The sequence below is a fragment of the Nelumbo nucifera genome, chromosome 7, assembly GCF_055504915.1.
Source record: "Nelumbo nucifera cultivar China Antique chromosome 7, China Antique-T2T, whole genome shotgun sequence".
NCBI lineage: Eukaryota > Viridiplantae > Streptophyta > Magnoliopsida > Proteales > Nelumbonaceae > Nelumbo > Nelumbo nucifera.
In genome coordinates, this window is record NC_142655.1 from 7,617,505 (window position 1) to 7,741,049 (window position 123,545).

Here is a 123,545-nt window from a genome sequence, read left to right on the forward strand (position 1 = left end):
GTTATCTTGAATTTTGGTTCTCATCAAAGACTGTAAGCCCGTAACGCCTGAAGAATTTTAAATTCCATTACCACACAAATACAACATCATCAACCGAAGCCATGGTAAAAGTTCGTTAATGGAAATTCAGCAACCACAACAGTCAAATTTTGGAATTGAAGCCACATGAGTTCATGTAGAATTTCAGAGAAGGAGAGCCATTTCTCCTACATAGTGCAGGCATTTACTTGCAATCTTTTCTTTCTTTGTTGCTTACATGCTTTTTCATACCTTCACAATTTGTCATTATCTTTGGTTCTGATTTACTAGTTTTCGTAGTAAAGGTTTCAATACAGTCATTTTGAAAAGGAGATATGTGGGAATGGGGAGAATACTTCAACAAGGTGGGAGCTACCACAAAAGTTTCTTCTCTGTTTTTCTATTCCATTATCACAAATCTCTTTGGTCCCCTCTAGTTTCTCCTCTGCATTGCTTGTATTCTCTTGTCCTTATGAGTATATCTCTTCCAAGTGACAAACTTTCCTGAGTTCTCTTCTATTGTCTCCTTACCCTACGAAGCTTGAAGGATTTGGTTTGAGCTACAATGGGCTCTTGATTAGAAATCCTGACACTCATTGAAATAGATGATGGTGGTGGTGGTTTGGAGAATATGGAGGGAAATTTAAGGGTTCTAGAAAGAGTTAGAACTGGTTATCTGACTTTATTTTCTGTTTTTAACAGCAGAAAGTAAAATAGGAAAGATAAACGAGAAGCATTGGAGAAGAGAAGGTTGCTGGTTAATCACTTTTAACATGGTAGCATTTGAACTGGACTTGAAGAAAAATCACTTATACAAGTGCACTGGATTCGGAGTGATGTATAAGTGATCATGCAATACATGTTGTTGAATCTTAATAAGTATTTTGTTTGACATTGGTATGATAGGCATATACTAGGGATGCAACTTTGGTATCCAAACTGATGATTTTACACTGGTTTGGGCTTAGGTCCATTCAAAATGTAACTTAGCATATATTGCATGCTCACTTATACAAGTTTCAAACTTAGCATATAAAAATGTGAGAGTATGATGGACAAGATAGTGGTGCATATGGAGTCTTATATGATAAGAGAATACCACTTCGATTCAAAGAAAAATTTTGTAAAATGAGCAATCTTATATGGAGTAATGTTGGGAAGTCAAGACAACATGTTCAAAAATGAGTGTGGTGGGAATGTAAACATTGAGATGGATAAGAAGGAAAACTAGAAAATATAAGGTTAGGAATCAGCTTTTTTGAATTAATCTAGGAGTACTTCAACAGGTAATAAAATGAGGGAAAGTAGAATAAGAAGGTTTGTTATGTGCAAAGGAGACCATCTACAAAATCTGTAAGAAGTGATTTGTTACAAGTTCTAGAGGCTAGAAGAGCCATGGATAAAGACATGGGTTGTAGTAGAGAGAAATCATTTAAGGGTCCATAATTTATCTATATATGGCATTGAACAAAATGGAATGGCAACATAGGATTAATGTAGCCGACTCCAATAGGATTTGTTTTTTAATTCTAAGGTTTCTAGTTGCTTTCTATTTTGTAAGAAATGTGTATTCCTTGGTAGAATATTCACATAGGAAAAAAATAAAACAACTCTGAAAGTTTTTCAATTTAGCTAGCTAGCTTCATATTTTGTAATTCTTTATGTCTTTCTAGTTGTCAGTGTTTTTATCATTAGTTGATTGTTTGTTTATCCAATCGTTATGCATCTCTGAGTGCATTAGTCATTTAGGCTCCGTTTGGCATTAATTCTAGGGATTCTCATTCTCAGAATCCTTTCATTTGAAAAGAATGGATTCTGATAATCTTCATCCTGAGAATCGCCAAATGTGTTTGGCACAGTCATCTTTTTCTTGTTTCTCAAAACTAGAATCACATTCGACAACAACCAATTTCTTGGAATCAATTCTCTAGATGACTAAAGCTACATTGTACTCAATTGCGTTTAAATCATTGTCAAATACATATAAAAAATGAGAGAAGTCACATGTTCATGTCCAAGCATCCCCTTTCTGGTTGAGGCCTGTGCAACCATGTCCAAGGGTCCCTTTGATGCTCACTACGTATATAATGGCAATTAGTAATTGTCTTCTTACACAACTCAGTCCCATATGACAACTCTGGAAGCACCAACACAACTCAGTCGATTTTGGGTAATTATTGTTTGGACTCAACAAAGGCTCTAATATTAAATATGTTTGTATCAATTTTTTTTGGCCTTGTTGTTGGAGATCTTTATGGTGATGGAGAGTGAGTTCAACTATTTTCATTATAACTAACTACTTGTGGCTTCAGTTGTTTTTGTTTTGTCTGTAAGTTTGTCTTTTGAAAAAATAGACAAGAAAAGTATTTATTTTCCACTTCCAAATCATTTTCTCTAGAACACCCGAGGTTGCGCAACAGCCTTGGAGATTGGATAAGAGAGTTGCTATCTCCTTCAACTCCCAGTTTTCTAAGTTCAACCTTGGATAAGAGGGCTGCTATCTCCTCTTAGTCCGAGGTTGGGTAGCAACCTTAGAAACCTATGGACTATCCTCTAGAAGAAATCTCACCTGTGGCTTGTTGAATATGTTAAAACATGATGAAAGCTTTTCATTGGTCCAATTTTGTTGGTGCTTCAAGAGATGTCATATCAGACTGAGTTGTGTATGGAGACAACTACTAATTTCCATTATATACATAGTGAGCATTAAAGGGACCCTTGGACATGGTTGTAGAGGCGTCAACCATAAGGGGACGCCGAAGAAAAGTATATCTATAGAGCTAGAGAGAGAATGAATGGCCTAAATTGTACCCAATAACACATTGAAAGGTTGCTTGTGATTTTAATATTGCAATGATACAGAGTGTCATAGGGATGATTTTAAACTTGCCCTTTAGACAAAGGCAGAGAAGAAAAACCATAAATTCTAAGTTTTATGTTATATTACTCAAGTATGCAGGTGTTTAACTGTTCAATATTTTTTAAAATGCTTTTGGAGATTTATAAGAAGGACATGTTGTGTTCCCGGGATCCTTTTCCAATCCAGCATTTTCTTGCCCACCATATATTACATATCCGAACTGAAGAGATCTTTGTCGCAAGTATATGGAATTGGCTACATGAATCCTTTTTCATCATTCCTCTCTCTCTCTCTGTATTAATTTGCTTGTTTGCATGATTTGGTGCATGAGTGTGACTATATGTATCTAAGTTTAGTCTGTATTGGAAGTGTTGATAAGTGGTTCTTAATCTGTGACTAGTGTCATGCGTAATATGCTGAACTAAGGAAAAAATTTCAGTTGATGGAAGGAACATGAGTTCTGAAACAACCATCAAGAAAGGCAAAGGGGGCCTTGGCTACTGGAAAGCTCTTGGCGACATTACCAACATATCATGTCCTCAACAGGAGACATCGTCAAAGAAGACTCATCCAAAGGAGGAGTTCAATATAGCCGAGGAAGCATTTTTACATGACCACAGAAAATGTATACAGAAGTAAGCAGCAGCAATGGATCGTTATTTTTTGGACACATTTATTTTAGATCCTGATCATTAAACGACTCTGACACGTTAGTATTTATGGACGAGTGCTAGTAAATGAGTTTGTGCACATTTTAGTCTAAAATGATCAATTCTCTCTCTTTTTTAGTTTCAATCAGTGTCCATCTTATCACCATTAATGCTCACCTAGTATTATTATTTAACCCTGAAAGCTGACATATATCGTACAATACAGTAAGATACATATTTAATGCATTCAACCATGATTGGAGAGTTGACATGGCAATGTTGGACATGCATTTTCATGGGTTCCACCTTATCTATGGGGTGAAAATAACTAAGAGTTGCATAAACTTTCTTACTAGCATTTCTCTTATTAAAATAGCAAATATTTTGGTGTTTCCACATGAACAAGTCTTTCACCATGTAAGCTATTCACTTGCATATTTAATTTCTCCTGCTATATTCATGAAGCCTAAACAATCAGAGGTTTAGTATTTAAACGGATTCTGGAAGTTTTTATATTTTTTCTTTCATTATCCTGTACTTTTATATTTCTAAGCTCCATGCTAAGTAATAAACTTTTTTTTTTTTGCAGACTAAGTTGAATAATCCTCCTAGGTTACTGGAATTGGAACCGGAGTTAGAATTGCCAGGCCTGCATTACCTGTCTGGTTGGATTCTCCAATTCAATGGGGCAATTTGAGCATGTCGAATTTAGACTAAAGCCATATGATGATATCAGTGTTGGTTCTCCTAGGTTGCTCTAAGAATTTCTGTGTGGCATGCCATAGTGGTGTCTCAATCATGAAAGGTTATGAGCTCAGCTACCTCTTCAAATTTCAGCCATAGCAGATATTAACTGTACAATCTCTTTTGCCTTGTCATGAACCGTGCATGACACTTGTGTAAATTCTTCAGGTCGGCATAAATCTGGGAATGATGTGCTTTGAATCCTGCATTTTCTGGTGATCATGTTAGGGCATTGGGGATCTGCATGAATTGCTTGTTTGGGTAGGTTCTTAGATCAGAAAACAGTTAGGCAGATGATTTGGTCAGAGCAGGATTTTCAAAGACAAACTTATGTTGGGTTGAATTCAAAATCTTATATGAAAGGAAAGTCAATCCTTCACATTGGTGGCTTCCTTTCAATTGCATTTAATTTAGAGGGGGGGGCCACAATATTAACTTGGTATGTCCTATCCAATTATATTAATATGATCATCTCCACCAAATTTGGGTTAATCCAATCAACATTGATTGGTGGGCCTTGCTAAAGAAGCCACTTGGCAAGGGGTTGATCCCACACATATAAGGACTTTCACTAATCCGATTGGGCTAGTCCTCATTAGCCAACCATGTTTCCATTTCTATAGACCCATCACTTAATGTGTGATTGTCATTCAATTAGGCCCCACTTGAGTAAATCCCTCGAATTGATTTGAGTGAACCCTCAAATTTGGCATGATTTGAGAGAATCTTTCCCATTGCCAACTTTACAATATTTTGTCACTTTCTTCCTATCATGCCAAGGTGAGATAATTGGGTGTCACATAAAAGGTAATTTATTCAGCCATGATTTTTCTCAATTAATTTGGGTGTAATTATAACCATTTAAATGCCCCCCACCCCCACCCCTACACGTTCGATTAATATTGGGCTTCAATTTCTTGGGCCAATACGTTAGAAGCCCCTATATTGTATCTCACATCTTTTTTTATTATTCTTTTTCTTAGTGGTCCCAACAACTTTCTCAGTAGGCCCAACAAGTCATTTCCATTCAATTTCAGTAAGTTGAAATTTATATACCAACAACATTATATTCGAGTCGGCTCACGAGCCTCACGACTCACGAGTCAAGCTCCAGTAGGCTTGAGCTTGGCTCGTTTAATAATCGAGCCACTGAATTGAGCTCGAGCTCAGTTGAAACGAGCTGAGCTGAGCTCAAGCAACTGGTGAAAAGCTCGGCTCGTTGGCACCCCTAAGTACAAGCTAAAGCTATCCAGACTAAATTAACATCCATAGAAGAATGTTTGGAAATATACACACCTTGACAACCAAACATGATACGAGTAAACATTTAAAAACAACCGGTTCGAATTTTCATCCATCATAGAACCGGTTCATATTTTAGTGTAAAATTGAATTTACACCTAAAATAAAACCGATTCATATTTTCTATCAGTGTAAAATTGAATTTACACCTAAAACAAACACAACCTTAGAGTTTTTCATGTCTTTATGTGTTTACTCTATTTTATCCTGGGAATATTTAATTATTGTTTACCGTAGTATGTCTTCTCCAACAGGGATTGATGATAATGTATACATGAGAAGTCCAAATTCCACCCCATTTCTGCACTAATTCCAAATTTTGTAGGTCACCCCAACCATTCGGGATTTCCTACTCACTTTTCCTGTCCACTCACTACCTATAGTAAATTGGAGCCACACATCTTTATTATAAATTGAGAGATGTGTGATTGCAATTCACGATGGATAGGGAGTGAGTAGGAAATCTGAGCTCCACCCCGACTGCTCGCTTGTGTTTAAACTTCAAAGTTGAAAATTAAAAATTGAAAGAGAGTAAAGAGAGGGGACAGTATTTACGATGTAAATGAATCTATTAATTTAAAGTTTCATATTGAGACGAAATTGTATATAGTTTTACTTTTCAGACTGCAATCTTGAATTAATTATTTGAGAACACTATGTGACTATCATCCCTTTAACCGGCATTGCATGACTTTTATGTCTTTGTAGTTTGTAATTATTTGGGGAGCTTGTTTCATTGGACGACTTGACTTTGCAATCAAAATCAATCGTTACATGGTCTGTATTTCCAGTTAATAAGTTATTGACGAGAGAAAAATAAAAATATGATTTTAGGGTTTGGATTTTAGGAATACGTGCCTAGCATAGAAACAAAAATGGCTCATTTTAATTTCTATTATTTGTTTGGCAGGAATGGGATTTTGATTTCTATTCTTGGCGGAAAGGGATTCCCCCATAAGGAGCAATGACCATTCTAGGCCCCCCTAAGGATTTGGGATTCCCATTCCAAAGTCTCTCAAGAAGTAAAGAGCTCGTGCCAAGAAAACCCTCAAACCCTAATATTAATAAAATAATAAAATATTGTTAAATTAACAATAACAAACAAAGATATTAATTCTTAAATATAATAATAATAATAATAAGTATAAATAAAATATTAATACAACATAATTAAAATAATAATAAATTAATTTTAGATTAAAAAACAAAAATAATAGTGTTTTAACAAACTAATAGGAAAATATAATAAAATAATAATTCATTCATTAAAATAATAATAAAATATTATTAATGTAATAAGAAAAAAGTAATACATTAATAAAATTTTTAGCAATTAATGATAAATAATAAGATATTGATTATTAAATATTAATAAAATAATAATAACAAAGTATTAATAAAGTAGTAATTGTATATATTCATAAAATGATATGAACAAAAATAACAATAAAATAATAATACAAATTTGAAAATTTTCAATTGATTCCAATTACAACTCCAATTGAGCCAAACAACAACAATCAGAATCCAATTCCGATTCTAATTCCTAATTAAACCAAACAGGTGTCAAAAATAGGTGATTCTGATTCTGATTCCTAGGGATTCTGATTCCAATTCCTATCCTGTCTGCAAACCAAATAGATCCTTTCTGTTTGGTTGCTGAGAAAGGATGGGATGGGATGAGGAAGGATGTGATGGAAAGAGAAATTTTTTTTCTCAATTTTGTCACCTGTGTTTGGTTGCTAAGACCATTTATCTTGCTAAATCTGTTTTCCAGTGTTTGATTGATGAGAAAATTTTACAGGATTGTTAGATCCATCCCAATTTGACAAATCCATGCATTCTTACAATACTTGTTTTGGGGACGACGTGACACAATTTGAACAATGAAACATGCGAGGTTGAAGAAACCAAAATCTTGGTTTCTGGAGAAGAAAGTATACATATTTCCTGCTCTTCTCAGTTTCATTTCGAGTTCTTGGCACCTTAATCTAGCATTCTTATCAATATACTACAGCTAAAAACCAAAAAATTAATATCTCAAGATGCCTGTAACCATTAAAAACTATCTTACAGTTCCACAAAAAAAACTAGAAAAACCAGAAAAATAATATGGTAGAAGAAATTATACCTAAACAAAGAATATGGTAAAAATTGGGTCAAACAAATATAATAAGGAAAAGAATCAGTTAAATACGTATTAGTGTTCAATAGAAAAATAAGAAACAGAGCAATAATAAACATCATTAACAGAGTAAGAGAATAGAAAAAAGAAAAAAAAAAAACTATTGTAACCTTCAGTAGCTCAAAAAAAAAAACCCTAAGATGACTTGAAACAGAGCAATAATAAACATCAAACATCAAACCGGAAGATCTGAACAATGAGTTCTCAACAATAAATCAAAAATCAAAAACTAAATATAATCACAATTATTGCAGATTTGGAACAAACCAAAAATAAAGAATAACATTAATGAGTTCCCAGCAGCAATAAAACGGAAGATTTGCTTCCTAACATAACACCAGAGAGTTCCCAACTATAAAAAACGGAAGATCTATTATAAACACAACAAAAAACGCCAGATATGATGAGTTTCAACATTAAAATGAGAGATCTGATGCTAAGATCTAGAACAATGGTGAGATGGCGTCGGAGATGCCAGATCTAGTGTTGGGATCTGATGGGGGAACTCGCTAAACGAAAGAAGACGACGATGAGACGAAGGGGGAGCTCATAAAACGAACGAAGATAAACAATACCAAAAAGAACGAAAATCTCAAAGGGATGCCAGATTTAAGCTAAAAGAAACCGTCGGAGATGGCGCCAGAGAGATGACTATTGGATGACGTGTAGGAAGAACATGATTGTCTTCAAGGTGCTCTCGATAATATTTTCTCACAAATGGCCAAATTTTCTTTTCCCACCGGGGTCTCATCACTTTGGTGCGACCCCGTGTATCGATTTTTCGGAACCCGCATCCCACCTCTTTCTCTCTCAATCCCAGCTTTTCTTTCAAAACAAACATATGGAAAATAGAATATTCTTTAAAGATGCTTCCCATCCCATCTTTTTCTCAGAAACCAAACGGACCATAGTGATTAAAAGATCAAGAGAAATCTGACATTATTGGACAAACACAACCTAATTAAGATAACAAATTTCAAGGAGGCCGCTAGGAATGTAATCGGTTCGGACTTGGATTGGATGTAGCAAAATCCGCATATCATCTAATTACTGAGAACTTGCTTCCAAATCCACCCGAAATCTGAATGGATTTAAAATTTTGGATTCGAATTTGTATCCTATTGGATTCGGATTTAATTCAAATATGCTTTAACTTTTTTAAAATAATAGAAAAACTAAAATTTTATTTATTTTTCAAATTTTATTTATGATAATTTTTTAATTTTAAATATAATTATATAAAATTTATACATTAAAATTAATAAATGTTATAATATACCATAATTCAAATTTTATTAAGGTCGAATGAGTCAAATCCGAAACCAATCCAATTATTAATCAGATATAAATTATAACATCCTAATTCGATTCTATTACAAAAATACATGATCAAAATAATCGTATCGAATATCGGATTGGAACACGAATTTTTGGTTGTCATCATTGATAGGACTAGTGGTCACCCCTCCACCTAGAGAAGTTTGGGGCTAAAAAAACAACCTAAGATACGAGATTTTTTCCTTATGACAAGAAACCCCCAAACCCTAATATTAATTAAATAATAAAATATTATTAAATTAATAATAATAAATAAATAAAGTATTTATTAAATAATAATAAACTAATTTATAAAAAAATAAGAATAGTAACATATTAATTAACTAATAAGAAAATAATAATAAAATATAACAATAAATATATTATTCAAATAATAGTAATAATATAATGATATATTAATAAAATATTCATAAATTAATGATAAATAATAAGATACTAATTATTAAAATACTAATAAAATACTAATTATATATTCATAAAATATTAATAAAAATAACAATAAAGTAATAATACAAAATTGAAAAATCTCAATCAGTTCCAATTCCAACTCCAAATGAACCAAACAACAACAATAAGAATCCTATTCTATTCTGATTCCTAATTGAACCAAACAGGTGTCAAGAATAAGTGATTCCAAGTTTGATAACTAGGGTGGATTTCAATTCTAATTTCAATCATGCCTACAAGGCAAACGGACCCTTAGTGATTAAAAGATCAAGAGAAATCTGAAATTGTTGAATTTGGTTAATCGACAATTCTGGTTCAGTTTTGGTTAACCTTTTGAAAAAAAATGGCAGTTAACCGAACCGACCAGTATATGTATAGTAATATATATTATATTATATTATATTATATTATATTATATTATATTATATTATATTATGCTTAATTTATATATATATATATATATATATATATATATTAAATTGAATACCCTTTTTTAATCTTCCTCTCTTCAAATTGAATTATCCTAAACGCCTTTCCCTTTCTCTCTCACTCACAGTTCTATGTCTCTCATCTCTCTTCTTCTTCCCCAGACCAACCGATGGCCTCCGAGTCTCCAACTAGCGACCTCCATTCTCCAACCGACAGCCTTCGAGTTCTCAGTCTCTCATCTCTCTTCTTCTTCCCCAACGGGAAAAAATCCCAGACCGACCGACTGGCGGCCTCTCAGTTCTCACTTCTCACTTAGTCTCTCATCTCTCTTAGAATCTCAGTCTCTCATCCCTCTCAGTTCCCACTCTCTCAGTTTCTCATCTCTCTTCGTCTTCCCCAACAGGAAAAAGCAGGCCGTTTGTCGGTCTCTCTTCGTCTTCCCTTTTTTTTAATTTTTGAGTGCATAAAAAAACTAACAAACTAAACCATAATTAACCGGTCCACTGGTTAACTGGTTGCATAGGTTTGGTTTCAGTTCGGATACTTAAAAAACCGAAAAAGGTCGATTTGGTTCAAAAAAATAACCCCACGGTTCAAGTTCGAATTGTGAGCACCCCTAGAGGTGGCTATCCCTCCTGGAAAAGTTTGAGGCTAAAAAAAGAAAAAAAAAACTAGGATATATAACATATTCATTCCTTCCTCATCAGCTCTACCGTAATACAAAAAACTTAAACCTTGCGCACTCAAAATTGAAAATTAGAAAAAGGAATTTTATTAGTAGATAATTTTCTTGAAAATAATAATAGGGATTGTAGATGATAAGGGCAACTTTTGGGCCCTAATATCAATAAATATAATACTTTTAATAAAATTTCAACAATAGATTATGTTTTTAAAAATAATAACAATTAAAGGCAAAAACACTGTTCATCTTCTTCCTCTTGCAATAGTTACTTGTTTTTAGAGATGGGTTCATCACCTGGTAATAAACCTATTCAACAAGTTCATCATACAAGCCATAAAAAGGCATGAACTCATACAACAAAGAATAGTCATTGGTTCGGTTTAGAAAAGCAGCTTGGAAGATATCAATGCAGAAACCTGTAAAACTTGTTATGTTCTCCTTATCTTCCACCTTCACGAACTTCTGGAAAGAAGTTTTGCCTAGGACACCGATTCTCATCAGTTCACCATTAAAAGGAAATCCCCAACCAAGTGGAGCTCGCTGTAGTCCTCCCGGCCAATTTATGGGACCAAAATGACCAATCAAGCATTCCATGGTTCTAAGAATATGACCACCACCGCTTTACACCCCTACCTGATGCAAAATTTGTAATTTTTGTCTCACTAGATCCAAGCAAATATCACAACATTGAGATCTTGAAAATAAGCAAACAGCAGCAAATCGAAGCAAGCAAGATGTCTGCCTTGTCCTTCCCTTGCCTAAGAAAGCAATACAAGAAGTTTGAAGTAAAGTGGAACAATTGTGAGAAGCTATGCAATATTAGGCTGAAATCAACAATGGATCAAGAGGAAGGCAATTTATTAAAAAAAAACAATAAGGGCTATTTTAGAAATTAAAAATGGTACAAATTCTTTGGAAATATTGTGGAACAAAAAGAAAAAAAATATTTAATCAAATTGATGGTGTTCAAAAAGAAATTATAGAAATCCTAAAAATAGGGAATTTGGTAAAAAAGAGATGACTCTTGCTAGGCAATTAAATGCTGCTTTATTAAGAGAGGAGTAGAAGGGCTCAAAAACCCAATGAGAATAAATTGAATTAAACTCAATGATAAAAGCCCCATGTTAGGTTTGATTTTTCACCCTAAACTTGGCTAGCCCGGTTAATTTGCACCCTCATCCCCAATATATATCATCAGTCAATTCTTGAAACTAATTTATCATTCATTGATTCTTGTGACCCGTTCTCAAGTCTCAATAACATCCAACATATGGCAAGGGTTTTATATTCTTGTATGAGAAAAAAATTGGGGAACAAGAGTTCTTAAACACTATGCTCGGTTTGATAGAAAGTAATAGAGAAATAGAAAGTTGATGAAAAGTTGTTAACAAATTTTGTAAAATTCCTTAAACTTTCCATCAGCTTTTCTTTTTTCTCTCTTATCTATATTATATATAATAAAATTGGACGGTTCACATTAGCATGTCTCTCCTTTGAGAGAAGTTATTTATCTATTTTCTCCATTTTTTGATTTTTTTCTTTTTTTTGTTTTAAAAATATAAAACAGAAACCATTGATTATCTTGATTAGATTAATAAAGTTACACACTATTATAGAGAGAGACATTTGGGTTTTCAAGGCCTCTTATTTTAATGCATATTATTATTACCCATATTGAACATTTCCATGGTTGAACATTTCTTGCAAGAAGCTGCAATATTTCCATGTGAGGTCAATTTCCCATATTGAACATTTCCATGTCCAAGCATCCCCTTTCTGGTTGAGGCCTGTGCAACCATGTCCAAGGGTCCCTTTGATGCTCACTACGTATATAATGGCAATTAGTAATTGTCTCCTTACACAACTCAGTCCGATATGACATCTCTGGAAGCACCAACACATTTGGACCAATGAAAAACTTTCATCATGTTTTAACATATTCAACAAGTCATGAGTGAGATTTCTTCTAGAGGATAGTCCATAGGTTTCTAAGGCTACTGCCCAACCTCAGACTTGGAGTTGAACGAGATAACAACCCTCTTATCCAAAGTTGAACTTAGAAAACTAAGAGTTAAAGGTGATAGCAATTCTCTTATCCAATCTTCAACGCCGCTGCGCAACCTCGAGTGTTCTACAGAAAATGATTTGGAAGTGGAAAATTAATGCTTCTATTATCTACTTTTTCACAAAATAAACTTTCATTCAAAATGAAAACAATTGAAGCCACAAGTAGTTATAATAAAAACAGTTGAAATCATTCTCCATCACCATAAACAACAAAGATCTCCACCAACAAGGTCAAGAAAATAGAGACAAACATATTTTATACTAGAGCTTTTGTTGAGTCCAAACAACAATTATCAAAAATTGACTTCATGAGTTCCTTATTACAAGGGCCTAATTTTCTAAAATATTCAAGAATCTTTGCTTATTAAGAATTTGATAAGCATGATAGATCCATGCTTTTCAATTAGTGTGGAATATAATGATTGGAAGATTTTATAATAGTTCTCTTAACAATTTAATAGAAAGTTTAATAATATAATAAACTTAAGTGTCAATACATATCAATAAGAGCTTGTCAATGAACATATAATAAGCTTTTTGGATCGGACCAGTGACCCAACGTACACAACAAAACTTAAATACATAACAATAAGAGCATTCACAACTTGAACATCTTCAATATATCCAACGATTTCATATCAGAGCATATAATAAATTATCTGTCAAATTCCAAATCCATTCAAGTTGTTTACTTGGTTAACTGGTTAAGGTGTGATTAACCATTTTTTATTATTAAAATTTGAAATCATAAATACTTATAGGTATGCGTTGCAATACCCTAATGGTCCCCCAAATATAGAAAAAATTTCATTGCAAATCTTTGATTTATAGTTGTGCATGGTTTGTGGAAAGATTTTGGTGGGATGGGAAAGGGGAAATGGGTGGAATTTTTTTCATGTTCCATTGTTTGGTGCAAAAGGGAAAATAGTGGGAAAATCAACCCTAGTAACATTTATTAATTTATTATTGAAAAGTTTTATAATTATTTAATGTTGATAATTTTCTAATCAATTATTTATTAAGAATTAATATGTTCAAATTTATTTTATTAACATTTAATATGAATTAATTAATAATATTATTTTTACAATTAATTATTTAGAATTTTTATTATTTAATCATATTATTGAATCACAAATTAGATTTATAATAAAATCCTTATTTATTTATTCATTAATTACTTAGTTAATTAAATATTAGTTTTTTTGTTAATTAGTAACTAATAATACTTTTTATTATTTAGTAATTCATTCTTAATAAGATATTAATTATTTAAAATCCATAATTAGTTAGTTAATTATTTTAATTAATTAACATTTTACATTTTGTTAGTTTATAAGTTATTAGTAATATTATATTTTATTAATTTCCATGACTTAATTCATAAATTTAATATTTTAATATTATTAATTCATAATGTACAAAATTAATTTTCATTGATAAATTACTTAGTTTAATTACTTTTAATAAATTTATTAATTATTAAATACTTTGTTGTTATTTTTTAGTTAATTGATAATAAAATTTATTTTTTGAATTTTTACTATTCTACATTTTATAATTAATATTTTATTTTCTTAATACTTATGACTTAATTAATAATTTTAATATTTCATTTCAAAAAATAATTATTTATGAAATTTTTATTGATTAATTTTTCATTATTTTCTATTTCATCTTATTTATGAATTTTTTTCTTCAATTATTTTATTATAATGTTATTAAATATCTAATATTTTTTTGGTTTATGAATCTAATAATAATTAATAATTTAAGTAATTATTATTAATAATTAATTATAAAATTATTTCATGAAAATATTAATAAGTAAAACATTACTAATTAATTAATTAATAAAACTTGGGTTGATTTTCCCACTATTTACCCTTTTGCAACCAAAAAATGGAACATGAAATTTTCCACCGGTTTTCCCTTTTTCTATCTCATCCCACCCAAATCTTCTTGCAAACCAAACATGGCCTTAAATCAAAGACTTGCAATGAAATTCTATTCTATATTTGGGGGACCATTAGGATATTGCAATGCATACCTATAAGTATTTTATGATTTCAAATTTTAATAACAAAAAATGGTTAATCACACCTTGACCAGTTAACCAAATGAACAACTTGAATGGATTTGGAATTTGACAGCTAAGTTTATTATATGCTATGATATGAAATCGTTGGATATATTGAAGATGTTTTAGTTGTGATTGCTCTTATTGTTATGTATTGAATTTTTGTTGTGTATGCTGGGTCACTAGTCCGATCCAAAAAGCTTATCATTGACAAGCTCTTATTCATATGTATTGACAATTAAGTTTATTAAATGTTCATTGAACTTTCTATTAAATTGTTAAAAAAAGTATTATAAAATCTTCCAATCATTGTATTCCACACTAATTGAAAAGCATGGATCTATCATGCTTATCAAATTCTTAATAAGCAAAGATTTTTGAAGAATATCTTAGAAAATTAGGCCCTTGTAACTAATAACTCATCAAGTCGATTTTGGGTAATTATTGTTTGGACTCAACAAAGGCTCTAGTATTAAATATGTTTGTCTCAATTTTTTTGGCCTTGTTGTTGGAGATCTTTATGGTGATGGAGAATGAGTTCAACTATTTTCATTATATGACTAACTACTTGTGGCTTCAATTGTTTTTGTTTTGTCTATAAGTTTGTCTTTTGAAAAAATAGATAAGAGAAGCATTTATTTTTCACTTCCAAATCATTTTCTCTAGAACACCCGAGGTTGTGCAACGGCCTTGGAGATTGGATAAGAGAGTTGCTATCTCCTTCAACTCCCAGTTTTCTAAGTTTAACCTTGGATAAGAGGGCTGCTATCTCCTTCTACTCCCAGTCCGAGGTTGGGCAGCAACCTTAGAAACCTCTGGACTATCCTCTAGAAAAAATCTCACCCGTGGCTTGTTGAATATGTTAAAACATGATGAAAGCTTTTCATTGGTCCAATTTTGTTGGTGCTTCAAGAGATGTCATATCAGACTAAGTTGTGTATGGAGACAATTACTAATTGCCATTATATACATAGTGAGCATCAAAGGGACCCTTGGACACCGAAGAAAAGTATATCTATAGAGCTAGAGAGAGAATGAATGGCCTAAATTGTACCCAATAACACATTGAAATGTTGCTTGTGATTTTAATATTGCAATGATACAGAGTGTCATAGGGATGATTTTAAACTTGCCCTTTAGACAAAGGCAGAGAAGAAAAACCATAAATTCTAACGTTTTATGTTATATTACTCAAGTATGCTGGTGTCTAACTGTTCAATATTTTTCAAAATGCTTTTGGAGATTTATAAGGACATGTTGTGTTCCCGGAATCCTTTTCCAATCCAGCATTTTCTTGCTCACCATATATTACATATCTCAACTGAACTCAAGAGATCTTTGTCGCAAGTATATGGAATTGGCTACATGAATCATTTTTCATCATTCCTCTCTCTCTCTCTCTGTATTAATTTGCTTGTTTGCATGATTTGGTGTATGAGTGTGATTATATGTATCTAAGTTTAGTCTGTATTGGAAGTGTTGATAAGTGGTTCTTAATCTGTGACTAGTGTCATTTGTAATATGCTGAACTAAGGAAAAATATCAGTTGATGGAAGGAACATGAGTTCTAAAACAACCATCAAGAAAGGCAAAGGGGGTCTTGACTACTAGAAAGCTCTTGGCGACATTACCAACATATCATGTCCTCAACAGGAGACATCGTCAAAGAAGACTCATCCAAAGGAGGAGTTCAATATAGCCGAGGAAGAATTTTTACATGACCACAGAAAATATATACAGAAGTAAGCAGCAATGGACCATTATTTTTTGGACACATTTCTTTTAGATCCTGATCATTACATGACTTTGACACGTTAGTATTTATGGACGAGTGCTAGTAAGTGAGTTTGTGCACATTTTAGACACCCAGGTGTCTAGAATGATCAATTCTCTCTTTTTTTTTTAGTTTCAATCAGTGTCCATCTTATCACCATTAATGCTCACCTAGTATTATTATTTAACCCTGAAAGCTGGCATATATCAATACAGTAAGATACATATTTAATGCTTTCAACCATGATAGGAGAGTTGACATGGCAATGTTGGACATGCATTTTCATGGGTTCCACCTTATCTCTCTCTGGGGTGAAGATAACTAAGAGTTGCATAAACTTACTTACTAACATTTCTCTTATTAGAATAGCAAATATTTTGGTGTTTCCACATGAACAAGTCTTTGACCATGTAAGCTATTCACTTGCATATTTAATTTCTCCAGAAGCCTAAACAATTAGAGGTTTAGTATCCTTAAACGGATTTTGAAAGTTTTTACATTTTTTCTTTCATTATCCTGTACTTTTATATTTCTAAGCTCCATGCTAAGTAATAAACTGTATTTTTTTTTTTTGCAGACTATGTTGAATAATCCTCCTAGGTTACTGGAATTGGAGCCAGAGTTAGAATTGCCAGGCCTGCATTACCTGTCTGGTTAGATTCTCCAATTCAATGGGGCAATTTGAGCATGTCGAATTTAGACTAAAGCCATATGATGATATCAGTGTTGGTTCCCCTAGGTTGCTCTAAGAATTCCTGTGTGGCATGCCATAGTGGTGTCTCAATCATGGAAGGTTATGAGCTCAGCTACCTCTTCAAATTTCAGCCATAGCAGATATTAACTGAACAATCTTTTTTGCCTTATCATGAACCGTGCATGGCACTTGAGCATTCAGAGTAGAAGCCAATCCTTCAATGTTGTGTAAATTCTTCAGGTTGGCATAAATCCGGGAATGATGTGCTTTGGATCTTGCATTTTCTGGTGATCATGTTAGGGCATTGGGGATCTACATGAATTGCTTGTTTGGGTAGGTTCTTAGATCAGAAAACAGTTAGGCAGATGATTTGGTCAGAGCAGGATTTTCAAAGACAAACTTATGTTGGGTTGAACCTGGACCGGGGGAATCAATGTAAAGGAAATAGTGTAAAAAGAAGGGTGTGATCAACTTTTTGCTGCTTTGTTCACTGTATGGTCATCTTTTGTACATTTGGAGATTTTGCTTTTTGTAAATAAAAATGTGAATTATTTTGCTTATAAAAAATTAGATGGTATTTTAGTTGTGCTATTCAGTCAGAAACCCAGACATATGTTGGATTCTTGTGAGTGGTGTAAAAGATTCGTCTCTTTTTCCTCCTAAGGCCATTCAGGTCCCCATGATCCCTCTTCCCTAAGAGCAGTCCATCTCTTTTTTGCCCTGCGTCACATTGAAAGATAATAGTAATTTCCTACACTTGTATCTCCACAAACCATTTCCTACACTTGTGATTTTTGAACATTCATTAAGTCAATTTTTCTCATTTGTGATTTGTCAATTTTGAATTTCCTTTCATACCTAGATGGGACATGATGCAGATATATTTGACGATTCTGACCCATTAAAGATCTAAAACTTTGGCATTTATTTGCACTAAAAAGAAATATTAACAAGGCAGTAACAACACTGATGTTGCGGAGGCAACTAGGTATAGGCAACTTTATGTTAGTGTAATCCATTTTGCATGAATCGTTTTTCCCCTCTTTTATATTTCATACAACCTTTTGGCTGCATTTGGTTGTGATGCAAATCTGAACTAGATACAAGTTTTGCACCTGGTTCAATTTTGCATCTACTTGTTTGTAATTATAATTTACACTCCTACTTGACACAAAATTTGTAATTTTTGTCTTACTAGATCCAAACAAATATCACAACATTGAAATCTTGAAAAAAAGCAAGCAGCAACACATTAAATCGAAGCAAGGTGCCTTGCCCTTGCCTAAGAAAGCCTAAGAAAGCAATACAAGAAAACCGTTTAAGTTTGAAGTAATGTATGTGAAACAATTGTAAGAAACTATGCAATATTGGACTAAAACCAACAATGAATCAAGAGGAATGCAATTTATTAAAAATCAAGAAGGGTTATTTTAAAAATTAAAAATGGAATAAATTCTTTGGAAATATTGTGGAAAAATAGGAAAATTATTTAACCAAATTGATGGTGTTCAAAAAAAAAGTAAAGAAATCCTAAAAATAGGGAATTTGGTCAAAAAGAGATGACTCTTCGTAGACAATTAAATGTTTCTTTATTAAGAGAGGAGGCATTAAGGGCTCAAAAATCCAATGTGAAATAAACTGAGTTAAACACTGTGATAAAAAACAAAAGAAATTTTCATATTGGTACAATGATAAAAATAAACCGAAATAATATTTTTCACTTCACTGGGAAGGATAGAGGCAATTGGTTAGTGAATATGAATGATATAAAGAATCATTTTCTTACAAAATTTACATATAAATTCAAAGGAGTGAAAGTGAAAATATAGATGGAATCCTGAATTCCTTTAATCAATCGGTGGTTAAGGAGTAAAATGAGGACTTAGTAATGCACAAATGATGAAGCTTAGGAAGCTCTTAACTCTACGGGAGATCTTAAAGCCTCTAGCCCTAATGGACTAAATGTATTTTTCTATAAAAAGTACTAGCAAGCAACCTGTGTGGTGCATGTGATTAGTTAGGTTTTAAATGTTAATACATGTAATAAGTCACAGGTACATGATTTTTATTATTTGAGAATCAGTATAAAGAGATGCATCGGCATAAAGATAAATTAATAGTTATATTTAGGAAAATTTCTTTTATTTAACCCAACTGAAGCAAAGCAATTACTTGTCCAAAGGCATATGGTACAGCTGAAACATTCCAATTACTACCCGCTCTCTCTGAAAGTTGTCATTTCAATGGCCACAAATGGCTAAAAAGGTTGTTATTATGCATCCCAAGGAGAAAAAGTAGAAGCATAGATAGATCTCATTGCATTTGTCGATACAAATTTTGTGCTAAATTTGGAGCACAAAAATTAATGAAGACAAATCAAAGAAATTTATTTATTTTCAAAAATGTAAATGGGATACAAATTCTTTTTTTAATTTAGCAAATAAAACCCTCTAATTCTCTTGTCACGAACACGACCCAAACTTGTATTTATGTCTTGTCACGGACATGATCCGAAAAGCTTGACAACTTGTGGTTTTAGAAAGAACTTGCAATGATCAATTGTATGCAAACAAGATGGGAGAATTTTTTTCAGTAGTAGTAATTCGGTGAAGGTTTCGATTGCAGCAACTCAAAGACCCAAATTCTTCAGCTAATGTGGCACAGAGCTATAGCGGTTTTGAAGCTTCAATGGTTGGGGAGCCAAAATTCTGATTCTTCTTCCCTTGATCTTGGTACAGCCCATTTCTTCTTCTTCTTTGTCAAAAGCAACGAAAGCAAAAGAGAAGAATTGGATAGCCGAAGGGGAAAATAAAATGATTTCAGTTGAGCATGCCTCTTGACATGCACATAGCTAATATCATTTAACTTGAAACTTTAATAACAGTGTGGGATCTAGACTTCTTTCAAATTCTTCTGTCTTCTCTTTCCCTTCTCTTATTTTTTTTTATCCTCTTTTCTGTAAAAAAACCTTCTCTCCTCCTCCAAGGGGGTAGTTCTTCTCATCCCATCTCCCCTTTTATAATGAGTTGGGTTCATTTGAAGAATTGGTGGGTTCCTTTCAATTGCATTTAATTTAGAGGGGGACCCACTAGATTAACTTGGGATGCCCTATCCAATTCTATTAATATGGTCATCTCCACCAAATTTGGGTTAATCCAATCAACATTGATTGGTGGGCCTTGCTAAAGAAGCCACTTGGCAAGGGGTTGATCCCACACATATAAGGACTTTCACTAATCCGATTGGGCTAGTCCTCATTAGCCAACCATGTTTCCATTTCTATAGACCCATCACTTAATGTGTGATTGCCATTCAATTAGGTCCCACTTGAGTAAATCCCTCGAATTGATTTGAGTGAACCCTCAAATTTGGCATAATTTATTCAGCCATGATTTTTCTTAATTAATTTGGGTGTAATTATAGCCATTTAAATTGCCCCCCACCCCCACCCCCACCCCTACACGTTCGATTCATATTGGGCTTCAATTTCTTGGGCCAATACGTTAGAGGCCCCTATATTGTATCTCACCTCTTTTTTTATTATTCTTTTTCTTAGTGGTCCCAACAACTTTCTTACTAGACCCAACAAGTCCCTTCCATTCAATTTCAGTAAGTTGAAATTTATATACCAACAGCATTATATAGGACTTGAAACTTCTTACACAGATCCATGAATTAACCAAATCATATAGATGGGAGGCATGCTCTTGTTTTAAAAATTAGCTTCCACTTGGAACTTGAATATATTGATTAAAAAGTTTAAATTTAAGAATTCAGGAGCTGAGTAGTTATTTTCTTCTCCAATTTTATTGTGCTGCACTGTTAATTTTATAACAAATCAAAAAAAAAATTATAAAATCATGTCAGTAGAGAGTTTAGTTCCTTGACTATGGGGCATAGAGAGCTTCTGATACAGCTAATTTAGAAAGCTACAACTTTTTGGAGTATTTTCTTAAAAGCTTAGTTATACTTTCTTTTCACAAGGAGCAATGACCAGAATTCAGATTTCTTGCTCCTTGAGAAAGAAGGGTACAACTCCATGATGCATTCTACTGTCTCATAGATGATATTGCCATATGAGATCATCATGGAATCACAACATCTAGGAAAAATATTTCTTAATTCCTCCCTAGTCTTTGCCCATTGTGCCATTCCAAAATCAATCATTCTTTTCCTCTCAAATGGTTCAAGGGATGGTTGCCTGGGTTATTTCTACATAATCTCCCATTTTTGTCCTAAGAGATGGGAATGTTGTAGAGAAAAAAGCTAGGAGTATCTGTTGGTGGCTATTGGCTAACAATGCTATCCAGATAATGCAAGAAAACATATAAATACAAATGAGCTGGGTTCCTATAATGCAACGGCCGGCCACGAGTGTAGCTTATGTTAGCACCACTTCCGCATAGACTGATGCAATCTCTTCTTGGTACCACACTTTACCCGATTTTCTACAAAAACAGAGAAAAACACATTTCTTATACTATGATTTTACCTAAACATGGGAAAGAATATCTTATATAGAGATTGGCTGATTATATAAAATCAAAAAATAAAGCTATCGGAAAAGCAAAAAAAGTTAATACCCTGGGTAAATAAGAAAATAATATCTTATAGAGGGATTTTCTACAAGGATATATTGTTCTATTGGAAAGACATTGTTTTCCAAGTGGTCTCTCACTCATATGTTTATTCTTTAAACTTTATTTGGTCGGCTTCACTGTTTTAGTTGATAAAGATTGGACATATATCACCAATCAGAACGTTCTTACAACACCATGCATGCATACTCGATGAAATTCATCTAGTAGGGTATGTTTGATTTGCAGGAATAGGGGTCCAGAATCGGAATGGCAATCCCCCAATCAGAATCCCATTCCCACTATTTAATATAAGAAAAAACCAAAATGACAAAATACCCCTCAAATCTCTATCTACTCGAATCCAACTTTCTAACCCTCACTCATCCTTTCGTCACTCCCTCCTCCGGCAGAAGTTCGAAGTACTGATCTGAATCGAAACTCCGGCGATAGTGACGACGAGGTAAATTACCGTTAATTTTTTTTTTCTCTCCTCTTTCCTATTCTTCTTCTTCCTCCTCCTCTCCTTCTCTCTCTCACTTTATTTTTTCATTCCTCTCTAGTTTTTCCACTGCAGACCAGGCCAGGCCAAACCACAACAAGGTATGCTTTCCTTGATTTTTCTTTGTATGAAATGCATGTTAAATTTAGCATCTCCTTTCAAATATTTAAATGTGCTTTAATTTTTTTCCCAAATTCAGTTTGGAATGCATCCTTATGTGAGTATAGTTATTTGGTTGTTAGTTTTGTATGGTGTTTGAATTTTTCTACGTTTATTTTGTTGTTTGCCTGATTTAGCTCTATCTTTGTAGCTAATAAGTTTGAAAGATCTCTATCAAGTTGATTAGAGTATAATAACATTCTAATCTAATTTCAAATTAGATAGAAGTCTGATTAAACATGAATAGTGACAATAGAAAGCAAGAGTTTGAAATCAACAAATCAGAAACAATAGCAAGAGTTTTATAAACAAAATCCCATGTACTAGAGTCCAGTAATGAGCTTTCTTCAGAGAAAATATCAAAGAAAAAGAACAAAGAACAAAAAAATTAGGACCTTTTAGACTATGCTCATGCTGTGCATTGCCAATGGCAAGCAAGCACAGATCGGAGGGGATCATGTCAAATTGGGTGTTGGTTGAAAAAATTCTGCCAAATCCCTTCATTTAAGTGCTGATTTGGAGTTTGAAATCCAAGCAAAGTCAGTAGTCTTATGTTGCCAGCCCTAAAGAATTGTTAGAAGGTACTAGTGAGAATGACAAGAAAGATGACCAGCAATCATCTAAGAGAAATATAAAAAAGAACAAAAATAAAAGAAAAGAAAATAAAATCCATTACCACCCACTTGCATTTCCATTCTTTAGATCAGCACACACCAACAACCAATTATAGCAACCATTTGAAAGCAAAACCCAAACTCCACTTCAAATCCCAGCATTATAACATTCTTTCAAAATTTGTTAGTAGTTATTACATCCATCAACAAGGTTGAAATTGATACAACCAATAGAATAGTTGATTCTTACCACAAACCAACAGCTTGGGAGTTGGGTCAAATTACAGATAGTGAGTATCTGAGTGATATGTTTCTTTGCATGCATTAAAGCCCAAATAAGCTTTTAGTTCAGATCACAGAAGTTAATTGGGCCTTCAACCAACAAAGGTGATCTGTTTCTTTTGTGCCCCTCCAATATTTTCTAAGGACGGTAGGATCCTTAGAACTAGTGTTTATAGATTCAAGTGTTGAACATTGAATATGCGAAGAGCATTTGTGCCATCAAAGATCTAGACATGCCCATGATTTTCCATTATTGTGGTCATGCTGCTTTGATATGATGGATCACCTTATTTGCTATAAATTTTCATTCAAGGGCCTGTGTTTTCAATCTACAGTGTGGTGGGTTGACTACTTGGATGAAAGAGTTTCCATGTTTTCAGACATTTCTGCCAAGGCTTATGTTGCTTTCTTGGCATTGGGATTTCTCTCAACTTTATCTGAAGTGGCAAAAATAGAGGGGCAGGACAAAAGGTAGAAATTCAAATTTTGTATCAGGTAGGAAGGGATGCAAATTTTAAAGTTGTCATGACAATCATGATTAGGCATCACAAACTATAAATTTTTGGAACAATTACTCTTGAGCCTTGGTTTTTTTTTACCAATCCTCTAAACCAACCCAAGCCTAACTAACCAACTCCGGTTCCAAGGCTTCAACCTAAATCAAATCAGCTTGTAGTGGTTATAGTGATTTTACCTGAAACTTGAGTTTACTTGGCTTAGCAGGGCTTATCTAGATTGCTTCCTTCCCTCTTCCAAAATTCTCATATATGCACATGTCTAAAGACAATAAATCAACATTATTTAAGATTTTTTTCAGTAAATCAACATAGTTGATATAAGAGACACTCAAAAAACATTAGATCAATATGAGCGATTGTAGGTTTCAGGATATAGCATTTCTAATAGAAAACCAAGCTAGGCTCTTCCTCTCTTGAGAGGCTCCTCAGTGCTTGGTTCAAATTCCAATCTTTTACATTTTCTCCACTTCCACCTGTATGGTTTTACTTTCCACCAATGGGTCCTCTAATTGAAAGAACCTCACAAATTGACAGGTGTCAATGGAAACATACTTAAATTTTGATTCAATTTTTGTATAAATGTTTGTGCCATATTTCTTATCAGGTTTCTTCATATTATTGGTGCAACTGAATTAATAAAAAATGCTACTACAATTAAAGATGAGATGTTGTAGCTAGAGGAAGCCAGAAGGTTTCACATTTCCTTGTATTCACAGGTAAGAAGTTAAGAACTTGTACCTTCTTTGCCAATTGAAACCTAGCCTCTTTTTTATTCATTAGAAAGTAAGTGCATTTACCATTACAGGGTAATCAAGTATCAGCTAGAGTGCATTTACCATTTACCAATGTTTTCATGTAGTTCACATTATTGGCATTCAGTGAAAGTTAATACCTTTTGACTTTAAATGGACATGCTGCTAATATGTAGGTCTGTATCATTTATTGGACTCTGAGGTCTCTCTTTTTATTGTTCTCTTGTTCAGAATAGTTCTTTTGACTGATTACATATCACTTGGATCCTATAACTTTCCTACTAGTTCTGTCCTATATTGTAGCTTCCAGCGGAAAGGATTTTTCGGTTCTAGTCTCCAAGACCAAGGACACAACAGTAGCAGAAACAATGGACTACACTGACCTTCCACACTCTCAGATAGGAAAAGTAATCACCTTAGCTTATTTATTGCATATGTTAATAGGAATACAGAGACCTAACATGGTGAAATGGAAACTTTATCATCTCTTTTACCCTATTTTTGGCAGGTCATAGCTTCACGCTTGCTACTTTCAAGACAAACTATTCCTCATTACTAATTGACAGTGAACACATGTGTTGACAAACTTATGGAGTAAGTTGTTATCTTCCACTTCTTGAAATATAAAATAATTATGATCTGAATATTTCTGATAAGAAAAAGAAATTGGTCTGAACTGCTTGTGATGGTAATCTTCACGTACAACTTATGGAGGGATCACTTTACAATTTTTTGGACCTATACAAGCAGAGCTGGCCTCTATAATTCAAGGCATGAAACTAAGCTTTGCTTTGTGATTGGAAAATGTACAAGTTGTGAGGATGAACTTGTGTGCATAGGGCACACCATTAGAGAAGTAGGGTACCAGGTGTATGGAATAAACTGCTTGTTCATCTGGTTTTCAAGGTCTGCCAATGCCTTAACGCCCTTAACAGAAATATAGAAATCCAAGTTATTGAATAGGGAGCCATATATCTTTGGGGGAATGTGAGAAGGGAGAGGCTAGAGGAACTGGAATGTGCCTAGTCAGCAGGTATAGATTTCTTATAGGGTTATTTTTGTTATTTAAAATAAAATAGACTGGAATGTGAGAAGGGAGAGGCTAGAGGAACTCGTGTGAGCAATGTGGCAAGTGGCTTTTTGCCTCTCCTCTTTCCTTTTTCTATTATAGATGAATAGTCCAAAGAAGTTTTATGAGTTTTGCATAAGCAGACGCATATGGACCATCAGCTAGGAAAATTGTCCAAATTGTGAGCATTTCCTTGTATCTAATATTAGTGTAGAGGAGGTTTTATCATTGAGAGAAACCCTAGTAGTCACTGACATGACTAATCAAGTTCTTTCTTTCCCACCGGTGGGGAAAATATCCTTTATTGTTGTTCTTTCACATTCTTCTTTGCTCACCACCCCTTTTTTTTTATGTTTATGTTATTTCGTTGAGTCTAAAGCAGGAGAACCAGCTGTTTTCTTCCTTATGAGATATTTCTCCAGACCTACAAGGTGCTAAAACACACTTTGATCAGCAAGTGCATGCATGAACGCCCACCTCTCACTAAGATCAAGGATTTTGTACTATGCTCGTTCAACTTGAAAGCTGAGACCTAAGCAACTTCTTTAGACTCAAAACACATTTTGATTCATTTCTCTATAGAGGAAGATTTTCCGAAGATCTAGTTAAAAGAGGTGTTTAAGATCTAATCTTTCTTGTTTCATTTGATGAAATGGACATTTGATTTTGAGTCAGTTTGGAGACTTTTGTAATTCCACTTTGGATCAATTTTCCCTACCTACCGGTGATTTTTTTTTTTTTTTTTTGTGAACTTGTTTCTATCGATTGCAATGTTATTGGGCATGTTCTGAAATACGGTTTATCTCATTTAAATCTACTCGAAGACCACCCTCAATGGGTGTGGATTGGTTCTAGCAATGATGGGCTTTGGCAATCAATTTTTTATCAGCAACTACTTAATTATTTTATTTGCTATTTCAAGCTTGGACATAAGGATTCGGATTGCAAGCACAATATGTTCACGTAGAAAATAGAAACTACTAAAAAAGAAAAGGGTAAAATAGATTTCGTCATTGACCTTGATCATCCCAATGCCAAGAAGACTATACTGATTAAACGTTAAGAATGGAAACCACGAATAAATGTCCTAAAAGATTCAACGGAAGACACCCCCAATACAAATCCCCTCATTGTAGATCCTGTTGTGAGTCTGAGTTCTGAATAATTGAAGCTCTACTAACTGAACAACTACCCATGGTGAAGAACAAAAGTGGAGATGATGGTGACCCAAAAACTATATTTGGGAACATGTTAGGTGTTTGATAAAAATAACTTTATGAGCAATAGTGTAGATCATGACAAACATGCGTAAGTCTTAGATAACATGAGACAAAACCAGAGGTTAGCACAAGTTGTATTTGACAAAATGTTAATATGGACACACTGAGAAGGAACATGAAGATTGAGCAAAGAAAAGTAATTGGAAGCTTCGTAACACAAAACTACATGAAATAATAGAAACAGAACAAGAAAATAGTGTGGCGATGAAAGGTCGGGTTTTCCTTGGCCAAGGGTGAATCAATGGAGTCAAAACGGTTAGAAGATCAAAATCAATAAAAATGTGCATTTCCTTTTTAGTAGATCTCAACTCTATAGAGCTCAGGGTGTTCTTGAAGGCACATGCGCAATGATCTCTGACCATACAACCACTCCTACAAAGCAAAGTGGTCCCATTGGCGAGAACTCAATTAAAACTACTATACACAAGAGATAAATGGCTCAAATTAACATTGAGTGGCACTGAAAAGCAAAAGAAAGAAAATGGATTCTAAATCCAAGAAGATTCAAGAGATGCCTAAACTAGAAAATGTTCATGGATCCTCTAGAAAAAAAAAAAACAAAGGTTAACACCCCTATTATTCTTAATTTACTCTCGTTTTTTGTTTATTAACTTTTTCTATAGATCAAGCTTTCGCTTTTAGTTTTTTGTTTCAAGGGTAAGGTCTCATGCCCCCTCATTCTTTTGATTATTAAAAAAAATCTCTCTTTTTTTATAAATAATGTCATTTACAATATCACTACTAAGATATTAGTTAATAGGGTCAAATCTTATTTGATTGAATTGATTGGACCTTACCAAAGTACCTTTGTTCCTACAAGGTAGATTACTAATAACATGCTAATAGATTACATACAAAAAAAAAGATAAAAATGAAATTGCTGCTTAATTAGCAACCTAATAGAAGGTGAATTAGGTTATACAATTTTAAAATTTTGCTTTCTTAATGAATAAAACACATCAATCTACTCAAGTATGATAGCAATATATGTTCATTTAATTGATTGAATTGATTGGATATTTATTGCAATCATATTTGAGTAAATTAGAGATAAAAATGGTGGTTTTGTGAATATTTCATGTACAATTTTTGGTTTTTTTGTTTAAAAATAGAGATGGTATTTGTTGGGTGTTAAAGGTGGCTCTTGTGTAGTTTCTTCTCCTTTATTAGCTAAAACCAAAGCTCTTTTGGTGATGAATACTTTGTCCATAAGATTTCTCTTTTGGTGCAAAGATATCAAAGCTCGATGTTCTAGTATGTTTCTCAAAGTGTGTTGGATTCCCATTAAAGAAAATGAAATGGCTCATACTATTGCAAGAAAGTGTTTAAAATCTAATTTTTAGTTTATTGAGGTTTTTTTTCATTAATTGTCTCATGTTGTCAACTGTGTTAGTAGTTCTTGTTCTATTATTGATAATTGTTGTCCCTCTTTGATATTTTAGTTGTGGTTTATTTTGTAACGTGTTGATTGTCTTTATTTTTCCTTTCTTTTTGAGTTTGTTATTTGTTGTGTTATTTAGATCTATGTTAATTTATTATGCCTCATGTGGTTAGTATTGTTATAATGCCTAATTTTATTTGTAATTTATTGTCTTGTCCTTAATAAATAATTTTTTTCCAAAAAAAAAGATATTTAACTAATCAATCATTATTTAAATATAAGTGATGAACATCTATTTGAATATTTAAATGTTGCATTCAAACATTTTTAATCAAATTTGAAACACGTTGCATTTACGTATAATAAAATTGAAATTAAGAAAGAATGATAAAAAGAGTAAACGATGATATTAGGATTTATATAGGTTTAATCCTTTTGAGACTTACATTTTGTCATCAATGTAACTACTTTGAGAATTTACAATCTACTAATCATTTAGACTCGATAGGTGTCAACCAAACCATTTACATCAACATAATAAATTGTATGGGTATTAACTAAACCATTTTCCCACTAACTAAACTCGAATGTGCTATCTTAATTCACTCATCCTCCTTTAATCCTTAAACACTCAATGCCACACACTTTCACCTTTTTAAGAACTTAACATTGTTTCCGTCTTTTTCCTAAAAATTTGATATAGTTTTGCCTTCAACCCTTGAAAACTCAACATGCACATTTATTTTCCTCTTAAAGACTACATACAATACAATAACAAATCTTGTTCTTGTTTCCCCTTTATATCCTCGCTCATTTTTTTTGTAAGTTATTTGCCAAGAAATACTTACTAAGGTGAATGCATTCCTGATGTTCATTTGATCAAAAATGTTTTTTAGGTAATTTCAATAATTAATATTTTTTTCATAAAACTTCATTATTAAGAGGGGCAATTTTGTCTCATAGGCCTTATTCGTTTTCTCTTTTGGCGATTTATCTGAATAAGTATACTTTACTCGGGAAAGTATATTTACCTGTGTTCTTTTATTTCCTAAGTAAACAAAAATATAACCATTTTATCCTTAAAAAGACAAAATTAAAAGGAATAATATTATCCCATCATGTACTAGCAACTTTCCCCTATTGTGAGAAAAAATAACTTACCCACTTTGAAAAATGTATTAATTACTTGGGTAAATAATACCTAGAGAAAACAACTTTTTATTAGGCTTCGCATAAATTCACAAAAAAAACATGAGATTCTTGGTCAATGGGAACCATCCCCCCACCACCACACACACACACACACATTAAGTAAAAACAAATTGGCACATAATGTTTTGGCAACTTTTCCCCAAGTGAGAAAGTTATTTTTCACTTAAGAGAAAATCATCCCCCCTCACACACACACATTAAGTAAAAACAAATAGGCCCATAATGTTTTGGCAATTTTTTCCCAAATGAGAAAATTATCTTTCACTTAAGAGAAATAAGTGATACTCATAGAAAAAGTAATTTATCGTGTGACTCACAGTTACTAAAAATAAAATATGGAATTATTAATTAAAGGAAACATTTTCCCATTAACCAATTTTTCCCTCAATTTATCAAAAACAAAAACAAAACAAATAGTGTCTATAAGTTTCTTAAAAATAGACAAATACAAAGTATAATCAAATTTCCTTTGTTAAATTAAATATATCAATCAATCTAAAAAATTACTTAAATCAATAAGATGGAATTAATTTACTTGTTTAAAAACACGTCTCCTTCTTAAAGAAGAGATGTCTCATTTGTTCAATACATTTCTCTTTTTTTATTCTTCAAAAGATATTTTCAATTTTCAACATTATTCCCTTCAAAGTAAATTTATCAATTTAATTACTTTACTTTTCAAATTAATTACTTAATTAAGCATTTACTCTCTTTAACTATGAGTGAAGAATTTTATATCCAGCAATCATTCATTTCTTCAGCGTGACTTATTTAAAAAAAATTATTTTTGTCTTTTCACTTTTTACAATGTTTTTCTTATTTAAAAAAATATTTGGCAAACATTTTCAATCCTTTCATTAATAAGTAAAGTTTATTTTTTGCCTTTTAAAATAATTTTTTAATTTATACAAATAAAACAAAAGTCTATAAATTCTTAATCTTTCTCTTGTTATAAAAATTAACATTTGTCCTTGAAGATATTCCACCTTTTAAATAAGACAAAAAGTTTGACTTTTTCAACTTTTCTCATATTTAGAATATTCAGTTTTTGTCTTTTGAAATAATTTTTCAACTTTTATAAGACAAAAAGCTTCATTTTTCCAATCTTTTATGAATAAGACAATTTATATTTTACTTTTCAAGCCCAATATTCATCTTATCATATGTATCCTATATATAAATCAATGTGTCTCACATCAAAAAAGTTTTTCATTGCTCCAAACCCTTATGTTACACTTTTCTTAATTCTTTATCATTTTCAATCCACGCCACTCTTATTATGTCAAGTTATCATTTTATATTTATTTATTTCCAATCCAATTACCTAAAAATACTCCTAAAATTTCTCTCTTAAAATATATTAGTCACGTGTCATATTGATAAGCTACGGTGCCAAAGTGATTTCTTATGAAAAAGTAAGAATTGAATTAAGTTGAATGAATAATTATGCTACTTAAAGGAATTCATTTAAATTAGTAGTTAAATATATATCTATATACTAAAAGCAAAATGAGTACAGACAGAACACTCATTTTGCTTCGTACGAAATCTCAATATACGATGGTTGTATAAAATCCTATGAGATATTTTGTTGTTTTGGCACTAGTGAGACATGTGAATGTCCATAAACATTACTAATTACAAAAGTGTCATCATTATTTATTTCTTTAAGTTTGTATAGTTACAAAAGTATTATTATTTATTATCTTCAGTTTTTTACTAGTTAAAATAATCATTATTTGTCACATTAAGTTTTTTTTAATAGTTATAAGAGTGTCACTATTTGTCACCTTGAGTTTTTCTAATTATAAGAGTGTCATTAAAATCAATCATTGTTTTATTTTTATTTTTGCATATGACATTGAGTTTTAATGTAATTACAAGAGTGTCATTATTTGTCACATTGAATTTTTACTAATTATATGAATGTCATTAAAAAGTAAGCATTGCCGCTTTTTTAATTTTACATATGGCATTAAGTTTTCATGTTGTTACAAGAGTGCCATCAAAAAGCAATGATTAATCTCTTTTTTTTGTTGTGTGAGATAGATTCTAAGAATTTTATAAATTTTCCTCTTAATTCTAATTTTACACATGTCAACCATTTATGACAAGTAGGCGCCACTATGTGCCATTAGGCGCTACATCAGTAGGACAGTGAATAAATGCCTAACCGTTGGGGAAAGTGTTAAAATGAAACTTCCCCCAATGATAGGCGTGTACATAAATCAATGACAGCTTTTGTGAGTATCTATGCGTATTGATCACCATAATGGGCTAAATGCTGATTTGGCGATGACATGGCAGCATTTTGATAAACGCCTATCATGAAATATCTATAGAACGAAACACATAATATTGAATAAGGGGATGTTATTTCATTCTTGATATGACTCACTTGATAACTTAAGTTATTTTGTTCATTTTTATGTGCTTTTTGCGATTGTCCATCAGTTGAATTTTCAGAGTGATAGTATAAAGTTGAATTCTTGTATTCATCTCATAAAATAAATTGAAAAAAATGGATTCTGTAAGTAAAATATATTCAAAGGTACATCTTTAATAATGTATCTCTTTTAAAACTTATTCAAAAGCTAAATTTCTTATCTTTTTTTCTTACATAATATATAAAAAGAAATATGCAAGATAACATTGTCATAAATGAAACAAAAATGAGTACACTTGTTTCCTCCACCATTTTAGGATAAAATGGTAATAGATGCAAAGATTTTTTTTATTAAACTAAATTTCAAAACAATTATCACAGTTCTTTAAAACCGGCATAGAGTTAATTCTAAGTACCATTCACCTTTTGTGAAATCTATTATAACCACTCTTTAATCTTTTTAAAAATGAACTATACTAGATAATAGATATTATTTGCTAAAATTAAATCAAATTAATAAAATTGTGCATTAAGCCTCTTCTCTATTTTAATGTCCATTTAAATCTAGTCCAAGGAGAGTGATTTTTTTTAACTAGTTCATCAACTAGTGGTTAATAAAATCTTCCCTACCATTCCTTATCTAAACAAAACAATTAAAAATCTTTTATTTTATTAAGAGAACCCCATTTTTATCCATCATTGGTGATAATGAGAAGAATCTTAAAGGAAATGTATGAATCTCATATAAGAAAAGATGATGATAACAATAATAGTGATTTTCTTGAACAAAAGAATAATCCAAAATTTGTAAATAAGGTTTGTAAATCAGATCTGAGTCTTCTTTATTTTAGAACATCATATAATTGAAAGCAGTAGCCTTTAATGACCACAATAAAGAGGAATTTGGGTATAGAGACTTGTTTAATCGATTAGGTTAGACTTTCATAACGTTCATTTCAGTGAATGTCATATAGTGAGATAATTTTAAGCAAACCCATTGAAAAGTCCTAACAAAATACTCCATTCAGTCATACATAAATGGCAAATACATATTTTTTAGAGTGTAATAATTTGGAAACCTAATGGCGATTAACACTAAATGTTCTCATTTTTATAAAGCTTTTAATATAAGTGGCTTAAAATTTGTTATTCATATAACTTAGTTTTGTTCTAACTGTGCTCGATGATGTCTCTCAAACTAAAGACTTCAAAACCATCAACAAATATTATTATCAAGTTTTAATCAATAGTTCCCCCTTAAAGGTTTTCAAACTCCCAAAAACAATTACAAAATGAAATATTCTATCACCCTATATGTTTATTCTTTGTAGTGAAGTTTTATTTAAATTAGTAAGTAACAAATAAAGATTCCTAAAGAAGAGTTAAGTTTTAAGGCCTCAAAATATAAACCTAATATTCTAATTCTTTAATTTGTGGATGATTGCCCAATTTTTACTTAAGCTACAATTAACAATACTCTTAAAATTAAATAACTTATGAAAAAAGAAAAAGAACTATCCAAGATTTTTTTATCATTGAGCCTAGGGTTAATAAGGAGACATTTAAGAGGGCCATGAACAAAATTGATAAAAATATCTAAGTGGAAAAAATAATTATCTTTCATTATCTATTATAGTTACACTTCTTAAATAAATAATTTGTATGGGCTCATAATTTTTAATGAAGTATTTCAATTTTCCTTAATTAGTTGTGGATTCCATTAATAGAAAAGTACACACAATTCCTTTGGGGGAAAATGATAAGAATTTAATAAATTTGGTTAAAGGGAACTTAATATGTAAATACTAAGAATAGTGGATAAAGTATAAAAAATTTGGAATGGATTAATGTGACTTGTGTTGCAATATTAGAATGGAAAGTTTTAACCCAAGTGTAAGAATCAAAAAAATCGGTTCACTTGCCACTTGGGCTGAAAATGGAGTTATACTGGCTAAAACGGTCTGGATAGGTTTCGGATGGGAAAGGGAAGGGATTAGGCATCCTCTTCTAGGTCCAAAGGTGGGGCCGACTTGGAATGTTGAGAACAAGTATGCATAGACTAAGGAAAACTGATAACCTGAATTAAATAAAGGCCTGAAGCATATTATTAAACAAAAAAAAAAACCTAAGGAGAAACACAATCGATCATCACCATAGAGAGCACACAACTTAATGATTATTTCACATATTGAACAAGCGAGAAACAATCCCTTTAACCAAATCCAATAAGACCATATAGTATGAAGATAAAAATGGAAATAAAAAAATAAAAAGAAAACAAAATGAAAATAAGATGCAACATAACCAAAAAATAAAACACTCATACTAATGTTTGATAAAATGCATTAGAACCAACTAAGCTTGTTGTTCGGTAAGAATTAAAATATACATGAAGAAGCGTTGAATTAAAAACTACTTAATCAAACGCATCAGAAATCAATCAAATTTGTTATTCGATAGTGGGTAAAATCAATACAGTTTAAGGAACTGTAACAGAAAATAAACGACAAAATGCAAAGACAGAAAATACTAATGTGGTTTGATAAAATGCATCAAAGAATAAGAGGTAAAATGCACAACAAGGAAATGGCGAAAAACAAAGACAAAGGAATACTAAAGATTTGATCAAATATATCAGAGAAAATTTAAAGAAAAGAAATTAACATGGAAATAGATTTACAAACTTAACATTGAGATTTAAATCTTATATAACACAAAAACATATTTAAAAGGTCCAATGAAGGGATCACTAAAACAATAATAAGAAGCATCAAAGAAGATTTATCAAAAAAAAAAAGAAACTAACAGAGGAACAGATAAACAAAATTAAAACTAATAGAGAGTCGGCTTTCTCCTTTTCTCATTATTCGATCATGCATAGATAAGAAGACGGAATAAGTAAATGAAAGAGTGAGAGAACCGATTAAGGAAAGATTACCTAATCCCGCTTGCTCCCAAAACGTGGTCGGAGAACAAAGAAGCTAAATACCTCGGTGGGGATGGAGAATGGTCTATTTATGGACTTCAAAGAAATCTAGGTTGTTTGGGGAAGTTGAAATCGACGCTACACAGGTGCTCTGTTCAAACGAAAACATGTTCTCTACTTCACATTGAAAATGGGATGGATCACCACAGGTGCAAGGGATCGAAAGTCGATGAAGCAATGACGATAACCATATTTTCGAAACAAAATGAAACTAGAAGAAGGAAGAAGAGAATATTCAATGATGGGAGGGATTTTGCCTCGTAGCCACTATACCATTGGATCTGATGGACGATGAAAAAGAAGAGGAAAGGGGGGAAGGGGGGAAGACTGAGAAAAAAGGGAGAAGATGAGAGGAAGCGGGGCAAAATCTCAAGAGAAAAGGGACCCTTCTTGCTCTGTCACTGGTTCAAGCAGAGAAGATAGTGATCAATCTCTCCCTCCTAAACTTCTCCGATGATTAGGGTAAATGAGGGTTTTGGGCATTTTATATTGCATGCAGGGGGTTTTTTGCGACTTTACCAAATTTACGGGTAATTTCGGAATTTTGCGAACCCATGTCAAGATCGGTCTAGGAGTTGGGGTCTAGGAGTTGGACTGGGGGGGTTTGGTTCAAGGGTGGAGATTTTTGAATCGGAAATGAAGGGTTGAGATGGAACCAACGATAGGGGGTGGGTTTGTGTGCACGGACCTATGAGATTAGCTGAAAAGAAATCTTTTTGGGATGGAAGGGTTAATGAAGGTATTTTGGGCTGAAAATTTATAGGGTGGGGTTTATTGCCATTCTGAGTTGATCGGTGGGGTCAAATTGGCCTAACTGGACCTGGATTGGGCAGATTTGGAAAGGGGTGAATTTGGTTAATCTTAGGGGTCGAAATGGAATCTTTGTGTGATTAAGGAACAAATAAAGACAGTTTTTGGAAAAATTTCATAGAGTAAGGTTTTTAGGCAGTTTGAGGTGATTGGTAAGGTTAGATTGAGCTAACTAGGCCCGAATCGGGCAGATTTATAATTCATTCAATCTGGAACCTTGAAATGGAATCTTGGTATAATTAAGGGTAAATGGAGGAATCTTGAGTTGAAATTTCATGGGTAGGTGTTTTAGGAGGTCCTGAGTCTGATGGTTGTATCTGATCTAATGTCTAAGGTGTATGTGAGGGTTGATAAGGTCCATTGGGTAGGTATCGGGAAGGTTTACCGATGGATCTGAGGGTTCATGGGGTGAAATTTGGCTTTTGGGTGTTTCAAGGAGGTTGGATGGGTCTGACTGAGTGTGTGGGGTAAATTGGAGGGTACAAGCGGCGGATTGAGATGTGATGGAATAATTTATTAGTAAAAATCAGGTGCTGACACCAACTCAATAACCTTTGTGTTCAAGTCATTAAAAATAAATACCTTAGATGTGATGGAATAATTTATTAAATGCTTTAGTCACTCATAAAAGAAGTAGAAATTTTTAGAATTAGTCTTTAGTAATCTATTATCTTCCCATTAAATGATAGAGAATGAACTGATTTGGCGAGCTAACCATAAATGCAAGTTTAAGATAAGACCGGTTTATTCCCTACTAAAAAAAGAGGATTATTCTTTGAGAAATAGTACACAACTACACATCCTCTAATTTAGAAATTAAAGTGTCCACCTTAAGATAAAATATTTTATGTTTCTCCTCAAGACAAACTTTGAGCAAAGTAAGATTAAGAGTAATGGGTACTACCAAAAAATGTGGTTTGTTCCTTTTGTGGTAATGATGATGATATTAATTATATCTTTACTAAATGTCAAATTGCTCATTAGTTTTAGTCAATGATGGATCTAATCACTTGTAGACCTCATGAGAGTGAGAATACTTAAAAATTCTTGCATGATGACCTTATAATGACATATTTGGAAAAATAAAATAACAAGATTTTTCAGTAATTCTAGTATACTTCCGTTGATGATCATCAATAAAGTTAGGTCAAGCTTTGTGGAGTTTTCATTATTTAGCTAGATGTTGATCCTTAACCATGCTCTTCAAACAAATTCATTCAAGTTTGATAGAAATTTCCTAATAGGAGTGAAGTGAAGATAAAATCCAATGCATCCAAGAAAAAAAATGATGTGTACCATAGGTGTAGGGGGTGTCCACGGTTCGGTTAACCGAACCATGGCCCTTTTTTGTAAACCGAACCGGTGGTACCAGTTTTTTATTTCGCCAAACCGAAACTAAACCGGTACCACCGGTTAATCGGTCCACCGGTTTCAGTTTTTGACTGGTTCGGTTCTTTGGTTTTTCGATTTTTTATATTTATAATATATATCATATAAATATATGTATAATATTATATTATAAATAATAAATGATATATAATATATTATAAATATTTTAAAAATATATAATATATTTGAAAATAGATCATTATAAATAAAATATAAGTATATATTTATATATAATGAATATATATTTATATAAAATACATAGAAAATATGTGACATATATTAAAAATATTTATAAAATATACATATAAATATATATATCGGTCAATTTGATTAATCGTCGGTTTTTTATAGGTTAACCAAAAACTGAATCGGTCCTTCGATTTTTCAAAAATTCTGAACTGAAACTGAACCGACCTGCTCGGTTAACCGCAATTTACGGTTCGATTTTTCGATTTTTCATGGACACCCCTACATAGGTGTGGTGGCAAGAGATCGCGATGAAAATTTTACTTCATGGTTAGAAAAGATGTTGGTTCAAATTCTATCACTATGGAAGAAGCTTGGGCGGGTCATGAAGTTGAGTTTAGATCAACTACCATGGCATGGTCCTTACAAGGGAGATGTTCCCAATGTAAGGCTCATTGTTGTTGTTGTTTTATTTTTAAGCTTCTACTTTATTGTTTCTTTGTCACTTTGTGATGCTTGGGGAAGGGTTACCCCTCAATTGTAAGTAGCCTCTAATTTCTCCCTACTCTACCTCCTAGGAGGCGTTCTTGTTCTCGATTTTGATAAGGGGAAAGTTGGTCAATGGGATTCCCATTGACCAAGAAACCCATGTTTGTTTTCTAGATTTATATGGGGACTAGGGAAAGTTTAGTAAGTGATACCCATCTCCTAGGTGGATAAATAACTTTCCCACTTGGGATAAAAGTTGCCAACACTTGAATGGGATAAAAATGCCCCTTTTAATATTGGATTTTTATGGCTAAAATAAGCATTGCCTCATTTACATGGGAAATAAAAGAACATGGGTAAATGCAATTACTTGGGTAAGTCTTTCCTAGGTAAATACATTTACCCGGGTAAGTAATTTATCAAAAAGCGAACGAAGCCCTAGAAAAATCCGCTCCTAACATGGACCATCAAATGCAACTAATCCCACTCGAGTCATTTGTGAGCCTAATTATGCTTATAAAAATATTATTTTTAATATATTTTTAATTATAACATAAATAAAATAATAAATTTATAATCAAGTTTCATAATATATATATTTATAACATTTATTTGAATTTCTTAATATTTTTTGAATATTAATTTATTCTTAATCAACTCAAGCTAAACCAAACTCAAATAACTTGTTATTTGAGTCGAATATACGTAAAAAATTCAAAGCTTGATAATCAAGTCGGAACTAATGAGCAATGGATGAATGCTATATATTTAGAAAAATCGAAATGTAGTCCGAATTTGTTTCGAATCCGAATTTGAATATAAACAAGGGTTTCTAGCAAATAAAGGTAACTTTTTGCCCTAATATCAATAAAAGATAATATTTTTATAAAATAACAAAAATAGAGCAACTTTTTATGAAAATATCAAGGAAGGGCAATGACACTATTCATCATCTTCCTTTTCCTCTACCTCTGTATTCATCCAAATAGACTGGATTGAGACAAAGCGAGTCGTGTCGAATTGAGATAAAGCCACTAATGACGGTATTGCCCCTTCACAGCTTACCATGGTTTGGAAAACCAAGTTACCATCGCAGATCTACAAAAGCCACTAACGACAGTTTGAAGGGAAGGAGATTCATCATATGGATGGTCGAATTTTGCAGAGAGGTTGGGCAAATTTTCAAAAAAGTTTTTTTCTCCCTTTTAGGAATCCTATTCCTTAATTTAGAAAACTGCATTTTCAATGTTCGTTTTTGAAACAAACTGGACCTGATTTGAAACCAAAAGAGGGAGATGAATACCTGATACATAATCCATGCAAAAACTCCTCCCAATGTAGGTATTTACGCCCAAAGAAGTCACCAAAACCCACATTCACTAAAAATGACACAGCTTATGTTGAGGTAGGATTAACAAAGGGGTTCTTCACCAAACCCAGATTCTTCACCAAGAATTGAGTAGGGAGTACGTGAGCATGACTTTAGATTGTTTCTTCTACCAATAAACAATATTAAGAACGGTTCTTGATCACTCTAGGAGGTGGAAATTGAACTGGGTACGACGGCAAGAGTAGAGGGAGAAAAAGATTGCAGAAAGAATTACCTCTTTAAGAAGAATTCACCCTCTTATTTGTAACCTTCTTTGGATTAGCTTCCTAATCGAATTAGGAAAAAGTTTTTTGATCCTAATCTTTATCTGGATATGGCCTCTTAAATGGATAAGACTTATCTTATCTTTTAGCTAATCCTAATCACATTATAAAACATAATTCGCCCATTTAATTAAATCACTTAAGCCCAATTCGAAATGGGCTTTAGGCCCATTTAATCACATAGCTCACTTTCACATTGAATGCTGGCTAGTTTGATTATCTTTGTATAGTGTGGGACTCTAGCATTGATCTCCACAAAAGCCATACGGGTTCAGCCTAACATCTGTTACAAGGCTTAGTCAAATTCACTACTAAAGACAGTGAACCCCTGATCCATCAACATGGGCTCTTAGCAGACATAACATTTACACTAAATGGTCAATGAGTTCAGCCACCTTATGAAGGCCCAAGGACTATGGACTTATGTGAGATTAGACCATCAGGTTTATTATCCCTAAATGGTCTTATACTTAACCTCTCAGCTCAATGATCAAACACTACCCGATAATAGATGACCTTTCCCTTGGTTGCAAGGTACAGTGTTGCACTCTCTACTCACATGGATCCCGAGAATAAGAACCTTTTACAAGCAATTTGTGAAACCATAATATATATGTATATCTCTATATAAACATATTTTGCAAAAACAAATCTCAGCAAGTTTGAAATCAACTACCGACAGTTTAGGTTTTCGTTAAAGAGAGTGCATTCCCTGATTATTCACTTTGTCCAACAAAAGGGTTGATCCTGTCACTATGATTGTCTACTCAGATGAATTCTCATACTGCCCCAACATACCCAAGTTTTGACTCCCTCTAAGGATTTCATTGATTGGCATATCAAAGGCAGCCCAATCCGATACCTAGTGCAGTACCATAATCGAGTCTAGGGGTCAGGTGTAACTTTCCAGTTTTGCCCATCTATCTCCAAGGCCCAAGGTATAACTAGAAAATGGTCCGATTTTAGAGTTTCAAGCAAACCCACACTGCATGTGCTTCACGTCTCACCTTGGTAGCTGAGACAAGCCACCCCAACCCATTTGGCAGTACATTAGTGTTAGCCTTGGCAGGATAAATCTTCTAAAATCTATTCAACGGCTGTGAAAATTATAAACTAACATGAGTCTCATAAGTGTCATAATGTATACTTTATTCATTTATAATATATACTTTATAATAATCTAAACACACCAATATAACATGAATCAAATATATACTTTATTCATTTATAATAAATGTCATAATGTATATCAAGCTGATTGGAGCTAAGTGTACATACTGTCTAAAAGTTACTTACTTTAATTATTTTATAAAAATATTATCTTTTATTGATATTTAGGGCAAAAAGTTGCTTTTATATGCTAGAAACCTAACAATAATAAAAAATCTGGATAATTGGATTTACCTGTATCCGATTAGTTTTGATCCGTTGGCAGCCCTACCGCGACTATAGACAATAACATTGGTATTGAAGAGTTTAATACTGAAATACTTCTTTCTCTACTCCTTTTCATTGCCTCCTTTCCTTGGAAGCCATTAGCAAATTCGAACTTCGAACTCTAAGCTTCCCAGCCGCCAAAAACGTTGAAGTTGAGGTGTTGAGCTCTTCAGTAACAATGAAAAAGAGACCAGCAAAAGACATAGATGCCATGGAAGGCAAAGATGAAGAAGAGCTAGAAGTTGCAGACGGTACCATCGACGGAAATACAGACCTCTGTCAGAGACTAATGGAACGATATGGTAAATCCTCCGCTCCTCAGCACCGTCATCTCTGCGCTTCTGCGGCCGCCATGAGAGCCATGCTCCAAGACGAAGGTCTCCCCTTTACTCCACCTGCCTATTTCGCTGCAGTTATAACAGCTATTAACGATGCTTCTGAGACTCTAGACTCCGATGCTATCGCTGCTCTATCTTCGTTACTCTCCATTTTGATTCCGCTTGTTCCGCCGGAATCGCTGCCCCCGTCGAAGGCGAGTGAGGCCGTGACGGTACTTGTTAAGCTACTAAATAGACCGCCAGAAACTGTATCGACGGCAACCGTGCGGTCTGTGATCAAATCATTGGGGTTTCTGATTGGTTTCTGTCAACTGGAGGACTGGGATGCAGTGAAGTTTCCTTTTGAGACAATTATTAAGTTCTCTGTTGATAAACGCCCCAAGGTATGGAATCATGTGCTTTGGTTCATCAATTTTTCTGAATTCATATATCGGTAAATTAGTGGAAAATTGGAATTGGCTGTAATGCATTGGATGAAATCCCGAAATGTTGACGTAAAGTTCTATTAGTTTTAGTCAATAAAGTTCTGAAAGCTCAAAACTGAGACACCCTTTTTTCTTCTACAAAGTTAAATTTGTTTTGGTCAGTTGGACGAATCAAATTAATTAGTAGCAGTCATGGCTGGAAGAGCGGCGATAATTAACTGGGAAGCGCTAAGAATATCACTTATGCCCAAATTGTTTGGTAGTTTGATTGACAGTCTTGTATTTCTGAGGATGACGATACAAGTATTTAGTTTAATGAAATTGAAGTTATTGGTCTGAAAAGGTGACACAAGTATTCAGTTTCCATATTAATCAAAGCTCATAGAAATAGGGAAACAGAAAATGTACTTTATCTTTGATAGGCAATTCTTTATTGATATATATATATATATATCAATATATATATATATATATATCAATATATATATATATATATATATATATATCAATATATATATATATATATATATATATATATATATATATATATATATATTACCACAGTTTTAGGACTTGGTTTCTAATCTACAGTTACTGAATCCATTTGGGATATTTCTGTTTTGTTTTTTATGATTTTGGTGGAAATGGAAAGCATGAGAGCATGAGACCCCACGAGAAAGGAGCCACAAAGATACATCAACATGCCTAAAGGTATCCTAGAGAACAAAACAAATATAGGGAGATGGTTGGTGTTTCTTCCTGTCACCTGTAGGTGAATAACTACTTCTTATTGGTCTTTGATGGATTGGGAAATCTTGGTGAGGTGGATTTGGATGGTCCGCTTCCTTTTCTTGGAAGCAATGCTGCATGGACTCTCCTAAGTGGATGAAATATCTTTGTCAGGCATGAGTTGAATTCTAGCACTGTGACTTCTTATGGGTCATTTCTATGTTAAATTTTCTTTCTAATCCTTGCTTATTTGACATAAATGAACAACTAATATACATGATATATATTTCCTATAAAAAAATCATTAACTAATGAAAATAAATTGGCTGTATTTGGAAATTCATTGAAAGTGGAAATACCGGCTGCATAAGAAGTAGGGGTGCAGGCATGCCTTCAGGGAGATATTTTTTTTTTGTTTTTTGATCAGCAACACAGAAATTCATTCATTCAAGGGAACTCAATATCACCTTCATCTGGATTAGAAGGACTGCAAATGGGTTGTCAGATGTACTAGCAAAACAAGGTGTTGAAAGGCATTGTTTGTTTTGGGTGAAAATGTAAACTCTTACTTTTGGAAGTGCAATTGAAGTAATCAAAGAAAGTTGTTTATTTTTTCAAGCAATGAAACCATCTGTCTGAAGACAAACATCAAAGGAAATTGTTTATTATTTATATCCTTTTCCTGTCCTTGGTTTTTGGTGGGCAAATATTATGGCAACTGATCATGGAAGTATGGAACTGTCAGAATATTATGTTGTTAGCATTTTATGTTTTTCTAATCTTGTGTTGTAGGTTCGCAGATGTGCTCAAGTTTGCATTGGGAAAGTCTTTCAATCTCTTCAGTGTTCCATTGCCATCAAGAAGGCAAACAAAATGGTACTCTCTTTGCTCAGAAAATACATGCCTTTGGCAATTGAGTTAAGTGTTGCAAGAACCTTAGATGGATCCAAAAGTGAAGTGTTGTCAAAATCTGAGCATTTGGAGATCATCCATATGCTGAATGCACTGAAACTGATTGCGCCTTATCTTTCTGACAAAGTCAGTATGAAAATCTTGAAAGAACTATATAAGCTGTTGACTTGCCAGTTCTCACCACTTACCCGGCATGTTTTTAACATTATTGAAACCTTTTTTAAATCTTCAAGAGCAGAAGTCATTGCTCCAGAGGTAGAGAACTACTTGAAGTTACTTGCATCATATGTATCTTCTGGTGAGAACCCCATGGACACCATACTTTCTGCAGCTAATTTGATAAAAAGTGGTTCAACCAAAATTCATGCAGCAGACCCGAGCATATTGATTGGAAATCTTCCTCTGGTATTTGGTTCTTTAGCAGGTATGCTGTTAGGTGTGCCTGTAGAAAGCTTCATCACCATTTTCTTTAGAAATTGAACATTGACAATATCAATTGTTTCCTGTCTAGATTAAGTTTTCATATTCAGTTTTGTATTTTTATGACTTATCGCTCTTCTGTTTATTTGACTTCTCTTGTATAATTATCACAAAATATTATCTCTTATTATTGGTTTTTTAGTTTCGTTTTTTTGGTGGCCATGTACTTGCCTGATTTGATCTAGAATGACGGAGACATAGAAGCTAACAAATTAATGAGAAAATGAGGGTAGAGAAATAAGCACACTCTAAACATATGATGGCAGGAGGCTAACCCTAAATTAAGAGATTACAACAGCAGTAGAATTAGGTAATATATAGCAGTAGACCAGCCTTGAGACAAGTTGAGAGGTTAGCTTGTTAGAACATGCCATAGCGAGAGGAAAATGCCATGGTATGGCTAGATGACATACTTAAATTGAAATTGAACCACTTTTGTGTCTGGGTGGTAGTGGTGGGTCAGCAGCCCAATGACCTGGGTCAAATGGGTCAACTTGTGATGTCATAAATTAAATAATAAAAATATAATTAAAAATACAGAAAAATTATAAAAATTACAGCTCAACCTTTTGGCTGTTGGAGTGCTGTCTTGTTTGAAGATGAATTGGACTGAGTGTGATGATTGGGGTGGATGATGTTTAACCAGATTTGTTGGAACAATGTTCTCCTTTTGGTTAGCATGTAGGTAACTTTCCAAGTTTCCATTTACTTAATTTTGGTCAATTGGGGTTAGGCCTCTAGGGCATCATCTGTCTCTACATGTAAGGGTGTCAATGGACCGGTTTTGGATTGGACCCCATCCAGTCCAAAATCAATTTGGACGGATTGGTGGGACCAAGAAGACATATTGGATTGGACCAATCCGGTCCAAAATATTTATTAGATTGGATTGGACCTGGTCCGTTCGTAACAAATTTATATTGGATTGGGTTGGATTAAGCCAATATCTGGTCCATTGATATAAGATAAGAATATATGTGTCAATGGACCGGGTTTGGGTTGAAACCAATCTAAATCAAAATGAATTTGAACAGATTAGACGGTCCAAACATTGAATTGGACCGGTCCAAATTGGTCCAAAACATTCATTGGATTGGATTGGACCTGGTCCATTTATAATGGACTCACATTGTACTGGATCGGATTGGACCAAATCCAGTCCAATTGACACCCCTATCTATATGGGAACTATTGACAGGCTGACATTTCCTTTTCTTTTTTGTTATTAGGGCTAATATGTTTTTAGTTTTATGTGTGGTCAGTTGGCTGTTAATATGTTTTACTATTGGGCCCATGGACCATTTTCTTGTTTGTTTAATTGCTTCTGCTGAATGTTGATTAAGGGCATACTTGGACTGGACTGGACACAGAACCGGAATACTTGCTGGCTCACAGGCTAAACGGTTTGATCGCTAGTCAGATAAATAATATATATATATATATATAATATGTTTTGTAATTTATAATACATATTTAAGTTGTGGCTAGATGGTTAGTTCCTTGTTTTTTTTTGATACAAGTGAGCAGGGTTCAAGTCTTATATATAGTATATTAAAAAGGTATAAATGAACACAAATATCATAATAGATTAATGGGAGTAGGTTAAGGCACATAACTAAGAGGTCATAAGTTCAAATCTTCTTACTGACCTTTTCTCAAAAAACAAAAAAAAAGTTAAATCTTCTTACCGACCTTGTGAGAAGGCAGCAATTAACATTGCTAATAATCCAGTTCAACATGATCATGCCAAGCATATTGAGGTGGATTGTCACTTTATTAGAGAGAGGGTGGTGTTTGGGGAAGTGTCTTTCTCATATGAATATAGATCCAGCTAGTAGATGTTTTCACCAAGGCAGTTCCTCAGCTGAAGTTACAGACTACTTTTAGCAAGTTGGGAATGCTAGTTGTTTACTTCCAAGTTCCAACTTGAGGGGGAGTGTTGACAGGCTGACATCCTTTTTCTTATTTGTTATTGGGCCTTATATTGTATTTGTTTTATGTGTAGTAAGTTGGCTGTTAATATGTTTTATTATTGGGCCCATGGGCCAGTTTTCTTGTTTGTTTAATTGCTGCCATCTCATTAAGGTGTACTTGTAATTTACCTCTTAATTATCAATTAAGATAAACAGGTAGTGGGAGATCTCTCTAGCCTCTGCATCAATTTTAGAGAATTTTTGTATCTGAAATCAGTCTACTGCAACCATTGGTTGCAATATTTGAAAAGAACTTGTAGGCTAGAAGTGCAGGTAACTGTCTTGTGGTGGTAGGAATACCCTGATAAAAAGTGCATTTCCTTGCTTGGATGTTTATTAATATATGGATTTAAAATTTTTGAGATAAGTGGCTAATCACATTGGAAAAATTCAAAGAGACTTTCTATTGATTGGATGGAGTTGTTGAAAAGAAATTTCACTTGGTTAAGTGGGACTTGGTAGGCGAACCGATAAAAGTGGGTTAATTGGGCTTTAGCAGTACAAGGGGGATGAATAAAGCATAGCTACTGATTAGAAAAGAATTGTTGGAGAAGTGATTTTGGAGGTTGGATTGGAAAAGAATACATTGCAGAGGAGGCTTATTTTTTTAACATTTTATGAAAAGATTTTATTTGGATTCAGGAGAGGTTTCTGCTACTTATGGAGTTTATGTTTGAAAAGGTATATGAAGGTCCATCAACTCTTTCCTGGATGTTCTAAATTCTATCTTGATGAAGGCATAATAATAAGGTTTTAGCCAGCTGAGTCTGTGGCAAGTGGCATTGGAAGACTTTAATTGTATCATCTGCTCTGTCAGTTGCTTCCTAAAGATTTTAGCCTACACTTTGAGTTCAGAAATTACCAGGTTCTGTGGCATTTGGCACTTTGTAGACCCTCAACAGAGAGAGAACTTGAGGAATGCATTCATATCTTTTGCAGCTTGGAAGCTACACGTATGTCTTTTTTAGTCTTAGGTAGTAGATGGTGGAAGGTTCTTGGCCAGTTTTCTTAAGCTCAGCTCGGAAACTTTCAGTTGTCCTCTTTCATTGGATAGCATCCTAATGTTTGATCACTCGAGAAGAAGAGAATTTAAGATGGCTACCCTCTGTTTTATATGTAACAAGAACAAACATGTGTGTCACCTCTTCATTAATTGTAAGGTGGTTAATTACATATATGGTCATTCCTTTTTCTTGCATTTTTGAAGCCAATGTTCAGGCCTAGTGAACCTCATTAGATTTTTTCATGTGGACCATTATTTGTTGGACTCAAGAAGGCATAATTGTTTTGGAGCATCATTTCGTTTATATATGAGGGCACTTGGAAGGAAGAAATAGAAGGTGTCTTTTGGAAGGAAAAGAAGAAAGGTGACAAACATTATGCTGATGTTGGCTCTCATTTTAAATTAGGTTATGGACTATCTGGAGTTCAAGAACATTGCAAGCAATGCTTGTGGCACAACCTCTAGAGTGCTCCTAATATTATAATAAATGATTGATTTTGAGATGCATTCTAGTTTGGTTTTTATTCCTGGCTATAAGGTTCTTTGCTGGAGTGCCATCTCAACACTTATTCCTTTTGCTTCTCATTCAATTTCCCTTTTGGTTTTATTATCCATAAGGTTATGTTCACTGCATTTTGGGGCCTTCGGGAGGAAAAGAAAAGGAGATTATTTGAAGGCAAAGAAGAGAGAATAGAAGAATCTTTGCAAATTTTGTGTTACAAAAGAAACTCAAAGGCAGATGTATCTCTCTTCATGTTTGCTCCCTCTGTCTCATTAGTGTTTGAATGCTACTTGTGTAAATGATTTTGAAGTTTCGACTTTTCTGCCATGATTGAATCTCCTAATTAGGGGTGAAGATGTTTCGTTATAGATTTCTTCGGAGAGTTCGGGGAGGTGGGAGGAGATGGGAAGCTAGCAACTGGTACAGGGGTGAAGAGAAGGGGGCGAGGAGGAGACCGCATTTCTCTTACAGTAAGGCGGTTGCGGCTGGAGTTTGGCCGGATTTTGGGCAGTCAGGAATCAAGAAGGTGGAGGAAAAGCAGGTGATAGTGACAGAGGTCCAAGGTGTTGAGGCTAGAAGGAGATTCCTGCGAGATTGCTTGGTGGGGAGATTCCAGCGGAGGGTAGGGTTTCAAGAAGTGGAAAACTGGGTAAGCAGATACTGGAAGGATGTGGGGGGAGTGAGAATAAAGAAATTAGCTGATGACCTCTTCTTGTTTATCTTCTTGTCGAGATCAGCGGCGGCATGGATCCTCAATCAGGGTCCATGGCAAATGGGGAGAATGGGGTGCAAGAGCTGGTTGCTTCTATCCGAAATCAAGCGAAGACTCTGATCGATCGAAAACCATTTGGGTTAGGGTTTTTGGTCTTCCCCTGTTATTGTGGTGTCTGAGTGTGATCAAAGCCATAGGGGATGTGTGTGGTGGTTTTGTGGAAACTGACGATTCCTCCGAGGAGCTATTAACTTGTGAGTGGGTTCGAATGAAGGTGAGAAGATCCGGTCATATTCCTGAAAAAGTGAAGATTGTTGTGGGGGAGTCGCTGTTTGAAGTCTGCATCTGGCCCGAATCCCTGCCAATAGTTCGAAGTTGGATGTAGGAGAATCATGTGAACAATCAGACCCGGTTGTAGGGAATGAGCTCGGAGATTTCAAATATTGTGGTCTTAGAAGATGAGGGAGAGGTTTCGCTGCCTCAAGATGCTCAGAGAAGTTTACTGAGAAGCAAATCGCCGGAGTTCGACGGAGGGGAAGATGATGATCGTGGGGTGAATCTGGTCTGTTCACAAGCAGTCTCTTTGGATGGCTAGGATCGTCTTCAAAATGATATTTTCGAGTCTAGTGCGCCAGAATTAATGAAGGGAAGATGTGGGGGATTCTCGAGGGTGGAGGAATTAAAAATTCTAATTAAGCAGTGCATCAAAGAGATGCACGTGGAACCAGATGTTGATGTTTCGAGGAGTATGGGGTGGGAGGCTCGACAAGGGGCTGTTTTGGATTCCAATGATGGTGAGGTGGCTTAGATTTGGACTTAGGAGCCGGTCTCGGGTCAAGTTAGCCTTAATAATCTGTTTGCTCAATCCAGACAAGCGTTTAAGAGAAACGAGGTCAAAACATTTTTTAGTGAGCCTCGGTGGCCCACTAGAAGACAAACATCTTATACCCTGGTTCGACTGGAGCCAACTTGGGTCCGTCTTCCTTCCAAATAGCCGATGAATCCCAGTCTTGATTCTCCTTTGGTCCAGGTTTCCAGTTCTGAAGAAATGGAGCTAAGAGGCCCGAGTCAGGCTGCTTCGTCTTCCCAAAAGGTTCAGTCTTCTTCAAAAGGTTCGTTGGAGTCAGATACTAGGCGGTGACAAATTCAAGAGCTTCCTCTGGTGCCAGTGGAAGAGACTCCGATGGTGGTAACCCCTATTGCAGTGTTGGGAAAGGAGGTTCAAAGCGAGAATGAGGGAAACAGTCATGACCAATCCAAAGAGTTGGGGATTAGTATAGGAAGTCCTGATCCAATGAGAAGCGAAGAAGATTTCTTGATAGGAAACAAGGGTAAGTCTAGTTTATTAGCTGCGGAGGTAGGTAAACACAGTGTGTCTGAAAACAATCCTTCTTCTTGGGTGACGTCGAAACTTCTGGGGTTGGGGAATTTCCTGGGAATACCAATGGAGACTTCATAGAAGGGACGGAAGCTAAAACTATCAAATTTTTGAAAGGGATTGAACAAAGAGTGCTCATGGAGAGGGGAAAATTGGTGGCAAAAAAAAGGGGAAACAAAAACAAAGAGAAGTAGAGAAATGATGAGATTAACGTGGGGTTTGAATGATAAGGTGGGGAGCATTGAAGGGGCGGGAAGGGGGTCTAAGAAGTTGTGAGGTATGGGTTCCTGTTATCAGTTAAATCCTATGGAATCGAAAATCCTTTCCTGGAATGTTAGAGGTCTGGGGTCGGGAAGGAGGAGGGTGATGGTATGTAATTCCCTGAAACAATTGAAGTCTAGATAGTCTTGCTTCAAGAAACTAAGCTAGAAAGTCTTGATGCTGCTACGGTTCGAAGTGTCTGGGGGGAGAGTCAGGTCAGATGGAAGGCCTTGACTGCGTTTGGGAGTGCTGGTGGTATTGTGAGAGCTTTTGGGACCCTACTTTCTGTTCTCTGGTTTCCATCAGAATTGGTAACTTCTCAATCTCTCTAAGGCTGAAATTACAAGATGGTCCTGTTGACTCAAATCTTCAGGCGGCTTTTTGGGAGGAATTAGCACACTTGAGAGACCCTCAGAATTATCCTTGGGTAATCGGGGGTGATTTTAATGCAACTATTTCGGTGGATGAGAAGAATACAAGGGATAGAAGAACTGGCTTGATTAACATGTTTGCTGGCTTCATTAATAGTATGGAGTTAATGGATGTTGCAATTCAGGGTAATAGATTCACTTGGACTAATAATCAATCAGTCCTGACTCTGGTAAGGCTGGACAGATTTTTGGTATCTTCAAACTGCAATGAATTTTTTCCTGATTTCAGGCAGCTTACCCTTCCTAGACTGGTGTCCGACCACAGTCCTATTCAGCTTGTTTGTGGTCTTCGTGAGACAGTCAAATCCCCGTTTAAATTTGAAAATGCTTGGTTTGAGGAGGAAAATCTTATCCCCTTAATCAGATCTGTGTGGAATGAGTTGCAGGTGGAGGGTTCTAGCTCTTTTGTTTTGGCATCAAAACTAAAAGACATCAAGGGTAAATTAAAAATTTGGAGTATGGAGAAGAATATGAAGATGGATACTGAAAAGAAGGCTTTGTTGAGCACCATTGTCGAGATTGACAGAGCTGAAGAGGCGGGTTCCTTGACTGAAGATCTGAGACTTAAGAGGTCAATTGCAAAACTCAGATATGATAAGATGGCAATAGAGGAAGAGATGAAGTGGAGACAAAGAGCTAAATCTATTTGGCTCAAAGAGGGGGATAAAAATACGAAGTTCTTTCATGTAGAGAACACTGATGTGGGCCCCACTGCAGTGGTCCCCACTGTGTTCGTAGGACAGCAGTGTAGTTATTTGTTTCAGTTATAGTAGTGTCAGTTTGAGTTAGTTTGTTAATTCAGTTGTTATTTATTTCAGATTTTATTTACTTTATTTATTATGTAATTACTAAGGGAAGATGTGTCCTTTCCATTGTACTAAACATAACCTATAAATATTAAGAGAGTGGCGGCGGCAGATTAGTTTTTCTGTCCCTCCTTTCAACAACTTGTATTCTCTTGTTTCTCTTCTATTCTCTCTCCTTTCTCTCACTTTTCTTCTGTTTTGCAAACCTAAAACCTATTAGGATTCAAGACTGATTACAGTCTTGATCTTCTACTTGGTATCAGAGCTATCTAGGGCTTCTCATGTGTGTCTAGTCCAGCCGACCACATGAGGACTAGCTAGGGCTGGAAGCTTTGAAGAAGGTTTCGGTGGTTGAATCTTGGAGATTACCAGAAGGGGTTCGCAGCAGTTGAAGACTTGCCGCGGCTTGCAGCGAGTTGGTAATCAGGAAGAGGCAGCGAAGGTTAGGGTTCAGGTAACCCTAGAAGACAGTAAACCGAAGTACATAAGTAAGTTTTTTTTTTTACTGAGTTTCAGAGACTGCAATCAGTCGAGATAGGTTGGACCTATCTAGAAAGAGGGGCCGAACTGTGTTCAAGTTTGTTTTTAGGGTTTGGCTTGCTGAACTGTGTTTAAGTTTGTTTCTAGGATTTGACTGTTGGGCTGAACCCCCCTTTTTAAAGGTGATTAATTTTTAGGGTTTCATATTGCCCTACGACAAGTCTCACTTGTGCGGATTGGGAGAGTGCAATTGAGCACTTACTTCAGACCTACAGTTGAAACCCTAATTTTGCTCTCGCAGCAGTGGGCCCCACAGTAGTGATTTCAGAAAATAGCATCTCAGATTGATAGGCTGCCTGGTACTGTGCATGCCGATTGATTTCAGATCAGATTTGGGTTGGTTTCAGATCGGATCAGATCAGATTTCATATCAGATCAGATTTGTGTTGGTTTCGGATCAGATTCCAGACTTGCTTGTTTGACTCTGTTTTTTGGTATAGTGGCTCTAACAGTTTGTAGCCACTGAATCTTGATCAAAGATGGAGTTTAAGGGTCAGGGAGAAAGTAGTTTTGGAAACCACAGTTATGGTAGTGTATCTGAAACCGGGTTTCAGATTACAACTATGAGATTTGATGGGTCAAATTATTTGGAGTGGGCTCAATCAGCCATGATGGCTATTGGAGGAAGGGGAAAACTGGGTTACCTCTTGGGAGATGTGAAAGAACCTTCCAAGGAGGACCCAACATACACCAAGTGGGTTCAAGAGAACTATTTGGTTATGGCATGGCTGTGTAATTCTATGCAGCCACATATCAGCCGAAATTACTTGTGGGCAAAGACAGCCAAAGGGATATGGGATGTTGTGAAAGAAACCTATTCCCAACCCCTTAATGTTGCCAGAGCTTATGAACTGAAGTTTTTGAGGTGAACAACCTTAGACAAGGAGAGAAGCCAGTTTCTGTCTACTTCTCTACCTTGAAATCCTTGTGGCATGAGATTGACCATCTAGAGACCCTTGAGTGGGAGAGTCCCAAAGATGCACAGACTCAAAGAAAGCAAGTCGAGACGAATAGGGTATTTGAGTTTCTGGCTGGTTTGAATTCAGAATATGACATTGTGCGACAACAGATATTGACAAGACATAGTGTGACCCTTTCTCAAGCATACTCCCTGGTGCATAGTGAAGAGACTAGGAGGAAAGTCATGATGCAGCCTCAGCCCTCTTTCCCAGCCTTGACAGCTATTAAACCTAAGCCAGGGGGTGACTCAGAAAGGGACCGGAAGAAGGAAGATAAACGGGATATGGTATGTGAACATTGCAAGAAACCCAAGCACACAAAAGATACTTGTTGGAAGCTACATCCTCACTTGGTCCCAGCAAAACTAAGAAATAAGAAGGGTAATGCTCATATGGCAGTGAGCACCGATTCAACATCCTCATCAGGCACATCCCTAGAGACTTTAGCTGCTGTTCGGGCTGCCCTCATACAGTTGGAAAAGGAAGTTGGGAGTTCAGCTCAGCCATCTCAGTCACCATCAGCTCTTGCCACATCTGCATTTGCACATTCAGGTACTCGAGCCTCAGCTTACCATGCGTCAGCTCCAGGTAATACTGATTACTGCTGGGTAATAGATTCAGGTGCATCTGACCATATGACTAGCTTGCCATCTTTGTTCACTTCTTATCACTTGTCCTTTGGCCGAGATAGAGTATCCATTGCTGATGGCTCTCTTGTTCCCATTTCGGGCAAGGGGGACATCAAGCTATCGGATACTATCTCTTTATCTTCTGTCTTGCATGTTCCCAAGCTTGATACTAACCTGCTTTCAGTTAGTAGTATTACCAAACACATGAACTGTTCAGTAACCATTTTCCCTGACCGATGTGTTTTTCAGGATTTGGAGACGAGGAAGGTGATTGGGACTGGCCGTGAGACGAACGGGATCTATCTGCTTGGAGAGAGTTCTCGTCGGGAGGAGTCAGTGGATAGGAAGTCTTTTGTTTCCCAGTCTGTGAGTTCGGTTATGCTTTGGCATAACCGATTAGGTCATTTGTCTTTTAAGTCTTTGAAGAGTCTGTTTCCTGCTTTATTTGAGTCTGTTGAGTTATCAAAGTTGAGGTGTGAGAGTTGTGAGTTTGCCAAACATTGTAGAACCTCTTATTCTTTAAGTAATTAAAGGAGTAATTCCTCTTTTGATATTGTGCATACTGATGTTTGGAGGCCATATCATATCTCTTCTATGGGTGGGTACAGATATTTTCTACTGTTTGTTGATGACCATACCCGGTTTTCTTGGGTCTATCTTATGCGTTCTCGGGATGAGGTTCCTGCTCTGACCCAAAACTTCCATCAGATGGTTCTCACTCAGTTTGGGACCAAAATCAAAGTTCTTAGATCTGATAATGCAAAGGAATACTTTGCTCAGCCATTGACCTCCTACCTTCTTAGCCATGGAGTTATTCACCAGAGTACTTGCCCTTATACACCACAGTAGAACGGCGTTGCCGAAAGGAAGAATAGGCATATCTTGGAGGTGGCTAGAAGCATTATGTTTACCTCCAATGTACCTATTCGCTTCTGGGGTGATGCTATCCTCACGACAGTATATTTCATTATCGAGTTCCTTCCCGGGTCCTTGATATGAGAACCCCCTTTTCCCTTCTATACCCAGACGAGGAGTTGTTCATTGTTCCCCTTAAAACCTTTGGTTGTACCTGTTTCGTTCAGCTTCTCGGGCCTCATCATTCCAAGTTTGAACCTAAGGCCTCCAAATGCATTTTCCTTGGTTATGCACAAACTCAAAAGGGTTATTGCTGCTATGATCCGGTTTCAGGGAAACGTTTTGTCTCCATGGATGTCACCTTCTTTGAGGAGACACCCTATTATCCTAGGGTTTCTCCTCAGGGGGAGGGCAGTGAGAATGGGGCTGTTTTGAGTTTCTTTCCTCAGGGGGAGAGCAGTGAAAGTGGAAGTGGGGGGCTATTTTGAGTTTCTTTCCTCAGGGGGAGAGTAATGAAAGTGGAAGTGGGGCTGTTCCTTTACCTATTCCACTGGGTAATGAAGGTTGTAGTGGTGAGGGTGGTCAGAGGGAGCCGGAGTTGAGAGTCTATCACAGGCGATGCAGGCAGGTTGATCCTAGTCTTCGGCAGTCTCGGCCAGCTCCAGTTCCTTCTGCGGCTCTAGATCCAGAGCCTACTGAGATACCTCTCACTGTTGCCACTTCCCCTCCTGTGGATGACCTTGATCTCCCTATTGCCATTCGCAACGGGAAACGACATTGCACCACTTCTACAACTCACAACATCTCACAGTTCTTATCCTATGATCGTCTGTCACCATCTTACCGGTCCTATCTCACTTCCATTGCCGATGTCCCTATTCCAAGAACAGTGCAAGAAGCCTTATCAGTTCCAGAATGGAAAGATGCAATGCAAGTCGAAATGGATGCCCTGTTGAAGAATAATACTTGGGCACTGGTTGACACACCAAAAGGAAAGAAACCGGTGGGATGCAGATGGGTGTTCACTGTGAAGCATAATGCTGATGGCTCTATTGAAAGGTACAAAGCCCGGCTGGTTGCAAAGGGGTTCACTCAGACTTATGATATAGACTACTTCTAGACCTTTGCCCCAGTAGCCAAGATGACCACCATCCGAGTTCTGTTATCCCTTGCAGCAAATCATTCTTGGCCCCTGTTTCAGATGGATGTTAAAAATGCCTTTCTGAATGGAGACTTACAAGAAGAGGTTTACATGCAGTTGCCTTCTGGATTCTATGATACAGAGACAGGTAAGAAGGTTTGCCGACTGAACAAGGCATTGTATGGTTTGAAGCAGTCACCTAGAGCCTGGTTTGATAGGTTCAGATTAGCCCTTGGAAAGTTTGGTTATGTACAGGCCCAGTCAGATCATACATTATTCATCAAGAGGGTGGAGTCCTCTCTGACACTACTAGCAGTATATGTTGATGATATTGTGGTGATAGGAAATGACAGTCATGAGATTGAGTCCCTCAAACAGCTCCATCAAGAGTTTGAGGTGAAAGATCTTGGTGCACTACGGTACTTTTTGGGTATTGAGGTTGTTAGATCCAAGCAGGGGATTTTTATCTCTCAGAGAAAATATGTTCTAGATCTGTTGGCGGAAACTGGAAAGTTGGGTGTTAAGCCGGCTGATACACCCATCGAACAAAATCACAAGATTAGTGCAGAGGGTGGGGAGCCTCTTGAAGACAAAGTTTTGTTCCAACAGTTGGTTGGAAAGCTTCTATATCTCTGCCTCACTCGGCCGGATATCAGCTATGCAGTTAGTGTTGTTAGCCAGTACATGCACTCCCCTAGAACTTCTCATCTTCTTGCAGCAAAGAGAATATTAGCATATTTGAAGAGATGCCCGGGTAGAGGTATATTGTTCAAGAACAATAACAACATGAGGGTGGAAGTCTATACAAATGCCGATTGGGCTGGAAGTGTTGATGACAGAAGGTCTACCTCTGGATATTGTGCCCTGGTGGGAGGTAACCTTGTCTCTTGGAGGAGTAAGAAGCAGAGTGTTGTTTCCCGCTCCAGTGCAGGTCAATGGCTAATGGAGTTGCTGAAATCTTATGGCTGAGGTCACTACTTAAAGAGTTGGGTATTGACTATGAAAAGCCCTTAATGCTGTATTGTGATAATCAGGCAGCTATTAATATAGCCCACAACCTAGTGCAGCATGACAGAACTAAACATATCGAAGTTGATCGACATTTTGTGCGAGAAAGGGTCACATCACAAGAAGTGTGTCTTCCGTACATCACATCTAATATGCAGCTCGTAGATATCCTCACCAAGGCTGTACCAAGGAAGAAGTTAGAGATAGACCTATCCAAGTTGGGAATGATAGATATCTACTCCCAACTTGAGGGGGAGTGTAGAGAACACTGATGTGGGCCCCACTGCAGTGGTCCCCACTGTGTTCGTAGGACAGCAGTGTAGTTATTTGTTTCAATTATAGTAGTGTCAGTTTGAGTTAGTTTGTTAATTCAGTTGTTATTTATTTAAGCTTTTATTTACTTTATTTATTATGTAAGTACTAAGGGCAGATGTATCCTTTCCATTATGTACTAAACATAACCTATAAATATTAAGAGAGTGGCGGCGGCAGATTAGTTTTTCTGTCCCTTCTTTCAACAACTTGTGTTCTCTTGTTTCTCTTCTATTCTCTCTCCTTTCTCTCACTTTTCTTCTGTTTTGCAAACCTAAAACCTATTAGGATTCAAGACTGATTATAGTCTTGATCTTTTACTTTTCATAAAATGGCAAATGCTCGTGCTAGGATCTCTTCAATCAGCAAGTTGGTGTGGGAGGACAGGAGTGGTGAATCTAGCTCTAAGGTTAAATCTGTGGCTACTTCATTTTATAAGAACCTTTATAAAGAGAGGTGGGTTCAAAGACCTTTTCCCTCCGAGCTGCCTTTCAATAAATTAAATGAAGAGCAGAAAGTCTGGATTGAGAGACCTTTTACTGAAGAGGAAATTAAGGATGCAGTAAAGAAGCTGGAAAGTGAAAAGTCACCGGGTCCGGATGGGTTTTCTAATCTATTTTATTTAAAATGTTGGGATATTGTGAAGAATGATCTGATGCTGGTGTTCCAGGCATTTCATACTAATGCCTCATTTCAAAGAAGCCTGAATGCAACTTTCATCACTCTCATTCCAAAACTTGAGGGGGCTGTCAGTATAAAGGATTTGAGGCCCATTAGTCTCTTGCACAATTTTTACAAAATCTTGGCTAAAGTCTTGGCAGAAAGGATGAAATGTGTGTTAGGCAGTGTTATTTCTTGCATTCAAAGTGCTTTTGTCCCGGGTGGACAGATGGTTGACTCGATTATCATTGCTAATGAATTGCTGGAATCCAAAAGGAGAGAGTGGACCCCAGGTGTTATGTGTAAACTTGATATTGAAAAAGCTTATGATCATGTAAGCTGGCATTGCTTGGACCTGGTGTTGGAGAAAATGAATTTTGGGCAGAATTGAAGAAACTGGATCAGAGTTTGTGTCAAGACCCCTAAGTTCTCCATTTTAATTAATGGGCAATCGACGGGGTTTTTTGGGAGCTTTAGAGGTTTGAGGCAAGGTGACCCTCTCTCTCCCTTGCTTTTCATTTGTGTCATGGAAATTCTAATTCTTTTTAGCAAGAAGGCTGTTGAGAATGGGCGTTGGGATGGCTTTGCAATTGCGCTAGGCAAGGAAAAAGTTAATTTTCTTCAATTTGCCGACGACACTTTATGTTTTGTTGATGCTTCCCCAAGTCAGCTGGAGGTGGTGCTTGGAACTTTGAGTTGGCTTGAGGTGGTGTCTGGCCTCAAGGTTAATTTGAGTAAATCTCAGATCATCCCTGTAGGTCATGTTACAAATCTAGATGATTGTGCAGAAGTAATGGTTTGTCAGACTGCCCATCTTCCGGTCAAGTACTTGGGGCTTCCTCTTGGAGCTAAATGTACTTCCTTTAAGACTTGGGTTCCAGTGATTGAGAGAATGGAGAGGAAATTGGCATCTTGGAAAGCTAAATTTCTTTATTTTGGGGGGAGAGTTACATTGATAAAGAGCACTCTCTCTAATCTTCCTACTTATTTCCTCTCCCTCTTCCCTATTCCATCCAAAGTAGCAAATAGATTGGAGCAAATACAGAGAAACTTTCTTTGGAGAGGTTGGGAGGAGGAGAAGAAGGTTCATATTGTAAACTGGGACCAAGTGTGTCTTCCAAAGGAAGTTGGTGGGTTGGGAATAAGAAAATTGAAGAAGTTCCACTCTGCCCTCCTGTGTAAATGGCTTTGGAGATTTGCAAATGAAAGAAATGCATGGTGGAGAAAGCTTATTGTGGATAAATATGGGGTGGATTGGGGTGATTGGAGATCCAAGTGTCCTATTGCATGAGGGATAAGTTCCATTTGGACAGGTATCTTGAAGATCTCTACTCTATTTGAGGAAGGAATCGGATATAAATTGGGAAATGGGGAAAGAATTAAATTTTGGAAAGATTCTTGGTGTTCTGAAGTGTGTCTGAAAGATGCCTTTCCTCTCTTGTATCAAATTTCTGTAAATCAGGATTCCTCGGTTGCTGAGACTTTCATTGCTTCTGCTAATTCTATTAGTTGGAATCTGCTTTGTAGGAGGAGCCTCTTTGATTGGGAAGTGGAAGAGTATGCGGATCTGTTGGGCTTGCTTCATAATCAGAGGGTTGACTTGAACAAGGAGGATGCTTGGAGATGGAAATGGGAAGCTGATGGCTGGTTCACTGTAAAGTCTATGTTCAGTAAGTTGATAAGTTCAGGTCATGTGAACTTTCCGGCTAGGCAAATTTGGAACTCAACTAGTCCTTCTAAAGTGAAGTTTCTGCTCTGGACAATGGCTTTAAATAACTGTCTAACCAGAGTTAATCTAATGAAACGTGGCATTCAGATTCTGGACATGTCATGTGGCTTGTGTGGTGGGTCAGCAGAAACTATTGAGCATCTTTCTTTGCATTGCCCAGTTTCAATTTATATTTGGAGGCATTTCCTTCAGGCCTTGGAAGTCAGTTGGGTAATGCCAAATTCTGTGAAGGAACTGCTGTATTGTTGGAGAATTGAGGGTCTCAGCAAGAAAGGAACCTTGGTTTGGAACACTATTCCGTCTGCGGTGATTTGGACTATCTGGATTGAAAGAAACAACAGAATTTTTCAGGGTAAAGCTAAATCTCCAGAGGAAATGGTGCAGAAAGCTGTGGGAAAATTACTGTCTCGGGTGTCGGTAATGGAGGAATTTAAAAATCAGAACATCCGATTGTTGTTTAGTTCTCAGTCTTGGATGCATTTGTAATCTGAGGTGGCTCTAGGCAGCCTCTACTGGCCTAGGCTCCTTTGTACTGTTATGTGATTTAATAAAATACCTTACCTTTTACAAAAAAGAAAAAAATGAATGGTGGTCAATCCTGAATCTCAAGATTTGAAAAAAGCTGTGTTTGGGTAAGATTTTTGGTTCATATTGAACCTTGCTTCTATGTTAGGATCCTTTTTTTTTCCAATTTGTCTGAATCTTCAAGACTATGCTACATTGTCTTTTTCCCTTTATAATGGATGCATCTTTATTTTTGATTTTATAGAATATACTTGGGATTGGCTGTGGATCAACTTCTCTTTTTTTGCAGTTATTATTATGTAAATATTGCACTTTTTTGGAAGCTTGGGTAACATTTCATATATTGAAATATTAATAATTTTTGTATCCTACCATGATACATGCATAGGTTTTCTTTGTTTGATCCAGCTACCTTTGTGTGGCCAAAAAGAGGGGGAAGAATAATGTGGAAATGCACCAGAACAGCAGTGATTTGGACCTTATGGGAGGGAAGAAATGCTAGGATCTTCCAAGAGAACCCGAGAAGCAAGCAAGAAATTATGGATTGTATCTTGACCAGAGTTACACATTTGCTACTAACTTTGGATCTCTTTAGACAGTTCTCCTTCGATGGTATTTGGAGGAACTGGTTATCAGTGGCTTCTAGTTCAGTACAGAAGACAAAAACAAGGTTTTTATGGGCACCTCTTGAAATTAAATTTTGATGGAAGTAGCCAAGTCAATCCAGGTCTGTCTGGAATTGGAGGAGTCATAAGAGATAGGGAAGGAAATCTCATGGCACTTTTTTCAGGACCGGTGGGGAATGGAGACTCTACAAGGGCTGAACTGTTTGCAGTCCTACAAGGTGTCCAGATTCTAAAAGGGATGGACTTGGAAGACCTGGTGATTAAAGGGGATTCCAAGGTGGTGGTGGGCTGGTTAAAAGACCCGGATTCAGTGATATGGTGCTATTGAAATGAAATGAAGAAATTCAAATGGTTAACACAACAGATGAGCTTAATTATACTGGGTGGGAAGGGAGGCAAGTGCTATGGCTGATTCATTAGCTAAGCAAGGGGTAACTAGGGATCAATTGTTTTGGGCTTAGTTGTAATTTTTGTGCTGTGTTTTCTTTATGAGTGAGGCTGCATCTCGTGCCTCCATTGGGGAAGCTTGTAACAGTTGCTTATTTTTTTTCTGATTTAATGAAATTTTAAAGAATCTTTTACTTATAAAAAAAAGCAAAGGAAAAATATATATGTATACTGATTTTTTTTGATCAGCAAATATATATTTATACTGATCCCTTTACCATATTTGCAGGTCTTCTAGTTTCTGAGGCTAGTACAGCATCACAGGCTGCAGGTATCTTGAAAGAGTTGATCAGCCACCTTCTCAATCAAATGACTTTATTGACCAGTGAAAATGAAACATATGAGGATAAACTAAGGGATACCACTGAATCTGTAGTCATCTCTTCTATTTGTAATGTATTTGAGAACATGCTCACTACTGCCGGGGTGGTTCCAAATAAGCATATGTTGGCTGTCATTTCAGATTTGCTACTCAAACTTGGTACGCCTTTGCATCCCTAGACATTGAAAATTTGTTGTTAAGAAGTTACTGCTGCGGGTAAAGTATATCTAAATAAAGATTGTAATGCATGTGGGTATATGACATTTTGGTAATGGGGGCTTGTGACTTTGAAGATTAGATTTTGTGCTATTTAATTTTTTTCATTAACAATTTTGTGCTATTTAGTCTCCATTTAGGAAGAGTGCAAATACCTTGGAAGCAGCCTCTCTTTATGTTTAGGGGTAAGGCTGTGTACATCTGTCCCTCCCCAGAGCCCACATAGGCAGGAGTCTCATGTACTGGGCTGCCCTTGGGAAGAGTGCAAATACAAATACGCTGGTTCATGAAAATGCAAAGATGGTTTAGTTTTGTATTGATAAATTTGGCCTTTTTATTGTTCAGTAAAAGGAGATAAATTGGTGTTCTTACCAAATGGTTTTGGTTGTGATGGGTACAAACATGAATTCTAAGACTGGAATCTACGTTTTTTGAATGCAAACATGTCTTGGAATTTGTGATGAGTGATGACTGTCATTTTCACTACACATGTATTCTTACCAAATGCCTGCAAAACTGAACCAGAGCATATATGTCTCGAACCAGTGTTTACACTTTTTTTTTGATAAATGAAGAATTTATTAGAGAAAGAAATCAGGAGCAACTTTTACAGAAGACACTTGGAGAGGCACAAGCTGCGACCTCTCCAACCCTTCAAACACTAAAAAAGATTATGGCTGAGCCCAATACCCCTTCAAACACCGGTGTTTACACTCTTCGTAACGGAGCCTTAATATCTTATGAATTTATTGATTGAGTGTTTCAGTGTGACATAGTTTTCTAGATTAATGTTTTTGTTCAGTGAAGTTTACCTAGTTTCTATTATTGATTTGCTACTACCTGTTACCTAGGGGCCATTGCTTAGTATAATGGTGAAATCGTAGGCTGACTAGCATGAGAACATGAGTTTTGAGTGAGAGTAGCCACCATAGTTTTAAAGGCGACGCCTAGGCGACAAGGCGCCCTTGGAGGCTCGCCTCGCCAAATTGCCAAGCAGTTTTCTATAGCGTGTTATAAAAAACTTCTATTTTCTTGATTTTTTGAGGTTATAATTATAAAATAGACATTTTTAAGCTAAAATATTCATTTTGTGTGTTTATATACTAATTACTTTTTATTATTTTCTTATTTGTTAGGGGTTAATCAGCACAAACATTTCTAAATGCTGTATTGAACCCTCAAAGACTTGAAAACCTGAACCAGTAAGGAAGAACATAAAATGTTGTCCAATCAACACATTTTCTTATTTTTCTTTACTAATTTTGTGTTTATATACTAAATTCTTTTTCTTCCACCTTTTCTTTTCTTCTTTTCCTATAACAGAAACAGGGGTTCAGCCCCTATATTTTTTGAATTTTCTTTTCTTTCTTCTTTTTCTTCTCATGAATATGTTGAGTTTCTATACTTTAACATGAAGTTTGTACTTTTCTTATGAAAATTATTGATATTTATTAAGGAAATATGATTGAACCTAGGGAACTACCCTAGGAGGCCACATTATCGCATAGGTTAGGGGTTGAGCTACTTTGTGCTAAAAACGCTTAAGGTTAGTTCCATTTCCAATCTACCCCTCCTAAGACCCCAGATAACTGGGTCCTTTATTTTTTGATTAGTAACCTTCAATTTTGTTAATTATAAAACAATAAAATGTATGTTCACTCTTCTACCTTCTCTCTCCTTTCTTTCACTTACATTTGTGTCCAAAGCATTTTTTTTGACCGATAATTTGTGTCCAAAACATTTGATCTCTTGATTCTCTTCCTGCCTTTTTTTGATCAACAGAAAATTAGTTTTATTATATTAAATAGAAAAAATGTGCTTAGTACAACATGAATACTGAAATGTTAATCCCTTTCTTCAGATCCAACACCCAAGTTACATAGAAGCCCAGAACAAATGTTGTCTTGTAACTCCTTGTTTAGCAAGGGAGTCAGCAAACTTATTTTCAGTCCTTCTGATCCACTTAAAATTCTGCCCCTATGTTCTTTGCAACCTGTTCCACTTCTCTTATCACATGTCTAAGAGTCCAAGGGATATGCCTATTTGTGTTTACCCAAGAGACAACTACTTTTGAGTCCTCTTCAACCTCAATCAATTTGAATCCCAACTGCTTAGCTAATTTGAGCCCTTGTAGTAAGGCCAACAGTTCAGATTTCAAGGAGTTTCCCTTGCCAATCAGTCCTGAATATAAGGCCAATATCATTCTCTCTGAATTTCTGATTACCTGTCCTGTTCCTGCCATTCCTGGATTTCCAAGGGAGCTCCCATCAAAATTTAGCTTGACTTTGTTACCTTCTGGAGGCTTCAACTCCATTAGCATTCTATCTTTAACTCTTGATGAGTGTTCTACCTCAGTCCAGGCCCTTAAAATATCAGTGATAGAAAAATTTTGGAAGCAATCCAATGTCTTTATCCACAAAGCTACCTTTAGTTTTATGCTGTCTATCATTTCCTCCAAAGATCTTTTTTCAGAGATCTGTTCCCACCCCTTGCCTTGTTAGACCATTTGCCATGCTATTGGCAGCTCTCTATACCCATCTAATTCTCATGTCAATGTCCCTAGTCATCCACCTGATTCCATTTCAAGGCGCCACGGCACGGCTAGGTGACAGGGGGGGGTGCCTTGTTGCATAGTTGCCTAGGTGATGACTTTCTTAAATAAAAATCATGAATCCCCTAGGGTAACTCCCTAGGTTCAACAGCAACTGGCAACCATCTTTCATTTGTAGTTCTCTATAACCTTCATAAGAAAGTATAAGCTTTGTATTAAAACTTAAAAAATCAACATATCCATGAGAAGAAAAAGATGAAAGAAAAAGAAAGTTAAGAAGATCTAGGGGCTGAGCCCTATTTTTGTCCTAGGAAAAGAAGAAAAGAAAAGGTGGGGCTGTAGGGCACCTTATTGCATAGGTGTCACATTGGCAACTATGTTTAGGGATGGATTGGGCCTAAACTATTTGGCCCAGGTCTGGCCCACTTATTTTTGGGCCTGATTGGGCCCAGGTCCAAGCTGAGGCCGGACACATAACCTAGGCCCAAGCCAGAAGTTTGTGGGCTAGGTTGGGCTAGAAATGACCACCTATAAGAAAATTTGGTTGACTACAAAATGCACATGAGCTATACATCCTCATCCACTTAGTCTAGACTTGTCCAAAAATCTGTGGCAGAAGAGCTCTATAAAGATCTTCCAATTCTGGGCGAGCGATGGTCCAAGACTCCAGAGAATAGAACAGATATCCTCACAAAATCGTATTACACCTTTAGACTTGCCATTAAAATATGCACCTATTATCTCTCCTTCCAGACCATCATAAATGATTAAAATTCCAATAAAATCTTTGATTCCCTATTACCATCAAATGGCCACATGGAAAAATCTCATGTGTAGCTATAGGAAGATCATTTATGCCAATTCACTGGTTGATAACCTTGTTTGTTTTTGTTTTTTTTTAGGGGGGAGGGGGGGGGGGGGGTTGAATAGGCAACCACTCTACTAGGGTCACCATTGTCTCAGGTTATTATTCAACATATTTATACTTGGTGTAGGTACATGGATTTTGATATCGCATCACGTGCGATAAATGACCTATGGTGAGTCCACACCAGTGACCAACACATAAATAATGGCAGCACGGTGAAACATTAAAATAGCAATACTCAGTTCCAACACATCTGCCTAATAGGGGCACACTCATTGCCTTCCCCTAGGTCCTAGCACAGAAAGACTTTGTAGTGACACACTATGCATTCTAGCTTCGCCTCAGATGGTTCATGCCGTAGTAATGATTATGTAGTGCGCTATAGCATTCCGGCTTCGCATTGTAGGCCATCATGACCTCGTGATGTGAACCGTCTCCCCCCATCGCAAGCCTATTTCCCAGCCTCACACCTGTGTATTGATCCTATACCCTATATCCTATAGCTCCATCAACACTTAGACGTTTTTGGATGTAACGTCTCCAGTGCTGCATAGGGTCATGCTTCTAGAAGGGGACTAGCTGCACTCGTGCTCACATGCGGACTTTGGGAGGAAAGAGATCTTTTGCACCGGCATAACTGCATGGACACGTGGAAAAACCCCAACCTACTTACAAATCACAGATCCAACAAACTTGGGATTGCCTTTCCAAAGTGGGAAAACTTCCCTCCTTTCCCCAAGGGTATCTTTATAAATAGGGGACCTCCGAAGATCCCCACGCTGATCCATTACATGAACCTTTTGTGAGCTCTGCCCTTTGGAAAACTCTACCTTCCCTCACCCTTTTGTACTCACTCTCGTTCTCAACCTCTTGGAGAACACCACCGCCACCATCTACTGTCCTTTAGGTAGATACCCCTAGTGCCACACACTACCCTCCTACACTTAGTGTACTGTCATTGACTCGATTATTTCCCCCTCGCCTTTCAACCAGAAGGCGATAGAGGGAGAGAGTTGGTCTTTATGGGACAACTTGGAAATCTTTTCTGTTTAGATTCCAAGATTGGTTGTTGAAGGTGTTTTTGTTTTGCTCATAACCAAAGTGAAGGTTAAGAGTTGTATATATTGGTTTATATGTCTATGTGCTTGCCGGACTATCAGTATAAGTTTGAGTTTGCAAGTATATATTTTAGATGTGGTTATAATTGACACTTTGGATTTGCTGACTAGTTTGCAAATTGTTTTGTAAGTAATATCTCATACTTGTTTTTGTTTTGTAGGCAATGTCTCATACTTATTTATGAAAAGCATTGTGCTTAAAATTGCAGACATGGTGAAGCTTACTAAGGGAGACATGTCTAGCATTAACCATGTAAGTCCATGAATGGAAGTATGGAACTTCACTAAATATGTTTGAATGCTCACATGGACTTGATTAGAGGATAATTCTTCTTATGCTGGTTTATTTTTCACTTTCTCATAATACCTGCTTGCTTTATTGCTTGTTGGATAAAAGAAAAATATTTAGTACATGTGTATGGGAAATAGCACTATGCTTCTAGTCTTCATTCCCAACAATTGGATGAGTAATATATAAAGTTTGTAATACCAGCCATGGATAACATTTTCTTCTGATGGATCAGATTCAGGTGCTATGACTTTGGTTTCAACTTTCAATATTATTCTTTAGAGGATTAGTGAGAGCTACCACCTTGTTTGGACAATGAGAAGATATTTCTAGTCTTCTCCCACTTCCAGATTCTACTATAAGCTCTTGCTGACTCCAACTTTGTTCTGTAAAGGAGCTGCAGTAGTTCCATCCACTCCACTTCCCAATCATTTAGATTCCTCCTGAATTGTGGGATCCAAACCATGCTACCATCTTGGATTTGCAAGCTTTCAGCAATTCAAACAAGGCAGGGAGCTTCTCATTCAAAGGCCTATCCCCACACCAAACATCCTTCAAAAAATTGACCCTCTCCCCATTTCCTACCTTGAACTTTACACCTTTTGCAAACCAATGATAAGTCTTTTCAATACCTTTCCAAACTGAGCATCCATAGGACTGATTTGAAGTTCCTGGATCCCATCCATTTTTTTTTTTGATAAATGAGTGATCCCATCCAATTTTATTTTGATAAATAAATAGAACCTTTTATTAATTTGGAAATATTAGCACATACAAGCAGCCCTTGGAGAGGTGCAAGCTGCAAACTCTCCACTAAAGAAGAAAACAAAAACAAGTTACAATTGTGCCCAATACAAAAGTTCCCTAGCTGTCCCTTGCTTGCTAGACAGTCCGCCATAGCATTTGCTGATCTCTCCACCCATTATATTCTTAGGTCCATGTTTCTTGTCAGCAACTTAAACTCCTGAAACACCAAAATACCGACTCTGGGTTCTGCAACCAGCTTATTACAACCTTGGAGTCACCTTCAACTATTAGCTGTTCCACCCCTAATTGAGCTGCAAACTGTACACCTTGCAAGGCAGCAAACAGTTCTGCTCTAGTAGAGTCTCCCACTCCTAGAGGACCTGAGAAGATAAGTATCACATTCCCGACTTCCTTTTCAATACCCCACCTAACCTAGAGGGGCCTGGGTTTCCTAGACTGCTTCCGTCAAAATTCAACTTCAAGAACCCAGCAGGAGGTGATGACCAGCTTGTTCTTACTTTAATCTTGGAAGAGGAACAAATTGCCACTGCTGCCCAATTCCTCCAAATGTCATTAAAGGAGAATTGGTGGAGCAAGTCCAAAGATTTCAGCCAATGAATCACCCTAAACAAGACACAGTCCTTAATCTCTTGAAGGTTTCTTTCCTTCTCCAGGAAAGTTCTAACATTCCTTTCTTCCCAAATTGTCCGTTTCAATGCAGCTCTTGCACACCTCCACATGATTTTACCCCTTTTCTGTTGCCAGACAAAAGTAGAGGGATCAAAAAGCAATCTTAAATCTGTTGGCAAGTTCCAACTGCTCCCAAACAAAGAGAGGAGCCAATCCCATTACTCTGCAGTTAAGGAACAAGAAATTAGTAAATGATAACAGTCCTCACTCTGAGATCTGCAAAGGATGCACCAGTTGGGGGAAATACAGAGAAAAAGGTCTTCGCTTTTGTAGATTGTCCAAGGTATTTACTTTCGCATAGTACACTTCCCAGCAAAAAAGCCATAATCTTAGGGGGAACAGGTCTGCACCAAACTTCCTTAACAGGGAAGGCCGGGTGAGGGAAAGAACAACAAATGGATTTGAAAAAAGAAGCACAAGGATCCTTTCGATTGAGGTGTCCAAATTCTTTTGTCAGGTTCAGAGGGGTTCAAACAAACTTTCTCAAGAAGGCACAGTAAACTGACTAAGCACTCCATCTCCTCATCCCTTAAACCTCTACAAAACCCGAAATCCCAAGTAGGAGCCCAAGGGGTTTCCAATGATGAACAAAATTTGGAAACAACTTCCTTTTTGTACCACGAAATGAAGAACAAGGAGGGGAAAAGGATCTTCAGGGGGGACATCTCCAACCCAAATGTCCTCCCAAAAGAGGACAGAGTTTCCATTACACACATCATACTTGATATAACTGAGGAACTGAGGGAGATTATTGTGCACAACCTTTCTAAGGAGTTGCCGAAGTTGCTCGCCTTGATACAGCAGCATCCCATCTATTCTTTGAGCATCCATGTATACTTCCGATCACCTCATGCCACAATCACAACCACTTCCCCAATAAGGTTGTATTTTTCTGAATTAAGTTCCCTAATACCTTTTGTTTTTTTGGAAAAGGTAAAGTAATATTTATTGATAAGAAATTACACACAGGAGGCTGAGATCAGTCCCAGAACAGGCTGACTGATCAAATCAGAAAATACACTTTCCATCAAGAGCTAGAAAGAAATACATCTGACACATTACAGTTTCTAAAATCCGCAGCCACAGACACCCAAGAAATCAGCTTGCCCACTGATTTCTGAATGAACTCTTCGGGACTTAGAGTCTTGTTATTGAAAATCCTTCTATTCCTCTTGGTCCAGATGGACCAAATTATCCCAGTGTTTTAAAAGCGCAAGGCACAAGGGCCATTGTGAGGCGTGTGCCTTTTTGAGGCAAGCGCACAATTTAAAAAAAGTTAAAAATTCAAAAAAATAAAAAAATGCAAAAAACTCAAAAAAATTATAAAACATAATATTAATAAAAATGTAAACTTAAGTTTTAAAATAGATGCTTTAAAAAACCTATTATCTAAAATTAAAATACATAAATATAATATGTGAAGGAAGTATTTGCACGACTTCGTAGGATTTCTTTGGGACAGATAGAGAATCCCACACATTCTGATAGATCAACACTTGTGACATGTAGAGGAACTGGACATGGTACAAGAGGGGGAGCACATGCCTCCCGAGGAGGCCGTGGCAGTTCCATGTTTGGCCGGGGTGGTGGTCGTGACTTAGGGGGAGGCCGTGGCAAAGGAAAGAGTAACTCTGCAAGGAAGTGTACTCATTGTGGCAGGGAATGACACACGGTGAATTTCTGTTATGATCTACATGGCCCTCCCTCTAAATGGGCTAATCATGCTGTAACTGGTGAGGTTGATATCAGTGACAGTATACAGGAAGACCTAACTCCTTCCACATCTACATCTGCTTCTTGGAGGGAGATGGTGAGTGTACCGCGTGATGAGTATGAGCGGTTCCTTCAAACCACTTCACAGCATACCACTAAAGATGCTGAGACTTATAGAAAACTGGTTGAGAGAAACAGGGTGTTTGAGTTATTGACAATGCTAAATCTAGAGTACAACATTACAAAGCAAAATATTTTATCCAAGGATAGTGTCTCACTGTCTCAAGCATATGCCTTGGTAAGTAGTGAAGAAAGCAAAAGACTTGTCCAGGCCCAAGGGGCTGGTCTAAATGATCACTTTGCTAATATGGGAGTGAAACCCAAGGGGGTTGCAGGGACTCCAAGTAGCTCAGGGAAGAAAGAGATTATCTGTGAGCACTGTAAAAAGCCAAAACACACTAAAGACAAGTGTTGGAAATTGCATCCTAAGCTCATACCACTTCGGTTTAAGAAGAAGCCTGATATAAAGGTAGGGAGTGCCAATGTTGCTGTTGGTCCAGATAGTGACAGATACCAAACTGAAGAGATGACGACTAGTGAGTAGTTAGTAGCTATGAAGGCAGAATATTAGAAGTTTGGGAGGATGATCAGTCACCTAGAGGGTGTGACCTCTTGTTCCAACCCTCCAGGAAATTCAACCTCTTCTACATTTGCTCATTCATGTATACGGGCTTCTGCCAATCATACAACCATTTCAGGTAATCGTAGGATCCCTTGGATTATTGATTTTGGTGCTTCTGATCATATGACCAGCCTTTCTACTTTGTTTGTTTCATATGATATACTTTTTGGATGTGACAAAATCACCCTAGCCGATGGCTCTCTTGCCCCTATCTCCGGCAAGGGAACCATTAAGGCTACAGACTCCTTGGTTCTTTCTTCTGCTCTTCATGTACCCAGACTAAATACAAACTTGTTATCTGTAAGTAGCCTAACTAAGTCATTAAACTATTGTGTAATATTGTGCACTCTGATGTGCACTCTGATGTGTGGGGGCCTTACCACTTACCTTCTATGGGCGGCTACAAATATTTTATCTTGTTCATTGATGACTTTTCTCGATTCACTTGGATATTTTTGATGAAGTCCCGTGATGAAGTTCCCAGACTTGTGAGGCAATTCCATGAACTTGTCCTAACCCAGTTTGATACCAGAATTAAAATTTTTAGATCCGACAATGCAAAAGAATATTTTGAGAAAAACCTGACTTGTTATCTCACTGATTTAGAGGTTATTCATCAAAGCTCATGTGTTAGGACACCAGAACAGAATGGAGTTGTTGAAATAAAAAATAGACATATTGTTGAAGTTGCAAGAAGTATTCTATTTGCCTCACATGTCCCTACAAAATTTTGGGGTGATGTTGTTCTCACTGCTATCTACCTTATAAACCGTATGCCATACAGGGTTTTAGGGTTTAAGTCTCCCTTCAGTCTTCTTCATCCGGACAAGGATTTTTTTCCTATTTCTCTTCGTGTCTTTGGTTGCACTTGTTATGTACATATCCCAAGTGTCCAGAGACATAAATTTGAACCAAAAGCCCACAAATGTATCTTCCTTGTTTATTCCCCCACACAAAAGGATTATTGTTGTTTTGATCCGAAGACTGGCACTCAGTATGTCTCAATGGATGTCACCTTTGATGAGTTTTCTTCCTTTTATGGTTCTTCTCTCGAGAGACATTGTCCAAAGGGAGAGGATTTGTCACAGATGTTTGCTCTTGCTCTTCCTGTCCCAGTTGAGTCTTCTGAGTCTCTTCCTCCTTCAAATGAGTCAAGGGAAGATCAATCACTTCACTCTCATTTCAGTGTTTCTATTCCTCCTCCTTTACCTCCTCGCCCTCTTTTTAATCCCAGGTTGTACCAACGGCAGAGAACCAGAAATGAGCAGATTGTTTCCCCTCAACACATGAGCCTCATGCACTTCCAGTTACAGATGAGACAACAGGTATTGTTACAGCCCCTTTGGAGCCATCCTTCCCAGACCTTGATATCCCCATTGCTATTAGGAAAGGAAAAGGGAAGTGTACTACACATTGCATTTCCAAACACCTTTCTTATAGTTTGCTCTCTCCTTCATATTTTGCCTACCTTTCTTCTGTTGCTTCTAACCTAATTTCCAGGTCTGTGTCAGAAGCTCTTACTATTCCAGAATGGAGGGATGCTATGAGAACAAAAATTGATGCTTTGCACAAGAATGACACTTGGGAAGTGGTTAATTTGCCTGAAGGGAAGGATCCAGTAGGCTGTAAGTGGGTTTTTACTATCAAATATCATGCTGATGGCACCATTGAAAGGTATAAGGCTAGGCTGGTTGCAAAAGGCTATACACAGACATTATGAGAACAAAAATTGATGCTCTGCACAAGAATGACACTTGGGAAGTGGTTGATTTGCCTGAAGGGAAGGATCCAGTAGGCTGTAAGTGGGTTTTTACTATCAAATATCATGCTGATGGCACCATTGAAAGGTACAAGGCTAGGCTGGTTGCAAAAGGCTATACACAGACATATGGGATTGATTATTTGGAGACCTTTGCCCCTGTTGCCAAGATGACTTCTGTGAGAGTTTTGCTATCTTTGGCTGAACACTCAAGACTGGCCACTTTATCAACTAGATGTAAAGAATGCATTTCTGAATTGAGAGTTACATGAAGAGGTCTATATGTCTCTTCCTCCAGGGATGTATGGAACAGATATGAAAGGAAAGGTCTGTAGGCTAAAGAAATCTCTTTATGGACTCAAACAGTCCCCTAGAGCATGGTTTGAAAGGTTTAGAGCTGCCCTTGTTAGCTTTGGCTTTCTACAAACACAGTCTGATCATACCCTCTTTGTGAAGAGGAGAGGATCCTTGGCTGTTTACCTGATTGTGTATGTTGATGATATTGTTGTGACTGGTAATGATGTCTCAGGGATTAATGATCTCAAATCTTTATTTTATACAGAGTTTGAGATCAAAGATTTGGGGGAATTGAGATACTTTCTTGGTGTAGAAGTTGCTAGATTCAAGGATGGGATCCTTATCTCTCAGAGAGAGTATGTTCTTGATTTGCTCACTAAAACAGGGAAGATGGGTGCTAGACCAAATGCTACTCCTATCGGTATGAGCCATAAACTCTCTGCTTCAGATGGAATATTGTTAGAAGATAAGGGAGTCTTCTAGAGGCTACTTGCAAAACTTCTTTATCTATGCATGACTCGGCTAGACACTGCATATGTTGTCAGTTGCATCATTCAGTTCATGCATGCTCCCAGGGATACTCACATGGCAGTAGCAGAGCGGATTCTGTGTTATTTGAAGGGCTCCCCTGGAAAGGGAATTCTATTTGCTAAGCATGGCCATATGAAACTTGAAGCCTACACAGATCTTGACTGGGCCGGAAGCATTGATGACAGAAGATCTTCCTCTGGGTACTGTAGCTTGGTTATAGGTAATATTGTCTCTTGGAGAAGCAAGAAACAATCAGTTGTTGCTCGATCTTCAACCGAAGCAGAATACAGAGCCATGGCTCATGGAGTTTCTGAACTATTGTGGCTTAGATCCTTGATGGAGGAACTGGGTATTGAACATGATAAGCCAATGATGTTATATTGTGATAATCAAGCCGCCATCAACATTGCTCACAACCCAGTGCAACATGACAAAACTAAGCATATTGAAGTTGATAGACACTTCATTTGAGAAAGAGTGGCTTCTGGAGAAGTGTGTCTACCTTTCATCACCTCTGAAGGACAATTAGTTGATTTCCTCACCATGGGCATTCCCAAGGCTAAACTCCAGCATGATACTGGCAAGCTTGGCATGATTGACATCTATGTTCATCTTGAGGGGGAGTGTAGAGAAGATGGGCCGAATGGCCAATAGGCTGTTTATCCTTTTTTATCTTTTATGTTCTTTGCTGTAATGTGCCTTAATCTGGGATTTATTCTTTCTTATGTTATGTCTTTTTAATTTTCTACCCAACTAGGGGCTTCTCTGTAAATTATTAAAGTTTAACTTAATGAAATAGAATTAAGGGAGTAAGAGAAGAGATTATGTTCGAAAAATCTCTCTCTCTGAACCCAAGTTGCTGCCACCTTCTTTTTCTTCTTCTCTCCTCTTGAACTCTGATTTTTGCTACTTTCTTTTGATTTTTGCAACTTTTTAAACAATCCTTTCTTCTCAAAAGGCTGTTTTTCTTCTCTTCTTTAAGTCCCTTTGCTCTTCCCTGAGGCAGTGGGGTTTTCCAACCAAGGAGATTTGGTCTAAACCTATTCCACCTAAATTTGTTATTTTTTGCTGGGAGGTGTTTTATAGTAAGATTAATACATTGGATTGCTTGCAGAAGAAAAGGCCTTTCATGTGTTTGTCCCCTAACTGGTGTGTACTTTGCAGGGCTAGTGGTGAGGATTGTTCCCACCTACTTGTATCTTGTTCTTTTTCTAGAGCTATTTGAAATTGGATTTTTTCTTTGGTTGGGTGCAGGTGGAATTTGTCCACAAACTTAAGTCAGCTATTCGATCCTTCCTTTTTTGTGTGGCCTACAAAAAAAGGAAAATTGATGTGGAGATGTATGAGAGCAGCTGCATTGTGGACAATCTGGGCAGAAAGGAATGCAAGGATATTCAAGGAAAAGGAAAGAATTATTCAGGCTGTTGAGGGTTGTATATTGACTAGGACCATTCATTGGTTGAGAACTATGGACTTCTTTCATACCTATTCCTTTAATGATATTTGGAGAAATTGGATAGCGGTGGCTAATTGCCATACAAGGAAGGACAGGGAATTTGCAGTGTGGATCCCCCCGCCCGAAGGATGGATAAAGCTGAACTTTGATGGCGGCAGCCAAGGAAACCCAGGCCCTTTGTTGATTGGAGGGGTGCTAAGAGATACGGAGAGCAACATGTTAGCCTTGTTTTCAGGCTCCGTGGGAATAGGAGACTCTAATAGAGCTGAAATTTTAGCGGTGGTATAAGGTATACAGATTGCAGAACAATTAGGAGTTCAATACCTAGTAGTGGAAGGAGACTCTCAAATTGTTGTGGGATGGCTGACAGACCCAGCTTCAGCTATGTGGCAACACAGAGATTTATTGAGGAAAGTCAACTGGCTTACAAGAAACATGACTGTTACCTCTTTTTGGGTGGGATGGTTTATTTTGGGCTGCTCTGTAATTCTACTTCTGGCTTTTTTTGTTGTAATTTGATGTAATAGTTTTTTGAAGAGGTAACAGCTCGTGCCTCTTCTTGGGTTTCCTGTATTGCCTTTTGCTGAATTAATAAATTATCTTTATTCATAAAAAAAAAGGTTCGCAAGTGTAGCTCTTATTAAGGTGATTCTTCCTAGAGAAATGTAATTCTTTTTCTATGAATCCAATCTCTTCTAAAACTTCTCTACAACTGGGCACCAAAACCTACTCTCCTGAGGATTTTCTCCTAGAGGAAGCACCAAATAGGTCAAAGGTCAAATAGAGATAGAACACTCTAAGCACTCTGCAATAGCCTCCATTTCTCTTTATTCCAAATTAATCCCTGCAATGCAACTCTTTTCAAAATTGATTTTCAAGTTAGAAAAACTTTCAAAGTTTCTAATCAGCATCTTTAAACTTTTCACCCTCTCAATATCAGCTCCCTCACAAAGGATTAAGATATCATTTGCAAATTGGAGATGGGTAACTGGGGTCTCATTTCTACTAACTCTCTACCCTCTAACTACACCTTCTCTATCAGCCTTAGAGATCAAACAACTAAGCACATCAGCAACTAAGGTGAAAAGAAAAGGTGAGAGAGGATCCCCTTGCCTAACACCCCTACTAGCTAAGAAGAAATCCTTCACCACTCCATTCACTAGAATTGAATAGTGACAGGAACTAACACAACCTAAGATCCAGTTACACCACCTTTCACCAAAGCCACAATTTCTTAAGACTTCAAGATGGAACTTCCAGTCCACCATGCGATAAGCCTTTTCAATATCCAACTTACACACAAAGCCTTTTTCCATCTGATCTCTGCAAATCCTCCACATTTCCATTAGCACTCAATATTTGGTCAATTATTTGTCTTCCTTGTACAAAGGCCCCTTGGGCTTGGCTGACTAAGGAGGGGATAGCTTCTTTAAGCCTCAGAGATAGAACCTTAGCTACAATTTTTTGGATGCTCGTCACTAAGCTAATTGGTCTAAAATCCTTCGAATGACTAGCATCAGGTTTCTTAGGGACTAAGGCCACGAAAGTGGCGTTGACACCCCTGCTCACTATGTGATTGTTTGCAAATTCTTTAAAAACCTCAAACAAAGCATCCTTCAGTACTTCCCAACAATCTTGGTAAAATGCCATTGTAAATCAATTTGGTTCAGGTGCCTTGGATCTAAACCCTAAAACCCTAAACCCTAAACCATACTTAGTCTGCACCACCCTTTTCCAAAGCCCTCCTCGACTCTCCCCAAATCTCCAAAATCACTTCCCAGCAAAGAAGTTTAGAGATAAGGAGTCTTATCTCCACCCATTGGGTTTTCTTTTAACTTTCTTACTACTGTGCCCTAAACATTTCTCCCTACTAAGCATTTGCATAGAAAGCCTTTCTCTTTGCATTTCCATCTTTACCACATGAATCCATGCCTTGCCCTCACTACTCAATCCCCAAACTGTTTGTGTTTATGGATATGGTCAAGAAGCAAGTTTATGTTCTGGCAGTACAATCTATGTATTTTCTAACAATTGCTTATTGGGGAGCTGCATCAAATCAAACCTTGACCAAAATTTTAAAAAGAATTGGTGGGCAATATTAGCAAAGTAGGGAGCATCTGATCATGTTCGGTTCATCTCGGGATTGGACTGTTGGCTTGTATTGGGTTGGGTCTCGTTGTTCTTTGGTCTCTCATATGGGGTTTAGTTTGTTGTGAGATTGTAGTTTGGAATTCTGCTTGTTTAACTTAGGGGTGGTGGGCTGTTGATTGTTTCAGTGGTGGAGTATATTGATTCTTGTTTCTTTCTTGTTGGTTTCACTTTTCTTGTAATCTTTGCTTTTTTCTTTTAATAAATTTTATTTTATTACAAAACAAGCAAAAGTAGCTCACAACCATGCTTACATATAGTGTTGACAACTGTACAGAATAATGCTGATTCATGACCTACTAGTGTTTATCTGAAGTTTGATAGCAATTGCAGAGGTATTGATGGCCACAGAAGGCATGCTAGGATCGGGGGGCATGTTACGGATGCTAGAGGCAATCATATATGGGCTTTTAGTGGGGCCTATAGGCTTTGCTGATGCCTCAGAAGCAGAAACTAGAGCCCTTATGGAAGGTGATTGGCTGGGCCTACAAATGATGGGGACCCTTGGAGACTTGCTCATCTGCTAAATGTGGTTTAGGAGATACCTGTAGATGTTTTTTGCTCTTTTTGATAGATTCCAAGGGAGTTGAATTCTTTGGCTGACTCACTCTCTAAATCGGGGGTGGATACATATTTTTTTTTTGTGTGTAGTGAAAACTCATTAATGTTGTAGATGGACTGTTTTTTTTTTTTTGGTTTTATTGTACATCCTTCATGTATATTCCCCCTCCCTTCTCTTTTGATCCTTTTTTTTTTTTGAGAAAAAGTAAGGTAATTGTTTTAATGAGTATAACTGTAAAACATAACACCATTTGGTCCACAAAAACTCCATGTACAGCCAGAAACTATACAAAAAGCCAACAAAAACTGGTCTCTCTGGAAATACAAGAGACCCCCAACTAAATCAAGTAAACAAAAAACCCAGACCACAGCCAGGAATGCTTAAAAGAGTCCTTGGCTGACAGCCAGGAATGTATAGTAGCCATTGCCCGAACCACCAACTCATCTATGGAGCACCTTTGACCTTCAAAAATCCTACTATTTATTTCTTTCCACAGGACCTAGCACACTACATGAGGGATCGTATACCACAGCACCTTACCCCTGCTGCTTAAGCCCGTCAACTTCCAAGAGAAAAGCAGGTCAGCTATAGATATGGTGCAGCACCACCTAACATTTAACAGGGAGCAGAAATGATTGAACAGCAGATGGGCAACCTCACAATGAAGGCATAGTCTCCATGCCACTCAAACTGATCTGCCACCATCACATCTCTGTCTTCTGCTATAAGGAATAGAGAAGGCATAGTCTCCATTAGAGAAGAACCATTGCACCAGGTGTCTCGCCAGAAACTAGTCCTGTTGCCATCCCCTAATTTTAGCCTAATCCCTTGGACAAAAAGAGGATAAACCTTCTCAATTCCTTTCCAAACTGAGCAACCAGCAGAAGTGGGTGTAGGTGGTCTCATCCATAGTTTCTAGTTCCAAACTTTTCCACAATTCGCCGCCTCTAGAGAGCCCAGGGATTAGACTTAAAGAGCCAGAGCCATCTACCTAGGAGAGCAGTATTCACCTGCCTAAAGTTTCTCACTCCTAAACCCCCTTTTGAGACAGGTTTGCAGATGGTTTCCCACTTAACCTGGTGAATCTTCTGTTCACCATCCTTCCCACACCAGAGGAAATTCCTTTCTAACTTTTCCATCCTTTCAGCCACCTGTGTTGGGATTGGATACAAAGGTAAAAAGTGAATAGGTAGATTAGCTAGGACACTTTTCAACAGAGTAATCTTAGCTCCCTTGGACAAATACCTGGACTTCCAACCCCCCAGCTTCTTCTCTAGTCTTTCAATCACCGGGTCCCACATGGACTTGGTGTGACATTTTGCTCCAACTGGAAGGCCCAGGAACCTGAAAGGGAGTTTTCCCACTTTACAACCAAGCTCCATAGCAAGTTCCTGGATGTTGTTGACCTCCCCAACTGGGATAATTTCACTTTTCTGGAAATTCACCCGTAATCCTGAAATCACCTCGAACCACACCAGAATCATCTGAAGATTACTTAACTGCTCCTTTTTTGCCTGAACAAAGAATAAAGTATCATCTGCATACTGCAGTAAAGGGACCTCGGTTCCTTCCTCTGCCACTCTAAAACCTTCCAAACAACCTTCAGCCGCAGCTCTTTTAGTTAATCTAGCTAGAGCCTCCACCACACAAATAAACAGCAAGGGAGAAAGAGGGTCTCCCTGTCAAAGACCGCTCGAACTTCTAAAAGAGCCAGAAGATGACCCATTCACAAGTATAGAAAACTTAGCAGTAGATATGCACACTCTGACCCAATTGTTCCATTTCTGGCCAAAGTTCATTTTCTGCAGCACCAAGTCGAGAAACCTCCAGTTTACATGATCGTATGCCTTTTCTAAAACAATTTTGCATACCACCCCATTGCTGCCACTCCTTAACTTCGAGTCTACCAGCTCATTAGCAACAAGAACACCTTCTAATAATAGTCGACCGGGCATGAATGCCCCCTGCACCCCTGAAATGATCTCAGGGAGTACCTTCCTCATTCTATTGGCAAGGGTTTTCGCCAGAATTTTGTAGAAACCCCCTACCAAACTTATGGGTCTGTAATCAGAGAGGCGAATAGGGTACTGAACCTTTGGAATCAAAGTTATAAACGTAGAATTTAAGCTACGCTCTAAGGATGCTCTATCGTGGAATTCCGACAAAGCCTTCTTCACCTCTGGCTTCAGGAAACTCCAACATTTCTTGAAGAACAGCATTGTGAACCCATCATGACCAGGGGTCTTCTCTCCCTCTAGGCTTGTGATAACTCCCCAAACTTCCTCTTTTGAGAAAGGTTTCTCTAGGTCATCTCTTTGAATGTTGGAGATGGCTTCAAACAAGCTCCCATTCAAACCCGGACGGACCGGCCACACTAACTTATATAAATTTTTAAGAATTTCACCACCTCCTTAATAGAGGATTGATCCTCGATAAGCCTGTCCCTCACCTGTAGCTTCTCCAAAGTATTCTCCCTTCTTTGACAATTCTCAACTGCATGGAAGTACTTTGTATTCCTGTCCCCCACCTTCAGCCAAGAGATTTTAGCCTGTTGTCTCCACTTGATCTCTTCCTGGTAAGCTACTTTATCAAAACACATTTTGGCCTCAGTCCTAGCTGCCTTCTCTTCTTCAGATAGGTTCACAAGCTCTTCTTTCCTATCCAGCTCTTCAATGGTGCTTAACAACTCTCCTTTCTTTAATTCTACTGCCTTCAAACTGTTTTTCTTCCAGTCTAGGATTTTCTCTTTCAACAGCTGTAGCTTCTTCACTAGGATATGATCCTCCATGTCCATTTACTGTTGACTTGTCGAAAAAATGAAGTTGCCTTTTTTTTTTCAAAAGAAAAAAAGTGGAAATGCATCCATTAATGTTTCAGAATCGCCTACTGGACTTCCTGTAGAAGACTAGTTGTTTTTTGCATATACTGTAAAAAGTCATTTGATTATCATCAATGACAATTTATTGGTTCAATTGCCCCCAACAGGGGAAAGATTAAGGATGATGTCATCAACAGGATCAAAGCAGGATGGGCATAATGGAAAGGTTCATCCAGTGTCTTATGTGATAGGAGAATATCACTTGGGTGTGACAGAAATGTGAATGTTGACATGGATGAGTAGGAAGGCTAGAATGCATTGGGTCTGCTGTCATTGCAGTGGGACCAGAGAAGTTACTGACATTGATACCCATAATATTTTATTCTGAAAAATTCACTTGTATAAATATTTGTTTGGTACCAGTGTTGAGGAGTTATGTTGTTGGCATATCTTTAAGATTTTATGTGAAGCATATTTTCTCCTTGCATAATCTTGTGAGGGATCTTTTGTAAAATTCATGATGATGATGAGTTGTTAGGAGCTTCTGTTGGTTATACTTATGAGGGTAGGGTGAACCTGCATTGAGAGAGCTCTTTGCTTTCATTTTTCTGGGTTCTAATTTGATTGATATTTCTGGGGGTGAATATGCTTTACCTATTTATCTAAATGTGTAATGCTAAATTAATTTGTTTGCTTTGAATTATTGATAATATCATTTTATTATTGCCTGCAGCTTCAAGAATGCATCGGGTCTGCCGTTATTGCAATGGGGCCAGAGAATTTACTGACACTGATACCCTTAACATTTCATCCTGAAAAGTTAACTTGTTTAAACATTTGGTTGGTTCCAATTTTGAAGAGATATGTTGTTGGTAAATCTGTAGGATTTTTTATGAAGCATATTGTCCCCCTTGCAGAATCTCTTGAGGGAGCTCTATGTAAAGGTATTTGCTCTAATTTTCTATCAACCACCTCTTAGTTTCTTATTATTTCCGATGATAAGTTCTTAGCCAATCCCATGATGTAAACAAAAATCTGGAGCTTGGGCCTTTTTTCCATGCTTTTGGAGATTCTCCTTAAGAGTTGTTTCATTATTCTTTTTTATCAATAAGGAACACATCATTGTAAAGGATACCTCAATGCCTCATACTGAGTAGGCTACAAGAGGAAGATGATACTTGGAACATGAACTGTAAGCTATAAGCAAATACCAGAGCAAGGATTCTAGACCGGTCTTGAGATCTTCTCCAAAGGGACCTTGCCTTTTGTGGTCACTGCTTTTTCTTCATTGACGGTAGAATTTTATTTAAGAGAAAAGAAAGTGTGCAAGTTGAACATAAGAAAAATCCAGCAAAAAAAGAAAGAGAAAAAAAACAAAGACAAAATGTTCCAAGAAACTCCAATAGCGGCCATTAAAATGCAAGTGCCTCTCACCTTTTCACCTCTAGTTCCAGATATATGCAACACCTTAATGAATGTTTTAGGATTCTTGTTTGTGAGAGGGACTAAGTTTTTAGTTGTAAAAGTGAATTGATTTATTTGCAACTAAGAAAAGGTGTTTAGTGAATTCCTTTATTTGATGATAGAGATTGATTCATTCTTTATCTTCCCTGATAGTAGGGATGAGTTGGCTTGAGAGGTGGATTATGATGAGAAGTTCTCTGTCCGTTCTATGTGGCCCTGGCTAGGGGAATATGTGACTCTATTGATGCAGGGTTTGATGCTTTAATGCAGTAGATCTCTACATGAGGTTCTTGTAGTGGACCATCTGAATAAAAGGAATTGCCATTCCAAACCAGAAATGCATATAAAAGTGATGGGAGGAATCTATAGATAGCTTGTTTCTTCTATACCTGTTTGGGAATTCTTCAATTCTTTGTTTAGCAATTCTTGGTTACAAAAAGGAGTTTTGTATTTCTAAGGGAAAAATAAGGATCTTTCTAGATTTTGTAGTGATTCTAGCGGTTTTTTCATGGATCGGGTCTTGAGACTCGAGCATTTTGTATACTTTTAATAGAAGGAATTCTGTATTTAGTTGGAAAAGAATCAAACTTGGCAGTTAGTTGGGCTTCCACAGGGAAAGCAATCAGTTGGATGTAAGTGGGTATACGTTGTAAAGTATAATGCTCATTGTCATTGTTGTCAAGGCGGCATCTAGGCGACAAGGTGCCCTTGGAGACTCACCTCGCCTAATTGTCAAGTTGTTTTGTACACTGTGTTATAAAATACTTCTATATTCTTAATTGTTTGATTTTATAATTATAAAATAGACATTATTAAACCATATTTCCTTAATAATTATCCACTTTTTCAATCCCCATATTTTGAATTTTCTTTTCTTTCTTCTTTTTCTTATGAATATTATGGTTGTCTATTCTTTAACATGAAGTTTACCGTAGGATATATGTTGTTTACTTAAAAAGATCCATCACCTAGGTGATGCCTAGGCATTTGCCTAAGTGACTAGGTGACATGGCTTCCCCCTGTTGCCTAGCCTTTCCTTGGCGCCTTGAAATTGATGCTCATGGTTCTATTGAGAGATACAAAGCTTGACTAGTAGCTAAGGGATATATTCAAAACCATGTATTGATTATCTTGAGACTTTTGCTCTAGTTTCCAGATGAATACTATCTAGGTTTTGATATCTCTTGCTGCTCATTTCTCTTCTTGGCCACTATATCATATGGATGCTAAGAATGCTTTTCTAAATGGTGACTTGCAAGAGGAGTGTATATGGATCTCCCTCTTGGTGTAATTATTCCAAAAAGTGAAGGCAAGGTTTGTAAGCTAAAAAAATCTATCTATGATCTGAAACAATTGGTTTGATTGATTTAGAAGTGCTCTCCTAACAATTGGATACTCCTAATCAATGTTCTGAAAATCGTAATTGTATAGTAAATCGTAGAGAAAATCGAATTGAGTAAAATTGTGAATCATATCATAAATTGCAAGATTATTTCTATTTTTAAAAACTTGTTAAAAATAAAATATAGATATGCTAAAAGAAAAAATAAATATAGAAAAGTGATTCTACCTTGTTTTTAATCCATTATCTACCATGTTTGTACCTAAACAATAAAATTTACCACTTATACAATAGAAGTCTAAGGTGATATAATCAAGTTTTACTTGAAAGTCAAATAACCTACATACAATGACTCTTTATCGTATATTTGATGGAAAATAAACACAATATATGGTTTAAATAACGTAAATAAGTCAATTTCTAGTAAGGTCTTTATAACAAGTCACCTTTGACAAAACTAAATATTAACAAAATAAAATGAAAAAGTAGACAACTAATTCTTAATTGAATTGATTTGAATCACAAGAATCGTATAAATCATAAGATTTATGATTCAAATCATAGGATTCAAACAATAATATTGAGTTTTTTTTTGATAAGTAAAAGATCATTAATTTCATTGAAATCAATAATGGTAGGCATCTTTACAAGCATCCCAAAGGGAGGCACAAGATGCAGCCTCACTGTTGGAACATAACTAGTACAGTAATTACAATTGTGCCCAGTACAACTGATCCCTAATTACCCCTTGCTTAGCTAGTGAATCGGCCAATGGATTAGCCTCCCTCCCCACCCACTATATACTTATATTCATCTACTATGTTAACCACTGAAACTTCTTCATTTCATTTCTATACCACCAAATCATTGAGTTCGGATTTCTTAGCCAATCTACCACCACCGTGGAGTCCTCTTTAATTACCAGGTTCACCAAGTTCAAGTAGGTATGGCAATTTTTCCCATCACAGACGGGGATCTGACCATCAGGTGGGGGATTAATAGGAATCTCTGATCGGGGTCGGGGTTGGGGATGGGGATTGAGGTCCCCGCCCTGCCCCGACCCCGATTATATATTTAAATGCTATTTATATTAAATATATATTATTTATATATATATATATATATATATATATATATATATATATATATATATATATATATATAACGAAACATATTTAAAACATTATTTATAATTTAAAACTTTTATTTATTTTAAGTAAATTTATTTTTCAAATGAATACTATTATCTAAAAAAATTTCGGGGATTTGGGTCCCCGCAGGGAACCCATCCCCGTTGGGGATCGAGGATGGAGGACAAATTTTATCCCCGGCGGGTATCGGAGACGGGGATAAGGAATATGATCCCTGCCCTGAACCCGCCCTGTTGCCATTCCTAAGTTCAAGTCTTTTGCAGTCTGAACACCTTATAATATTGCAAACATTTCAGCCTTTAAAGAGTCTCCAATCCCCACCAATCCTGAATGTAGTGCTAGAATGATCCATTCTTTATTTCTTATGACCTCCAAGTCCTGAAGTACCTGGGTTGCCTTGATTTCTCCCATCAAAGTTTAATTTCAGAAAGCCTTCAAGCAAAGGTGTCCACACCGACCTTGTTTTTAATCTTCTGCACTGAACTAAATGCTACCAAAAACCAACTCCTCCAAATATCATCAAAGGAGAATTGTCCACATAAATCCAGTGTTAGTAGCCAATGTATTACCTTGGTCATTGCACAATCCAAAATCTGTTGTTTGCCTTTCTCCTTCTCTTGAAAGATTCTTGCATTTTGTTCTTCCCATAGGGTCCAAATCACTACTGCTCTAGTACAAACTCTACATTATTCTTCCCCTTCTTTTTGGCCAAGCAAAGGTAGCAGTGTCAAATGGTAACTTAATCTCCATTGGCATGTTCCACCTACACTCAAATAGAGAGAAAAACCAATCCCAAATATATGGAGCAAAGGAACAAGAAATTAGTAAATGGTAACAAGATTCACCATCAGATTTGCAAAGAGTGCATCAGTTCTGGGAAATACACAAGAAAGGCCTTTTGTTTTGCGGGTAGTTCAGGGTGTTAATCTTCTCATAAGCCACTTCCCAACAAAAAGATTTTGACTTTGGAGGGTAGGGCTGTTCATAAGAATGCCCAACCCAACCAAACCGACCAACCCGGACCGACCCAACCCGAGTCGGCCAGGTTTTCATCCGTATCGGTCGGTTTCGGGTTGGGCACATACAAAAACCGATATATCGGGTCGTTTCGGTTTTCTTGCGTGAAAACCGAAACCAACCCGACCCGACCTAGAGATCTACTAGTTTGGTAGTTCCTACTTCCTAGTTTGAGTAGTTTCCTAATTCCTACTAGTCTTCTACTTCTAGACTTCTACTAGAACTAGAACTCTAGAAGGCCCATTAGGCAATTACAATTAGAATTCAATTAGGTGTCCTTTTTTTAGTTTTTTACCTAGATTATAATTTAGAAGGTTTCTAATTTTTTATTTTATTGACCACTTTTGTCTTCTCTTAAAATCTTCTATTCTCTAACTTGGTTGGTCCGCCCCCCTCATTCCCTCAAGCTCAACTGCTCAAGTCTCATTCTCAAAGTCTCAACTTCAGTCATTCAAAGGTTAATATTTATTTATTTATTTATTTTTTAATTTAATGCATGTTACAAGTTGATATATTTTATTTGTGTTTTGTTTAAGTTTAAGCATTGAAAAAAATCCAGTTAATGATGATATATTTGCACAAAAAACTTCAATTTTGTATGAAAAACCTAATCTATTTAAAATTTTAAGTATATATTCCGATTTTAATTTAAATATATTTTATATTTAAAACTATTAAATAAAGATATTTCCGTTTTACATAAAAACCGAAATATCTAAAAAAATATATATTCTGAAATATATGAGATATATATTTCCAGAAAATATATATTCCAAATTTCCAATATATTTTATTTGTATGTATATTTTTGTTTATATATATATATTTTAAAATACATATTTCAGTTTTAAATATATTTCCAGAAAATTTCTTAAAAAATAAAAACTTCAGTTTTCAGTTTTTATGAAAAACCTAATCTATTTAAATATATATTTCGGTTTTAACTTAAATATATTTTATATTTAAAACTATTAAATAAAGATATTTCAGTTTTACATAAAAACCGAAATATCTGAAAAAATTTATATCTAAAAAATATATATTCTGAAATATATGAGATATATATTTCCAGAAAATATATATTCCAAATTTCCAATATATTTTATTTGTATGTATATTTTTGTTTATATATATATATATATATTTTAAAATACATATTTCAGTTTTATTCGGCTTTGTACAGGGGAAAAACTGAAACCGACCGAAACCGACCCAACCCGACTCAAACCGACTAGGTCGGTTTGGCCTATCAGTGGGTCGGTTTCGGTTCCCACCTTAGGTAACCCGACCAGGTCGGGTCGGTTGGGAAAATCCCACTAAACCGACCCAACCTGACCCGTGAACACCCCTATTGGAGGGAATTGGCTGACACCAAACTTCCTTAATAGGAAAAGAAATAGGGGTAGGGGACTGGCAAAGAACAAGAAAAAAAGAGGTAGAAGAAAATAAACCTTTAGGACTTGGACACCAAACTCTTCTATTTGGTTTAGAAGGCTCTAGGCAGGCTTTATCAAGAAGAACTAAAATCATTGACAAGCAAGTGTCCTCTTCATTCCTCAATCCCCTTTGAATCCCAAAATCTCAGTTATGATCCAAAGGCAAAATAGGAGGTATTAATAACTTGGAGATCATCTCATTCTTATACAAGGAAAGGAAATACAAAGAAGGAAGCAAGTCCCTTAAGGCTGGTCACCGATCCACAAGTCTTACCAAAATCAGATTTGAGTCCCTGAAAGTAGAAATCTGCTGAATTCATAAATATGAATAGAAAAGGTAGTTTCTTGAAGAGAAAAGGAGAAGAGAAGAAGAGAAGAAGAGATCTTGAGAGAGTAGTAATCTGGCCGCCCCCTTCACTTATTATTTATACTAAAAATATTAAAGCAGTACAAAGACAACTATGCCCTTATAGGGCGGCAAAACATAAAACAACATATATAAGGCTCAAAAATATAATAAAATTTGGACTCACATAACTACTGTGGTCCCCACCTCCTATCTAACAAATAACATAAAACATCTACTCAGGAAAGCACCATAAAACTGATTAATCTTCAACACTCCCCCTCAAGTTGGGAGTAAATATCACACATTCCCAACTTGTGTAGATCATGTTCAAGCTTGTTCTTTGCCACCCCTTTAGTGAGAACATCAACCAGTTGCAACTTTAAGGAGACATAAGGCCGACAGACTTCTCCGGTTGTTACCCTTTCTCTTATAAAGTGTCTATCAACTTCAATGTGTTTTGTCCTGTCATGCTGAATTGGATTATGGGCAATATTGATTGCAGCCTGATTGTCACAACACTGCATCATAGGTTCCTCTGCTTTCACCCCAATCTCACTCAAAAGAGATCTAACCCAAAGAAGTTCTGAGACACCATGAGCCATGGATCTATACTCAGCCTTTGCACTTGACCTTGCCATAACCGCTTGCTTCTTACTCTTCCAGGAGATCAAGTTTCCACCTACAAAGGTACACACTCCTGATGTAGACCTCCCTCCTATCATCTAAGCATCCTGCCCAGTCTGCATCTGTATAGGATTCTAGCTTCAGATTGTCATGATTTGAGAAAAGAATGCCTCTACTAGGGTGCTTTTTCAGATATGCAAGTATTCTCTCAATAGCTTTCCAGTGCTGAACCAAGGTGCATGCATGTACTGACTCACAACACTGACAACATAAGAAATGTCTAGTCATGTCATGCACAAATATAGCAGTTGGCCCACCATTCTTTAATATCTCCCCACATCTTTTACCAACTCACCATCCACACCATTAATTCTGTGATTTGGATCAATAGGAGTGTCTGTTGGTTTGGTCCCCAGTTTGCCAGTCTCCCGTAGTAGGTCAAGTACATACTTTCTCTGTGAGATGAAGATCCCATGCTTGGATTTTGCAACTTCAATCCCCAAGAAGTATTTGAGCTCACCAAGATCTTTGATCTTAAATTCTTGCTGCAATGATTTTTTGAGATCATCAATCTCCTCCAGATCATTTTCTGTAACCACTATATCATTCACATACACAATCAGAATTGACACCAGAGCATTTCTCCTCTTTACAAAGAGGGTGTGATTAGACTGGGTTTGTGTGTATCCAAAACAGATAAGTGCCCCTCTGAACCTGTCAAACTAAGCCCAAGGTGACTGTTTCAGTCTATACAAAGATTTTATGAGTTTGCACACCTTTCCTTTACCAACATTTTCATAAAAGCCTACTGGAATGTCCATGTATACCTCCTCCTATAAATCACCATCGAGGAAAGCATTTTTGACATCAAGCTGAAACAAAGGCCATGAATAGGTGGCTGCCAGATAGAAAAGAATACGAACTGAACTTATCTTATCTACCGGTGCAAAGGTTTCCAGATAATCAACACCATATGTCTAAGTATACCCTTTCGCTACCAATCTTGCCTTGTACCTCTCTATCTTGCCATCAATCCTATACTTCACTATGAATACCCATCCACATCCGATTGTCTCCTTATCCCAAGTTTGGTTTTTAACCAAGGCTTCCATCTCTTCTTGCATGTCTGTTTTCCACTTAGGTTTGGAGAGGGCCTCAGTAACATTCCTAGGTATAGACACAAAATCCAGAGAAGAAAGGAAAGAACGGTAGGAGGGTGATAAGGCACTGTAGGAAAGATGGTGTGAAATGCAATGGGCTGTACACTTTCTCTTCCCTTTACGAATTGCAATTGCAACATCAAGATCAGTGCGATCAACTGCAACAGTGGTGTTAGGTACAAGAACATTATCATTAGAAAACATAACATGCTCAGGCTCAAGAGGAATACCTGGAACTGTATTTGTTGAATTTTAGAGTTTCAGAAGGATTGATAGAGAGTGGTGTGGATTGAGGATGTGTGGAGTCGACCATTGTTTGCTGGCGCTGATATTTCTGTAAGGCTGCCTGTAGTGTCTCAGGTAATGAAACTGGCTGAACTGATGGAGGTGTTGGCTGAACTGATGATGGAGGTGCTGGCTGAACTGATGGATGCACCGAAGAAACAAGAAGAGGAACAAATTGTAACAATGATTTAAAAGGCGTGCCTCAGGCGCGCCTAGGCGCACAGGCGAGGTGCATTTTGGGGTATGCGCCTCGCCTAGGTCCTAGGCACACCTCTTTCAAAAGGTGTGCGCCTAGTCCGCCTAGTCCGCCTTGGCGTGCGCCTGATGCTTCTTGCACCTCAGCTCAGGCGTGCGCCTTTTTAAAATTTTACACCTCGAGGAGCGTGCTACAAAGGTGACTTGTAGAATCAAGAATGCAATATGTTTTACATCACATTAACTACTTGAAGCAATGCAATTAAGGAAAAAAAGAGATTGCGGGTTTTACATACTTGAAAATGCTTTATATGTTTGCTTTTATTTTTAAAATTTCATTTGAATACACTTTACATGTTATGTTTATGTATTTTAATTTTAGACAATAAGTTTTTTAAATAATTTATTTTAAAACTTAAGTTTATATTTTTATTAACATTATGTTTAATATTTTTAATATTTCTAATATTTTTGCTTTTTTTTTAAAAAAAATTGACATTTTTTGGAATTTTTTGACCTTTTATTTGATTTTTTAGCTTTTTTTTGTAATTTTGCGCCTTTCTTAAAAAGGCGCGCGCCTTGCCTTGCGCCTCAGGCTCAAATTGGCCCTTGGGTCATAACAGCCAGGAAAGCAGTACAAAGACAACTATGCCCTTATTATTTATACTAAAAATAATAAAGCAGTACAAAGACAACTATGCCCTTATAGGGCGGCAAAACATAAAACAGCATATATAAGGCTCAAAAACATAATAAAATTTGGACTCACATAACTACTGTGGTCCCCACCTCCCATCTAACAACTAACATAAAACATCTACTCAAAAAAAACACCATAAAACTGATTCTTCAACACTGAACAAGCATCATACTTGACAAACTTGAGGAACTGATGGCGAAAGCTATGGGTTGCTTTCCAAGGTGTTGCCAAAGTAGTCCAACGTGATACAACCATTGTTTTCAAGTTGCCAAGGTGAGGCTAGGCGATAGGGCGATAGATTGTTTTGGGCAAATTTCTTAAACTACCCTTACGGTTTAGCTAATTGACTAATTCTACCCTTACTGCTTACATATTGACTAATTCTATGGGTTTAACTCTTTGTCATAAATCATTTACATGTGACAACACGTGACTGATATATTTTTCAAAGTCCCTAAAATACCCTTTTGTTATAGAAAATTCATTAGCTGAGACTGGGAGGGGGACCATGTGGGAGGAGCTCTACTTTCTCCAAATTCATTAGCTGAGTTCTAAACGAACCCAGTTCTTTGCTTGGGTAGTGCGGTATTAGATCTATTACATTCTTTACGTGCAAGATTCAAAGGTTTGGAAACTTCTTGATCCTCTGATCGAATGCCTTGTTAGCCACCTTTGGACAACCGAACACAATTGCTACTACAGGCATTGACAACACGTTCTCAACGACATCGAAAGCACTCAGGATGGCATGTGCCAACATTATTACTTGTTAGTGTTAGACTTAGCTCCTTACCTTTGTATTTCTCCACTAGTTTTTTGATATCGGTTAGTAATTGAGCTCTGGCACTGAATTTAGTGAAGGGGAATTTTGGGTTGTCAAAGGTGTAGATAGTGTACCAACCCTTTATACCTTCGGTGTCCTATTCTCCTCCTCCTTGTTACTAGTGTTGCCGCTACGAATGTTGTGAACTCTGCCCAACAAGATCAGGTTATATGTATCATAACATTTTTTATAGTGTGAGAAAGCTATCAAAAATGACAGAGAAGATGAGCAAATCATTACTTAGATGGTGTGGGGGTTGTCACTAGATCTGTGGTTATGCCTTTGGTTCGATCCCAGGCTGGAAAACATTCCTAGCCATGGTCCTTGGAGAGGTCCTCCCAGCTTCACTCAATGCTGCTAGTAAGTGAAACCTAAAATGGATATGCTTTATTCAGGATGTTGTTTATCGGTATCTTACTCTCACCTGTAAACTATAATTTTAAAGGTTTAAATGTATAAATTAATTACAATAATGTTTTTTTTATCTACATAAAAGATTAAATAACCAGGGTTTCAACCTTGGAAGTGGCGAAGTGCAAACAAGGTCTTAGATGCAGTAGAAGTTGTAGAAAAACAAGCTCTCTTTGCCACTTCACGTGCCGCAACCAGAATGGTCTCCCAAAGGTAAATAACTAAAACAACTTAACCAATACTTGAGATTTGGTGCCGCCTCCCATGAAGGACGTTGATACTTTGAACTACAGTGTGCCTTTCCCTAAACAGTTGAAATGTTATTTGGGTTTGCTGGATTTCTTTTTAAAGTGATATTCATGTTTTATTGGTTCCTCTTCTACCTAAACTGGGGCTATCGATTGGATGGAGTGAGAGATTACAGTTCTTCAAATTTTTTATCAGATGGGTTTTATTTTGAAAATTTGAGGAATAGTGGAGGGCAAATTAGACCTTTCATTTTTTCCGTTAGCACTTAATGGCGATGCCAATTGTCAGAAAGCTTAAGGGTACTTTATGACAATATCTGAACAGTAAGGGTAGAGTTAGTCAATTAGCTAAACCATAAGGGTAGTTTAGAAAATTTCCTTTTTTTAAGTAAAAACCACATATCCTAGGGTAGTTCCCTAGGTTCCATAACCATCTTTCCTTAATAATTATCTATATTTTTCATAAGAAAAGTATAAACTTCATGTTAATCTAGAAAATCAACATATTTATGAGAAGAAAAAGAAAAAAGAAAAAAATTCCAAAAGCATATCCTAGAGCAGTTAGCAATGTTTGTGTTGATTAAATCCTAACAAATAAGAAAATAATAAAAACAAATAGTTTATAAACACAAAAATGAATATTTTTGTTTAATAATGTCTTTTATAATTATGATCTCAAAAAAATAATAATATAAATGTATTATACAAGATAGTACACAAAATTGCGTGGCGACTTGGCAAGGTGAGCCTCCAAGGGTGGCTGCCTTGTTGCCTAGGTGTCGCCTTAACAACTATGGATACACCAGCATCATAGCCATTCTCAAATCACATTCCAATACCTAAACCACTTTTCTTACTTCTACATACAATCTCTCATTTGATTAGGTGGTGTCTTCTAGCCTAACTTGGCTCCCAAAGGAAGTCCCTCATGATTTTCTTTAATTTCTTTTCTTCCTTTGGTGTAATTCTAGAGATAGAGAGGAAATAAATTGGTAGGTTAGTCAAGTCTGATCTTATTAGGGTAATCCTACCTCCTAAGGAAATATAGTTTCTCTTCCAAGTAGCCAGCCTCCTTTCACATCTCTCTGAAATTGGGTTCTAGAATTTGCTCTCTAGAATTTGCCAAGGGGTGATAGGACACTTTAAGCACTCGGTTACCGCACGTAAGGCATTCCCCTCCAAATTAATCCTTGCTAGACAACTCTTGTCTAAATTTGTTTTAAATTTTGATATCCTTTCAAACTTCTTGACCAATTCTTTTAAATTCCTCACCCTCCTAGTATCTTCCCCTTCACAAAAAATTATGATATCATCTACAAACTGAAGGTGAGTAATTGGAACATTGTTTCTCCCCACTCTCCAACCCCTAATCTCATCTTTTTTTTTGAACCCCTAATCTCATCTTCCCTGTCAGCCTTAGAGAGGAGTCTACTAAAAACATCCGCTAGTAAGGTAAAAAGAAAAGGTGAGAGAGTATCACCACTCCATTAACAAGGATAAAATAGTGACAAGACCGAATACAACCAAACACCTAATTGCACCATCTCTCCCCAAATCTACGCTTTTGCATCACCTCTATTAAAAAGTTCTAGACCACCAGATCATAAGCCTTTTCGAAGTTCAATTTGCAAACAAATCATTCTCTCCTAGATCTTTTCATTTCCTCTACACATTCATTGGCTATTAGGATTTGATCAATTATTTGTCTCCCTTGAACAAAAGCTCATTGAAACTGGCTGATGAGGGATGGAAGTACTGCTTTAATCATCAATAACAGAACTTTAGCAATTATTTTATAGATACTAGTCACCAAACTAATGGGTCGGAAATCCTTGGGTTGGCTAGCATTAGATGTTTTCGGAATTAGAGCCAAGAAATTTGCATCAACTTCGGGGCTCACAATATGTGTGTTTTAGAATTCCTTAAAGACTTCCAATAGCTCATCTTTCACTACTTCTCACCAATCTTGATAGAAAGCCATTGTAAATCCATGATTAACAATATTATTAAGATTTTTGCATAAAAGGATTCAGACATAAGATTCAAATGGGAACCCTTTGGATTCATGATTAAAATCATGAATTGTATCGTAAATCATAAGATTTTAATAACATCGCTCCCAATCTCATGTTGGTCATACTCTTTTGGTGATGACTAGTTTGAAACGCAACAACTAAAGCAATTTTTGTTCTTTGAATTTGCGATTAAGGATCTTGGTGGACTCAAATATTTCCTTGGAATTGAGATTGCAAGATCTAGGAAGGGTGTATTCATATCCCATAGGAAGTATGTTTTAGATCTGCTGAAAGAGATAGGTCAACTTGGTCCTAAGTCTGTAGACACTTCTGTAGATCCAATCCACAAAATCAATGGGGCTGATGGTGATGTCCTCCCAAACAAGGGTATGTGCCGACATCTAGTTTGAATGCTGCTCTATCTTTGCTTTACTCATTGTGACATATCCTATTCTATATGGTCCTAATGGTCATCTCATGATAGAGGCTTATGCTAATGACGATTGGGCTAGATCCACATCTAGATCCTGTACATTTGTTGCAGGAAATATTGTTTCTTGGAGAAACAAAAAGCAATTTCTTGTTGCAAGATCTAGTGCTGAAGTTGAATATAGATCAATGGCGCATGGGGCCTCTAAGTTACTTTGGCTAAGGACTCTTTTGACGAAAATTGAAATTGTTTTTGATCATCCAAACTATTTTGTGACAGCCAGGCTGCCATCAATATTGCAAACAATCTGGTTCAGCATGATTGCACAAAGCATATAGAAGTTGATTGGCATTTCATTTGTTAAAGAGTGATTAGTGGAGATATGTGTTTACCTTTTCTGAAATCATGTGATCAACTTGCATATTGTTTGACTACGGGTCAAGCCAAATCTAGGTTTAAAGAAAATCTTATGCCTAGCTTGAGGGGGAGTCTTGTGTGAATTGTTTGTTTGTTTGAGGGCACTCTTGTCCTTTTATTTGTTTCTTGTTATTAAGGGCTTAAATATAATTTGAATGCATAAATATAAATTCTAAGAAAAGGGGCACATCTCCTAACTTTTGTTTTTGGCTCCAAATTCTTCTCTTCGAACTTTTTCCTTTCCTCCTCATCCTCTCTTTTCTTCTTTCTTTCTACCCTTTCCCTTGCAAACCTTCTCTATCTTGTGTGAAGACCAGTGTTTTAAAAGGTGTGGGAGGCGTACGCCTGGAGGTGCCTCCAAGCGAGGCGCTTCCAAAACGCCTTGAGGCGTATGCTAGGGGCGTTGACACCTCTTAGGCGTATGCCTCAGGTGCAAGAGGCGTACGCCTCATGCTCTTTTTTCATGAGGCGTGCTAGAGGCGTACGCCTCATGCGCCTTATGCACATCTTATATAAAAAGACAAAAAAAGAAAAAAGAAAAAAAGGAAAGGAAAGGAAAATATAGGGAAGGGAAAGAATCAAAGAAAAAGAAAGAGAAGAAAAAAAGATAAAAGGAAAGGGAAGGGAAGAAAAGATAAGGGGAAAAAAAGTGGTTTGCCTCCTGCCCCTTCAGTTGGGGGGCTTCGCCCCCCAGACCCCCCACCCCCTTTTCGACAAGACCCCCCCTTTCAACTAATGTTATGCATCTTTATTCTTCTTAATATAAAAAAATTTATTAAAAATAAATAAAAAAATGAGATCCCCCCTTCCTCTTCATTCTCCTCCTAAGCCCCCTCCTCTTAAGGAGGCTTATGCCTCCTTGTGTTCTAAACTACGCCTCACGCCTCCTTGTGTTCTAAACTACGCCTCACGCCTCTAGGTAGTGGAACGCCTCGCGTCACGCCTCCGCGTTTTAGAACATTGGTGAAGACTGAAAACTGGGGTTAAGTCTATTTGTTGGGTGATGATTCTTTTTTTTCCTTTGCATCACTGTTCAATTTCTTTTGATGATTATAAAAGTTTGTTTTACTAGTTAAAAAATCTGCATGGACTGGCAAGGTGCCAACCAACCGGTTGGTAAGGTCTCCTTCTAGTCGTAGCGGAGACTTAGGATTGAATCCTGCCTGCTCCTGGGGTGGGGGGGTTATGGGCTACCCCTGTTGTGTAGCCCTTCGAAAGATATCAAAAAAGGAATTACAAGACATTAAAAAAATCTGCATGGACTGAGGTTAATGTTCCTGCAATCTCTCCTAAATGACTCCTAAAGACTGATACACTGAAGAGTTTTGGATTACCCAAATCACAGCCACCTATAGTCTCACATCAATGATCCATCCAATTAGAATCTATAAATCCCTCTCTAATAATAGAAGTTAAAGGTCCAACAATATGCATTTATTTAACCATTTTAGCATAGCAAGACTTTCTTCTTTAACCAGTTCTCTATTCCTGCATTTTTACACTATTAGAGGGAATAACTTCCTTGATCTTTTTGTAAATGATTTGAGGGTTTCTCGCCCTCTTTACATTAATAGAAATCATTTTACACATGCTCCTTTCAAAAGATTTTATCTTTGTGTAACTAAGATAAGAGGGGTAGGGGAGGTCTGTGCATATTTTGAAGAGTAATGAAAATGAAGAGAAAGAACCACTAGATCCAGAAACTAGACCTTGCCATCATTTCTTATTAAGGGATTAATAATACCTTCTTTATGGAACTGATAATGTAGCTAGCTCTTTGGTTTTATTATCTATAGGGCTTGTCATTTGGTTACCTGATTCTACATGCTAATGTATTTCACTGAAGATTTCCATTTATATCCATGTATGATATGTTTGCTTTTGTTATTTTCAGTTAAAAAGGCGTCACTTCGACATGATCTGCAGAGTTATGCTCATGGTTTTTGGGGCCTGCTACCTTCCTTCTGTCGTTATCCTACTGATATTGATCAGGAATTTGAAACTTTAGCCAAACTCTTCATAGCATTCCTCAAGAAAGATGCCTCCTATGTGCATGAAAATATAGCCACTGCATTGCAGGTAGGGATCTACTTGAATCAATGTGAGTAAAAGTTTCTTTTACAATTATAATGGCCACATCCCATAAAAAAACAATTATAATGGCCATAGTTGTTTTTTTAGTTGTGCGAGGCAAGATCTTATTTGTTATTTTCTGGACTCCGCAGGAACTTGTTAACCAAAACAGGAATATCTTAAAATCTAGTAAGGATGCTACCAAGTTTGTGAAAGAGGCAACTGATTATCATGTAAAAGATTCTTCTGCAGAATCTAGGACTATACCATCTCACTACTCAAAGAAAATTGCAAGAAGAAACATCAAGGTTATTTCATCATGTTCTGTGGACTTGATTGAGGCCCTTACTGATGTATTCTTTATTTCACCTCCAGAGAAGCGGACTTATTTGAAGGTTCACAGTCTATTTCTAATTTGTTTCTTGTTATTTACACATCTACTTGACACATCTATTTCTTATTTGTGTGTGAACAAACTCTAATGTTACTTTTCCTAATTCTAGGAAAGCTAATTTAATTTAAAGGCACCAGAAATTACCAAAAATAGTAAATCACGAGTTTACTATAATTTATAAATAGTGATTATAGATATTACTATTAAGTCTGAAATTCACCATAAATAGTAATTTCAAAGTAATAGTAAATTTCTGGAAAACTTAAAACCCTATTCTTGAGATACCTACAAATTCAATGGAATTGCATCTTAAGTAGTCCCACTTCTTGTTTTTGTCAATTCCTCTCATATGAAATTCCTTCAAGATGAGAATGAGGCCAGAAGACTCTTTTAGGTCATTTTTTCCTCTTCAGATCTCTTAACTTGTTTTTTGGATTTCCAAAGACACTCAAATTGACCTAACCAATTAGAAGCTGCAACCTGTGATCTAAAAAAGAAAAAGAGAAAGGGAAAAACTACAAGCTGTAGCATCAGATACCAGCAATGCTTTTGTGAGCTAATATTTGGGATTCTTGCCTTATCCCCATATAGTTGGGATGATAAGGCATGGTAACTTTTGTAATTAAATTTTAAAATCATAGCATTACATATTAGACATTCCATAGCTGGAATGCTGATCCCAAAAACAGATCCAGTGTTACAATACAGCGCAGAAAAGTTCACTCCTGTTTGGTCCTTGTTTGGCTAAAGCATCAGCCAGGCCATTTGCTGTTCTTCTAACCCATGTGAAGTTTGCTTCAATTTCCTTTGTAAGACTCCAAACTTATCTCATAGCTTGCCTGTGATTCCGGATTCCCAAAGTTCCAGCTTTCATCCAGTCTATTTACTAACCTTGAATCCTCTTCCACTTCAATCTGGAGCAGTCCTATCTGTTTAGCCAGTCTCAGTCCTTGCAGCAAAGCTAATACCTTTGCTTTTAATGAATCACTCAATCCCATAGGCTCCAAAAAAGGAGCCAATATTTTTTCTTCCCCATCTCTAAAGGCTCCTACACCCTAAGGTCCTGGGTTACCAAATGTGCTGCCCTCGAAGTTCAACTTTGTTCTTTGTTGTGTAGGAACTGCCCAACTCTCTTGAGACTGGATCTTGAAAATCATCCACCGAGAGCTCCTTCAACAGCTCAGCTGATTTTACCCAGTGCAGTACCTTAATAGTGATACAATCAATCAATTCCTTGAAAGATCCTATTATTTTTCTCCTTCCATACTACCCATCAGACCACATCTCTTGTGGCTCTCCACAACATCTGTCCCCTTTTTTTGGTTGCCTGAAGAAGCTTGCTTCAAAAAGGCCTGCCACATAAGACCACTACTTTTGTAGTACATCACAGGTATTGGATTGGCATTATTGTAAATAATACTCTCTGCATTGATAATGGTTTTCAGTTATCTATAAAAAAGTCATCTCAATGAATCAAGAAAGTAATAGAGATCCGTGTGGGAGGTAGATATGGAACTTTTGTTGAAGGTAGGTAAATTCTTGATAATATCATGATAGCAACTTAACATGTGGACTGAGGACTTAGAGATGGCTAGCTTGGTCTTATTTACAACATAGAACTTTAAAAGGCATATGACTGTATTGGATTAATGCATGACGCCTCCTTGGTGAGAAGTTGGGCAGGATGGACTTAGTGGCTATATGGAGGTGATGGATGTATGGATACTTGTATTTTACCTTGTTATCTATTTTAGTTGATACTTGTTGAAGTTTTGTGGGCTATGGCTAGGGGGCTGTCATTGCCCCTCTCTTGTCTGTTTTGGTGGTAGAAGTACCCATCAGGATGATGGTAGGAATTGACTAATTGAACGATTCTAGTTTGGAAGATAGGAAAGTAATCTAAGCTAGTTGATTATGCATGTATATTAGTTCTTTAATCCTAGATTGGACTTTGGGTTTGAAGAATAGTTGATGGTTTGGCTAGTTTGCTGGGAAAAACATGTTTTATGGATGGTATTGTAGAGAGCATGTATTTCTGTATTGAATTTTATTCCTATGGGTATCCCTATTTTACTCGGTTTATTTTTTATTTTTATTAACAAAATCTACTATCCTATCAAGTATCAATTGAAAAGGTTAATACTATCATATCGTTTAAACTCTTCAAAATATCTACAGTTTCAAGGCCATAGATATTAGGTAAATTTTCCCTTTATTCTGGATCTGTTGTGAATATTTCTGAGGGCCAAAAACCAACCTTTCTTTGGGGAATCTTTTTCCATGCTCTGAGATGTCCTTCTAGAAGTTAAATCATGTACAGTCATAATTGTTTTCTTTACTCATTCAGGAGGCTATGAGATGCATGGCTTCTATTGCTGAGACTTCTAAGGTGAAGAAACTTTTCACATCGTCATTAGAGAGGTTCCAGCTTATAAATGGTATTGGTGTTAATGCAAATTTGGAGAGTCGTAATGGTATTACTGATACAAAACAAGGAGGGGATTCAAAGTGTGTGGAGGAAGAAGTTTCAAAGAGGTAAAATGAATCTGGTTTGATGTTATTTGCAATTGTTGAGTTTCCTTATTTCCTTTATCCTAATGTTATTTCATTTATGAATATTTTTGTAGTTTTTTCCTGTTAATTCATTGGTGGTTTCTTTTTCTTGTAACACTATCATTTTACTTCATTGGTGGTTCCTTAATTGGATTAATTGCCCAAGTCAACCCACTGGTTGGGAACATTTAGATCACATATTGATGATGAGAGTCTCCAGTAAATTACCATTATCCTAAAATGTGAGTTTGGGGCCAAAACGCAAAAACACACCCAATGACACATAAATAAATTGATTTTATGCAATAATAAATTGTCCGACTGCTCTCACCTGCACTCAGATCCAATTAGGTACATAGCAAAGTTCCATATTATCCACATGCTTCTCAAACACTTTCTATGAAAGTGGCTTTGTTAATGGGTCTATCATATTATCCGCTGACGCTACCTTCCTTACCTCTATGTCTCCCTAATAATGTAGGATTTCCGATCGGTGTGCTTTGACTTTGAGTAGGCTCGAGGCTCATTGGCTTGAGCAATCACCCCAATGTTGTCACACAACAAAGGGATGGGAGATGCAATGGAAGAAACAACTACAAACTCTTGAACAAATTTCTTTATCCATATAGCTTCCTTGGCAACTTCACTTGCGACAATGTACTCCACTTCAATTATGGAATTTGCCATCAACTATTTGCTGTTCTTCCAACTAACTACACCATATCTCAACATAAAGATAAACCTTGATGAAGACTTTCTATTTACTAATGTTGTTCTTTCTTTCATCTTGATAAATTATATTTTTAAAAGGCATTTAAAACTATAAAATTATTTTTTATGTAGCGATTAAGAATTTGAAACCCTATCATGGACTTGTTTGGGCTTGCCTCAGGGGGCTTGGTACAATTGTACAAATGTGGCTCGTAAAATCAGGAATGCAAAATGTTTTACATCACATTAGCTATTTGAAGTAATGCAATTAGGAAAAAGAGATTGAGGGTTCTACATGCTTGAATATGTTTTATATATTTGATTTTATTTTTAAATTTTCATTTGAATATGTTTTACATGTTATGTTTATGTATTTTAATTTTAGATAATAGGTTTTTTAAACATTTATAATAGGTTTTTTTATTTTTCTTATTTTTTTTATTTTTTATTTTTTGTATTTTTGATCCTTGCTTCGAAAAGGCACACACCTCGCCTTGTGACTTATGCTTTTAAAACTCTGCTGGTGTAATATCTTATGAAATTACCCTCCCTTGGAGTCTCATGAGTTGTGTTTCTAGCTAGGGTTGATTTTGGCTGCTTCATGTATCTTATTGTGCAAGAAAATATAAGAACCACTTTGTTTATGGTATTTTTCTCTTCTTGACCAACTGTTCCATTTCTTTTGGATGTTAAGAATCTTATCAAGCTCTTTGAAGCCTGTGAGAATAAATGGTTTAATATCCTAATGATGTGGAATAATGCACATTTTATTGGTGGAATAATTCACATTTTATTGGTTCTCTTGCTACAAGCTATGATGCCTGGATGCCATTACATGCTTGGCATACCTGTGTCAGGTATGATACTGGATGGATGCCATTAGATGTACTCAATAGAATTGACAGTTCTATAGTATGTAAAATTTTATGCTTAACAAGTCATCCTATAAAAGATCTACACATACATGATATAATCATATAGTATAGGATGCCATACCTGTATCCGTGTCCAGGAATCAGGATTTTAAGAAATTGAGAGTTGTCTCCTCATTTTCTTTACCCGTATCTGTATCTGGTCATCATAGGCTACATGTAGGTAAAAGTAAAATGATAAATTACATAGTAACCTATTTACTGGAACAGGTTGATTGTGGTAGAGTTTGCATGCTCTCTTATTGAAGGAGCCAATGAAGACCTCATTGATATAATCTTTAACTACATTAAGCCAGTTTTACAGGTATGATGTTAATTTGATATGTTCTCTTGTATGATATTACCGAAAGTTAATATTTGTTTCTAATAGTCATATATGGTTTAAATCATTTCTATGTGTTTCTTTATTAGGCATCTAATGGAATTGGTCTCTCTGAAGCATACTACACTTTGAGCCGAATTTTTGAGGTCTGTATAACCATTTTGCGTTCATGTATCTATATGCAGATAACTGTAAACTAATTATTTCTGTGGTATTGTGCAGGAACATACTTGGTTTTATACATCACGGTGTGATCAACTTTTGGAACTACTTCTTGATCTTAAGTCACCAATTGATGTCATGTCTCTAAGAAGTCGATTTGCATGTTTTCACTTTTTGTTAATTCATATGTTAAAGGTCAGAACTCAGAATCCCCCTGTTTTCTATTGTTAACTTGAAGCCTTATCACTAATGAAAAAGAATGGTAACAGATGAATGTGCCAGGCATCCTTATTTAAATGATAGGTAGTTTAAGCTAGGGGTGAGCAAAAAAAAAACCCGAAAAACTGAACCGACTGAAACCGAACCGAAAAATCGGTTAACCGAACCGGTCAGTTTGGTTTCGGTTCGATATTCTTAAAAAAACTGACAGTTTCGGTTAACCATTTAAAAAAAACCGCCGGTTAACCGAACCGACCGATATATACAGTAATATATATTTATATAATATTATATATTATATATTTTACTTTTTTTTGAAAATCGAATTGAAAGGTTCGAAGAGAAAGGCTGAAAGTCTCAGACTGCCAGAGTGCCAGACTACTGACTGCCAGTTTCTCAGTCTCTTCAAAAATCGAAACTTTCAGCCTTTCTCTACTAGCTGGACCTACTCATGCGTCATATCTTTATCAAACAAAGAAGAGAAAAAGGAGAAAACAAGAAAAAAGAGAAAAGAAGCCTCCCCATCTCCACAATCAAAAGCTCTGGTTGAGGTTTGATCTTTAATTCATGCCATGTAATAATAAAGGTTCACCATGGATGAGCTTCTGCTCTCCAATAAGAAAGTATTGCCTGAGGAGTCTAGCACAGCACCACTGACCAGGGATTTCATCTCCTCTGCTGGGCTTGATCTTGGTTCATCCTTGTGTCAACCTCCGGCCCATATTCTCAATACAGAAGCCATAGTTCCTATTCTCCCACCACAGACCACTCGAGCAACGGCCAACAGTTCTTCCTTTGTCAATTTCATAGCCAACTTGGGTAGAAGGAAGGAGCTTAAGCGTAAGTCCCATTCGCCCCCCTCCTTATTAGCAGATCAAAATGATGTTCCCTCCAGTTCTGTGGAGCAGTGCCCCGCCCCCCGATCGACCCCTTCTATTGTTCATCAAGCCTTCATCGGTGTGGTCTTGTATATCATGGCTGGTGTTTCCATTTATATGGTGAGAAGTGGAAGTTTCACTGGTCATTCTACAGTCAGATTAGTAGATGCATTGTATTTCTCTGTAGTGACTCTCTGCACCATAGGATATGGAGACATTGTGCCTGATACTACTTTCACCAAGCTATTTACCTGTGCATTCATCCTAGTTAGTCTTGGCTTTCTGTTTTTTCTCTTTGAAGTTCGAAACCTAAACCTTCTCTTCTCTCAGTTCTCTGTTTTAGATTTTTTTTTTTATTTTAAATGCATAAAAAACTGAAACCTTCTCTTCTCTCGGTCCACTGGTTAACCAGTTGCATCGGTTCGGTTTTGGTTAGGGTATTTAAAAAACCGATCAGGTCGGTTGGGTTTATAAAAATACCCCATGGTTCGGTTAACCAAACCGTGAGCACCCCTAGTTTAAGCTACCTAAACCCTGATTTTGTCATACCGAACCGTGAGCACCCTTAGTCTAAGCTACCTAAACCCTGATTTTGTCATAACTTGTGCACTTCATTCTATCCCCATGGGGGTAATTCCCCAATGCAAATTGTTTCTGTACACCCCCTGTTTAGCCAATTCATCTATTAGGCTATTGGCTGATCCTTGTGTGAATATAAAAGTTGTTCTTTCCCTAGCCATTCTCAGAGAACATTGCTTTTAAACCCTCTCTGTCCTTCTAGTACACTTCACTTTTTTTATTGTTTTTCTTTTATCAGCACAATTCATCACTTTCTCAAAAAAAGAAAAGAAGGTCCAGAGATCATAGCCTTAATGTCTCCATGGCTATTCCTGGAAACACCGCCAATCCTTTAGGGGCCTGGGTTTCTCAAGCTGCTTACATCAAAGTTTAATTTGATGTATTTAGAGGCTTTGGGGGGGGGGGGGGGCGGAGGGATCCAACGATAATATCTGATGCTCTTAGTTGATGAAGAATAAACCAGAATCTGCTAACCCCTAAATATTGTCATCTATATCCAATGAGTAAAAAAGCTTACACTTTTTTACCCTATGTACCACTTCACAGTAGTGCTTTCTATCAAGCCTTTTTTCAGATTGTCCACAAGATAGCTATTTGAGAATCCCCTTGTTCTTCATATTATATCCATGAAGGCAATGCTATGGTCTTCTTTCTTTTTTTGATCATTAGCCTTGAATTGTATTAAGAAAAAGGGAAAAACTTCAGTATCCAAAGAGGATAAAGAGAAGACATTTCAGTCAGCTCAAAGCTGTCAAAGATCATTTGTCTTCTCTATGCTACTTTGATGGCATGTTGAACATGGTCTTGAATTCCAATGCAAGGCATTTCCTCTCACCCATGGTTCAAAGTATTGATACACCCCTGTGTATCAGCAGAGGCGTATTGGTACTAAAAACCATGTATGTTTATATTTTTTTTAGTTTTGTTTTTCAAAAATTGGTTTTGGGGATGTTTTTTAAGTTTAATTTTTATTAAAAAAAGGGGTTCCTGAAACACCTGTAAACAGGTGCATCGGGACCCAAAGATAATATACGCCCGATACGGGGCGTATTGTATTGGAATTTTGATCCTTGCTCTCACCCTGATACTTGAGAAAATTTTCTAAATGGATCTTCATAAGCTTGGTATAGCACTTGCTTCTCACTGAACAGCAGTTTATGAGAAGAAATCAAATATACATATATTGCATTCATGAATTATTTCCTCCTTCTCTAATGCTTTGTTAGGCTTTAAGTTGATAATTTATGGTAATTTTTCCATGAGTGCTTTTTCTGAACAAATTGCTTTTTGTTTCAATCTTTCCAACTTTGGCATCAGTTGAACACATAACTAATTTTTAGTTTATATAATTGTCAATCCTTAGCTTTTATATCACATTTATCACTTCATGTACTATTTATATTTCACTGCAAATGTTGTAAGTTGTCTTCAATGGTTTGTTAATTTTGTCAGATTTGGATAGGAGTAGGACCAGGCAGGCCTGTTATGTCCAGGAAAATGGCAGTCTGAAATGGTTTTTCGAATGCCTATTCTTTGAAATGTTGACCTGGTCAAAGTTACTCTGAATATGTATTAGTAGGAGTTGGTGTTATACTGTATGATATTAATATTTTAAGTTTAATGTGATGTACATTAGCTTTAAATGATCTTAATTTTATAGCTGATTAACTTCCCTTTCTCTTTGAAATCTTTTCTATGTTTTGTGCAGAGTGATTTGGAGGAGGAGAAGAGTGCAAAGGTTTTTCTTATTCTCAATGAGATCATACTCAGACTAAAGGATGTAAGAACTTTTTAAGGGTTTGCTTTAAAATGGTATCCTATTTGATTTAATTTTGTTCATTGATAAGTTTGTTTTAAGACATTGTTTTTTGTCTATTTATCTCTCCTTGACTAGAAGAAGAAAAATTAAAAGAGGTTATACTCTGTTCCAATAATTTGTTTCGATTATTAGGATTCTGTTTGGTGCTTTCTTGGATCTTTCTATTTATTTTTTGACTAAGGATATTAGAATTCAATAACTTAGGAAAATTTTATTGAAACCCTATATTTGGAAAAACCATAATACATATGACCTTAGGATCTTTAATGAGGTTCGCTGGTATCAGTCCTAAGATCCTTATTGAGGTGAGATCTCTTTCATTTGTGGCTTTTTTGTGATTATGGCACTTTTCGTTGTTAAGGTTGTTGGCACCATCTTGCCCTGTCATTTGTCTCGATTGAGATTATTGGGGGGAGGGGGGATGGTGTTCAGGCTATGGTGGAAGATGTTTCTGTACTTCTGGTGGTGAAGTTTTCTTTTGTGGGAAATGGTTATTGTTTGAACTTGGTGAAACATCCATAGAGTTTACAGGTTCTTGAAGAGAATCCAGATGTTGGGCTAGTGGTTAGGTAGGGGATGTTACTGACTTTCCTACTGTTGTGCCCCTTGAGACACCCTTGTTTGAGAGTGTTGAGGTGGTGGTTTGTGTCATGCTTTTGGGGTCAAGCTCCTCTTTTTTTTTATTTTTTTTATTTTAATGACAGACCTTGCGGTATTTTTCCCCTTTAGATGAGGTGAAGATGATGAAAAGGTTCTAATTGATGAAGCTTGCCAAATGGGTAAGTTGCTTTTGTTGGAAAACATCACGCAACATGAGGTATTGAGGTGCAACTGTGCATGTGGGAAAGCTGCCTGGGTTGTTGTACCCTTGTACTTGTTGCATCATTGTGACACTTCTGCTGGTATTATATTTAGGAAGCTAAAAGAAAAGGCTCATTAATTTGGATAGGCAAGGGCAGGTTATTGGTTGAGAGATGGAGACAGAGGAGGTGAACAAGACGATTCAAAAGCTGTTTTTTTAGAATTTACTGGAGCTATTGTACTGAGTGGAAGCCTGGAAGGAGCCTCAGATATCTACAGAGAGGCATCAAAGCTGGGATAAAACCAGCAAACACCAAGAAATAACAAGCAAATATACTGGAGGGAGAGGCAGACAAATGGGAAAAAATACAAATTGCTGAATGCCATTTATTGGTGGAGTTGGAAAGTTAGGGGTAGTTTGTGCTGGCATTGCTGTTGATTTATTTTGTGTCTTGGATCATCTTGTAATCTGGGGTCTTCTAGGGGTATTGTCCTTTATATTAAGTTAGTCAAGCCTCAGTGGTCTTCTGTAAAGTGACAGTCGTGTAATTTGGGTTATTCTGGTTCGGTTCTTGTTTTCTTCTCCTTTCTTTCTCCAATAATTGTTGCTGCATTTTTTTTTTTGATAGATAAATGAAGGTGCAAAGAAAAGGGAGAGCTGCAAGGTGCAAACTCTCACAAGTAACATGTTCAAATTACAACTGAGCCCAGAGTAAATGATCCCTAGTAACCCCTTGTTTAGCTAAAGCGTCTGGCTTTCCATTGGTTGATCTTCTTTCTCATTGATCTCTTAATGTCATGTTACTAGTAATCCATTTGAATTTCTTAATATGCTCCGTATACGCCCAAATTACTGCCTCCAGTTCCTGTAAGAAGCTCAGCTCTAACTGAGTCCTCTACATTTGCCTGTCCCGAAAAGGCCACAACAATTCCTACTTTGTTCCTCAAAACAACCCCTATACCGGAAGGACCTGGGTTGCCTTGGCTGCTCCCATCAAATTTTAGGGTCCATTTGGTTCATGGGAAAAAGGATCTGTAATCAGAATCAGAATGGTCTATTCCTATTGCAACCATTTGGTTGGGCTGAATCAGAATCTGATTTCCATTCCTGTTGGAATGGAATCCCCCCATTTGAGGGAATGACCATTCCCTCCCCCTCCCTTGGGAATGAGAATCCATTCCATTTGATTACAATTCCAAATCCGATTCCTGTCTGAACCAAACAGGTGGAGGGGGGGGGGGACTAGACCATTCCGATTCCGACTGTGAACCAAATTTGACTCTTATGAGAAACTGTTTGGTGGTAAACAGTAGGAAAGTGTTCCAAATATCATCAAAAGAGAATTATGAGAAACTTTTTTGCTACTAGATTCCAGTTCTTCCAAATATCATCAAAAGAGAAGTCCATTCCGATTCCAACTGTGAACCAAATGGACTCTTATGAGAAACTGTTCGGTGGTAACTAGTAGGAATTAGGAAAGTGTTCCAAATATCATCAAAAGAGAATTATGAGAACTTTTTTTGCTACTAGATGCCAGTTCTTCCAAATATCATCAAAAGAGAATTGTGAGAAAGTGTTAAAAGTATCAAGACACCCCGATACAGACCAATGTTCTGAAAATTGTAGTCGTATCGTAAATCATAAAGGGGTTTGAATCGAATCGTAAGATTTTTCTTATTTTTTCAAAAGATGTTCAAAACTCTAAAATATACCTAAATCTCTCAAAAAAAATAGAAAAAATGACTTTGCACAAGCTTTCTAACCCATAAACATCTTATAGCTATATAGTAATGACAGACTTATAGTTACACTAGTGTCAATAAAAAGCAATATCTTTAATTATCTTGATATGAAATATGAATGAACCATAACTATATAGTATAGAGTCTTGTTTCTATTGTTTTAAATTTTAACTTTCAAGTGTTCAACAAAGTAACAAACTACACACATCAAGTCATCAATTAATAATTATCCATACAATTTATACGATAGTGAGACAAACACTACAAATGAAAGTTAAACAACTAAAGAAATTAATTTCTCTGAAATTAATGAATATAAAGAGATATCATGTGTATAGAACTATGGATGAATTTTAATTCCATTCTAAAAAAATCAAATTTTAAAGTCTAAGTGTAAGTGCTTCATAAATCATAATCTAATTTAAAGGAGGAAGGAAAATATAAACAAGGGAAAAATGAAGAGAGGAAAGAATGGGGCAAAGTCACTGTTTTAATATGAATAATGAAACAAAGAAAACAAATCAACCTTGTTTTCATGTTAGAAAAGAGTGAAAAAATAGAATATATCCCTGTTTTATAAAAAAATGAGAGTGAAAATAATTGAATGATACATGTTTTAACATTAGCAAAAAGAAAAAAAAGGAAGCTATTTTTGCACAATAGAAAACACCCTGTTTTAACCTAAAAAGTGCAAATACATATCTGTTTTTGCATAATACAGTTTTATTTTGTGTAAGAAAGAATGAAAAATGGGGATGAACCCCTGTTTTGTGATTAGAAAAAGGGTGAGGGGAATATATCAGGGATAAAGCCCTATTTTCATGCAAGAAACAAGTAAAAATATTGGGGAAAAGCCCCTATTTATGCATGGAAAAAGGGTGAAAAGTAAAAGGGCGGAGCCCCTGTTTTTATGCAAAAAAAAAATCAAGATAAAATATTATGAAACAAGGGGGAAATATTATGAAACTAGGTACCCCTAGCTTTCATGAAAAAATGAATGAAAAACATGGAATGGAGCCCCTGTTTTCATGCCAAAAAAACAATTGAAACAAATGGGGCGGAGCCCCTATTTTTATCCCAAAACACCGACAGAAATAAATAGGGCGGAGCCCCTATTTTCATGCCAAAAAACCAACTGAAATAAAGGAGAAGAAAGAAGACAAGAGGAAAGGAGGAAGAAAGAAAGAAGAAAACAATACAAACCATGTACAGATAATATAAAAACAGTAGAAATAAAAAAAAAAAACAAAACCTCTCACCTTTCAATGCAGACAAGTAGAGGAGGTTTGGAGCTTCACTGAAACAATGGAGGAGGGTTTCTTCTCTTCCAGTCTCCTACCAAGTCTTTTCCTTCAATGGTAAGTCATGTTTGATTGACCAAAGTGGATATTCTATGTTTTATAACTAAAATGACGATTCTGCCCCTCTATGTAAAGACAAAACTTTAAAAAGGAAAAGGGTTAAATGGTCATTTAATCTTAGGTTAAGCTTTCAAACTCTAATCGTATGAATTGTCCAAGAATCGCGATTTACGATCTACACTAGCGTTTTGCTTACAAATCATACGATTTATTCAAAAAACGATTTGTATCGTTTTAGCCCTGATTCGATTTGAATCGTACAATTCAAATCGTGAATCACACGATTTTGAAAACACTGATACAGACGGACATAGAGATGAGATCAGGTGTGTTGGTAGAATACAAGGTCATGGCATATAAAAAGGCCCTGCACAATGTTGTTCCCAGCTATTTGGGGTCTTGGGAGAGGTAGAATACAAGGCCATCCCGAGATGTTTCCATTACACAAAAAGCCATGGCACACAGAGTGGGTGAAATATTATGGGCCTTATGGCTAAAGAATTTGTTAATGAGTTGGGCTTCCTAGTTTCAGGATCAATGTCTATTACAATACAGCAGTCAATATATTGTACTTGCACATAAACACTTGATCTGTGAGAAAGTTGCAAGGGTTGAAATTTGTCTTTTATTTGTAAGCTCTAAGGGACAATTGGATAGCATATAAGTGTGTTAGCTATCGTCATGTTGAAGTTTGTGACAAGTTGGGTATGCATGATATATATATTTCACTTGAGAGAAGTATTATAATTTCTAGTGTTACAGATGTTGGGGTATTATTGTCCTTTTACTCAGGGAGTATTGTAATTTCTTGTCACGGTTGTTCTGTATGATGATCTTGGACATTTTGGCACTAGTTCTGTGGTGCTCATTGGATCTTGTTTGTGATGCAAATAACTTTTATTGGCCATGTAGGTACTTCATAAATCTATTTAAGAAATCAAAATGAAACACATGTCTCAAAAAATAACCTTCTATTATTTCTCGCTATAAATCTTCCCATTTTATGTCTTTTGATCATCTAAGAACATCAAATTATTATAACAGAAGATTCCTTACAAATTCTTGCAAATTGTATGGTCAAAGAAGGATTAAGGTTTGTTTCTTGTAAGTTGCATGTAACGAGGTTGCAATTGAACTTTAGCTTTTCCCAAGAGTTTTCTTTAATAACATTGAAACATGATATTGCATAAAACTTATCTAATCGTAAGTTTCTTTATTAACATTGAAACATGAAGTGGTCTAATACTACATTATTCATTTTATTTATGCTTGTAAGTGTTCTTGCAGTCGAAGGAAGAAGCCAGGAAAGCAGCGTATGATGTACTACTTTCGATAAGTTCCAGCTTGAAGAGGGATATGTTTTCAAGTGGTACACCTCATCAACGACTGTTTAGTATGGTAACTTTATATTTTCTCCTAGTTACAAATAATTCTATATTTACATGAAAGAAACCTTTTTTTTTTTTTTTAATTGGGTCAAGTATGGAGCTTCCCTACAGAACCAGCCCCCTTTTTTTATTGATAATGATGTCAAAAGAGAAGTGTTATCATTTGTCAATATGATGAAGTGATGACTGGTTGTTTTTTCCTCTAGTGAATGTGATGACTAATTTGGTGTCTAGGCATTGACTAGTTGGTAGAAAAAAAAAGATATGTTTTGAATTTAAGATATTGATGCAATCTCATTCTTTGTCCAGAAGCTGAAGTGAAGAGAAGAGAGAAGAGAGAAAGAGAGAGGAGAAAAGAGAGATCTGAGAGCAAGAAGTGTTGCTGGCGGCATCAGCTTTTTGGTATTTATATTAGGTTGACCAAAACATAACATAAAGAGAGGGGAATTACAATAGTACCCCTGCGGCACTAACAGAAACAAAAATACAAAGAAAAACAACTTATAAACAGCCTTTTATACTTGTTTATAAACAACTCATAAATTAAATAAATATAGACTACATGTATGCAGGAAAAGAATGATGCTTGTTAAATATGCTGCTAGTCAGAAAAGCAGTGTTCATGATGGATAGATCTAAGGCACCAAGTCCAAATGGTTTTACTATGGCTTTCTACCAAGATTGTTGGGACATTTTGAAAGAGGATTTATGTGATGCTGTTAAGGAATTTGCCGAGAATTATATAGTAAGCCCGGGAGTCAATGACAACTTTTTGGCCTTAGTCCCTAATAAACCAGATGCTATCCAACCTAAGGATTACAGGCCAATTAGTTTGGTAACTAGCACTTACAAAATCTTGGCTAAGGTGTTGTCTTTGAGGCTGAAAGTAGTTCTCCCATCCCTAATAAGCCAAGCCCAAGGGGCATTTGTACAAGAGAGACAAATAGTAGATTAGATCCTAATTGCTAGTGAGTGTGTGGAGGATATGAGAAGATCGAAAAGAAAAGGCTTTGTTTGTAAGTTGGATCTTGAAAAGGCCTATGACTTGGTGGACTAGCACTTCATGGTACAAGTAATGAGAAATTGTGGCTTTGGGAATAAGTGGTGCAGTTGGATTTTTGGATGTGTGAGTCATGCCATTACTCTGTCCTGGTTAATGGAGTGGTGAAGGACTTCTTCCTAGCTTGTAGAGGTATCAGGCAAGGGGACCCTCTATCACCTTTCCTCTTCACTCTAATAGCAGAGGTGCTTAGTAGAATGATCTCAAAGGCTGACAAAGAAGAAGTGATTAAAGGGTGGAGGATAGGTAGGGATGGTACTCCGGTCACCCATCTCCAATTTTCATATGATATTTTGATTTTCTGTGAAGGGGATGATATTGAGAAAGTGAGAAATCTTAAGGATCTGGTTAGGAACTTTGAGAGGGTGTCAAATCTGAGTGTCAATTTTGAGAATAGTTGTGTAGCCGGGGTTAACTTGGAGGACAGTCAGGTGGAGGCTATAGCAAGAAGCTTGGGGTGTTCTATCTCGTCTTGGCCTATGACCTACTTGGGGCTTTTGTTAGGAGCAAACCCTAAGGAAAGTAGCTTTTGGTGTCCAGTGGTGGAGAGGTTTCAAAAGAAGTTGACTTCATGGAGGAAAAACTATATATCTTTGGGGGGTAGAATCACATTGATAAGAGCCACATTAGCTAACCTACCAACTTATTTCCTTTCTATGTTTAGGATACCACCTAGGGAAGCTAAGAAGCTAGAGAAGGTGATGAGAAATTTCCTCTGGGAGCTGGGGGGAAGTAAGAAGGATCACTTGATAAAATGGGAGGTGGTATGCCAGAATAAAGACGAGGGGGATTGGGGTTAGGAAATTTGATTAAAAAAAATAAAGCACTGCTGGGGAAGTGGCTGTGGAGGTGGCCGGTGGAGAGAGAGAGGCTCTGGCATGAGGTGGTGGGTATTATTCATGGTTACTCAGAAAATGGGTGGGATGCTAGAGTATCATGGCAGGCAACCTGGGCAACACCATGGAAAGCATTATGGCATCCTTCCTCAATTTCTCAGTTTTGTCAGGCATGATGTTTGTAATGGTAACTCTGTCCTTTTTTGGGAGGATACTTGGGTTGGAGAGGCTCCATTGAAGGACCTCTTCCCTTCTTTGTTCTCTGTTTCAAGGTACAAAAAGGGAAGAGGTCTAAGGGATGCATTAACACCAAATTGGGACTTTGGGTTTCGTAGAGGTCTAAGGGAAGAGGAAATTGTGTCCCTAACAAATCTGCTAAGCTACTTGATACAGTATGTTTGGACCCTTTTGAACCCGATAAACGGATCTGGACACCCAAGCCAATTGGATCCTTCTCTTGCGCTTCTTTCTTTAAATCCATTACTCAATCTAGCCACATTCAGTCTTTCCCTTTTAAGGAAATCTGGTGTAGGCCTGTTCCCCCTAAGGTTATGGTTTTTTGCTGGGAAGTGCATTATGGGAAAATAAACACCTTAGACATTCTACAAAAGAGAAGACCTTATGTTTGTCTCTCACCTTGTTGGTGTATCCTTTGCAAGTCATATGGTGAGGACTGTGACCATCTTCTAATATCCTGTTCATTTATTGCAGAGTTATGGGCGTGGCTCTTCTCATTGTTTGGGTGCAGGTTGGTTAGGCCAGCGGATGCAAGTTTGATCTTTGATCCTGCTTTCTTCCCTTGGCGGCACAGAAGAGGAAGAATTATGTGGGTGTGCAAGAGCAGCGCTGATCTGGTCCGTGTGGGAAGAAAGGAATACCAGAACTTTCCAAGAGAAGGAGAGAACCTAGAAGAGATGAAAGACTGCATTCTAAATAGGGTGATCCTATGGATAAAATCACTTACCTATTCCATCAATTCTCATTTAATGATATTTGGAGGAATTGGTTAGCAGTGGCTAATTGTTCATCTAGAAAGGCTAAAATGAGTTTGACTTAGGAGCCCCCTCCTGAAAGTTTTTTGAAGCTGAACTTCGATGGAAGTAGTCTTAGTAATCCAGGTCTGTCAGGGGTGGGAGGGGTACTGAGGAATGAGGCTGGGAATGTGGTTCTTATTTACTCGGGGCCCATAGGAGTTGAAAACTCTACTAGGGCGGAACTTGCAGCCGCTATCCAGGGAGAACAGCTAGCTGTGCAGATAGGTGTGGAATAACTGATAATAGAAGGGGACTCCAAGGTGGTAGTGGGATGGCTACAAAACCTGGACTCTATAGTGTGGTGTTTTAAGAATGAAATTAAAAAATTCAACTGCCTGACAAGGAGCTTGACAGTGAGAATACAATGGGTGGGGAGATCAGCAAACTCTATGGTTGATGGTCTTGCAAAGCAAGGGGTAAACAGGGAAAGCTTATATTGGGCTCAATTGTCGATTGAATCTGTTTTCTTTTTATCTTTCTTCCTGCTGTTAGGGGAGGACACAGCTCGTGCCTCTCCATGGGAAGCTTGTAACTGCATTAATTCTCTATTAATGAAACTTATCTTATTACTTATAAAAAAAAGCTTTAGTGCCGTAAGGGTGCTTTTGTAATTTTCCCTTCTTTTAATTTTTGTATTGGGACTCCCTAGTATAAATATTATTGCTGGTTCCGCCAGCAAGAACTTTTGAATCTCAAATCTCTGTTTTCTCTCTTCTCTCCTCAGTCCTCTCTTCTTGTGCCACTCTTCTACTATTTTTCTCCAAAGATTACATACTAAACATTTTTTTTTATGAATGAAAATAATTTATTAATTCAGAAATTAAGGCAATACAGGAAACCCATGAAGAGGCACGAGCTGTTACCTCTTCTACAAACTATTACATCAAATTAAAAACAGGAATAAACAGAAATAAAATTACATAGCAGCCCAAAATAAATGATCCCTTGAAGCCCCTTGCTTAGCTAGCCCATCTGCTAAGGTATTTGCTGATCTTTCCACCCAAAGAGAGGTAACTGTCATATTTCTTGTGAGCCAGTTGACTTTCCTCAATAAGTCTCTATATCGCCAAATAGCTGAAGCTGGCTCTGTCAGCCATCCCACAACACATACCAAGTGTTGAAGTCTTAATTGTTCTGCAATCTGAATACCTTGTACAGCCGCTAAAATCTCTGCTCTATTTGAGTCTCCTATTCCCACAGGGCCTGAAAACAAAGCTAAAATGTTTCTCTCCTTATCTCTCAGCACCCCTCCTATCCCCGAAGGGCCTGGGTTTCCTTGGCTGCTACCATCGAAGTTCAGCTTTGCCCAACCTTCAGGCGGAGGCTTCCACATTGCAGATTCCTTGTCATTCCTCGTATGACTATTGGCCACCGCTTTCCAGTTTCTCCAAATATCATCAAAGGAAAATGTATGAAAAAAATCCATAGTTCTTAACCAATGAATGGCTCTAGTCAAGATACAATCCTCAACAGTCTGAATGCTTCTTTCCTTTTCTTTGAATACCCTTGCATTCCTTTCTTCCCAGATTGTCCACAAGGCGGCTGCTCTAATACCCTTGCATTCCTTTCTAGTTTCTCCAGATATTTTATTACATACTAAACATTTACTTTACAGTCTTTGTTTAGAAAACAAAGAAAAAGTTAGGGTACATAGTCTAGGGCAAGGAATCACAGCCTTTGTTTTCCAAGAAAGAGTAACCGTGACTATTTGATGTGCCTTTTGTTTGTGGCAACTACACACCAGCATACCTCTAAAAAGGCCATTACCCAATGTTAGTCCCGGCAATCTGGGGTATTGGGAGGGGTAGACTGGATAAGGTCCTTACATCTGGCTTTTTTTTTACTCAGTGGCCGCTCTCAGAGTTGGACTTGCATTTTTTTGGGTGCCAGCCTGAGATTTTACCATTACATGAAGTAATGGTCCTTATACCAACAAACCACTGATTAGAAGAAAACTTAAAAAAGAGTCAGAATTACAATTGAGCCAGAATAAATGGTCCCTATTAACCCCTTGCTTGGCTAGAGAATCTTCCATTCCATTAGCTAATTGCGCCCCTTGAAGTTCAGCTAGAAGCTCCACTCTAGCTGAATCCCCTGCACCAGCTGGTCTCGAGAACAGTGCAACAATACCTCCTTATTTCAGAAAACACCCCCTATACCCGAACTGGGTTGCCTTGGCTGCTCCCATCAAAGTTAAGCTTAATAAATTCATCTTCAGGTGGAATCCAAGAGGAAGTAATCTTCTCCTCTGAAGAGCCTTCTGCCACTGTACCCCAATTCCTCCAAATATCATCAGAGGTGAATTGTGAGGAAATGCCCAAGGTTTTAACCCAATGTATCCCCCTTGTTACTATGCACTCCATCACCACTTCCTCATTTCTTTCTCTAAGAAGCAACCGCATGAATATAACAAAATGTAAAATGCTCTATATTATTTCAAACAAGTAGAGATGCAAAAAGACAAGTATAGCTTTAAACCGGCTCTCTGATTGACTAGGTTAACTTGTTATTTGACTACTTTGCCTAGTCAATTCTCAGTTGTCCTAGACGACTGCATGATGGGTATCAGCCAGCTAGTTAGTGATGCAGTTGGTCTGGTCCTCAACTGACTAGTCAGTCAACCGGTTGACACTTTGATACCACTGCAAAAAATGTTTTGTTTATAAAATAGAAGCAGTGAAGGTGGTGAATGTGAAAAGGGAAAGAACCAATGAGAGAAGATCCTTGGATTGAGGCATCATTGCCCCAACCACATCTGAGTCTTATCATGGAAGACTATGGCATTCCTTGCAAATTTACTGCAGAAATGTTACACTTATACATCTCATGAGCTTCCCCCTTGTTCAAGGAGAAAGTAGGTTATTAATAATCTTGGAACTTCTGCCAGGAGTATCCATCTTGAACTAAACAATGAGTAATGATGTGGTTGATCTAAACTGGCGTCCATGAGGTAGGGGATGTTCTGTATTCCTCCAATGCTGAAAGTATTGCTATGATTGAAGGGTTTCAAGTGTGTGTTTGTGTGTGTGTGTTGGAGGACAGTTGTTGAGTTAGCTCTTTCATTATTTCTTTTGTGATACAAAATAAGCACTTTGATATCAAAGATTTACCTTCTTTTGCTTTGATGCAATATTCATCTCTATATGAATTAAAGAAGAAGCAAGGTTGTTTAAGTAGGTGGTGCCTTGAATGTTAAGAAAGAAGTCTTGAATGGAAAAATGAAATTAGTGAAATCCTTGGGATCTAGTCATGGTTTTTTCCCTGCAATATATTTCAGACTTTCTCTTGGAGCTAATTGTTAGTAGAAGGCTTTATATGACCTAATTGTGGAGAAGATTGTGAAAAAAATTGGCAGGATGAAAGAGAGGAATCCTCTCAAAAGCAAGTTGATACTCATTAAAATTGCCTTTCAATGTACCTCTCACTTGTCACTTGTATCTATTCTGGTGTTGGCGGCTGAAACCTCAGAGAAAATAGAAAGAGAAGTCCCATCTCATCGAGTGGAGTAAAAGGTGGATCTGGTTGGAGTCCCTTTAATCTGACGAATAAAGCACTACTATGGAAGTAACAATGAAGATGTGGAAATGAAATGGATGAGGGCAAATCAGTGTTAGCAGGTATGGAGTGTTCAACATGGATGGAACCTGGATCTAATTCTGAATCTTATAGATCCTGTATTTGACATGGAATATATGAGCATGTTTTTGGATTTTCAAATATATCCTATGTGGTGAAATCTGGTTATCGTATTCATTTTTGGAAGAGTAGTATTTACTAGGCAGACCTTACATGAAGCTTTAAAATGGAGTGGTAATGAGTGCTTACAAGAGAGACTTGGTTCAAGATTGTTATTTGTTTCAAATGGAGTGGTATGGGGACCTGAACCATTGCTTGCAGCCTAGGTGATCAAAACAATGGCTTGTCTGGGGCATTTGCACATAATCTTATCCTTACAGTTGGATGTGAGAAGGAAGCTATTCCCTAGCCCCATAACAACCATAAAGAGAACCAATTTTGTGAATTATCCCATGCAATGTAATATAAATGTATGTGTTTTTCAATGCTAAAAAAACCATGCTAATGAACCAGAAACAGGGCCAGTTCAGTTCAAACTGTTTGACCATCAGTCTGAACCTATATGAACTGGTAACATCACATAGGAAAGAGTCAGCAAAAAATAATAAAATTCAATTTAAGATCAAAATTCTTAATGAGTGAGATGCCTCGCATAAATATTTAGGTTGAACAATTTGGTTCATTTGTTTTTTCCCTTTATAAAAGATTCAAGTTCAATTTCACAGCCAAAGTAGAACTATTTGGCCTAGTTTCATTTTCTACATTTGTAATTATCAGCTTGACATGCGCCTATATAGTTATTTTGCCATCTGTTCTGTGCAATATAAAAATGAAATATCAATATCTTGCTTCCCCCTCTTCCAAGATGCTCACGAATTATAAAGAAAAAAGCTTGTTTTTTTATAAGAAAAACACAGTTTTATTGACATGTGTCTTAATATCTTTTGCTGGTCAGTTTTAAATAGCTTTTATGCCATTGTTAGACAGTTTGTTGTGATTGATTCATGCTTTGATCATGATTTTAATTTTTACTGTTTTGATTGTTCATTTTGTCAGATATTGGGTTATCTTTCTGGTCCTTCTCCTCACATAACAAGTGCAGCTGTTTCTGCACTTTCAGTGCTGATATACAAGGACAGTGATCTTTGTTTTTCTGTACCTGATCTGTTGCCTTCAGTTTTAGTTTTGCTGCGAAGCAAAGATATAAAAATTATAAAAGTAAGTACCTGGAAAGACCCAACTCATTGTATTATCTTTTTTTTTCTACTATATTTATTGTTTTAAGTATATTTGACATGAAACAGGCTGTTTTGGGCTTCATGAAAGTGGTGGTATCCTGCTTACAAGTAGAAGACTTGCAGAAAATTCTTTCCGATATAGTCAATGGAGTTCTTCCATGGTCTTCTGTCTCAAGACATCACTTTAGATCAAAGGTACATACAATTTGGACAGAATCTCTTATTGGCAATGTTTTCTTTTTTATTTATCTGTTCTCGACATTTACAGATTTCTGAATTATGTTTGTCACTACAGGTCACAGTTATACTGGAAATCATGATACGGAAGTGTGGTGCTTCTTTAGTTCAGTCCATTGTGCCAGATAAATACAAGGGGTTTATCAAAACTGTTTTGGAGGTAATCTTTTTCATTGAATGTTATCATCATAAAACAAGTTACTGGCATGTTGTTTGAGCAGTTCCCTGAGTTTTATTTTCATATACTTGCTTACTGTTTTAGATGTTGCAGATTGCAACAAATTATAAGAAGAATATTAGGGGTCAGACCAGTCAGTTGAAGGGATGAGAGTTAGTGTATTGCATATATTTGACAATTGATATAGTTTGTTGCTTTGCCTTTTCTTAAAAGAAAAAAAAAATCATCATCTAAGCCTTTTCCCAACTATATGGGATCAGTTACATGAAGCCTATTTAACTATTCTATTCTGTTCAGTGTCATATCCATCATTAAATTATGAACCCTTAAATCATTTCCTATTACATATACCCAAGTCCATTTTGGTCTGCCCCTTAAACTTGTAACAGATCACTTTTCTTGAAAGAAAAGATATATCTGTTTCATATATTTGATTCCATTATACAAGTCAGAATTCATGGAAAGTTATTTGCTTTCTCAGGTTGCATGGAATAAGATGATTGGCATTTGTTTTTTGTGATTTCTTGGATTTCCTGTAGAAGATTTTATATAGTTGATTTTATACTCGTTTGCAGCAACGCCATGGAAAGAAAAGTTCTAAAGATGGTAGTACTGAGACGGCATTGGAACTTGCAGATACATCTCCAAAGTGGTCTGGACTCTCTATGAAGCCTACAGAATTTTATTATATTGTAAGTTCCAATTTTCAGGTTTAGATTTCCATCTCTCATTGTGGAACTTGCCCATCTCAGGAGGAAAAAGAGGGCTTATGGAGGAGTAGATGTGCCAGATGCGGAAGATGGTTCCAGGACACTTGGAATAGTGCATAAGAGGAGAGAAAAGAAACGCAAAGTTGAAAATTCCCACAAAAATGAGCCGCACAAGCATATGGTTAGTGGTACTGAAAACCGAAGGATGAACAAACCTGACTCTAAATCAGGGAAATTATTGAAAGGTCAGCCAATGGACAGAGTTAAGAGCAAAATGAGGGAGTTGAAGAAAATTGCCACAATTGGAGGAAAGGGAAAGGTGGGGCGAAAAAAGGCAGGCAAAGCATTGGTTCCTGGTCTTGCTGGTTCTTTGAAGGTCCAGAAGAAAAAGAAAAAAAACTAATAACTAGACATCTGCATTGAGCTTGGAATATTAAAATGCTTCTGTTGCACATAAAAGCCAGTCGCAGTGCCTCCAGCTACTATTTTAACTGCACGGAAAGCAGTTTACAGTTTCAGAGTAGTCCTGCATATATTTTGCAAAATACCACCACTCTTCACTGCAAAGTTAGAAGATGATGAAACATTGGGTGGCTTGAATTTCTGAGTTCCTCTTGAAGGTGGAATGAGTACCAGTTGTCAGGAATTCAGTTAATGTGAAGTTGCACTTTGCACATTGGTTTGTCCTTTATCAAGATAATTGATCCTTTTTTTTTTTGTTTTTTAATGACATTAAGATGTTATTGTGCCAACCATTTTTGGCCTCTTAAGATGTTCCATATCAGTTTTTTGTTTCATCAATCTATTTTTCTTGTATTTAAGTTGTGGTTAGGCTCGTTACTAGCTACTATTGTTAGTTTTTGATAAAAAGAATTTATTTATATTTATACTAGTAGGGACCCATGCGATGCATGAGATTTGTTAAGGAAAGCTAAACAATAAAACACATAAGAGTATATAATTATTTTATATTTCTAATTTTTTAAATAATGATTAATTATTTAAATTTTATAATACTTTTAATAACTTTTTATAATACAAAAATAACAATAATTGCTCAGTTTCTAATATTTCTGGTTGAAATTGGGATCAGTTTCGCTATGGCCATTTGTAAATTGGCCAAAATCGAATGACCTAATCACAAATATATTTTAGTATTTTTATATTTTAAATATGATTTTTTAATACAAGAAAATGGAAAAATTCCTATGTTTCTTAGTCTCAAATATTTTATATTATAAATTTATTTTTAATAATGTGAATGTAATTTTTTAAATTTAAAATCAAGTTTTTAATATAATATTTTAAACCAATTGAGCAAACTAAAAATCAACCCAAACCAATACAACCCGATTTAGTTGGTTTTCACTAATGGTCAGTAGATTTTGGGTAACCAATTCCCCAATCTTACCATGTCGATTTGGTTGGCTAAATAGCCTACATTAAAGTTAGTAATAAATAAGTAGTTTAATCTCCAATAATTATTAAAAATTTATAGCAAAAATGCACAATAATTAAAAATATATTGATAATAAAAATAATTACAAAAATACTAAAAAAATATATTAAGTTAGTCAATAAATATTGTAATCTCAAATAATAGTTTAATCTCTAATAAATATCAATGAATAAAGTACAACAAAAATACAATAGATACAATAAGTATTATTAAGCAAAAGCTAAATAATAGAAAGGGTCATTTACTAAAATACCCTTTATAGTTTCATGGATTTACTAAAATCTACCCTATAGTTAAAATTTTACTAAAACACCACTTATAATTTGTAATGGATTTAATCAATCTTCTATTAGATGATAGTGAAAAATGACAATGTTGATCCTAATGCTCATTTAAATAAATTTAATTAAAAGAAAATAAAAATAAAAATATCATTTTTGTCCTTTATAAGACACGAGCAACCACTCTATTGGTTATATTTGTTTAAATTTGTTTTTTGTACAAAAAAAAGTGTTAATGGTATTTTTTGAATAAAAAATCATGGGCCTAGTGGCAAAACAAACACTCCTTGATGAAATGTTGATTAAGTAAATAAGTTGTAAAATATATGTGATGTTTTAATAAAATGAAAACCATAAGGTAGGTTTAAGTAAATATATAAAATTATAAGATGTGTTCTAGTAATGACCCTAATAGAATCACATAAGAGTATACAATTGTTTTATATTTTCAACTTTTTAAATAAAATAATAATTATTCATATTTTATATACTACTTTTAATAATTTTTTTTATAATATAAAAATAACAATAATTAATTTCAGTTAGGTTTATTCATCAAACTGATGAAACCGACCAACCTGATCAACTCAACCCGAGTTGGTCGGTTTTCTAGTATTTTAGGTCGGATTTGGTTTAAAAATTTTCTAATTTGACCAAGTTGGATCAAATTCACTTTTGCCATTTGTAAACCAACCAAAATTCAACGACCTATATATATATATATATATATTAATATTTTATATTTTAAATATAATTTTTAATATGGAAAAGTGGGAAATTTCCCATGTTTCTTAGTCTAAAATGTTTTATATCAAAAATCTAATTTTTAAATTTATTTTTTTATAATTGCATTATAATTTTAAAAAATTAATTTAATTTTTAAGTTTAAATCTTTTGAACCGACTAACTAAACCAAAAAATCGACCCAAACTGATACAACTTGAGTGGGTTGGTTTTCACAAAAGGTTAGTCGATTTTAGTTGATTAGTTCCCCAACCTGACCAGGTCAATTTGGTTTGCCAAATAGCCTACGACCGAATCGAACCAACTCATGGACACTCATAATTTTAGCTAAATTAATAGTTCATCTCCGATAAATAATAATAATTTAATCTCCAATAATTATTAAAAATGTATAGCAAAAATAAATAACTATTGAAAATATATATTGATATAAAATATAATAATTACAAAAATATAATAAGTAATAAAAATATATTAACTTAGTCAATAAATAGTATAATCTCAAATAATAGTTTAATCTCTAATAAATATTAATCAATAAATTATAACAAAAATACAATAAATACAATAAATACAATAAGTACAATAAGTTAAATTTAAAAATTTCACTAATAGTAGTTTAATCTCTAATAATTATTGAAAGTTTTCTATTAAATAACAAAAACATAATCATTGAAAATATATTTATCACAAAAATAATAAATGATGACTGAAATACGATAAATATTAATTTTAGTATATATAATTATATAATAAATATAGATTAAGAGTTTAAAATTATTATTAATAAATATTATTTTTTTAAAGTTGTTTCTCAAATTATCACTTGATATAAGTAAAATTAGTTATTTACAATATTATGTAAAAATATTAAATTATTATTAATTTCAATTTTATGTTATAATTATTTTTCTACTTTTCAGATTTTTTTAATTTATTACATAATTTCTTTGTTTTAACTATTTAAAATCTAGTTATGTTAAATATTTTGTTATTCAAAATACCTAGTTATTTAAATACCTAATTAATATGTAAAATATTTAAAATTTAAAATATTAGTTATTTACGAAGTTTAATTATCCATTAAATCATAATTTATACTATTATTACATAATTTAATTATTAATTTTGTAATATATTAAATTATTTTTAATTTCAATATTATGTTATATTTATTTTTCTGCTTTAATTTTGTTACTTTAACTATTTAAAATCTAGTTTTATAAATATTTAAATAATCTATAAATTATTTAACTTTTTTGCTATTTAAATTTTATTTATTTGAAGCTATTACATATTGTTAAATGTTTGAAAAAAAATTGATGATCCAAAAAACATAATTTAAATTGTTTGTATATAATTTTGTTATGTATTTTGTAAAATTATAAAATTATTTATTAGATAATTTCATTATTTTAACTATTTAAAATATAGTTATGATAAATATTTAGTTATTTAAATATTTAAATAGCCATAAAATATTTAATTTTTTTGTTTTTTGAATTTTATTTATTTAAAGCTATTACATATTATTAAATATTTAAAAAGCATTTAAATTGATGATCTGGAAAAACATAGTTTAAATTGTTAATACATAATTTTGTGATATTAGAGATAATTTAGGAGAGAAACTCTCAATTAAATTAGAGATAATTGTGGAGATAAATAGGAATTAGAGATAATTTAGAAGATAAATTGGAATTAGAGATAATTCTGAGAAAGTGGGGGAGGTAGTTTAAGATAAATTTTAGGAGAAGAGATTATTTAAGTTATTGGGAAAGTGCATCTCATTGGTTGTTTCAAAAATGACATGAAATAAAAAAAAACAAAAAATTCAAAAAATAGAGAAAATTTCTTGACCACTTTGTTTTAATATATATATATATATATAGATTGTCCTATATACCTACCAACAAGATATGGCCAACATGGAACCCAAGTCAAGAATCCTACGGATGTTTTTCAAAATTCATCTATATAATTGTTTTGGGTGTACTTGTTGATTTTTGTTGGGTCTTAAGTAATTTGATTAATTTGGTTTGAAAGAAAAGAATCGGATTTGTTGGATATTCGCTAATCAGGTGACAGTTGCCACCCTTTTATGTGTGTAGTAATTGGTAAATAAAGTGAGTCTGGGCACAGGGTTCGATCTGCTACCCATGGTATATAACAGCTGCGCATTGGGAACATCTCTCTTTCCATTCAGAGGGAGGTGTTCCGGGGGTCTAGATGTGGGAACTTTTTGTGGGTAGCAGATAGGTATATAACAGTTGTGCATTGGGAACATTTCTCTTTCCATTCATAGGGAGGTGTTACAGGGGTCTAGACGTGGAAACTTTTTGTGGGTAGCAGATGTGGAGTGGTCTGGGAGTTCAAATCAGCCCCCCACAACGTCCCATAGCACATCTATGCCGTATTGAGATGGCAATCTTATGCTTTCATCATTGAGTAAATTTGAAGAAGCTACTAAAACTAAAGTATTGTGCAGAAACCTATTCTTTGGCTGAAGGACAGTGTATTTGGGCTTTCTAGATGTTTCACCAAAAATACCAAGTGAGGCCCATCTCACAATGCTAGAAGTTGTTTCACAAAAGCCCTTCTAAACAGGTACTGACTTCTATTAACATGTTTGAGAGTGTTATTTTGGTCTAAACGGGTTTCTTTTTAAAATGGAATTTTTGATAAAAAACTTTTTTAGTGTGTGGCTGTTTACAAGCTTTTATTATCTTTTTGTTTTTGTTAAAAGTAGCTTCTTATAAACTTAAAATGCTAAATAAAGTTTTTTTTTTCTGCATTTTTAAACATGCCTTTTTTATGCAAAAAAAACTTGTTTCCAAGTCTTTTTGTTAAACGATTATCAATTATAAAAAAGATCTTTTTGTCAACTAATTTTTGACTGGCTTTTGGCTTTTCAATTCTGAAACCTAGAGCACTCCAAGTGCTTCCAAACGTTAGAATCAATTTAAGGGTAGAATTTAGGGAATCCAGATTTCCTCGCAAAGTGTTCTTTACTCACAAAATGGTCTTTACATCCAAATGAATCAAAACATACAAATATGAAAGATATTGTTTTCCATGTGCAGTTGC

The 123,545-nt window shown here is 36.1% G+C and overlaps 1 protein-coding gene and 2 long non-coding RNA genes across 12 annotated transcripts in view; all 3 read left to right on the forward strand.

The window, feature by feature from the left end:
* LOC148790128 (uncharacterized) overlaps positions 1-4,757 on the forward strand; it is a 7,972-nt gene extending 3,215 nt beyond the window's left edge. The window contains exons 3-4 of one of the 2 annotated variants that reach the window (XR_016078348.1): positions 3,279-3,513; positions 4,118-4,757. This is a non-coding gene — a long non-coding RNA (uncharacterized LOC148790128). The remainder of the gene's footprint in view (positions 1-3,278; positions 3,514-4,117) is intronic. The other variant, XR_016078347.1, reaches the window with a different exon arrangement.
* Positions 4,758-21,943: 17,186 nt separating this feature from the next.
* LOC104590516 (uncharacterized) lies at positions 21,944-26,539 on the forward strand. 9 transcript variants are annotated; one of them, XR_016078266.1, is made up of 5 exons: positions 21,944-22,313; positions 22,414-22,453; positions 23,743-23,878; positions 24,530-25,084; positions 25,186-26,539. It is a non-coding gene; the product is annotated as an uncharacterized LOC104590516 (long non-coding RNA). The 9 variants fall into 9 exon arrangements; XR_016078271.1 differs by having other exon boundaries at positions 21,947-22,313; positions 23,743-24,853; positions 24,963-25,084; XR_016078267.1 differs by having other exon boundaries at positions 21,948-22,313; positions 23,743-24,641; positions 24,785-25,084.
* A 14,469-nt stretch (positions 26,540-41,008) lies between these two features.
* Positions 41,009-118,869, forward strand: LOC104590515 (ARM repeat superfamily protein). The gene is made up of 18 exons (XM_010249211.3): positions 41,009-41,676; positions 43,240-43,783; positions 60,566-60,817; positions 65,573-65,664; positions 79,837-80,047; positions 95,065-95,249; positions 95,396-95,638; positions 97,985-98,172; positions 100,044-100,137; positions 100,245-100,301; positions 100,378-100,512; positions 103,702-103,773; positions 109,005-109,115; positions 116,668-116,829; positions 116,916-117,044; positions 117,145-117,246; positions 117,840-117,916; positions 118,017-118,869. The coding sequence occupies exons 1-18, from the start codon at positions 41,134-41,136 to the stop codon at positions 118,375-118,377; spliced, it is 3,558 nt and encodes a 1,185-aa protein (XP_010247513.1). The 5' UTR covers positions 41,009-41,133; the 3' UTR covers positions 118,378-118,869.
* Positions 118,870-123,545: the final 4,676 nt, after the last annotated feature.

Bases quoted from the DNA above. Each gene is read 5' to 3' on its own strand.
- LOC104590515 (XM_010249211.3), top strand. From the start codon at position 41,134: ATGAAAAAGAGACCAGCAAAAGACATAGATGCCATGGAAGGCAAAGAT. The intron at 60,818-65,572 runs GTACGCCTTTGC...TTTGTTTTGTAG, and splicing joins AGATTTGCTACTCAAACTTG to GCAATGTCTCATACTTATTT. The intron at 80,048-95,064 runs GTATTTGCTCTA...TGTTATTTTCAG, and splicing joins TGAGGGAGCTCTATGTAAAG to TTAAAAAGGCGTCACTTCGA.